We start from the raw sequence: 144179 nt of genomic DNA, 5'->3' as shown, positions 1-144179 counted from the left end.
TGGTCCGTACGTGCTGGTAAGTTCACTAAGCCTGCTAGCAGGCATATCAATGTCATTTCTATAAAGACGAATGTCTTCATGGGGAAGGTCTTCGTTGAAATTTCCAAGTGGTCAATACCCGCATGCCAAAATGGTTAAAAGAATTTGCTCTCTCCTCTTGATCTGATTTATTTCCATAAAAGCCTTATAAATAGCGATTCGCGTTTTACATCATTACCATCATAATGATGGTGGTTATGGTAATTATGCTGAAAATGATTATGACCAGAATGATCATTACTGTCATCATCACTATACTCTCATTATCAGTCAGTGACCATAAAGTCATTTCTCAGTTAACTCAAGATATGAGTGCCGAACGTGCCGCCAACTAACGAACGCGACTAAATGGAAGTAAGATGATCACGGTAAAGAAAACATATTTTCGATGGCTACAATCTCTTGTTATGAGCAAATCTGTACCTCAGTTCCTCCATACCAATGAAAGAAAGAATTTCATGTATATTAGACACGCTTGCTTACCTTACTACACTTAACCTGAAGTCATGTGACTATGTCAAAATGTCATATTGTTTGGGATCATTTTTCTGGAGAATGTTTCCTGCACCCCTTATTTCCTCTCATCTCATCTTCTTTGCCACAGAGCGGCAAACCCAGCCGAAGCAGTAAAAGGTCCGCCGGCGAGCAGTGGTACGACAACCCCAGCTTCTCCCAAGCCTATGTGGTGACTGGTGGCGAGTTTCGCCATGAACGGTCTACACCCTGAGTGTTTCCGAGATTACGAGCGAGTACCCCCAGGAACCTAAGTTCCATGTTGTCCATGTTGAAATTCATAATGGGATAAGGGACGTAATTCTGAAGGTATTGGGTTCATGGTAAAATAGAATGGTGACTCCTTCAGGAATGTCACGATGGGTTTTATCATTATTTCACCTTTAAACATTATCGGATACAATATCATACATGCTTAAGTGGTCTTCCAGGGCTTCTTCCGTATGCTTAAAGGAATAACTTGTGCGTATAATGATATTGATAGTTGGATATGTAATCGTGCGGGGACAGTGTCGTCAAAGACATGAAGAAATTAAGGAGAAAGTTGTTATATCTCTTAAAAAGTATATTAAAGGGGATGGCTAGTAACTGATCAGTGAGAATCAGTGGGAATGCTGGGTGATTGTTCCAATCCTTGTGGGAATAATTTAAGAGTATTATTGTGTGAAAATTATTTGCTTCAGAATGGTCTCATATTCAAGTAATGTGCAGTTCAGTGTTTCAAGGTTAGCATGCCTGTACAGTGACGGGGCCGATCTATAACGGGCGTTAAAGGGGATGATTAGTAATGGATCAGTGGGAATGCTTGGGGATGATTGTTCCAATCCTTGTGGGATTCATTTAAGAGTACCTTGTAGGCCTATATCTATTGTTGTATTTGCTTCAGAATGGTCTCATATTCGAGCAATGTGCAGTTCAATGTTTCCAGGTTAGCGTGCCTGTATCGTGTCGGGGGGATCGTATACGGGCCGTTAACGATCGCCTCGTCACTGTACAGGCATGCTAACCTGGAAACATTATACTGCACATTATCGGTAGCCATCCCCTTTAACGATCGCCCCGTCTCCAAAGACCTAATAAACAAGTCTCCTTTACATTGAGTGAATGCTATTGTAGTTTCCCTCAATGATATTTCTGAAGGTACGAATTGATTTACTCCGGCTAAACTTGGATGTCCTCATTCCCTTTTTTCATGGAAGAGTAAAAACTTTGTTAATCTTCGAGATGAACAAATTATGTTAAAGAAAAAAATCCTGTTGCCGTTATAGTGGCCAGCGAAATACCAAGCATTCATCCTCGAACCATAGGTTAATTCAAAATTTTCTTGAAACATTAAGTATGTCAAATTTGGCTGATTTTTTTTTCCAACAAGATTCATCACAGTTGTGATTAGTCGCAATCAATATCATTACTTTTATTCAAGTACATTATAGTTTCGTCTTTATACTGGTATTTTCCTGCTTATTCTTCATGAATTTGCTGATATGTCGGCATATCAAATTAGTCGCTAAAAAGATGTTCTACTTTTTTGTTATGTTTTTCCTGAAGGTTTTGTGTGTGTGTGTGTGTGAGCAAGTCACTCACCATTTTGTAGCCTTGATAATGGGTAGACAATTATCTTGGGAAAATATCTCAAAAGCAATGTATTAAGAAATGATGAGACAGCAGCGACAGCTTAAACGGGGAAGAAAATTCGTTCATGCTCACTAGTTGGCAAGAAATACGTTTCCTTTTAGTGCGACCATATCATAACTAAAGTCATCACATTCACTGAAAGAAACGGTCCGGCCGAGACGGAAATTCCTTTTTATGCCTCCGCTACGAAGTGTCACCGGATGCATCGTGTTTTCGGGTTGTCCGTCCGTTCGTCGTTCTGCCCGCCTTTCCATCCGCCCTTCTGTCCGTCCGCCCGTAATCGATTTTGTGGAAGACGTAAATTAAGAACTGTTTAAGACATCCAAGAAACTTTGCATATGACGGACAAAGCTGCGCTTACCAAGTTGTGGAAGCACAGGGTTAAAATTCAAGGTCAAATTGTAAACTATCTTCTTCTTCCCTATCTGCAATGCCTGACAGTAGCAATTTTCATGAAACTTGGTGTATAACTGTATTACCAAATACAAATTACCTATGGAAAGTTTTAGACCATGGAGTCAAAGGTCAAATGTAAATCCTAAAATTTTCCTTTTTCCTCCATATCGCTGAAATGCGAAAAGTTTCTTCGTGAAACTTAGCATATAATTAGAACATGTTGCCTGGCACTGATTCTCTTGGAAAGCTTAGGGTCATGAGGTCAAAGTTTACCATGATAAGATTACACAATTCAATGCTGAAATTATATTATCCACGCCTTTGAAATTTCTTAAATTATACTTTCTTAAAGTTGGTTCTGTATGGAATTTCACTATTCCATATTATGAAATAGCTCAAAGTATTTTACGAAAAATATGTGTATACATATTACCAGATTGTAATTATTTTCTAATCATATAAAACTGTTGTCTCACATTGGTAAGCTGTACTGCAGACCTGTTGGGAGAATAGCGGGATATAGTTGAGGCATACCAGTTTCCACAACAACATTTCTATTATTTGTTTAATGTGTATGCGTGTGTGTGGGGGGAGGGGGGGGGGGTCCACCGGCCAAGGAGGTGTGGGATGGAATCAAGGAGGGGCCCGTCTGACTGCACCTTATGGGTTCCAGAGGCAAGACGAGATTTGAACTGTTTCCATTTGTTGGATTAGAATAGATCCAACCCTTGATACTATTATGTTATTTATGTGATGCCTTTGTCTCCCCTATGAAACGATGCGTATGTAGGTGATTATGAAACAATCGATATGCAATAGAAATGCGTTAATATCATCGTGTTTTATAAGATACACGACTTGCCCCATTTATTTTGTTATCTTGATGTATGTGATGGTAAGTGTCAGGCCCGTAACTATGGGTGGAGGGTTCAGGGGGTTCGAACGAATCCCCCCCCCCCCCCCCCTCCGCCAGCGAGCAGGTTCCGCTTGAACACAAAAAGTGTAAACTTCTTCCCTAAGCTCCAAATACGACAGAAGAATGATTTTTAAAGATAAAAAATAACAACAACCAGAATAAAACAAAAACAAAAACGAAAAGTCAGCATGACCCAAACTCGACTAACGTCTCTTGTGCTTCTCCATATTCACTACCACAAGGTAATCAACCTGGAAGAGGTGGTTGATATCTTCAGCAACACAAATCCAAGAAGGATGATGCTGAACTTGCCCCCTGTAACAAATACTATAGTCAATTATTTAAAGACCAATTTATGAACAACAAAGGCACCTTTCTTAACCGAAAACGCAAAATTTTTGGCCCTATCGCGAAAATCATAATTCATTATGATATCTACACACTAATATTTACTTGTGAGTAAATCTAGTGTATAGATGGTAGCCTTGCGTCCTCGAGTGTGACCCCTGAAACATACCTTTAGTAAACCTTACATTTTCCCTTTCTTCTATGCTTTTTAGCCGTATAAGAATAATTTTATTGCTCGAACAATGCGATCACTTTTAATGAATACATTTCAGATACATTTCGGTGGCTCGCTAGCTTTGCCCGTACATACATAGTATTTACTGAACAGTTTTCATAAGTTATGATGATAGTCCTTCACAGTGATGTTTGTTTTACCCCCTCCAAGACCCTCGCCAAGGGTCTCACACCGTCACATAATGTACCCCGTACGTTGAAATCGTTGTCCTTCACATTTTGCCATGTTTAATTCCTTTGAAATTTGCCTTTAAATGCTCTATAAACGCGACTTTTGTACTCTGTTTTTACAAAAAGTCCCTACCGTGGGAGGAGTGTATTCATCCTCCCCCTGCTCGGTGCCGGTCGCTTCGCTCCCTCGCCGAGGATCTCACACCGTCACATCAAAATGTACCCCCCCCCCGTATGTTATAATCATAGTCCTTCGCACAATTTTTTTAACCTAAATTTAATTGTTTTCGGGTTGTCCGTGCGTCCGTCCGTCCTTTCGTCCGTCCTTCCGTCCGTCCGTCCGTAATCAATTTTGTGGACAGCGTATCTAAAAAACTGGCGGAGGTATGCTAATGAAACTTGGCTTGTATATGTATGAGTGGGCGAAGTTCTGTCTTCCAACTTTTGGGCGCACATACTCAAGGTCAAAGGTCAAGAGGTCAAGGTCAAATGCTCAAAATTTCACTATTTCCCTTATATCTATGCAATGCCTGGAGGTATTTTCTTGAAACTTGGTGTATACATGAACTACCAAATTACAATTCCCCAGAGAGAGCTTTGGGTCATGAGGTCAAAGGTCACGGGTCAAAGGTCAAGTGAAGATGTTAAAATTTCACTTTTTTCTCCATGTCTCACAAATATTTCTAGGTATCTTCATGGAACTTAGTATATGCATGTACTGACCGGCAGCGATCATGTAGGGAATTTAGGGGTCATGGGTCAAAGGTCAGGGGGTGAAAGGTCAAGGTCAACTCATCAAAATATCATTATTCTCTCTTATCTATTAAATGCCTGCAGGATTTTTTCTTGAAAATTAGTGTATGCACATATTACCCAATACAGATTCTTTTGCCAGTTTCTTGTCTAAAGGTCAAAAGGTCAAAGGTCCGGTGAAAGTGCTAAATTTCACTTCTTCTTTAAACTTATAAAAAGGTCAAAAGTTGGGTACAAATCCTCAAATCCCCAAATACCTGCACTCTAACACAGTATAGCCATTCATCCAAATAAGCCTAGTTCATTTGTGACAAACCTGTCATTTTGATATTTTGCCAGTTATGTGAAGCTGTCATCACACATTCTCAAGACATTGTGCTATTCGGAGAACCATGCATAATGGCGGAGGCATACCAGTCGCCATAGCGACATTTCTAGTTTTACCTAAATTTAGTTTCCTGGAAATGTACTTGTAAAGGCTCTATAAAGGCGACTTTTGTACTCTATTTCTAGAAGAAGTCCCCACCGTGGGGAGGGGGTTTCCCTCCTCCCACCCCCCCCCCCCCCCACTCGATCGCTTCGCTCCCTCGCCGAGGATCTTACACCGTCTCACAAAATTAGTAACCCCGCATGTTACAATCATAGTCCTCCGCACTAAATTTTTCCCACTATGTGTAATTTCCTAGAAATTTGTTTTTAAATGCTCTACAAATGCGACTTTGTACTCTTGCTTTTACAAAAAGTCCCTTCCGTGGTACCCCAGCTCGGTCGCTTCGCTCCCTCGCCGAGGATTTCACACCCTCACATATACAGTGCCCCCGTCAAGATTTTGCCCCATCAAAACCAAGTGTTCCGACGCACATGTATAAGAACAATTCAGTATGATTATAGGCATGAAGATGATCACTGATATATGACATATTGTGTCAAACCGAACTACTGAAGGTGAAGAATTGATTGCTTTTACATTTGAAAATATACCTCTCCCAGAGTGAGACCCTATCCCGCTTGGTTGCTTAACTCCCTAAGAAAGGTCCACTATTTCCAATTGTGAACCCCCCCCCCTCCCCCATAAAAATCCTAGTTACGGGCCTGAGTGTTCACAAAAAGTGTACTCATTTGTTCGATTTCGTGCATTCATTACATGGCATAAGGTGGTATATCCGTAAAATATATTTTACATTAATTGGTCTTCATAATTACTGGTCTGTGATTGAATGCAAGCACATGACGAATGCAGCGAGGATCAAAATCTTTATATTACATGCATTACCTATAGCAGGGCTCGACACTAACCTTTTTGTCTGTTGACCACTTTTGAGCCACTAGCCTCTTTTAATCTGAAATTCTAAAACAAGCTTGAAAAAAGATATGTAGTAGCCCAAAACTAAGGCAAACGTTACATCCGTTTTGAATCTTTGTCACCCGATAGGGCTACCAAAGGATGAATTTAGTCGCCCGCCACCGATCTTTAGCGGCACCAGGCCACCGCTAATATCGAGCCCTGCTTACAGTGACATCACGTCATGTAATATAATTATAAAATCTGAAGGCAGCGGACGGGGTTAGAATGGAATGTTATTTATCTGGACCGCACTAATTAATAAAAAGATTGTACTGTCTTGTCTATTTCTTTGATATAGGACTTGGTAATAGTCCTTAATTAATTGTATTTTTCCCTTTAGGCGTTTTTATAACGTCTGCAATTTGCTTTCGGAAAATATAACCTCTTGGGAAAATATAATCTTGTAAAGTCAATATCTGTCTCATGTATCCTAAATAATCATTGTGTATCATTATCCAATATATCCAAAATGTACATTTATGCATATTTTACAACGAATATTCTCTAATATAGATATATTGCTGTGTGTGTAATGTGTTCGGAAAAGTAATCTCTAGAGGAAAATAATATTTTAACTCCCGCGGGGATGTCAGAATAACGTTATACATTATCACACATCTAAAAAGGCAGTATCTGTATATCATGTTGTATCAGTTGAAACATATAATTTCCACATTCTTATATCTTTTGTAGCCCCAAAATACATTCATGGTTATAATATTATTAAATTGTATGATATTTGCGCGTGTTATGTTTTCTGCGGGAACGTCGAGTGTTATACCACACCTCTGAAAGGCAATATCAGCATATGATGTATCCTATATAACGTATCATTTCTATATTTTTATATAATAATGGCCAAAGTCGTGCATATCAAACCAATGTAAGTCTTGTACATTATATTTTAATGTGTATACGCTTTCGGGAAAATATAATCTCTGGGGGGAAATAAAACTCCCCCCGAAATATCAGGTGTTTCATATCAAATCTCTGAAAAGAAAATATCTGTAAAATGTATTCCATAAAACGTATCATTCATATATTCTAATACTTTTAAGGCCAATATATTAATTCATGCATTATATATTTGCATTCTATTGTGTTTGTTTCCGTGTTCATCTATAACTATAAGTATACACATTTGAGTGTGTCTGGGTGATGGTTATCAGGCTGAAACAGGGGTGATTGTCAGTGTATGACAACGGTAATACAGAACAAAAATGCAAACGTAGACATGGTAGATTGACTAGCTCTGCGATGGACCGAAAGCAGTATGACAGACATGCAGACAAACAGAGATAAGTACACAGACAAACTAAAAAGCACATACGCGTTTACACTTACAATACTATGTGTACATTATGTACATGCATGTATACACACGAACGCACACGAGCTCACGAACAAGAAGTCATGCACTGACATCACTGCAGTTTATTAAGACGAACTGTGAATAGAGTTACATGAAAACTGCGTACTTGGAATATAAAAATTACTTCATCTTCCTTTATAGTAACCCTGCCCAACTCGCAATATCTACCTGATATTGGTAGATTATGAATAATCTTATCAGGATGAGTATAGAAATCATACCGGTAGATAAAAAAGGGAATACACAGTGACCCATACGGCATCAATCTGTAGAATGTATAACACAAATCCAGGCTAATAAATTCGTGCACAGTGATACAATGTATCAATCGAAATTCCCCTGAATAAGAAAAAAGCACCTTATGAAACCAATAACATTGAGCACGTTAAGAGGTAAGCCTACTCAATTTGAATCAAGATATCATACATTCTCTTCGTTATTTTATAGAGTACGCATAAAGCACGGCTATCGTCTGACCCTTCAAGCATTCATGCGGACACATACTTCGCATTACACACCCAACACCCCATTAGTACGTAATGAAGTGATAGATTCTTGTATAATTTCTTATGAAATTAGAATTTCTTATAAATTTCCATAGATCATCATAACATTTTCTTTTTTTTTTCTTTTCAGGTTTATCTGAGGAACTTTATAAAATAACCTAAACGTTTTCCAATTATACCAACATTTATAGTAACCAAATCGAAAGAGAAACTTTAAAAAGGAAATTGGTTTAATTGCTTGCTGTACACGTACAAATCAAATGACTCAATTTGTGAGGAGGGCTCTTGTAAGAATTATGGGTAATCGGAAACCAACCTGATAGAACAGTGTTTTTGAGAGTTCACACGAACACACCATCGTATTTTAATGTAGTCTGTTTTGTATTTTAACTGAATGAGAAGGTGGGACTTTGTCATAGTTAGACACTTGTCATTTCTACTGTTTGCAGCAAATCTTTCTAAGATGTTAGAACCCTTTTGGGAGAAGTTATTATAAACGGCAACAAAGGAGGATCATTTGATAAAGAGAGGAAGAAATACCTACCAATATTCACATTATGCATCATTTATCTGACTTCGATTCTCGCCATCCCTCATAGATGTAGCATGTCTCATTTCTTAACATGATTATGAAAATTATGAAACCAGTCTATTCATCAACATACACGATTCAAAGTAAATGAAAGGAACAACTTGTTTACGGCAAGATCTGATAGGATATTGCAGCTTTAGTTACAGGCAATCTATGCGTTGTAAAAAAAAAAAATGCGTTATTTACTGGCATTGGAGATCATTGTTGATGTTCATAACAGCGATTAAGAAGCCATTAATATTATAACATGCCTAGGTAATTATGATATACAGATATAATCAGAGTACTACCCCATGTGGTTTAAATATTTCCCTAACCACAAATACATATGAAAAGTAAAACAAAAAGGGGTCATCCATATTACAGGAAAATTAAACGCAAAATAATCTCATCATAAATTTGGATTGAGAGAATAATAATTATCTGTACACTTCAGCGAAGTTTGACGAAAATCGGACAATTCATTCGACAGTTATGATTTTTATCGACTTGAAAGTGGTTACTATGTTAAAAGTAATAATTCCCCTGCACTTTTGAAAGATATAGATTGAAGGCGCTTTCATTATACTAGGAAATTGAAAATATGTTGAATCTTCTTTACATTTCTTTGTATTTGTATATGCATGGGTCATAAATTTTGAAGTCGTCTCATCCAGCGACAGCAGCACTGAAATTTTAAAGACGCGTAAGTTTTGAACGGATTGTCCAAATTTCTTCAAACTTCACTATTGATATGTTCTAATGATATTGCTTAATTCACTCAGCCGATATAATATTTGGGATTCACACCCTTTCAAGATAAAACGTAGGCAATTGTATCTTCTATAGTAAGCAACTATTTGAATAAGTAAACGATAGTGCTTATAGGCTTAGGCCTATATAGTCTGCATTATAGCCAGAAGAGGGAGGATTTCACGTCTATTGTTCATAGATTCAGGTTGTGCCATAATGACCGCGATTGTATATAATGCTTATTACAGTTGACGGTACGGTATACATACGTAAACCTCACGACTTAAGACTCAATGTCCCTTCATGAAGTTAAAAAGTAACAGTGTATCTTCAAGTATTGATCAATAATTTGTTGTCGGACATGAAAAAAAGGTCCCCTGTACCCTGCAGAGACCGGATGGCTCGCTATAGAATAGACACTCTCTGGTTTCTCCACACAGGGCAGAGAGTAACACCGAACCTTACAATATTCAAGAGTACTGATGGTTCCTAGTAGGATATTACCTTGAAATATTAGTACCGATATACCTTCTTTTCTTCTTCTTTTTTCTTCGAGATGTCTCGTTTCTAGAATGCAGCGATGGTAAGGAAAGAAATCGGTGGTAACGTCCTAAAGCAGTCTGCATATTAATCATTCACCTGTGCAGCATGTCGGGCTAAATCAGTCCGGACTACGTCAGGCCGCAGGCGGTCGTAACAGAAACAAAGTTGATGGACAGACTGAGAGGAGTATGATAAACAAAATGTCCTCCGATCATCAAAGATACTTGTCCTCTCATATGCATAATGTACATGCAGAGCGTTTGGCAACACATGGATCATGTAGTTTTATTGCAACATGCAAGAGCTTGCTAACACTCCTTATTAAAGTTATTTCACTGTCCAGCACATTGTAAAGTATGCAGCAAGTACTTTATACTTTGGAGTATGATATCTATCAGCATAGTGCAGCATAGCACGGGTAACAAACTGCCAACTTAAACGTCAAAAGTGACTAACGTTTTCCCCCATTTCAATCAATGCCCTTTTTTCGGTGGTTCAAGAATGGAACACGTAACTCTGCTGTTACCGTCGGCAACCTACACTCTTAAAACATCCGGGTCAGAACTGACCCGGAACTGGGCCGGTTGGGGTCACACACCGTTCCGGGTCAGAAATGACAAGGAATGGGGTCAGATATGCCCCATTCAGAGTCATTAATGGGTCAGGGTGACCCCATTCGGAGTCTTCATGACCAAATTCCAAGTCATTGCCAAGAAATTGGCAATGACAATCAAAAAATTTCACATGCGTCAGTCTTAGGAGGGTTAATGTGTTGTGTCTCGTCTACGGATCGTCCTTTTCCGTTTCTGACAGCAATGAATACTTAACAGGCTCCGGGCTTTTGGTGTTTTTCTTCCTCGTTTTCTCGTTTGCCTGCATTCATGGTGGTTGGAGAAAAAAATTGAGAAAAACAGTCGTTTAACAACAAGACAATAACGGCAGATAAATAAATTGTTGGAGCCTATAATTCTGAAACGATGATTCATTTGTAGTTTGGACCATACCTTGCATTGCTAGGAATGAGCATACAAAATCCTGGATCGGTAAAGAAATACGAGTGGTCATCGTAAAGCAGGGATAACTCTCCGTGAAGTATTTTTATCCTCCCCAGCGCATTCTGAATGAGCGTTCTCTGCATTTACTAACACTCTACTGAATCTTTATTTCATAGAGTCTTCGTGGTCGAAGGACTACTACGCAAAGGAGGCACATGGAATAATCCAAATCGGAGTTACATTCTGCTCATGAGCAGATAAAGATCAATGAAAACAAAAAACATAATGAGACACGGAGATGACACGAGAAATGTCATGGACTGCCCTTGAATGTTTTCTTTCATTTGTCTTTACATTGCCGGTAAAAGACCATTCGAAACATTCAAGGCCAGCTTGCTAAGATATATATTAGTAAGTTGGACTACGTAAGTGGTTTATATCTAGCTTCACTTTTTTTCGATACTCAAAAATTCGGATCTGCGAACTGTTCTACGGTAGATTTCACTATATAAGCCAACATGACATGACACATGCAACAAATCTTAGCGAATAAACAGAATTGTACTTGATCATGCCAGGACGGTAATTCCTCATTCCATTAACCTTCCGAAGAAGAAGCGAACTCTTTACCTGATACACGATCAGCATCACGACAGCGATGATGAAAGATAAAAGAGCGCAGGAGAAGAAAGTCACGGGAGCGCCGTAGACGGAGACACACACGCCGGCAATCACGGCCCCAACGCCCTGGCCAAGGTAAAAGACGCCCGAAAGGCAGCCCAGCAGACTGGCAAGATTCTCGGGGTGCACTTCGGAGCTCATCCGCGGCACCACGACGTTCCACGTTAGCGCACGTGACATCCCTGAAAAAGAGCGAGAAAGTTTCATCGTCACCGGAAAAACTTGAAACCGGAAGAAAACTAATCCACAGGATACATCGTTTGTTATTCATGACTGAGTACTAATGTCAAAACACCAATACTGAGTTTTCTATGGATAAAGGTAAAGTCACATGTTTCCTCTGTATAGGACTATCATGTGACGATCATAGTCATTCCGAACATTATGTTAGCTTCATCAGACTTTTGAAAAGAAGTATCTGACATATTATAGCTTCATGAACTGCCCCCAGAACAACTACAAGACCCACCGTGTATGACCTCGAATGCTATAATCCCTGGAGGACGGGGGACAAGAGCGTAGGCAAGGAAGCAGATGAGGTAGCCAGCCGTCCCGGCGATCAGGAGGAACTCGTGGCCACGGTTCTTGATAAGGCCGCCCAGATGGAAGGCGAACGAGAGCTCTGAGATCCCGCTGATGATGCGAGACGCTTTGACCCAACGTTGTGGTGCACCTGCAACAAACGGAAGATGAAGATTCAATTTTAATGACGTCAACAATAAAGATGTAATATAACAAAGAGAGTTGGTAGTTTTGTTGTTGTTGTTGTGTAACAAACATAAAAGTAAATACGCTGCTTAATTCAGATATCATGAAAGAGATTTTTTATCAAAAATTGAATCTTAATTCCAATGTGGTGTTTTTATGTTTGTCTCCATCTGTTTTGTTCTTACTTACATCACGTAGTTACCATTTTAACACGTGGTCTTAATTGGGAGAGATATCTGATTAGTGATCTATCTATTGAGACAAGTGGGTGTTCTGTAATCAATGGGTAAAATCATTTAGCTTTTGTCAACGGCCTTCTTGCTTCAGTAGGCCTAATTGCAAGAGAAGCGAGCAGGAATCAGCACGCAAAATAAAGTCACTCAACCAACGAGACGAAAGTCTCGCTTACGGGTTCGACTCCCGTCGCTAGCGCGTGATCATGTCAGTGCTAGCAGCGCGAGAGTCTTTGAAGAGGCTACTAGCAATTAGGCAACTGTGGGAAATTGTACTTTGAGATTGTATTGAAATAATAACAATTAAAGATTTAACTGTGAACTCTACGCATAATTATGCCCAACGTATCTCTTTTTATAGATACTTTGAATTCCAGTCCTAAATCAGCAATATCTAACTTAATAGTAATACAATGAAAAAGAACAAGAGTTCGTTTCCTCAGCCCTTCGCGCTACCTTGTGTGGAGAGATGGAAGGGCAAGAAGACGGTGATAGCGCCCTCATTTGCGGCGAGATACCACAGAACCATCACGATCAGCCCAGGGCGAGCCCTGCCGAAGACTCTTCGTAGGTTTAACAAATTCGTCTCGCTTGGATCTTTATGCTGCAAAAACAAACGGAAATTAAGATGGGATAGGAGAATGAGAGACGACAAGGATTGAGGGCAGAACTGTCCATGTATGGAAATTACAATCTAAACGATATAATAATGACGCCATAGAGTATATTAGTTTATTCGTGAAGTCATCTTTGTCCTTCTCAACTGTGTAGCTGTTGCATATTCATGATGGAAGTGGGGAGGGAAGGTCCAGCAGTTCTGCACAATGTTGTGTGGAACATGTCTAAATACTTCTATGATTTTGAGAGAGAAATGGTCCATTCATCCGTCTCTCTACATTTCCAGAAAATGTAAATTTGACGTAATATATCCATAATCGTTCTTCTCTCCGTAGTCTTGTTCGTAGTATCATATGCTTAGTTTCTTTCCTCCCTCTATATTTCTTTCTCACAACCTCTTGTAAAAACTCTCTAATTTTCTGGAAAAAAACACGCTCACATCTCTTTGAACTTCCCATTAGAACCCCGCCCCGCAAAAATAAATAAATGAATAAATAAATAGATAAATTAATTAATAAATGAATGAATGAATAACTAAATAAATGAATAAATAAATAAGTAAATAAATATATAAATGAATAAATAAATAAATAAATAAATAAATAAATAAATAAATAAATGAAATAAAAATCCAACAACAGCACCCACGATTTCGGTTTTCAAATCATTTTCAATCATATGATTACACATGCAACTAGGCCACAAAGGAAGCTCAGTCAGGCATCTCCTACACATATTACTTCTATTATTGTTGTTGTTGTCAGTTTACCCGTTGTTGCCTATGCACACTGTCCGGTGGTTGTGAAACTGACCGTAAATTTGATGCAGTAGGCCGAGAGGAGGGCTATCGCGCAGCTCGTTGTGCCGAGAAAGATGACGAAGGCTATCCGGTAGTCTTCGACCACGATGTCCACGGTGCAATGCGACCATTTCGTTGAGGACAAGTTGATGAACGTGGTCACGAGAATAATACTGGAGGAGATAGGAAATGTTATATTTCATTTATTCTTTCGTCTTGATCATGTTGATTAGGGGGAAAAAGACATGGCCAAGTAGGGCCTACGCAACATCATTATGTAATTTGCTTAAGAGAGAAAGGGAAACGGTCGAAAGCATGAAACTTCAAAGGTGCAGTAACCCGTTGAAATCAAACAATAGACTTCAGTTGTCTGTATGAATATGCGTGTATGTGTGCGTGTATGTGTGTATGTATGTGTGTGTATGTGTGAGTGTTGTATCATAGGGTATGTGAATTTGTTCTCAAAAACTGATGAGTATATAATAACTAACTAAATATATTTATATGTCTGTTTCATACATATTCAAATGAACGATTATTTCTTATGTCTTATGTCTAATTATGTCCTAAATGAAATCCAGTAAAGAATACTGAAAATGAGTGTGTGTGTGTGTGTGTGTGTGTGCGATATTTGAATTCAAACAACGTCGTCAGAAAAGGAAGAATTCAGACACATGTCTATCATGTATGTGGTTTTGTATTATTATGAGGGAAGGGAGTCATTGCTTTCAGTAAAGATTTTTTTTCACCATGTTAACATCTGTTTATTGTACTTCTTTGACGTAATAATGTTAGGTTTTTTATGTTTGTTAAAGTGCATTTCCACTTCCAAGTGGAACGCACATCAGTGAGTGCAATGTGAATTTTTAAAAAAAATACAGCGGGGGGGGGGGGGGAATATGATTTAAACACCACTCACTAGATGGCGTATCCCGCGTTACCAAACGCGCGCTGCCACCCATACTCGCGACTCCGCCCAGGGCCTAAAGAGTGAACGGTAGCGGTGTCGGTCAACGACATCGTCGTGCACTGCATTACGTTGGCCACGGTGATGAGGGCGAAGACGGCGTAGAAAGAACCGATGAGGCTCTCATACTCGTACATCCAGCCCTGGAACGTCGCACTTGGACCTGAGGGGATAGATATAAGGGAGTTGTATTACATGTTACATAGTGACAACAAAGCTGACAGTGGTGGAGATATGGATATACTTTTTTTAATTCTATTTTTTAGCTTCCTGAGGTTGGAAAGTGAAAAAAAGAATGAAGTTTTGATAGCAAAATGAGATGAGAACTGAGAAAAACCATTAACATCTTCATTCTGGAAAATTATTTTGAGACATTGAAAAAAATAGACGAGGTATGGAGCTAGTGTAGCTCTGTCGTATTATATATGTAGCAGCTGCGTTGTAGAAATGTATAGGCCCCACCCTATACATTATCATTATTATGAAAACGAAGCAAAGAGAAAAGGCAATGCAGGCATTATTTAAAGATCTATTACTTTGGTGTCTCTAAAAGATTTACGTATAGATAGCCCATCGGGAGAAAATGAAGAGTTGGTATGATTAAAGATCTACACTTGATTGATGATCGGTAAAAGACACGGGTATACTTCATAGGCCATTCATTAGTATCATGTCGACTGTACCTATACTCGTATTATCATTCCTATCATATTATTCGAGGCGACGGTGAAACGAAAGAGCATACAATACAGTAGGCCTACATCATTGCACAGTGTGAAATGTTGGTCTCAATTGTCAAATGCACTAGGGGAATAGCACTCAATGGGAAATTTTGCATTTTAATAAAAACAAAAGAACTGGAGGATCACATGCGTGGGGGGAATAATGGGAGGAGGGTTCGTGTTGAATAATCATCAGAATTTCTCTTTCAATTGTCCTTTCCTGGAGTCACGAGTCATACTGGAGTTCGTTCCGCGAGGAAGGACTACGAAGTTGTTACGGTTTAACCAAGTATAAGTAGACACCACGGCCATCGTAGCTACGTCACGTCCTAGCAGACCAAACAGGGGATGTGGTAGTGACAGACTTGACTGAATTTGACACAGCTAAATTTGCTGTCCCACAATGTAAACGTTCGTTGTTTGAACTTCATTAAACGAATAGTTTGAAACGCGCCCAGTGCTTTGCAAGCTAGAATGCAAACATTATTAGGACACTTTAATCAGCTATTATCGTGAGTCACTGTATCAAGCATGTCATTTAGCAAACATCACAGATCTACACGAAAGCAAAGCACAACTGTCAAGCACTGATTCACCTCTCTTGGAATATGTGTAAAATGGCGCTAGAAGGTCACGATACATTGTAGGATTGTACAGTGATAGAACTAAAACAGTAATAGTCATCAGCTTTGGGCAGTAAATAGCTAGTTCATAGTACAACAGTACTCCTTATATTCGGCTTTATTAGACACACGGACAAACATACACACACAACTCAGTTAGGTTCTCACGTAAATTCACAATGCATGCCTAACTATTCGTTTTAAGTAGCCTACGCGTTACCTTTCCTCCATTAACCCTTTAGGGACCTGTTAAAGCGATAGTGACATGGGCTTTGGTCAGTGCGTTTAAATGCTATTGAGTTTTCCCATTTTAATTGGCACTCAGATTACCACAAAGGATTAAGTGCACTGAGTTTGTGATAAGTTGAGTAGGAGTGGGCGGCACACAGTGACAATAATAATACCGAGGTGAACTGATTAGATTTCTTTAAGCATGGAGGTATTTCTTCGGTGTACTTCCATATACTTTAAGCAAGATACCGCGGGACCGTTGCGATGGCTTAATTTCCCCTCGGAAGGACTTAGACAATGAGGATAAACTGCCTTGCCTATATTGGAGGCACAAACCGCAATACATAGCCAACTACAGGACTTGAAAAAGTGACCTCGTGATAGACAGACCGTACCGGGTCTCATCCACTCAGCCACAGCAGTTCGTGATATACCACAAATCACATAAAATGTATCCTAACCATTAAAGGGAACCAAAACCAAAAGAGAAATGTGGATTGAGTAGGTGGATTAACAGTAGTAGAACACATCAGTGAAAGTATGAGGAAAATCGGACAATCGATGCAAAAGTTATGAATTCTTAAAGCTTTGGTATTGGAACCACTGGGTGAGGAGACTACTGGAATTCCTCCCTTCATGCGTGGACAACGATATAAAGGAAATATAAAGGAAATTCCGGGAAAAAAAAAGATTCATTTTTTTTTTCATGAAAAATACTCACTCCATCAACTTCATACTGACATATGCTAAGTGTGGTAATTATTCCCCTGCTTTCTGAAAGCGTGTAGCCAAGGACTCTTTCATTACGCTAGAAAAGTGAAAGCATGTTGAATTTTCTTTATATTTTCTTTATAATTTTTGTCCGCATATGATACCATAAACTCAAGTAGTCTCCATATCCAGAGGTTCCAACATCTAAACTTTGAATAATGATAACTAAAGTCTTTTGCATCGATATTGCCCGATTTTCCTCAGACTTTCACAGATGTGTTCTACTAATGTTGCTGCTTTCACTCAATCCACATTTCTCTTTGGGTTTTGGTTTCCTTTAAGGTTTTCTTCTGCCGTAAACAAAAACATGAGTAGACGCTGATTTTCGATAATAAAATCAAATATAGCCGCTTCATCTCATCAAGAAAAACAAAATATATTATAGAGATTAAATTTCACAGCAAAATGCAAATGAAGCCGCATCGCAATCACTAGCAATATGTATAACTCTATCGTCAAATTAACAATGCCCCTTTTAAAACGACTCTCACCTTGAACCGAGGTTCCGACGGGCACAGTGATGGAGCCCCAGAATTTTCCTCCAGGATAACACTTCTCCGCCCTCTCCGACCACAGCGTGCTGGTCACGTGGAGGACGTTCAGCCACGAGGGTCGCACGTCGTATCCTTTCGTCGTGACGTTGTCGGAAATCATGCACGTGTCGCTGGTCTGCCCGAAGTTCCGACTGTACCCGGACATGACGTAATGTGACGGATTCGACATCCACGACGTCGGCCGGCTCATCTTCGTCAGGTTCACCTTGGCAATCGATTGCTGCAGCTGCCTCGCCGCGAGCGCACACGATGCGAGCTTGGGTGCTGGGATAAAGTTTGTCATCAAGGAGAAGAAAACCCAGAGGCAGAGGGCAAACAGGAGCATCTCTTTGCGGCATTTGAATTTGTCGGCGATGTATCCAACCAGGGGCGTGGTGAAAAAAGATATGAGGCGGGGAGTGCGAAGATGAATCCCAACTGGAGTGGGTTGAATCCTACTTGGAGTCCGTACACGGAGAGGTACAAACTCAAACACGCTTCGCCCCCCTCTCATAAAGATGTAGAGGACTTTACAGTGCACCAGAGAATCGTCCATTTTTCTGCGACAACTGTTGAAGGGCACCCGTAAACAGCCCGGTGCGTCCCTCTTTGTCGTTTGGCAGCAAACTTCTCGGAGTTTGCTGTCTTCACCGTCGTCATCTTTTTCTGGCGCCTTCTTCCTGCTCCTGCTCGAGCCTCTCCACGGTGTGAGAGTACGCGCTCAGGAGCCGTGCGCGCTGCTGAGTTTTCTTCCGTCAGTAACAGGCATTTCCGTCACGCTGGGTACCGAAATCGACGGAGCCACTGTCCGTATTTGCCACTTCCCAGGGTCATAGCACAGGGAGAAATAACGGGATCTCCCCGTCGTTTCTCTTGAGGTGTATCACACTATGATGAGCTAAACCAACGCTGAAGGGCTTGTAGCTGTCGCCCGTGGCACTGACTGGTTTCGTCACCTCTTCTGGCCATAGATGTACTATTGTTAGAAACAAAAAGAATAAGGAACAATAAAAGTTTATTCTAAATGATTCACTCTTTGGCAAGTCTAGCATAACTAGTAAGATCTGGACCATGATAAAATTAACTACCCTTTTGGAAGTGAATGTTATCTTCCAAAAGTGAAAACAAAAGAACATGTAGACCTATGCAATATTTTTATGACCTCAATGCCTGCATTATGAAAATTCGGTTTCATTGAATGTAATTTCCCATTGCTGAGAAAATGAATCTGAGTATTATTTTATAAACTTTCCGAAGTTAATATCAATTTCAACATTCGACAGGAGTCTTGAATTGACCATTGTGCATGGCAAAACAATACGAAAAGTTACATTTTTGATTTGCCCACGTGTATTTTACGTTGAGCCCGGTAAAACTGCATTATATTATCCAAATAGCGAAAAACAACTTAATGACGGTATGGCAAGCAAGAGGAACGCTATCGGCCATCGCAGAAGCTTTCTAATCTTTTCCACACTTTTCGTGTGGTACTTTACACACAAGACCTAGTCATGCATGTATACCCTCTTCATACAAAAACAAACGCTTTCATACAAAAACACTTTTAACCAAATCAGAGTCAGAATGAAAAAAGGGCGTATTATTCATGTGCGCTTTCTGACAGGGTCATCTGCAGCTCTGTTGAATAAGTAAAGGCAGTGCCAATCCAGGCGGATGGCTCTCTAGGGCTATACAGTGCAGCCACACTGCTAAGTTCTTTCAGTTCAAACTGTACTTTACATTGCGAACGTTCCAGAAAGGCTTCTGATATTAATTCTGCTGACCGTGTAGGCCTACCCAGTATCCCACTGATCTTTACACAAATTCTACGTTTCATGAAAATACGGTGATCATAGGCCAAGGTTCAGTTTGCGTGTTCTTGTTCTTCTTTTCTCTTCGTCTTTTTCTTTTTCTTCTCCCTCCTTAATGGTTCCTTTCCTTTCCTTCTTCTTCTCCTTATCATTATTAACAATACGTAAGTTACTTACACTACTATTATTCATTCGTAGCATATCATTATTATCCTTGCTATTAACATTATTATTATCACAATGGTTATCAATGCTGAATAATTACAGTACATTAACACATCATGTCTCACGGATTTCAGTATAGACTTTCTATAGTCAATCTCCCTATGGGTGCGAATTGTTTATGCTTGGTCCGGCATAAGGCATGTATGCCTCTTAGTTTCCAGCATTGTTTTTGTGTACTGTGAGGGTCGATGTGGTCTGCCGCTTTTTAGTGTGAGGCAATTTATAAACAAGCTCATCTCGATCCATGCTACATAATCGTATATGGGCAACTGCTTTGCCAAGGAGTGTATGTATCTCATATGTTACTTTGGATTCATGCTTTCAAAATTAAATGTTTTGGTTTTAGTGGTTCGATAGATAATAATTTCAGTAGCACCTCCATACACAATGTCTGCTACATGAGGGCCTTATACATTAAAAAAAAAATGGTTGTTATACATAATTTGCCTTCGTCCACAATCATCTTAGCTGCAGCCAATCTGTTGTACGCCAATTGAATTTGTGCTTTGGCATTGATGATTACTTCAATAGTTACAATGAATTTGACTTTTTTGTTCCAAGAAAGAAACATGGGATATCACTCGTCCCCTTGAACATCCAAGAAATCGACTCTTAAATCATGTTACAAGAAACTCAAGGAAAAAGAACAATGCGATAAGTTGATAATTCGTGTATTTCATATCAAAATCCATCTCGTTGGCGAAATTATCGCAGCTGCACGTAATCTATCCCTTTTCATCTCATATTAAACACAAAAAGCGCAAAATCTCACAGATGTATAGTTATCACAAGATTTTTGTGAGAATTAGTTGATAATTGAAACATGTGAAAACATTCCCCCCCCCCCAAAAAAAAAAAAGGGGGGGTCAGCTTGGAGTTGTTTGGGGTTTTCTTGAGTAGGCATGAACATCATTTAATCACCAGTAATCATTTGAAAGAATGGGAAAGTGTCTTGTAAAATAAGCGTAAATTAATCTGTGTAGATTTCTATATCTTTCTATATGACATTTCTCTTTAGAAGATTTACTCGAGTGACATGCTGTGAAAATTATTTCAAGTTATTCAAATGAGTTGAAGGTGAAGTTTTCGTAAATTTACATGACATTCACACTGCACACATTCCTACACGTTTCACAAAATACCTGTCGCAAAGTTATCAATGGATGGATCTGCTAGTCAACATTATGCCTTGTTAGTATAAACGAACTCAGTAAAAGGCCTATTGAGTTTAAAGGTGCACGTCACGCCCACGACACCCACGAGTCATACAGCCCACGAGTTATACAGCTCACGCGTCATACAGCCTATGAGTTCGATACTAAGCAAACAAGGCCCACGAGACCGACACATTAAAGGTCCTGTTTACCTTTGGGAGCAGTGATTTTAAAATGTTCAAGATATCACATTTGTTGCATAATGTGTAGGTCTGTTGTATCACAAAACATCCTACCATATAAAATTTTGCAATAATGCCTAAAATATAAGGAGATATGAGTATGTTTCTCATTAACCGTAACTGTAGACAGTTTAGTCTGGAAACATTTTGATTGAAACTGTTGTTTACATTTTTATTTAACAATACTTAACATCGATTATACGGATTCAAGTTTTTGCAGTGGTTGTGTTTATCCCTAACTCACATTTTAGAACCATTTCAAAGCACTAATGCTGGGTTTTTGTTTCTTCTGCAAATGGCAAATTATGTCTTTAAGCCCCGTGTTGTAGCTGTCGAACTCGTGGGTTGTTTTTACCAAGTGTCGAAGTCATGAGCTTTATTTGCCTATAGTGTCGACCTCATGGACTGTAATGGCTCGTGAGCTGTATGACTTATGGACCTGTTTTCAATGTCAAACTCGTGGGCTGTATGACTCGTGGGCGTCGGTCTCTTGGAACGAACCCTGATTTTAGTGTTTTCGCGGCGTGGATTCATGCTTTATTTCAATATTTCAGCCATTAGTCATTTTGTTGTATAGCCTGGCACATTCGTTTGTCACGGCTCTCCACGATGATCATGTTCTGTCTACATAATAGTATAAACGTGCATCACCTACAAAAACAATAGACTACGCACACAATGATGTATTTGCCATAATTTGCACACGTTCAGTCAAGTGCAAACCTAGTTCAATAGCTAAGCTACTGTGTAAAACACATAAATCTAATCACACAAGATCGAGGCGTGAGAAAACAATTAGTCCTGTCTGCAGGCAAGACAAGTACGGCCTATGGTCTACACACATAAGTCAGGCGCGCTCACATTGTGGCAAATTTTCAAGCGAATAACTGCATACTAGTAGTGTATAGGTTTTGTAACTTTCAAGGCCGTTTTGTAGACAAAACTAACTCGATTCTTTGACTCGCACAGCTACCGAGAAAACGAATGCTTAATCTATAAAGATGCCAGTGTCTATGGGATTGGGTGACCTTATTCTATCTTTGTTTGGAAGTATGTGTGTGTGTAACTGTGTATGCTCTTGCGTGTGAGTGTGCATTTGGTGTACAAAAGTGTACATGTATCTGTGTGTGTTATTTTGACTGATCATAAGCTTTAATACTAAGCGTTAAAATACATTAGATTAAGTGAAATTCCAACAATCCACTTGAGCAGTGGATAAGGAGGAAAACTGGTTTAAAAAAGAAACAAGATTGAAATACGACTGATCTGGGGCTTCAATGAGCATCGATTTCATGAACCGATTTTCAACAATGATAAATCAAAACTTCAGGATGTTAGGTTAATGTTTGACTGGGTTTGAAATAGCATAGGCCTATGGGCAAAAATATCCTTTCTTCTCGTAAAGAAAACAAAAGCCATTCTACTTTGAAAATGTTAGAGAAGACATCATGATGTTAGAACTATCAAAGAGATAATCATGGAAAGGGCTAATGATTACAGAGCATATAAAGCGAGAAATGTTTTGGTGAACCCATAATCATAGAGTCCAATTTTCATTTCCAAAGCCCCACGCGCTTTTTGCTATTCAAGGAATGCAATTGCAAATATTTGCTTTCATGTAATTTCATTTTGCAGCGATAGAAAAATCATGTTTTGTTTGTTTATTTTTGGGGTTTTTTTTTTGTATTCACAGGGGCATGAAAATAGAAATATATTTGCTTGAATTCTTCTTGATCTTTTAGAACAAAATGAACTAAAACTGTCGTGATCTGGCAACTACAAATATTAAACCCATGTCCCCAGTTAAAAAAAAAAGTATGAAACAGAATTACAAGAAAAGAACCCCCTTATGTTCATCTGTATAACGTATTCTGTACGTTTTGCTAAGACATTGTAAGAAGTGTGTTTGAATTTCAACTACAAGAGCTTGTATAACGATTTCCAAGAAGGCACAAACTTATATGGAAATTTCTTTCCAGTTTAGTTTGATAGAGTGATATACACTTCACATATTGTAAGCCAAATCGTCATTAAAACAAGTTCAGCCACAAAAGGGACATACATGAAGTACAATATATGACCTAATTTTTTCGTGGGTCAGCGTATTACACCCTCCCGCACCCTTCTTAAACTCCGGTAATATTTTAGAGGTTCACTCTGTCAATATTCACTTCCGCAGATTGTGTACAGACGAGATCTAGGAATAGTAAATATTTGATTCTCATCATCAATACTAATGTTTGCTGTCAGACCGTCCTGTATTGTGTTAACCAAGCACTTACAAAAGATACGATAAACTTCACCTTCATGCACAACTTGGTGTGACAAAGTAATTTCGATATTATTTCAAATATTTTCTTGGTCTTCAGCATATTCTATTAGAACAGGGTCTCCGATAAGGGAAACCCACGCAGAATGACTTGAATGTTTCGGCTGGAATACATTGCAGCATATTTTTGCTTCTATTTTTCCTGTTTGACATGTTTATCACAAGACTTAAAGGTACATGTATCTCCTTTGCAACCGCAGTGAGCCCAAAGAATACCGTGCAAACATTGAGATTGCCATCTTGTATTTCTTCTTTTTTTGTAAGTGTGTCTTTGTCTGGAGTTTCAACTCCGGTGTTAGAAGAACAGAATGAAAAAAAAAAATCCTGAATTCCGGCGGTTTCTTTTTTTCCCCAGGCTACCCACTGTGAAACCTTTCGTTCGAAGTAAGGGTGCGCCGATCTTGTTTGTGAGGAAATTTGCATGTAAAATGGCTTAACTCTTTCTTTAAGCACTGAAGATTCTACTTTGAAAAAAAAAAACAAGAAATATATCTATTACAATTATTCAGAAGTGGTTTTCCTTTGATTAGAGCCATGACACAGAAATAAAGAATAAAGAAAACGGGATATTGATCTCTTCTCACTTGCACAGAGAGATGATAAGGAAGCTTGTTAATTCAGTTCATGAAATTCTTCCGTCGAGACGTTGATGTATAGGGCAATTTGTCAATTACAAAGCTAATTAATCACTGAGACAAATTGGCTTTTGTATACTTAGATCTTGTATTTAAGGAAAAGATGAAGACGTTTTAAGTCGAAGTTGGTCCAATACTTCACGGACTCGTACCTTTAAGTAAATAGGTGTACTGCTCGTTGACGACAGTGATCTACCATTGTAATATCTAACCCATGAAACCACCATTCCACACTGAGGGTTCCCTTTTTATGCAGGATTTACAGGCTTATTCATACACCTCAGAGTCCAGGAAAGGAACCAACATTAACGCATTCATTCATAGCCATTTCTTGTCAAGAAAAGTAAGGCCAATTGTATACGTAAATGGTATGCTTGTGTACCATGTACAGTATACAAGTCCAGTTTTTTTTATTTGAAAAATGCTCAAGATTTGAATCCGTCTGACTATGTAACTTTCTATTCACACTTATAAGCAATCTCTCACTCATACACTTAATTATGGATACCTATACCTTGTTATATACTTTGGCTCTCTACCATGATAACCAGAACTTGTAAGAGCACATACACATGGGGTATATAGAGAGGGGACAATTAACACTGATGTTCTCGCTACGTTTCGTTCTCACCTGCAATAAGGCATTGAAGGTACAGGGAAGGGGTCTTGGCTCACACGACGATCCGATCATTATTATCAGCGCCCTATTCTCGTAAAGGGATCAATTCAGTCGCACCGGCACTACGACGATAGTGGTGTATTCGCGGTCTTCTCCGACTCTTCAAAACCCGCCTACGGCGATCCCACACTGTGGATGGTCTGCATCTTGCACCCGGTCTCCTGCTGGAGTGTAGTTCACAACCCTAAGTGCTTTTTCTCACTGAAGGATAAGCTGTGCTCGAATTACGATCATACAATTGGAGGGATGTCCTTTGCTTCACACGGCGCGGTTTCACACTAATAGAAATAGGAATGCGTTGACTTTTTTTTAAATCAAGAACTGAAAAGTTTGCGGCAACGCCTGATCTGTCCCGAAAGAAGCCAAGTTCTATTCTTTCGTTGCATGGTGAAAGAAGTCAAGAGCTAGTGAAAGAAAATAATGCAGAGCTAATGCCACAGCTGTGCAGCGATGCGCGCGTTCAGTTAGTGTTACTGTACGTGGCTTCACGGTTATATTCTTCAAATGTCGACGAGATCCTACCACTACCATTATGTTTGAAGACTATTAATCTGTGCGGTAAATAATTCTCGTCATGTGGAGTGGGCGTCATAGAGTAGGCGACGGCGATTGTTCGTGTCATTATTAATTTCATGGATCAATGATAGGAATTTCACCCCTCTTCATTATGCACACGGTAACCATCATGTCCTTTTTTTCTGTAGGATTAATGAATGTGTATTAAGTGGTTGGTATATGATAGAGGAAAAGCTGATCTTAAACGGGCACAGGATTTCCTGAACAGCTTGCAATAAGTACGGTTAATCCATGAATACAAATTTCAGCAATTCCCCAGCGTATGTACAGTGCTGGCATTGACAGGTTGTAATCATGCCGATATAGCAGAAAATGGATGGAAATCGATGAAACGTCTTCGCGTTTCTCATTCTCATTCGGATGGGGCCGTTGTCGCATCTTCCTCTAAGAATTAAAGAGGATTTCCAGAGACTTAAACGTGGAGTCAGTAAATGCGGAAAGATTAGTAAAGAATAATCTAAAACAACGTTTGTTTGTTTTTTGTGTGTGTCTGGGAGATCGATAAAGCCTTGACCTTTATACCTCTATAGAAGACATTGACAGTATTACTTGCCCTAACTTATCGTAGTCACATGTTGAGGAAATGTGTGTATGTCGTTAAAAATAAATATTGAAGCTTTTGTAAAATTCTTTTCATATTTTCTAATCATTGTACAGTTTCCAGTAGAAACGGGGAGATGATGAAATGATTAAACCTAAGTAAATTTGCTAATGTTTGGATGAATTTTCGGATTTTTCTAAGTCTTTTCCACCAAATTTTCACCAATATTTTTTTACATCGACTGAATCTAATGTCATGCAAGAAATCTTTATTTTCAAAGTATTGAAATGAAAGAAAATAAAATCCGATATTTCTTCCATACCAAATCTCGCTTAACCCTTTCTGTACCAGTGAGCCAAATATTCACACATTTCACATATAAACCTATGGACATGAAATAAATATGGTACACAGAAGGTTAAGAAAGCATAAGAGACCTGTGTTAAACTCTTTACCAACTACAATCAATTCAAAATCTTACTGTTGCATGAGCAAGGCAGTGAGAAGCTCATTTTCCGTGTAATAATACCGATTGTTCTTACTGGATTGTGCATGTTTTGCATGCATATTCACCTGACCTTGCCTGAAGCAAAACAATCTGAGGCTTGGAGGCCCATAACACTTACGTGGTGTATTTTAGATAAACACAGTAGCCCGTAGTAGTATCCGCTGCTAAATATGTGGTTTTGGAATCAATGCGCGTCACACACATGAACAGTAGACCAGGCTACAATACCCATTACTTTAATAACCAATGGTAATTGCTTCTAGAAGTGTCTCATTGTGAACACGTGCATGGGACAAGGATAGGTGATGCAACAATTTCGACGATAGAGAAAGGTGGTCGCACTACTTCCATTGGTTGCACAACGAGAACACCACATACGGAGCATATTTCAAGCCTGAACGGCGTTTGGACAATTATCTCTCCGTCCCATCCCCGTCTCAGAAGATGTTTCATAAAGCTTTTCTTAAAGTTACAAACAACTTAAGAACAACTGGTGATCAGTTCTGATGTGCTATACTAATCAGAATTTCAATAATTCAGCGCAAGAACTGATCACAAGTCGTTCCTAAGTCGTTCGTAACTTTAAGTATAGCTTTATGAAACACCCCAGTGATTTTTTTTTTGTCTTCTCTAACCATCCATAGCATTCAATTCTATTATCTCGAATGATTACGTTGTGCGGTAATTGGCTCTTCTTAGACAACTGTCTGGATGCGCATAATATTGACTAGAAACAAAGGGGCTGGCTAGCTAAGCACTGTTATTGTTACCTCATCCGTCGAAGAGGGATATTTCTACGCGAAAACTCAATTATCATTAAATGCCACGACGTTACTAAAATTGTTGTGCCACAGATACTTGTCTGTTTGCCTGTGATTGACATATAACTCATGTATAATTACACATATACACACGCAATCATATCACAATATATATGCGTGTGTGTTTATAATATATGTATATATGTATATAATATATGTATATATACATATTTATACATATATAGATAGATATATCTATATATAGATATATAGATATAGATATAATATAAGGCGTTGGCGTTCCATGCCAAAGACCCGGGTTCGATTAGCGGCTGAGACCAATTTTTCAACTCTTACGCTTTTCCGAAAAGGAGGAACAGTAAGAGGAATGATGTCAGGGTTATATTTCTCCTTCCTTTCTCATATCTCATATATATATATATATATATATATATATATATATATATATAGATATATATATATAGCAAATGAAATGTCTGATTTTTACATTGCCTCAAAGTTTGCGATCTAATGACACATTCCTGGGCATTGTCCGAGTACTGATAGTGTGCTACTATCATAGTTGGTTTTTGGTTCCTGAACCTAACTGTGATATGATTGCATGTCCCAGCCCCTCTGAGGAACGCCATTGATCGGCGACCCGCCCTATATTGAGCCATCAATCCGAGGATCACCCTTGCTATTGTGAAAGGTAAATCGAGACACCAGTACACTGATTTGAAGCACCCAGCCATGGCACCGACAACAGTCAACACCTGGCTATTAAAACCGCAATAATCACTGCAGCTTCCCCTGTGTGTGAGTGGGTTTGGGCTTTGTTTTTGTTCTTGTTTGTTTGTAATAGTAACTCAAGTTTAAGGCAAGCAGATGGAATTTTAGGCTACATGTAAACACTATAGAATGACCTTAACAGTGACCTGGTTTCTCCCCACCCCATCCCCCTCCTCCACTTTGACATTTATGATGAGCAGATTTTCTACAAAATGAGGTGTGTTTGTTTGTTTGTCTGTTTGCTTGTTGTTGGACTTTGAAACATGTATGCATTTAACTTTTTTTTCTATAGGCTATAACTCTAGCCATAACTTTCTATTTCTAGCTTAATTGGTAAATTCTTTACCGAAATGATGCATAATACAACGGAGTTTTCTCGTTCATTGGACAACATCATGCAGCATCATTTGCATTCGTTTACTTAATAAACGTCAAAGAAAATAATGAAATTACTGTAATTCACACACACAAAAAAAAAAACTCATTGAATTGCCGTTATTGTTTTTCGCGACTTAATTCTTTTCAGCTCAACAGCTCAGCAGCAACAATGTTTAACACTCATCATAACATCCTCGACCACGAAAGGCACTCTCTCTTCAGTCTGGCCTCATCTCATCGTTCACGATTTCAAGTTTATATCTCCTATTTCGTACTCTTTTTCTCATTTTTTTTTCTCTTCCGCCCGATTTAAAAGTCGCTCTCATTACTCAAAATAAGGAATGAACACTAGTTTTTCAAAGAAAAGGGAATGTTTAATACATTTCATCCAAATACTTATGCTTCCTTACCATTCTCTCGTTAACACGTATATCTCAAAACAAGCGAAGACGCACATCTTTTTTGGATTTCCTCTGTGAAAATAACCATTGCACAAATATACCTAATATTTGCTCTTTGAAGAAGGATTTAAACCATCGAGTATAACGTGCATCAAGTTCGAAACAACTTTGACAACTATCACACAGTAACAAAGGGATGAGAGTTAAGATGTAACTCTCATGTTCGAATAGTCTCTTAATATGACTGAACAAGGAGTTTAACAAAACTTTATACTACAACTTGATGCAAATTTTTGTCAAAAACGCAGCAACAATGAATCTCATCTTCTTGCATAGTGGGACATTCACGATTGTATAATAACACAGTCGGTAGTAGCGTAGTGCCAATTTATAAATATCAAATCAGTCAAGCCACAAACAAGTCAAGCAATATTGCGGTTGCAATAATGTTTCCTGTGAAATCAACTGAGATATCATTTCGTCAATTCTCATTTGTATACTTCGTAGATCATAACTTGTATCATTCACAAAGAATGATAAATCATGTCTCAACTCATTCAAACTCAAACATCACCTTGCTAACAATTAATGCTGCGATATTAGCTTCGTCCTCATGGCAACATTGAAAAATAATGTCATTCGATTAATTAATCGAATCTTTAACATTTGCTAAAGGCGATATCCAAAATGTAAAAAACGACAAACCAATATTGTTCTATAGACCAATATAAATCAAACATGATAAACGTGCTCACCACATGCTCATGGCATGGTAAAAACCAAAAAGCGATGTTCGCTGTTGTTCTACCTAAAGACCATAATTGATAAAGGCATAAGAGACAATATCAACTTATAATCATTTGAAACTTCGATGATTTCAAATATGAAACGATAAAACGATACATTTCATACATCATATAACCTGCATTATCATTCACAAGGGAGGATAAATATCATATCTACACTCACGCAAAAAGTAATACACCACCTTGCTAACTGATAGTCAATACTACAACATTGGCTTTGTATCAAGGCAATAATGAAAAGGAATGTCTTTCGATAAACCAATCGATTCTTTAACACTTTGCAGTGGTAAAAACAGTAATCAAATTGTTAAAAAGCAAGTCATACAGATAGCACCTGACTGTGCGTAAGTCACACACGATAATTTCTCTCATCTTATCATTGTATGTTCATGTCATGGCAAAGACCATCCTTTCCCTATTGTTTCTGCGTTAAGACTTCATTAAAAAAAGAAAAGAAAATCACGATCATTTCAAAATTCGGAGATTTTGGATAAGACTTGTCAATTCTCTACAATAAACTTCATACCTCATAACTTATAACATCATTCACAAATAATGATAAATATCGTATCTCACCTCAAGGAAAAACTCAACATCAACTTGATTGCCAACGGTTAATGCTGCGACATTTGCTTTGTCCTCATGGGAAATAATGGAAAGTAATATCATTTCAATACATCAATCCAATTCATCAACATTTGCACAAGCTAATATTCTAATTATGAAAAACCAGGCATTCCGATACTATCCAGTTGTAGGTGAATTAAACACGATAAACATAATCATGACATACTGGTGACACGGCAAAAAACAAACAAACTAAAAAGCGATCATCTGTTCGCTGTTGTTCATTATAGTAAAAAGACCACAATTGATGGAAACATTAAAGAAAATGTAAAATGACAATCATTTGAAACTTCAGTGATTATGAATCTAAGACATCAATTCTCAATGATATCATGTCATATAACCTATAACCACATTAAAAAATGGCAAAAATCATATCTCGACTCATTCAAAATTCAAATATCTAACAATATTTGCTAAAAGCAATATTCAGAGATTGAAAACCAAAACATACAGTGTATCAAATACATGTTACCTGTTGTCCGAGGTAAATCAAACACGAAAACTGTGCCCATTACATGATAATGACACGTTAAAGGAGTTACGAACTATTCACAAAAAGATCATCATTGATAGCATAAGGAAACAAAAATATTAACTGGCAATCATTTAAAACTTCAGTGATTATAAAAGTAAGACATCTATTCTCAACGATAAATTTCACATCATTTTTATACCCTGTAACATCATTCAAAACTCAAATATCTAACAATATTTGCAAAAGGCAATATTCAGAGATTGAAAAACAAAATAAACCAATGCATATTACCTGCTGCCCGAGTGTCCGAAGTAAATCAAACACGATAAGGGTGCTCGTTGCATGATAATGACATGTTAAAGGAGTGAAAGAAAGTATTCACATAAAGATTATCATTAATAGAAAAATGAAACAAAAATATAATCTGGCAATCATTTAAAACATCGGTGATTTTAAAATATGACACGTCAATTCTCCACGACAAAATTCAAATCTCATAACTTATATTATTCACAAAGAATGATGAACACCGTATCTCACTTCATGCAAAAACTCAACATCACCTTGATTGCCAATGGCTAATGCTACGACATTCGCTTTGTCCTCATGGGAAATAATGGAAATCATTATCATTCAGTAAATTGAACGAATTCATCAACATTTGCACAAGCTGATATTCTAATTATGAAAAACCTGGCAAACCGATATTATCCAACTGTAGGTGAATTCAACACGACATGGCATGCTGATGACACGGTAAAAAACTAAAAAGCGATCATCTGTTCGCTGTTGTTCTACGTAAGGACCACAATTGACGGAAGCATTATAGAAAATGTAAACTCACAACCATTTGGAACTTCAGTGATTATGAATGTAAGACAACAATTCTCAATACTACATTTCATATCATATAACCTAAAACATCACTAACATATGGCAAACATCATATTTCGACTCATTCAAAACTCAAATATCTAACAATATTTGCAAAAGGCAATATTCAGAAATTGAAAACCAAGACATCATTTATACATATTACCTGCTGGTCCGACGATAAGTGTGCTTGTTACCTGATAATGCCTTGGTACGAACTAAAAATTGATTCACATAAAATCATCATTGATAGAATAATGAAACAAAAATATAAACTGGCAATCATTTAAAACTTCAGTGTTTTCAAAATATGACACGTCAACGATAAACTTCACCTCAAGCATAACCTATAATGCCATTAAGAAAGAAAGATAAATATCACATCTCATCTGAAGCAAAAAGTAAAACATCGACTTCAACAACCAATACTGCGACATTCGTTTTAGTTCTCATGGCAGTCACAATGACAAAAAAAAAAATACACACTCGGTGAACCAGTAGAATCTGCTAACATTCGGAGAAGGGAATATTCAAAGAGTATAAAGAAGCAAGACATACCGATACAGATTTATCTGACTATTCGTAAATAAAACATATTTATCTGACTATTCGTAAGTAAAACATAATATGCTTATCCCTTGCTAATAGTAATTGCAATCTTTTCTCCAATGTTTTTACGTAAAGACCAAAATTTATCACAATTCTTTCAAACTTCAGTGATTTCCACTATGACACTTCGATCCTCAACAATACATTTTCAATCACATAATCTATAATAATTATCAGTCACAAAGGAGGATAAATATAATATCTACACTCACATAATAGACTATTATTCACCACTTTGCCAACTGACAGCCAGTAATGCAAAATCATTTTGATTGTCCTCATGGCAATAATTGAAAAAAAAGTGTCATTTGATAAAGTAATCAACTGTTTGAACTTTGGTAAAGGCAATCTTCAGAGAGTGAAAAGCGAAACATGATACAAAGCTACCTGACTGTCCGTAACTCACACATGATAAAAGTGTGCTTATATTTACTACACATTCTCATGACATGGCATAAAATACTAAGAATTGATATTCACAGAATAATAGATATCACATCTCACCTCATTTAAAAAACTAAACGTCACCTTGCCAACAACCGACAATTTGTCCTCATGGCAATGATGAAAAGGAAAGTCATTCGATAAACTTTTCGAATCTGTCAACATTTGCAAAAGACAATCTTCAGAGAGTGGAATCTGTCCCAGGTAAATCAAACACAATATTCGTGTACTCGCTTGGTAATAATGACATGATAAAGACTAAAAATCGATCATCATTCTGTTCGCTATTGTTTCCATGTAAAGATTGTCATCGATAGAAAAATAAAGTCAAACAAATGTATGTTCACAATCACAATCATTTAAAACGTCAATTCTCAGCAATAAACCTCATATCACATAAACTGTATCATTCACAAAGTATGACAAATATCATTTATCATATCATGCAAAAACTAAAACAACATACAAAAAGACAATTCTTATACATTGACACTGAATGTTCTCATGGCAACAATGAAAAGGAATTTCACTTGGTAAGTAATCGAATCTGTGAACATTTGGAAAAGGGAAAATTCAAAGAGTGAACAGCACGACATACTGATACAGTGTTACTGGACTATCAGTAAATCAAACACAATAATATATTTATGCTCAGAAGGCATATAAGTATACTTGCTAATAGAGCTAATGGCATGGCAAACAATTAAAAGCGATCATCTGGTCTCTATTGTGTCAACGTAAAGACCACATTGATAGGAACTATAAACTCACAATCATTTCAAATCTCAGTAATTTCAAACATGAGCCTTCACTTATTAACTATACACTTCATATCACATAACCTGTAATATCATTCACAAAGCAGGATAAATATTGTATCTACAGTCATACAAAAAAAACACCCTATAATACATCACCTTGCCAACTGACAGCCAATACTGCGATATTCGTGTTGCTAAAAAGCAAGACATACCAATATTACCTAACTGTCCCTAAAACAAACACGATAAATGTTGTCATTATACTATACACGCTCCTGTCACGGTATAAAAGACTAATAATCGATCATGTTTTCGTCACTGTGTATACGTAAAGACCACAAAAGCACGCAAAATGTATATAATATATATATACATGATATATGTCAGTAATCACTGTCATCTCGAATGTCAATGATTATTGATATGAAATGCCAATGATCAGCGACAAACTTCATATCACATAACTTATAGTATCACTGACAAAGAATTATAGACAATAATAATGTCATGCGAAAAATAAACATCACCTTGCCAACAACCAATGCTGTGACATTCACTTTGTCCTCATGGTGATAATGGAAAGAACCTGTAATATCATTAAGTAAATTGATAAAATCTATCAACAATTGCAAAATGTAGGGGAAAAAAAGACATACCAGTATTATCCAATTGTAGGTGAATAACACGATAAATGTGGTCATGACATACTAAATGACATGTTAAAAACTAAAAAGCGATCATCTGTTCGTTGTTGTTCTACAAAAAGAACACAATTGATATAAGCATGAGAGAAATTGTAAACTTACAATCATTTAGAATTTCAGTGATTATGAGACATCAGTTCTCGACGGTAAACTTCATATCATAAAACCTATAACGTCATTTACATACAATGATTGATATCAAGTCTCAACTCATGTAAGAAATTAGACATCACCTTTGGCTCGTCAACAGCCAATACCTTGAATACTGCGATATTTGCTATGTCCTCGTTGAAATAATGAAAATGAAAGTAATTCGATAGACTAATCAAATCTAACAATATTCGCATAAGGCAATGTATTCAGAGAGTGAAAGTCAAGACATACTAAACACAAATTACCTGCTATCCGAGGTAAATCAAACACTAACTAAATGTGCTCTTCACTTGATAATGACATGATAAAGACATTCAAAGTCGATCATCTTTTTGCTGTTGTTTCTACATAAAGACCAAAACTGACAAAAACACAAAAAGAAACGTAAAATAATAATCATTCAAAACTGCCATGATTTCGAATATGACATGTAAAGTCTAAACAGTAAACTCCACATCACATAACGTATGGTACCATTAACAAAGAATGATGGATATCATCTTAACATCACCTTGCCAACAACCAAAACTGTACATTGCTTTATTCGCATGGCAATAATGAAAAGAAATGTCATTTCATAAACCAATCGAATTATAAATGGTAATATTAAAAATGTGAATTATCAACGTATCTCAAATCAAACACAATGAATGTGCTCATTACGTCATGATGACATAGTAGATATTAAAAAGCGATCATCATTTGTTTGCTGTTGGTTTAACGTAAAGACCACAATCGATATGGGAAATATAGGCTAGCGATTATTTCAACTTCATTACTTTTAAGCAATATCTTTGAAGGGCAAAGCAATTCGGCCTCAAATCATCAGTAATACTCGGATATTCTATCAGTGCTACAATTTATCTGAACAGAATGAAATAATACGTCTTCAACATCTACCACATTTGGATTCCACACCAAATTAAACATGTAGTATTCCCGAACAGTAACAATGTTCCAAGAACATTCACTCCTGATATTCGCGTTTATCAAGTCCACGTCTTCCTATCCACGAAGTAGGCCTACCCTCTTGCTTTTATGATATCATAATACATAGTTTATACATGTACACCATATCGCAAGATAACCTTTTTTCATATGGTAGATCAAATCATCAAATAATTCCTAATCCTTTAAAGCTACCATAGAAACGACAAAACATAGTTGCTACGTTACACATGCACATGAGTCATACACGCATGCAATGAATTTATTGCCTCAGTATACCTGATATACACATGTTAAGATATTAGCTCGACGTTAGGTGAGCAATAGTTGTACCGCCCTCTGGCTAGGAAAGCGACGTAATTTTCAAGATTAATCATGACTCATCCAAGTAAAACAACTGCTCGAAAAGATCACGTTGTCGACACGCAGACACTTCATGTGAATTTCTTTGCCACGAGATGCTACGTGGAAAATACAGAGAACAAATTGTATATGTAGCACGTGGTAACGCCTGCATCACAGGAATTATACAACACACAAATGTCAAGACTTATTTCAACAATTGATTCAAATCGCAAGAAATGCACTATATATGAATTAAAAAGGATAGACCTGTGCGACATGATCAAGTTTACAAGTTACAGCATGAAAAGGAAACGTACATCATTAGCAAGGTGCGACTGTATTTCCCCTCTAAAGCTTACATACCTTCATGTTCTTTGAAATTGGAGAAGTTACATAATTCTCATGTTCATAATGTCAAAATACGAGCATATATTTTAAGCCGCTAAAATGAACATCGGCTGATGTAAGATACTTTTTACACTTCAATTTGACATAAAATGCGGCATACAACTTTTGTGACAAACTTTTCCATTTAAAAATATGTAGATGACATCTTTCAACTACATACAATGCACAAAACGTTAGTACAAAGATACTGGGTCCTTCAATAGGTTTTCAATAATAATAATTTCCTTGCCAGCTTCTGCTGTCGTTTGACATGCTTATCTGTTTTTCACTTTCAAACAAAGAGCAATAACAACAAAAAGGAGAGGGATACGAAAACTTGTTCCAAATATGACAGAGCTCGATAAAGCATCAGCCACAAGGTTACATAAACACGCAAAGTTCGATTGCAATCATCTTCAATTCATCTGGAATTAGAGGCAAAGAATATCCTAGGGCAGTAACCGTCTTTGGCCTGCCGATTAGAAACAGGTATAGTGTTTGAGTCACAGTAAGCAGAAAGATACGAGTTTTGATGATTCGCATATCCTGTTACAGGATGTATCACAAATTGTACTAAAGCATGGCATTAAATGTCGTGTAACTCAAATTACGTTCATGATCAGCAAAAGGCATTATAGCATGTGCAAAATACACTCAAGATATAAAGTTCTTCTCGGTCACACAGAATTTGAGGAGCTCTTTACGACATGCTCTAGCTTGATCATCTTGTATGTAATAATTCAATAACTCCATATGAATTGAATATGACATAGAATCGAAAGGTGGAGTAAATGTAGAATACCTCATTGTCCATAGACAAACGAACTGCATGAGACAAAGTTTCTTTATATCAATCAAAACCACAGTTTGTAAAATAAGGCAAGATGTTACTCAGTCATTACGGCTACTAGCACCATGACTAGAAACGTGAGGATGCACAGAAATCCCTACTATATACACATTTCAAAGTCCCTTTCACAGAGAGGGTGAACACACTGTAATGTAATCAATGTAAACGATAGATATCTCATGACACGGTACACTAGAAAGGTGTTCCGCTAAGTACAACGACCATTTAGAATGGCCCTCATGTGCTGAAATTTCACGACTTACAAATACTATTTTCTTTTACTTGAGAGAAAGCGCAGTCGTGTGGATACCTGATTCTAGAACAATCTACTATGCGGCATAATTATTTAGAATCGGATATTGTGGATACGAGAGGAGTCTCCGTACAAAGCTAATGTGCAGCCATGACTTCACTTTCAACAGTTTAAAGGCACTTGAAAGTAAATAACTGAAAGGAAGGTTTCGCTGTCGTCTGGATCAATTTCATGTTTATCAGCCTTTAAGTCCCCTTATGCCTGATGTAGCCATGGACGGGCTTTGGGATAATTATGCGCTTGAGAATGTTTCGCGAAAATGGATGGCCAGTTCCTGGACTCTGTGCCTGATCTCCAAGAACTATCCGCGTATTATCTGTCCTCCGTTGATGCTGAATCGTCAACAATCATCTTTATATACCCTCTGATTAACCCTTCTGAAGATGTTATCGAAACGGGGGATACCCTTCTATGATAATCTTCCCAATTCTAATGTCAGATGTTTGAAGGCCTCATTGAACAGCTCACTTAACCCTTCTGGGTGCTTGTCGGGATGCCATCTCAGCATCAGGCGATTGATTGCCCTTGATTTTTCTTCTTGCGGCAACTGTAAAACTTCCTTTACCTCTTCAGTAACAAGCCTTTTTGCTTCTGCGATGCTATCCGGGGACGAATCCTTGAAACGAATGTCAGAGTCATCACGCTCTCCGGTTATTCCTTCTATCCCATCTTCAGACAATACGGACAAAATTTCTGAAGGAGATTTCACAGACGTAGCTACTAGAAGAACAGCCAGTCCTTCACCTTCAACCATATTTCCTAAGACACGGTTAACACATCTGGCTACTCTAAATAGTATCCTTGTCCTTGGTTCATCGGTGTGCACCACGTACAGCTGACGTGTGTCCCTTACAAATGCAGGTGTCCTCCTAAAGCTGTTGGCGATGTTTTTTCCATCGACCTGAAGGATTACTTGAACTCTCTGCATGCAGCAAACTTTCAAACGACTCAAGCATTTTCTCATGGATTTCCTTTCCTTTTCACTCATATCCCTATTACTGTAGTGCTTCACTATGCTGACGATTGCGATGAAAAGTTCTTCTGAATGCAAGACAGCGTCAAGACGCCGTTCGAGGTCACAACGTCCGCCCTGAGCTAGTAGACACCTACCTTGAGTAATATCAGCTACATCCAATACTTCTTTTACACTTTCACTCAGTGATTTCGGTTGAAATTTTTTTGGCAGCTTATCAATGACGTCTTTCATGATGGCTTTCTGGTCATGAAATACCTGAAGTATCAGTAGTTCACTCTTAGGAATGCGGTCATTCAAGTGTTCAGCGTCATTGAAAAAGAGGGTGTGAGACTCCTTTAGGCCGTGTTGTGTTGATGGCAAGTACAACGTAGAAGTGTTTTCCAATTGTCTTATAACCGAGAGACCATCTGATTCATGGATTTCTTTGTAAAGTCCCCGACTGGCTTCACCAACTAAACGAACAACGTTCGGTTGAACTGATCCCTTTCCAATGTTGAAAAGTTTGTTGAGGATAAACGCATACTGGGCTATGGATGGTTTATCAGTTGCTCCAAGAATCCGTAATAACCAAAAGAAGGGGCCCCATTTGTCAGGAAGCTGGTACAGGTATGGAGACAGATTACGCGTCACTGTCCTGGAAATCTGTTTCGCTTCTACAAGAACATACGCACTTTCGAACTTGACTAGAATGAGAGGAACGTTTCCTTTTCCGAGTTTCTCCTCAATGAGGTTACAGTGACGACATTTACTCTGCGGTTTGCAAAGCATATCGTGCTCGCACTGATTAGCCAAAAATGTCAAAATCTTTTGCATGATGCTGCCCACGCTTCCGTGGTGATGAATTCTCTCGTTTTGCTTGAGACTCTTACACAAGATAGACGTGTGCTTTAAAACTGTTGACAGCTTCGGGTTCGTGATCATACCTAGTGTAGACGGAATGTCCATCACGCCGCATTTGAAACACTCCGTCCTGATGGCAGCATAACGCGGTAACATGGGTAGTACTGTCCATACCAGCTCCTCATTCTTTATCATTGACCCTGAGTACATAATGCAACAATGTCCGTCTGATGCTGGTGGATGCATGGATTCAAGTTCTTGGCCAAGCTTTCTCCTGACAAGGAATCGAATCTTTCCCACTTGTTCTAAGAAGTGATCGTCTTCGTGAAGGTGACAGTAATTTTGCAGACATTTAACCAGGCTTTGTGATAACACCTTCGCGTTACTGTCTCCTTCAATTTGCCTTGCAAATGTTAGGAACATTGACTTTGTCACTTTAGTCTGCAGTCCAATTTCTCTCAGAAATTTTAGACCCAATCTTTGACGTATCGTATCGGGTGGGAAGTCAACCCTTGCCTTCATCAGACTGAATACCTCGAGCTCAGGATCAAAGAAGTGTGATGCCGTATAGAGCACTCCATCTTCTCCTGGAATGAAAGCAAGCGTTCGCAACTGCAGATTGTCAATTTTTTGTTTCCTCCTGCCGTCCGATGAGAGTGCAGCCTTAATGGTCAGTAGGTGTGCAAGACGACCTTCTAGCGTCATGTTCCAAAAACATGGTAAGATGAACTTGGCATAGATCTTAAATAAATTACCTTCAGACAAGTCAAGTCCCTCATAAAGATCCGCAAACACCTCCCTTGGCTTTAGAAATACTGCAGGGCAGCTGTCTATCCACGCATCTTGTTCGCATGATGGAATCATTGGTGGTAGGAGGAAGACAGACGTTAAGTTCGCAATGCTGACATGTTCACCGCCAATAGTCTCAAAGCATGGTAGACGTTTCATATGCGAGTAGTTCCTATATTGGCATCTACTCTGAAAAAAACTTAGTATCTCAGCATGCTGAGTCTTGGTAAGGTTTTGGAAACGAGCTAGAACGTCTTCAGAAAGCAAATACTCAAGGAGCTTGAAGATCTTGTCTTTAGAATCAATGTCACAGGCTAGCCTGCTAATTAAAGGCCGTGAAGCAAAGTCACTTGCAATCTTGAGAATACCTAATGTTTGCAGCGCTGAAGAAAGGGATGTGGTCATATGAGTGCTAGAAAGAAAGACAGTGAAAGAAATCCTTAGAGGCACCAAGCAGATTTCATGATTCCTTCTCGAGAATCGAGTGTGTGGCAAAAGTGGAACTGTGGGCAGTATTGCGCAGTCCCCGAACTTTTCCGTGATTCCATTGATGAACAAGTCAGTTTTCTTTGCAAATGTGTATTGATACTCTAACAGATCCCACAAGTGCTTGAACCATTCCACTGTTAGTCTACCATCAAAAGGCAAGTAATCGTCTAATGGGATCTTTAAGAAAGGGGCATTCACACTTACCATCTCAGCAATAGCAAGGATATTGAGGTCCCTGAATACCTTCTGGTTTGCTGGTAATTTGTGGAGAAAGTGTGCGTGAAGAAAACTCATCGAATGTTTGGGGAAAAGGTAGGCATAGGGTGACTTAAAGACAGGTTCCCATTCGGAAAAGATCCTCAGCATACCATCCTGAGTGAGTAGCAGTGGAAGTCCATGAAGTTCAAGATGACACACTGATGTGCAATACTCGATGAGTACGGCCAAATGTTCTTTGTCTTGGAGCACTGATTGTGAAATTGAAATAGGAAGTTGAGAGCTAAGTCGATTACTTCTACCTAGGTAAGTTACCACAGCCGACGGCTTGACTTCCAGAACTTCAAACAATGTGCTGCTTTTGTTGCAATTTGCTGATGCCTTAATAATGTTCGAAACAACCAACGCAGGAGACTCAATGATGGGAAATCCGGTCCTCTGAAGAATCTCCTTCAGAGAGAAAGACTTCTTTTCCTCATTCAGCCTGGTGAAGAATCCAACGTCAGACATGTTTCCATGCGCATCCAAGACAAAAGGTGACACGGGTGTCTTCCATGTCAGAAGGAAGTTGTTCTCATCACTTGGCTCGAGAACTGGGAAAAGCATACACCTGGTACGAACGATCGCTTCGTAGATGCTACAAACGAGATTCTTCCAATACCTATCACTTCCATGCAGTGGGAAGAAACCGTGGTAGACATCTAATATCTTGAGCGCACCTCCTGTCCTCTCATGTGAGATAGGCATGAACCACTTATGTTGATCACTGAAAGAGTCACGGATCCCCGACAGGAGCTTTATGTAGGAGGGTACAATAACGTGCTCACAGAGCTGCTGATTCCACGTGGTTTGAAAATCATCATTTGTACTTTGCCACAGATGTCTTCTGCTCTCGTGATCCAGAGCAAAGTAACCATGAACATGGACTGGTAATTCCGTGTTGATAGGAAGAGGCAGGAAACAGTATGCTTTCCCTCTCAATCTTCCGCCAGACAAACGAGCAGCAACCCCTCCGATAGGTAGAAGTTTATATCTTACCGATTTTTCATCTATTTTACTACCTTCACTACGTCCAAGATGTTGACATATCATCCAACGTTCAATCTTTGACATGCTATGCAGATAAACTTCGTAGCACGCAGGCATCAACTCCGTAACATCTTGCCCTGTACTGGCCCCTCCGATATATTCAGATACACGAGCGTAGAAATCATTCTTCTTTTTCTCTTCGGATGGTTTAGTTTCCACGTGAACTGTTCGTGTAGATGTTAGAACACCTCCTGTCGTGACCTCTGATAGTTTGATCATTTTGACATTTTGTAGAAAGAGAAGACTCTCTGATGCTGTGTCTTCAAATTCTTTCAGCAGTGTTTTTATCTTGTCCTCGTTCCAGACTTCGTTGCTGATTTCAGATGCTTTCGTTCTGAGCGGAAAGCGGAAAACAGTGTAGTGATCGTGCGTTTCAGCAAGTTTGTCTTCTAGATAGCATGGGAAAACATCTGTGTACGTTTGGCGCATTTTGTCCGTTATGTTATATAGGCGACCTGGGCTATAGGATGATGCTCCTGGAATGTGGGTCAGAAGTGGATCAAATATGCACAGCGTTCGCCCGTCAGTTATGAAACTTGGACAATCACTGAGATGATACACCGTGTTGAAGCCAACTCCAAAGCGACCGATCTTGCTCATTTCATTTCGTTTGCTTCCTTCGCCAAGGTCTTGTATTCCCATGATATCCTTGCGAGAAAATGACTGATTGTTGAAAACACAAAGTGCGGGACCTTGCAGAGGCTCCATATTGTCTGAGAAAACCTTATTCCCATGACTACGGGGGTCGTACAAGATATGGATTTCAGTCGCGCCGGCATCATCCGCATTTTGAAGCAGTTCCTTGAGAACGGCTTCCTTGCCCGAGTACGACTCGAGAATGCGCTTAATCCGGGGTGTCAAGTTTACGCGTTGACCAAATTCTTCACCGGGTAGATTTTCTGCATGCGGCTCTAGCATTTGCTGGCGGATGTCTCTGATATTTAGCTGCCTTGCCAAAAAGATACTGATGTCATGGTGGCAGTAATTAAGTTGACCGTCTTCACTATTTACCCAGTCAGCATCGTCGTAACACAGATCTGTGGATGGCCTCATCACATTTGAGTCATCTGGGAAATATGACACGGGAGCATTTCCAGCAATGCAGGTTTCTCCGAGAAGACGTGCAATGGAAATCGCAACAGCAACTTCAGAGGTTTGTAACGGTTTTCCTTCACTACAAGTGTAGATTTCCTGAAGCACTTTCTGGTAGTCACTAGCCTTGAAAGTATTCTGAATTCCCGCGATTTGAACAAGGTTGGAGTAAGGAGCTAACTCTGAAGGAAGCTTAAACAAGTAGGGTTCAAGGTAATGGGTGACTGATTTTGCCACTCTCAAGGGGGACACAAATAGTTTGTTGATCAGAATCCATTTATCTTCTTTGAGTGATGTCATGAGTTCTTTCTGTGGATTTCGTCTACATGCTTTGTTCAAATACTTGTAGATTTTGCCACAAGTGATCATAGTGTCATGTGAAACATTTCCATTCTCGACGTGACTGCGGATGTTCCGTAGTTGACTCATGACTTCTTGAAGTGTCGGCTTCCTCTCATCAATGCCAAGGAAACATGACACATTACGTGGCATTCGCCATGCATCACACTCATGAAGGACTGGGGCTACACTACTTACAAGATTTCTGTGCAGAAGACAGTAAATGCTGTTGGCAGGCATGTAGCTATCAAAAGATATCCATGGAAGGAAAGGAAACACGGTGCTGCCATCTGAGACAACGGGTAGAAAGGCTATCTTGATCAGTCGTTTCTTGGGGAAATTGTTATTTCCCCATACATCTCTGGACAGCATCTCTGACAGATAAATAATCAATTCCTGAGATCTCCGCAATGCATTGCCGTCTTTCTCTGCACACAAACGTGCTACTGATTCACATTGTGTCAAGAATCTCTCTGCAGAAATACAATCAGTTGTCATTCCAAGCTCTTCAAGAGCGGCTAAGGTTTGAGTGGATGTGAATTCTTTCTGAGGAAAGACACAATCTGCTTCCGAAAAGAGCTTAGCTGCTTTGCGTTCCGGATGTACGAGATCTTTCGGTGTCCGTAGCAAAGTTTTTTCTCCTGACACGGGTATGCATTGAATGTCTTTCAATTTCTGGTGCAGATTGTATTTCCTAGAGTTCAGAGCATACAGTATTATGGTGTTTCTGTGATCATCTGGTACACGGAAGAGTTGCGGTAAGAAAATTTCGTCAAAAAACATTTCATGATCAAACGTTCTTTTCAGTAGCTCATATTCAAGCCCCGAGCGTATGAAAGCACGCCGTGTTTTGTCGCTGACTTCGACAACAGTGAAATTATGGCGAAAGGTTTCTAAAATGGTAGTTGTCACAGCCTTTATGCTATCTTCCTCTTGAAGTTCTGGACTCAAAAACACAAGGTCGTTGAATTTCAAAGTCCTTCCATCTTTCCAGAAAAGCGCGGGTTGCGGCGATCCATGTACCACTGCCCGGTAGAATGCATCAAATAATGCGGAACAGTCTCCATCCCATGGCATCATTTCAGCATCGGGCCACAGGGAATCATACGATACCGAACCATACTTGCCTCTAAATACTTTGACAAAGTTTTAATCAGATAACAAGTATATATAGGCTCTGCATACAACGTCTACTAGGAGAAGGTGGTTCCATTTGGCACGTATCCCCATACCTTCAATCGTTGATTTGTAGAGGTGTTGTCTATTGTCAGTCACAGCAAAAGCCCCATTGACATGTACAGGCAACATACTTTGCATGGACAATGGTAGGTAGCAGTACACCTCTCCCTGAATTTCGGAGGGACGTGAGTCCAGAAGGGCCATTGCAACTTCTCCCCTTGGAGAGAGTCCCATTTCAGACTCCTCTGCTGCCATCCTCTCTGTTGCTTCCGATCCCTCACACGTAGCCCTGATCGAAGTGAATGTGGTCTTTAACATCGTTGTCTTCATTTGGAAATAGTCTGCGCCTGAATGAGTCATTTCCTGTGAAATTGAGTCTCTACTGAATGTTATGTTATCCTTGAAGGTGTTTCCACATACGCGTTTTTCTGTGCTGAAAAGCATTACAGCCCTTGAAGCATCAGTCGTCTCCGCTGAGAGGTAATACATCGAAACTTTCATGACTGCCCTTGTGAAAATAAGTACGCTTCCACACGATTCCCACATCTTAAACAACAGCTCTTTAAGTCTAATGTCGTCATAATTTTCCCTGCTGAGCTCACTTTTTCGTGCTGCCTCTTCACTCCGTAACGGAAGCCGGAAGAGTGTCCCGTCGTAGTGGAACGGGTCTGCAGTCTGAAAGCCAAATACCCCATTGAAAGGCATGAACTGATCTGAAAATCTCCGCAGTTGCTTAGTTCGTTGGAGATTCACTCTCAGGCCGGGTTGAGATTTATCTGGAAGGATGTTACCTAGGTGAGTTGTTTGGGGATCGAAGTACTGAATAAACTTCCTACTTACAAAGCAAGGCACATCCGTCAGGTTATACACTGAGTTAAAACCTATCCCAAACCTTCCAATCTTTTCTGGATTCTTCTCCTTCGTTCGGCAACCAAGACGGAGAATATTTGTGAAATCTTCGTCTGTGAATACAGCATCATTGAAAATCCACAGAGCAGGACCTTGGCAGGACTTCATCCCTTCATCAAAGAGCTTTTCCATACTATTGATGTTTTTTCTCATGTCAACCAGAAATCGAACCTCTGTGGCACCAGCATCCTCAGCATTCTGTATCATTTCTTTGAAAATAGCCGAGTCTTCATATGTATTCTTCAGAATGTTGCTGATCCGAACAGTCAGAGGTTCCGTCTGGCCCATGGGGATTATCCCATCTAGATCGTCAGCATCAACAAGCAAACGACTGAGTGGAGGGACGTGCAAAAAGTCAGCAAGGTCCGCTGTTACAAGAGGACTAACAAAGGTAAACGTTTCTCCCTCTTCATATTGTTCATCATTGACGTCTGATTTTAGCCAAGGTTTATCAACAAATGCGCTCTCCGCTACTGGTATCAAATTACATCCTCCAGCTTCTATTGGGACCAGTATACGATCTTGCAAATATTTTGGCAGTTCTCCAATTGTTTGGAGCTGTTTCAGGATTTGCATGACAAGACGAAGTTGCTTTGCATGAAAGGCGGTGTCCTGTCCTCTTGATTGGTCACATGATGCCTTCACTTCATGCATAATGTCGATCATTGATTCCGCATCGGTTTTCACTGTCAATATCACTCCAACAGCGCGAAAAAGTTCAGCAAATTTACGCATGGCAGGAGGAATTTGTGTCATGTATGGCGATAAATCAAACGGAAGCTCGTTAATACACATTTGTCTTGGGTTTGAAAACCCTTCACCGTTCCATATTACAGGACCAATGGCTTTCAATTCGTCTACCACACTATCTCCTTGTTCACGCCATTCATTCAAGAGGAAATCATATATGATTTTTACCGTTGGTGCAAGTTCTATGACATCTGCTTCACGGCACTCTTGAGTGAGTTGGACACATTCCCTCAGCTGGACAATCACAATTTGTAAAGTTGGTTTCTTAGAAGCCATTTGAAGATCACTGAATACTGGGAGGAGTTTGTTGCCCGCTGCGGCGAGTGGAAGTACTGAGCCACATAGCATGGAATTCTCTCTTGACAGTAGGAGGGTCTCATTTGGAGTGGAAAGGCATGAAGATGGAATGTGGTGCCACTGGAGCTGTCTGGGATAGAATGAGGGCTGAATTTGCGCGTAAGGGATGCAGCGTTTATTCTTCATGTATGCTCCAACAGTGCAAGAGGTTCGCGACGAATAGCTAGTCATAAGATGTCGATTGTTGGCAAGGAACTTCAGGAAGCAGAGAGCGAAATCAGCAGTGTTGGACTCAGAGACGATGTCGAGACATATGATTGCCTCGTCTGCAGTTACCCTATCCTGGGCTCGCATGCCAAGTTGGCCCAGAGCTGAAAGAACTTCTGGACCCGTGAACGGTTGAACTGGAAAGAATCCCTTACCCACAAAGAGCTCTTGAAGTGTTGGATCTCGCACGTCAAGCAGTTCAGAAGGTGATTTCAGTGTTGAACTGAGACCGTCAGTAGGAACAAACTTCAGCCTTTGAAGCACATGCCTGCTTGATTCACATTCACGTTTTATTTCATCCCAGTGCCGGAGGAGCCACAGTATTACACTTCGAACCTCAGATTGGTTATACACATCACCTTCATCTATTTCTCGCACAACATGCATGATCACATTGAAATTTGACGTAGGTACTATTTTCAGTTTTCCCATGAGAGGTTTTGAACTGTGTTGTGCCATAATGACAGGTCTTTGCAACTTGACTGGGTGAGGGAGCTTTCCAGATTCATGCTCAGAAGTGCCAATGTAACCAATTGATTCCCTTGCACTCACTATCGATGAATATGATACACCAGAGCCCTGAAAAGTCTTGAAGAGTGGAAGAGACTGCAATATATTATGAACTAAGAAATTGATTGTAGCGTTTCCGATACACTCAATGAAAAGCTCACGTTCCCTATCCTTGAGGTCGCGCAACTTGTTGGCAAGAGAAGCATGGTCTGTGTTCAAAGTTGCTCTCAGTATCCCATCAGGAACCGGTAAATGAATATATCCCTGAGATAGTGTAGACGGGTGTCGGATGACGTAATCTGTACAGTCCAGTGTGTCTATGCCAAGTTTGACGAGGACCTCTTCAAGATGTTTATCCAGAGTCAACTTTCCGTTATTTCTGACAATCAAAGTAGATACTTTGGAAAGTGGCTTGAGAGCAACTTCAGAAGCATTTCCATGGGGAAGTGGGATGAGAGGCATCCCTTCAAAAAGGGACAGACTGTCTCTACTCTCCGTGTACAACATGTTCCAGATTGTTTTCAACCAGTCAGCGGGAGGGTGGTTGCCAATTCCCGGCTGCCACAGGACCGTTCTGTTCTCCCAGTTCTGCAAACCTCTTTTAAGAAGAGCAGCAACTGCCTCCAGGGTCAAAACCTCCAGCTGAAATTGACCAGTTTTAGCTGTTAAATAAAGGGAAATAGAAAAACGAACAAACATAGTAATCTCCTTCAATTAGTGACGGTCAACTGTCATTCATACATATTTAGACTATAATGATGTCTCCTTGAAAAAAGTCACATTTTAGCATTCAAAGTCTAAGAAGACGATAAATCCCTAAGAAGGGATGTATCAGACAGTAAAAAGATTAGCTGTAAGGTATCCCTGGGCACAGGTAATTCACACAAAATTGACCATGTTTATGTATATCTATATATATACATTGATATGTGTACCGATACGTATTTGTGAATATCATTGCCTTAGATCGCAATCAGAGCAGTGACTGCATTTCTTACTTTTCCTTCGGAAACATGTTATGTAAACACATTTTTAGCAGAGTGAAAATGGACGAGAGGGATTACAGGCCTACTTACTGACTTCGATGAGGAGATTTTGAAGTGGCTGTGATTCTGATCTTCGGATGAAAGACTGATATTCTCCAGGAATGAGAGCGCGAGGAAATTGAGCAGTTGGAATGTAGACTTTTGCGTCGGAATCTTCAAATGGGACGAAACTGCCGTCATCGAGAGGGAGTAATGGCAATGCGGTGAGCTCAGAGAAATATCTGTCGGACATGATATACTCGAGAAGCAAAAGCTTCTCATGACTGTCGAGATCTTCGAGAACAGCTTCATTGTGGCGGATGCAGCGTCGAAGGACCGACGGGGTTGTTGTGATGACATTTCCTTTAAAGTATTTTATAATGCACTTCATGCAGACCTCGGGGAGTGACGCGTACGGGTGATTAGCTATACGTAGGCATTTCAATACTACCGTTTCCATGTCTCCTCCCACGGACAAATCCTTCAAGATGACATCTTCAACTCTCAGCCATCCATTGTTCTCACTGTGTATGACACGTTCTTCAAACAGTGCATTGAAGAAAGGCTCTGGAATAATCTTCCACTTCTCAAGAACGTATGGCTCATCAGGCCATGTGCGGTAGATGCTCTCCACGCTGATGTCTTTTTTGTCAATGGCAGTCGTTATCGCTTTCACGTATAGGGATGGAATAAGTTCTCTCACAAGCAATTCGTTCCATTTCGCCGGGACGTCCGTCTGGTCTGGACCAGGCCACTTGATTGCCCGGCGGTCACTCTGAAGTCCAAAGAACCCATGCAGATGGACTGGTAATCCAGTGCGGCTTTCTTCTCCCGGTGGAAGTGGTAGGAAACAAAACACCCTTCCTGAATATCTGTCATCTTCTGTGGTATTGATAGGAGCGGCAATACCCGTCCATGGCAGAAATTTTTGCTCAGCTGCCATAGTAGAAAGCTGTGAACTCATAGAGGCACCTGCGATATGGTGGCACACAATCCAACGAGAAGTCTGTGAACCTTCCAAGTTTTCAGAACTTATTGTAACATCCCGCGATATGTGAAGATCTTCTCGATCAGTTACACCTTTGGAGCAATACTCCCTCAATTGTAGTGTGAATTGATCTCGTTCAATCGATAGCTCCTCATGAGACGTCACAGTTGCTTTCACACTGGCGATGAGACGGGAATCCTGTTCAGCCGTTCGCTTTAAAACTTCAACTTCTCTCAACGAACGTAAAAAGAGCATCACTACATCCGCGTCGGCGAGGAAAGCGTCAAGGAGATCATCCATCTTTTTTTCATTTGTGTATACTTTGCTGCAGAGATCACTTTCAGTTGTGCGGAGCGGGAATCTAAACAATGTCCCATCGAAATATCCAGCACTGATCCCGTCTTCTACATCATCGAAAAGGCCTCGATAAGGTTGGAACTGGTCCTCGCAAGCATTAAATATTTGTTGATCTTTTGAGTTTTGAAGGTTAAACCGAAATCCGGTCTGAGGACGTCGGCGAATCCTGAAATGGCTCTCCAGTGGATCTAAGAAGGCTACACTGTGATCACTCATGATGCTCGGTAGGTCTGCAAAGTAAAGTTAAAGCTCCCATAAAACATTATGCACAGGTTTATTAACAGCAAAGTTTAGTATGCTCTTTAGAGTATCATATGATATATTGGGCATTCCTCGGTCGATTCTACTGCATGATAAAGAAAAAATATGCTAAGGACGCACACATTATATAAGTCATTATCGCTATGACTGAAATTTTACCACTTACAGTCGCCATTACCCGAAAGACATATCAAATATTCCTATTTGTGATTATTGCAATCATTGCTATTATCATATGCATATATAATGCTTCATTTTCAGTTGTTTAAATCTGCTGTTAGTAGATTGTTTTGTCTTTGCTTTCTTTTCCAATCACACATTTTCCTCTCGTTACAGATTGTTCGAGAGTTAAAAATTACTTTTGCTCTTGATACAACCGTTATCATGATATGTACTTAAGTTTAATTTCTTACAGGAAGCGAATGTCGCTGAATCTGTCATCTCAATGAAACAATGCGCCATTACCTACAACATACATAATGTTTATTCCATAACAAATTAACAGAACAAGCATTACCTGTAATGTGGTACACGGAGTTGAAACCGATGCCAAATCTGCCGACCTTGAGAGGGTCTTCCTGTTTGTTGCTGCGTGCTGGCTTCTGTATTCCCTCCCAGTCCTTTTGCTTGAATTTGGCACTGTTATAGGAGTACAAGGCGGGGCCCTGGTACGGTGCCAGGGATTCACTGAATAGCGTTTGTGTACCATACTGTCTGACATCGTAGAGAAATTTAACCTTCTCTGCTCCAGCGTCTTCAGCATTTTGGAGAATTTCCTTTTTAAAGGCAAAAAAAAAGTATACCCAAGTAACGATCCTCCTTCAAAAGCATGGAATTCAAAGAGTATACACTGTAAAAACATCGCTTTAGATTTAAAGCCATGGGTGTTAACTCTAGCACCGATCAAGAGTCAACAGAGGACCACACCCACAGGTGTAGAAAGTATGTTGTGATGGTGTTGAAAAGTGTTCACCTGGCACTTCGTGGTGTTAATTTGACACTGCAGCTGGTGATATTTTTGACACTTCGCTGATGTTAATTCAACAATGACGCCACATGGTGTTGATTTGATATTGCTGGTGTTAATGTCAATGGTATAACACCCGCCCAGCTTCAACAGGAGACCACACCAACTGGTGTTACTGTGGTGTAAAAGTGTTCACACCTTTTTTTTAGTTCAAAATCAACAAAAAGAACAGTAACTAAGAAACTATTCAGCAAACAATTTTATATTTTGAAGTGACACCCGGAGGTGTTAATCTAACACTGCAAATGAACACCGGAAATTTAACATCAGCTCGGTGTTTCATATTCAACACCGGACTTTTTGCAGTGTATCATCGCACTCAATATGTTGCTCCTCGTGGTGAAAAAAAAAAAGAAGTCAAGTCTAGTGTATAGTCTAATGAAACGCATCGATACACGTTCATCTCTTATTTTACAGAGCCAAAATGTTTCATTTTTGAACCTCTGGAATATACGTTGCACACTGCCTCTTGGCCCTTAACATATTAAATACGCGCTTGATCTCCTGAATGACCAAAAAAAAAAAATGAGAATAATTACTATACGTGTATATGCCTGGGTATGCACGGTAAGCCTTCTTAATCTATTGAAATGGACCCTGTTGTTATATCATTAACTCAGCACTGCCAGTTACCTACTAAGCTGTTTGAAGAGGGCATCGTTGGTAAAACATGATAATCCAAACTTGATCTAAGCGCTGGGAAGGGTCTAAATTTAGGACATGGAAAACGGATTTAATTATTTCATTTACCAATTATTCACCACTTGATCTAAAAAGAGTACATTTTGATAACATATTATTTTGCTGATTGACAGAAGAGACTAAAGGATTGTTACATGTTCTCTCCATTGATACTTTCCTTGAACTTTTAATTTTCCAAATCGATTTGCTTGAAGAAGAACCTGAAATACACTTGTCATATCTCTCTCCGTGTAACATTCCACAGCTACTCCGTCAGAGGTTATGAATATACAAAGTACTGCACATATTATCATACGAGATATCAGAAACGTGCAAAATATAGTTGTACGGGGTCAAAGCATTTACCTTTATTATCTGACCATCACTGTAATCTCGCAGAATCTTCTTCAGGTAAGTTACGAGCGGAGGTACCGTTATACCAAATTGGTCTAAGAAGAAATAATTTCCAAAGAACAGATATGGGAATGGCTTTTAATCAAAAGAGTGATTGGCATGAATATAATGCTCCATGAATATTTTGTCACTTCTGCTAAATTCATACTATCCTTTTGATGTCTGATGAACAGATTTCATCCGTACCAGACTTCTCTTCTTGAATCAACTTAATTTCGACAATCATTTTCGTTTGATGTTGAATCAATATTGTTTCAGTAAAGCACAGAGGATGCAATGAGAAGACAGGATTTTCACAAGATTTATACTATAATAATTATGTCACTGCTAATGTGGTAATTAAAGGATCTGGTATTTTATTCAATTTATTTCTACTTGGGATACAGTCATTATGTAATGATATTTTGGTTAATCTTGTTTCGGTCTTTTGTAGAATTGCCATAGATAGAGTTGAGAGCATTTTGAGAGAGTACTTGGTGTTGAGAGCACAATTTATTGGCACGTCTTTATTTTTTATTCAAATCAAAAAGTGATATACTCATTAGATTTTGTTGGAATTAAAAAAATGTAGAATAAAGTGACAAAAAGACGAGTAGATGCAAATTCCTCATAGAAGCAATAATAAGCCTATCAGAAATTACCCCCAAAAATAATACTGCGGCCCTATGAAGATCATATTGTACTCATTTTTTATATGCAAATAAGGGCAATCTATACTTTGTCGGAAATGAAACATATGAAATGAAATATATGAAATGAAGAGAATAGTCGCTAAGACGTTATAGCAGTGCTGAAATGTTTCATTTTTGTACGGGTATGAAGTGATAAGACAAAGTATTGTATTATGTGCAAGGCATTGGCAGAAATATAATCATTCGTCTCTCAGTTAGACGAATTCGTCTGAATCCGCCAATTTGTCAACTATAGAAAATTTGAATTCTTTTTTCTTAGTAGCACCATAAAAATGCAAAAAGGGAGAAAGAAAAGGAAATTCAATTTGCATCTACAAGAAACGTGATGGAAAGGTTAGAATCAAAGAGAAAGAAAAAAATGAAGAATATGCTCGTACCTCGGTGTTATAAGTGAGAGAAATCCTTAAACATTCCGAAAGAATACTCGCGGGTAAGTCCCTTTGAGCTTGTGGGATATAGCGACTTGTTGTTTGTGTTTGCGTGTGATTTCTTGTAAACTTCTCGTAACATTTAAACATACGATCACTTCAATTCAAAGAAATTAGACAGTTTACTTACGGTCAGAATCATCAAGGTCCGGATCCTGAGTTGATCGGCGAAAATTAAACGAACAAACAAACAAATAAAGGGAAGAATGTTGAGAAGGTAATAATATAGCTGGATCCTGTGTTATCATAATCGTTAACTCCTTTTGAATCAGGACATGAAGTTTTCAAAATACAAACTATTCAACGCTTATATGGTAATCTACTCATTTTGAATGAGAAGAAGAATGTTTATTTCTCTGATGCCAAAACTTCATATGCCATATGACTTATGAAAAAGGACAATGTTTTGATATGATCAACAAAATCCAGAAATTAAAAAAATAATAATTTTCCTTCCTTGAAGCTCATTTTATTAAGGAAATCGTATAGTTTTGGTTGAGACCTAACTTCAGCTTTCTAACATATGTTGGTGGCTGAAATATCCCCCCCCCCAAAAAAAAAAAAAACAATCCTAATAAAAGGTGGGACCCACCTTTTATAGGATCGCTTTGTTTTGCTTTTTTTGTTTTGATGTCTCAGCCATTCCAAAACCTATTTTCATCTAATAAACTTTTGATTCCCTTAGAATTGTATGCACTGTAGTATTTCATATGGTTTCTTGGTATCTCGTAAAAAGTTAAAAACCCAAACCTCATCTCAACCAATACTATCATCCCTTTAATATTAGATTGAAATAATTCACTGGCATCAATCTATTAACCACATCATACCTACAGACGGTTATGAGTAGCCTATCATTTTCTCATTTTCTCGGAGGTATTATTATTTTCTTCTTAATCATTCATCCTTGCACTTTACCCCCTCCCCTCAAAAAAAAAAAAAATATATATATATACATAGAAGACATGATTACAACAATCTATATTCATACATTTATATTTGCCAATTTATCTCACTGATCATCCTACAGAATTGCATAAATCCAATCCATCAAGATATTATCTAAATGCGCCAAGGTGTTAACCGGAAAAAACCTCACAGCTTTCCCGAGACAAAACGTCACTGGTAATTACATGAACAAATTAAATGATGGCTGTCATGGCATCAGATTGTAATACTTATACGATGAAGGTTTCTAAAGCAGCAGATCTTTTTAAAAAAAACTGCTAAAGCACTCACCATGGTTGAAGTCGTCGACAGAACGTTTCAAAGCGGTAGAGTTCAAGTTACGAAAAAGGAGACAAGCTGATTGATTGTTTGTGCAACTTCCTAGGTATGAAAGCGACTCTCTCTGTCCTGCTGTCCATGCCGTGTCCCTGATACAGTGGTTTTCATTCATCCATGGAAAAGTTGAAATCTATAAGAGGAGTCATAACACAATATAAACAGCTTTGATGCAAAACTTACGACTAGGTTATATTGTTCTCTCAGTAGTATGACGTCTTCTTTCGAAGAATCCTTCGAACTATCAAATATGTAGGTATCACTGTTCCACCCCTCCCTATATAACGATGTGGCTAGCGGGCCGTTTCAATGAAGTGACTTCAAAGATGGACTAAGGCATTTATACTGTGAAGATATTACCGAAGTTTTGTGACTGACTTTGCAGTTCGCCCCTGAAAGATGGTCACGAGTGAACCTACCTATTCCTAATTCGATGCATTTGACAATATTGTTTTGGAAAACCGCTGCTTTGCGCCTAAACAACCTGCTGTCAATGATATTAGCTCCTAATCTCAACGTTGATCCAATCTTTGATCTCCTACGTGCAGACAAACGGAGAGAAAATCGCGTCCACCCAGCAAGAGCATGTAAGAGCAGAATAATCAGATTACGCAGGAGGCTCACGCCACCGAATATGAGCTGTGAACACTGTGAGCACTATACACTGCTGGGCATGCGCCTGCGAGGTTCAATGAGCGGTTAAGGTGTGAATACACACCATGTTCAAATCGACTTTAATGACAGAAGTTAAAAGGAAGTTCCATCCTGATTTCAATGTCTGTCACATGAAAACATTAGAATCGGAGGAGTAGATCACTGAAACGTCGGGGAAATCGGGCCTATACAAGCATTTTAAAATTGTAAAATTTTACAGAGTAATATAAGACAACTTGGCAAATCTGTGTGTTATGTGAGTGTTGAACAGCTCTCTATATTTTGCTTTGTACACAAATTTTACAAATGTTCTTTTTTTTTTCTTAAATGTTTTGGCGCTTTGACAGAACTTATCCTTTGAGAATGGCATGCAAAAGCAAAGCTGAGGAAATAGATTTGACATGTTATCAAGACACCAACACGAACACATACCTAAATGGCCATCGGGGCGATACTGCATGGATTTGACTTAAACTGATCGCTTTCCTTCAACTAACGGATAGCTTATCAACTTGTTCGAACATGTTCGAATCATAAACGGAGACGTTAACAGAGCTTTAAAAAAACGGAAGAGTTTAATGTGCGAAAGAAGAGACACGCTGAATCATTGCTCAATTTCCTCAGTGCGCATGTGACTCTCTCTGTCGGCTTGCGCAATGCATGTGTAGAGGGTTGTCAGGTTACTCAATCAGCAGTGCTTCCGATCCATTTTGTTTTTCTACTGTCTTTGTGATCCCTTTTAATGTTTTAATGTTATATTCTGCTTTAATTTTAACTTATTTTAATTATGGTATCATAGCTTGGGGGAACACACATTCAACCTATCTCGACAAACTGTAACGCCTTCAGAAAAAAGCTCTTCGAATAATTTGTCATGTATCTTGGAGAGCTCACACAGATGTTTTATTTTCTGAAAACAATATTTTATAGATAACCGATATTTATTATTATTTTCTTGGCCAATTTATGTATAAAGTCTCTAATAATTTGTTACCGACTGTTTTCACCAGTATGTTTGCGAGAAACCGCTCGTGTCATAAATATCCGACTCGTCACTCTGATAAATTCCATCTGCCTTTAACTAGAACTACATGTATGTTTACACAATTTATATTTACATTAAATGCTGGACCTAAATATTTCTAACAGTTTAAGGGCATCACCAGGTTTAAGTTCTTTTAAGAGTAATCTGAAGAAAAACATTTGGAACAGTTACAAGAATTTATCAAAACATCATTATGAAAATTAATGTTTTGTATATTAATTTCATGAAATTGAAAAATTGTTTTGGTCCTTTATTGGGTGCAAAGAAGTGTAAAATCCAACCTTATATTCTGTTAAAATCACAGCTAAGCGGCTCCATCCATCCACTACCTCTCGTCTGGTTATAGTCTTCTTCTATTTTTTTTATGTCTTCGCTCCACGTAATAAGTTTGTCTGTCTCCCTCACACACACACACACACACACTCTCTCTCTCTCTCTCTCTCTTTCTTTCTTTCTTTCCTCTCTTTCTTCCGGCATGACCCGACTTAGTGTATAGGAATTTGTTCTGGGTTTTTGTTTCGGATTAGTTAGGTTAGTTATAGGTCTTTTTGTCTTGGTTTCATTGTTTCATCCATTTTCATTGTATATCAGTCAATCGATCATATAATTTCTTGTATTACGTGTGGAGGGAATGCACCCTACAAGCTCAGCTTTTTAGCATTCCTCCCCATTTCCAACATTTTCGTATACTTATAATTTTTCTGTAAACTTATCTTTTATTTTGTATTATGATGAAATCTATGTATTCAATTTATGTAATATATTTATATGTTTCTGTTGGAAATGAAAAATGAATGAATGAATGAATCCTTGCCTATTTATTAAAAGGTTTGCATAAACTGTAATGAGTCACATCACAGTTTTTCAACAAAATTTACTACCAATTGATATTGTCCCTCGCTAAATCTTGATGATCCTACTGAGAGTATTCCCTATTACTGGAAAAAAATCCACTACCGTCGGTAGACATGGTCAGCGAGCAATATTCAATGAAATAGAGTTTTAGAGATGCGCTTAAGGAGTAGAATTATACAGATTCCCAGGCCCGTAGCCACGATTTTTCAAGGGGGGGGGGGGTGCGGTCACTAAAAAAACGGACCTTCGGTACCAATACCAATGATGACACACACACACACACACACAATTATATATATATATATATATATATATATATATATATATCATATATATATATATATATTCTTTGGACGACCGAACTACAAAAGTTGTATAAGAATTTGCGCGCGAAGCGCGCCGCAAATTGTGAATTTTGACTGTTTTAATGACGTTTTAAAGTCTCGAGGAAATTTGTATTTTTGTCTGTTGCATGCAATCGCGTTACGGTATTTCATCTAGGAAATAGTAAAAACTCATTTTGCCAGGAAGTTGCAAAGTTTAATTGTGTTCGAGACTCTGCGCGCGTAGCGCGCCGCAAAATTGAGAATAGTGATTTTCCTGGTGTTGTTTTAACTTTTATTTTTTCTATTGTATACCCGCGTTAGCAGGCCTGAAGCCAGGATTTTTAAAGGAAGGGGGGATTGCGTTAATTAACAAAACGGTCCTTTGATACAGTCCCGGGAGGGGTAGCGACAATTAAAAGGTGGACACCATGCTCATACATGGACTTTCAAAATGGCCCCTAAACGAGTAATGATCATATGATTTTTTCGGGCCTTAAAAACAAGTATTCCTTAAATGTTTCCTGCACCCTAAAGAAGTACTTTATCATGATTGAACAATATACCATTTTCCCAAATTTCGGCCTTTTTGATACCCTTTGATTATATACGCTCGTACATCACACTTTCCATCTAATCCGTGAGAAAAAACGACCCCTGTTACGCGTTTTCTTTAGCGAGTATGGTCACGGTGTCCACCTTTCAGTTGGAGTTTTCCATCCCATTGGATGCTGTTTGGAAGATGAAACATTCACTTTACTATACAGTATATCAGCCGTTGGTATGCGAGTTTGTCAAAAACGAAAATAAATAAGAACATTTTTAAAACAAAATGAATTGTAAATGTGAACCATTTATATTTTGCCTCCTTGTGGTAGGATATTTCCAGCATTTCCGAACTTTTAAATAATCATTTTAGATTTAATAATATTAAAGGTAGTAGATCCGATTCGCAAACATCTTCAATATCAGTCAAATTTCATATTAACCATCATGCTAAGAAGGTTTTCTTTGTGAAATTTGGAGGTCAGTGAAATTCAAAAATTAAACATCCGTTAGCCATTGGAAGAAGTTGAGTGCAAATTCAGACCTCAGGCTTATAATAGTGCTCAGATGTTTTCCTATTTGATTTGATCTGTCTTACTGTGCACACTAAGATACATACTGGAATGGTTATTTCTTATTTATTAAATTATAGTAGCATATTTGGTTACTAGCTGTCTCTAGGCATTTTCGAATTTGGGCTGCAAAGAGATCCACTACCTTTAAGTTAGAAGAGAGATAAGTAGATAATGATAAGATAAACAAACAAAAAAGAATGAGTTTCTTTTGTAATACTATCTGACAAACTTTTTACTTTACCATTTTACTTCATAGCTCAGCACTTTCCATTCTCTCTCATACCCTCTTACCCATTACATTTAAATGAAATACAACTAAAATGAGTTTGCGTGCCTGCATAATACTCTTTGGAAATTATAAGTGAAAATGTTCTTAGGTTTTTGCTCACTTTAAAATGAGAACCAATAGAGCTGTCACAACATGAGAAAATGTATAAGTAATAATCAACACTACATTTCCGAATTGGGCCTGCAAAGAAATCCGCTACCTGTAAGTTAGAAAAGAGATTAGTAAATAATGATAAAATAAACAACAAAAAAGAATGAGTTTCTACTGCCGTATCCAGAACAGAGCCTGAAACGGTGCAGGCTCAAGAAATCGTTTGTACTAATACGTCTTGAAGTACTGTGTGATACTGTTGACTCAGACTTCTACAAAGCTGTAAGTGAGAAATTCAACCCAATCCGGCTCATTACCTGTTTTTTTATGAAAAATATGAATAAGTGTGTGTTTAAAAGCATTAGATTATGCACGGAGATCGTACAGTTACTTGATAGATGATCTTTTCTCGAATGTTGGTACTAGCAAAAGGGCTAGAAAAAGCAGCTGTTATAATTCGTTAGGCATGCATAATGGCCCAATGAGTGTTACAAGAGAACTGGAGTAAGACAGGCCTTTCATTTTGTTTTGTCTCTCCTGATCGTTCGTAAGAAATGCTAATTCATGACCACCTTTTCACAATTTGATTGGAGCATGCATTCATAATGGAAAATAGTTGACATAATAATCTATCCCCAGGCATTATCATGCCAACATGTACTTATATATACATGTACTATATCTTTGTGAGACGTAGATATAAAATGTCTCAGGTTTTCGATTATAGTAATTTCGAGGAAATTTCTTTAATTTTTATCATATATGTAAACTTGAGGCTATTAGATTTTCATCCACTTACCTCTGTTCCTGTGAAAAAATGCAAGTGTCAACCTCAATGTCATCCACGAATCGCACGTACTCGGGCGGCCAGTGGAAAAAAAAAACACCGGTCACACGCGCCAAGGGCCAAGGCATGCAGTGCCAATATAATAATAGCTCGCACAAATGGATACATAACATTTGTGTTTGTGTGCATGGGGACGATCCGATGGTTCATACAACAAAAGGGTTTCGTACAATTATTTTTATAACATTGTTAAACGTACTCTTCCACATTTACGTATAGCATATAATGTGTCTTTATATTTATTTGGATTGTTATCTTGAGAATTGCTAAAAACCGTTATTATGAAAAAGTGGACCCTTCAGAATTTGGGGGGGGGGGTGCGTACGCACCCGACGCACCCCCCCCCCCCCCCCCCCCTGGCTACGGGCCTGGATTCCCATGCAGAGATTTCATCAAAATTGGACCTAAAATATGAAGTATCTATACTTAGGATTCTATTGTTTTCATGAATCACTGATACAAGGAATACGATGACAACATTTTGTTGATTAGTTGGAGAGATAACGCATGGTTTCACAAGTCTTCAAACTGAATACACCCAAATTTCCTTTTTAAACAAGACTCAGTCATGAAATAGTAAAGAGAAGAACTTGCGAAGAACTTGTGAATTAGCTTTGTTTATCATGTTTCGTTAACCTAACAATGATAACTTGAATAGGAAAAAGGATTGTTGTGCTGACTGAACTTTTTATCTGAAATGTGGTGGGAATCTTTTTGTAATCAGACTGTGAATATAGTATTTCGTGCGTTGATGACACCATCACCTCGGTTAATGTGCAGATATGGTTGCGACTAATTTTCTATTTGCTCGAATTTCATTTTAGAAAGAGAAACAAACTAAGTTTGTGTGAAGCTCATTTGGGAACTGGTGAAGGCGGTGAAATCTTCACCTCATCTAATTCACATTGAATTTACGACTGATGTCACGGTTTCTGTTGACTTTTCAAGTATTCTATCACTCTCCTATTAAATATATATATATATATATATATATATATATATATATATATGTGTGTGTGTGTGTGTGTGTGTGTGTGTGTGTATAGATATTATATATATATATATATATATATATATATATATATATGGCCAATTCTTAATTAAATTTTCAGTAAACTCTTTGGTCGACTGTACCCTTTATTTAGGGTCTATTATAGTGTCAAGTCGAACATGCTTTGGAGTTGCAACTGAACCTGTATGAATAGGCAAATGCTGCTCTGCTCAGTCACGTCATAGACACTTCCAGACGCAAATGTTGACATATAAAGGCAAAACATGATAAAATTCCGGTAAGGACCCTCAACTATGGCAGTGACGAAAATGGTGAGTGGCTTCTTGCTGTAGTTCAGGCTAACACATGCCATCAACAAAGACGGGCCTGGCATGCAAGGTAGAGTTTGTTGTGATTTCGATCAACATGATAAACAAGTTGAACTGAAGTTAAGTGGGCTGGTAGGCATTTCACCGTGTATGATGAGAGAGAAAACTTGGAATAAGGCGAACTTTATTGCCCGTAACTATTTGGGAGCTTCAACACTTATTTTCAAAACTTTATGAATTCCATTATCAAACCAAGTGTAAATTGTTTGTTCACCTGAAGTGCAGCCTGGGAATGACATGAATGATAACCAAGTCCCTTGAACATCGTATCTATATCATTTGGAACTTTCACCGACAGGTTGATACTTTCTGGTAGGATGCGACATTTGAAAACAAATCCATATTCGGGTTGGATGGTTTGACAGAGTATGCGCCTACAAAGTTCAATAATGTGCATGCCTCTTTTGCAAATTACTCAAAAAGAAAAATATTGTCTTTTTTTTGCCTTTCTCTTTCTTCTTTTTTTTTTCGTTTCATAGTAAAGAACGTGTTCAACAAATTCAATAAGCCAAATCTGGCAGGAATTAATATCATGGAAATTAAAACAACAGATCACTGAAAATGCGAGTGAATCAGACAAATATTTTGAATAAGACAGTGTAAATCCTCTTCAGACTTGACATGAGGATATAGCCTCTATCTTAACGGTGGGTTTCCGCTATAGCAGCGCCGATTAGATGGCAGAGCCAAGCACGATGATAGACTTCGTCTAGTTCAGGTATACAGCGTGTCCCAGAAAAAACGAAACCGGGTTTCCATACAACTTTTTACTATCGAAATCACACATTTTCCTTATGAGATATACATCAATGGAAAGATAAACATTTCTTCTTTTATTTGATGTACAACTTAATGTTCATTGTTCATGCATGACTGACTTAGAACAATGAACAGTGGTGCTACCAAATTTCCATTTGCAAGCGCAAATAGCAATTTTTTCAGACTTTTAACGTTACGTTTCCGAAAAATGAAGTTCATAACCCAAATATTCATATTTTCTCCTTTCATATGAGACTTTACGCGTCAAATATGAATAACGCATTCTTGAGAAAAATTTGCATAAAAACATACTTTATTTCTACCGATTCTACGGGTATAAAAACAAGCATTCAGCTCTCCCGACTTAGCATTAGACAATGAGCTCATCTTCACCATTGAATTCACACAAAACTACCGCAGTGCTACAGTGAATGTTGTTTGGAGGGGGAGGGGGAGGTATTTACTGAGAATGCTGTATGAGACGGAAAGCCCTTTGTTGTCATTTATTTAGAATAAGCTATGTAGAAGACTAATGTCGTGAGTATTCTCAGGCTGCACGCAGCCCAATGGCTATGGGAAATCAACATTACAACAATGATACACATTTTGATGAATGTGTACCTCAAACTTATTTCACTGTTTTTATTCCTCTCTACATTTCCCTCACCCGTAGTTAGTACTTCATCAATGACAGGGTTTTTAAGGTTTTTGAAGGGGGGTGAAGCAGAAAGAGAGGGTACAACAGTTTATTCATCACTGAGCTTGCGATTCTAACATTTCAAAGGTGCAAATGCAGGGCAGAAAGTCGTCTTTTTTTTGGGGGGGGGGGATGGACTCGGAAGGCTTTTTTAGTCCGTTACTCCCATCCCACCTTCCGAAACATTCCGCTGATGAACACCCTTTGTTCTGTAGTTAGCTGCATAGTCAGGCAAGCTCATGATCGTGTGCTAATTTACGACCCTATTCACAACCGAACCGTTTGTAACAATCCTTTTTACCCACTCCCTTCAGCACGTTTGTGTAAATTCATTGAAGCATGAAGGCCATTGTTATCTGCCAAGTTGGGCAGGTGTCGGGAAAGCTAACTGGCTCCTTATTTACTATCTATCTATCTGGGTAAAATGGAAGCATATTTTCAAATTAAGTTTTCTCAAGCAGGCGTTGATCATTTTTTTACGCATGAGGTATCATTATGAAAGAAAAAGAATGGATATTAAGGCTATGATTTTTTTTTTGCAAAAGATTGCTGAAAAAGTCTGAAAAACTCATTCAAAGTCGCCAGTCATGCACGAATTTTGAACAATGGGTTGTGCATCAAATGAAAGAAGAGAAGTGTATCTTTCAATCCATGTATATCTCATAAAGCATATATATGATTATGATCGCAAAGAATTGCAATGAAACTCGGTTTCGTTTTTTCTGGGACACGCTGTACATTAAAGGAAACCGATACCCACAGAGCCGTGTGGATTGAGTGAAATCAGCAACATTAGTAGAACACATCAGTGAAAGTTTGAAGAAAATCGGACGATCGATGCAAAGTTATGAATTTGTAATATTTTGGTGTTGGATTGACTGGATAAAGGAGACTACTAGAGTTTATGACGTCATGTGGGGACAACAATATAAGGAATATATATATACAATATATATACATATATATATCTATATATATATATATATATATATATATATATATATATATATATATAGTGTGATGATGCTGATATTCCTACCGCACGCCTCTGTCATCTTAAGTGAAATTATAGTTGAGACAATGTAGATAACAGAAGATGTCGCATGAAACCGGCAGAGTTGTGAAGCTTTCGATCGTGGTCTTCCTCAGCTTTAATATCTGTTTGTGAAACGAAATATATGTTTTTGAGCATAACAAATCTGAAGTCATAAACACAATATATCAAATATAAGTTGAGCATGAGTTAATAGTTACATGACATACTTGGCAATATTTTTTGGCACTTTGAAACACATTCAACAATGTATAACTGTAAATGAGTGTATAGTGAGTATATGTAGCATACAAACATATCATACAATAAAAATTATCAAACATATATCATAGATAAACTAAATAATATAATTACCTGCTAAGCAGATGTTTGAGTTGCCTGGATGTCTTGTGGCTGTCTTCAGGAACATTCAAATTCACTATCGGAGCATTCAAATTTAAGAGAGGAGCACGCATTTCATCAATGAGCAGTCAAATTCATGTCAAGCTGGCGACGGAATCTCGTCGGTCATTCAAATTCGTGAACAGGCAACCATGTTCCAAATAACTGCATTCAATTTAAAAGAAGTCCTGAATTCAGTTAGTTTTGGGGTAGTGTATGCATATGTTTCTCATTTGGCTTTTTGAATATATTGGGATTTATGATGATTATTTATTTTGCAGTAGAGGTCCACCTGTTCATTGACAATTTTGAACTCGCGCTTAGCAAATAGGAATATACAGGCACATGCCCCTCGGATTGGACATAAAATGGAGGTCCCATGTGTAAGAGAGTCACAACTCATGCACGTAAAAGATTCCACTTCATTTATTCATCGCAAAGAGCAGAACATCAAACTGGACCCCATATTATGGAAGACCAGCTTTTGCAGCTGAATATGGGCTATCCAGCCATTTTCTTTGATGGAAAATGAAACAAACAAACAGAAATTAGGCACTGTATAGGCCTACAGACGAGCATAATACGGAGGGTTGGTTGACACTTTCGAGGGAAAAAAAAAACAATTTCGACTATACTACTGAAACTGATACGTGTTGTTTGTTGTGTATTGCTGTCTTATTGACTTACTTTTGCGGGACTATGTGAGATCATATGTGTCAGTTTGTCTTCAAATTGATGAATTGTCATTATCGTGATTACGTGGTTGGTGTTGGGGCGTTGTCAGCATGCAGCATCACCAAGAAATATGATTACTAGTCGTTGTGCTGTTTGGATGCACTGCTGATTGGACGTTGTAATTTGAAATTTATTGAGATGAAAAACAAATAATACATGAACAGAGAACAATGTAGAACCTGTAAACAACCATAATGACTCTATATGCAAGCCTTTACTGGTTGTGATGGCCCTTTTCCCTTTCTTAAAAGTCTTTTCCATTCTCCTCGTTAAATTGATTGCACGAAGTAGGAACTTGGTCGCATAAAAATGAATTTGAACGCTCCAAACAAGCTCATTGGGACTATCACATGACTATCGCATGAATTTGAATGCACGAGTAGGAAAGTCGGTGCTCGCATTTTGTAATTGAATGCCCAGTCGTGAATTTGATTTCACGAAAACGAAATAGAACGCCCATAAATGAAATTGATCGCTCGGATTCTGAATTCGAATGCCCGAATATTTTCGCGTGCGTGCGCTGCGTGAATTTGAATGCACATTAATGAATTTGAGTGACAAAAGTATGAAATTGACCGGGAAAACCTATATATATATATATATATATATATATATATATATATGTATATATATATATATATATATATATATATATATATATATGCGGGTGTGTGTATAAATATGTGTACATATAACCATATATAATCGATAGCTTATGAAATGGCTGGTTAGGCTGGTTTTTACACTGTCTCAAACTTTGCGTTCTAATGCCACATTCCTGCTTATTATCGGAGTTCTGATGGTGTACTAATATCAAAGGTGGTTTTTGGCTCCTGAACTAAAAGTGTGATATGATTGCGTGTCCCAGCCCCACTGAGGGATGCCATTGATCGGCAACCCGCCCTATATTGAGCCATCCCATTACCCTTGCTATACTGTGAAAGGTAAATTTGCTCGACCACAGACACCAGTATATTAATTTGAAGCACCCAGCCACAGCACCGACAACAGTCAACATCTGGCTATTAAAACCGCGATAATCACTGCAGTTACCTTTGTGTGTATGCTGTGGGTTTGGGCTTGTTTGTTTGTTCTGTTTTTTGTTTTGTTGTAACAGTAACTCAAGTTCAAGCAAGCACATGGAATTTTAGGCTACGGGTCAAATCTATAGAATGACCTTAACAGTGACCTCTTTTCTCCCCCACCCCATCCCCTTCCTTGTTTGTTTGTTTTTCTGTTTGTCTGTTGTTTGACTGAGACACATGTATGCATATAACTCTTTTATGACTATAACGATATAGCTATAAGTTTGTTTTTGTCTCTTGACAATCATAACTTAATTGGTAAACTTTTACCCGAAAAGATTGGTAGTAAAATGGATATCGAGCAGTATCCTATAATTTCGTTCGTTTAATAAACGTTAAAAAAAATCACTGTACTGTAATTAATGGAAAAGTTATTGACTTGCCGTTATTGTTTTTCGCGACTTAATTCTTTTCAGCTCAACATTAACTCATCAATGTTTATCACTCATCATAACATCATCGAACACGAAAGGCACTTTCTTTTTAGTCTGGCCTCATCTCGCCGTTCACCATGTTCACCATTTCAACTTTGTATCTTCTATTTCGTACTCTTTTCTTTTCTTTTCTTTTCTCTTTCGTTCAGAGTTAAAAGCCACTCTCATTACTGAAAATAATGAAAGCACATTCATTTTTCAAAGAAAAAAAATGTTTAATATATTTCATCCAAATACTTTTGCTTTCTTACAATTCTCTCGTTGACACGTACATCTCAAAACAAGCAAAGACGCACACCTTCTTTTGGACTTTCAACCATTGCACAAATATACCTAATATTTGCTCTTTGAAGAAGGATTTAAACCATCGAGTATAACGTGCATCAAGTTCGAAACAACTTGGGAAACTATCGCCCAGTAACAAAGAGTTAAGAGGTAACTGTGATGTTCGAATAGTCCCTTAATATGACTGAACAATGAGTTGAACAAAACTACATACTACAACTTGATGCACATTTTTATTACAAGCGCAGCAACATTAAATCTCATCTTCTTGCGTGTTGATACTCAAGATTGTATGAAAACACAGTCGGTAGTACCGTAGTGACCATTTATGACTATCAAATCAGTTAAGCCACAAACAAGTCAAGCAATATTCCGGTTTCAAGAATGTTTTCTGCGAAATCAACTGAAATAAGATGTGATATGTCAATTCTGAAATATATACATAATATATCATAACATATATCATATAATGATAAATTGTATCTCGACTAATCCAAAACTCAAGCATCACTTTACTCACAACTAATAAACTAATCGAATGCATTATGATTTGCTAAAGACGATATCCAACATGGAAAATATGACATTCCGATATTATCCGACTGTCCCGATGGAAATTATTCACGATAACTGTCCTCATCACATGCAAAAGACATGGTATCAACTAAAAGCGACAATCTGTTCGCCGTTGCTCTACGTAAAGACCAAAATTGATAGAAGCATCCGAGAAAGTTTAAACTTGCAATCATTTGAAACTTACATGATTTCAAATAGGAGACTAAACAATCCCCAACGATAAATTTCATATCCCATAACCTGTATTTTCATTCACAAGGGAGGATAAATATCATACCCTCACGCAAAAAGTAATACACCACTTTGCCAACTGATAGCGAATACTACAACATTCGCTTTTTTCTCATGGCAATAATGAAAAGGAATGTCATTCGATAAACCAATCGACTCTTTAACACTTTGCAGTAGTAAATACAGTATTCCATGTACAGATAGCCCCTGACTGTGCATAAATCACACACGGTAATTGCTCTCATCATAATTATACTTTATGTTCATGTCATGGCAAAGACCATCCTTTCGCTATTGTTTCTGCGTAAAGACCACAGTAGCAAAAAGAAAAGAAAGGACAAGAAATTCACAATCATTTCAAGCTTCGGAGATTTTGAATATGACTTGTCAATTCTCCGCAATAAATTTCATATCTCATAATTTATATCATTCACAAAGAATGATAAATATCGTACGCATCTCAAACTTTGGTGATTTTAAGATATGACACGTCAATCCTCCACAAAATTCATATCTCGTAACTTATTATATAATTCACAAAGAATGATAATACCGTATCTAACACGATCTAACACGATAAATGTATTCATGGCATGCTGATGACAGGGTAAAAGAAAACTAAAAAGCGATCATCTGTTCGCTGTTGTTCTAAGTAAAGACCACAATTGATGGAAGCATTAGAGAAAATGTAAACTTACAATCATTCGAACCTTCAGTGATTATGAATGTAAGACATCAATTCTCAACGATACAATTCATATCATACAACCTATAACCTCATTCAAAAATGGCAAAAATCATATCTCGACTCATTCAAAACCCAAATATCTAATATAACCTGCTGTCCAGGGTAAATTAAACACGAAAAGTGTGCTCATTACATGATAATGACACGTTAAAGGAGTAACAAACTATTCACATAAAGATTATCATTGATAGAAAATGGAAAAAAAATATAAACTGGCAATCATTTAAAACTTCAGTGATTATATATGTAAGAAATCTATTCTTAACGATACATTTCATATCGTATAACCTACAACATCATTCCAAACTCAATTATCTAACAATATTTGCAAAAGGCAATATTCAGAGATTGAAAACCAAGACACACCAAATACGTCATATTACCTGCTGTCTGAAGTAAATCAAACACGATAAGTGTGCTCGTTGCATGATAATGACATGTTAAAGGAGTAAAAAACTATTCACATAAAGATTATAATTGATAGAAAAATTAAACAAAAATATAAACTGGCAATCATTTCAAACTTTGGTGATTTTAAGATATGACACGTCAATCCTCCACAAAATTCATATCTCATAACTTATGATATAATTCACAAAGAATGATAATACCGTATCTAACCTCATGCAAAAACTCAATATCACCTTAATTGCCAATGGCTAATGCTACGACATTCGCTTCGTCCTCATGGGAAATAATGCAAAGTAATATCATTCAATGAATTAAATGAATTCATCAACATTTGCACAAGCTAATATTCTAAATATGAAAAACCTGGCATACCGATATTAACCAATTGTAGGTGAATTCAACACGATAAATGTTATTCATAGCATGCTGATGACACGGTAAAAACTAAAAAGCGATCATCTGTTCGCTGTTGTTCTACGTAAAGACAACAATTGATGGAAGCATTAGAGAAAATGTCAACTTACGATCATTTGAAACTTAAGTGTTATGAATGTAAGACATCAATTCTCCTCAACGATATATTTCATATCATATAACCTATAACCTCATTCAAAAATGGCAAAAATCATATCTCGACTCATTCAAAACTCAAATATCTATCAATATTTTCGAAAGGTAATATTCAGAAATTGAAAACCAAGGCATCATTTATACATATTACCTGCCGTCCGACGATAAGTGTAGTGTGCTCGTTACATGATAATGACATGGTACGGACTAAAAATCGATTCACATAAAAATCATCAATGATAGAAAAATGAAACAAAAATATAAACTGGCAAATCATTTAAAACTTCAGTGATTTCAAAATATGACACGTCAACTCTCGATGATAAACTTCACCTCACGCATAACCTATAATGCCATCAACAAAGAAAGATGTATATCACATCTCATCTGGAGCAAAAAGTAAAATATCGACATCAACAACCAATACTGCGACATTCGTTTTAGTTCTCATGGCAGTAATGAAAAAACACACACACACACACTCGGTTAACCAGTGGAATCTGCTAACATTCGGAGAAGGGAATATTCAAAGAGTAAAAATGCAAGACAAACCGATACAGAGTTATCTGACTATTCGTAAATAAAGCATAATATGCTTATCCCTTGCTAATAGCATCGTAAAGAGTTGGAAGTAATTGCAATCCTTTCTCTAATGTTTTTACGTAAAGATCAAAATTGATCGAAGCATACGATTATATGTAAAATCACAATCCTCTCAAACTTCAGTGATTTCCACTATGACACTTCGATCCTCAACAATACATTTCAAATCACATAATATGTAATAATTATCATTCACAAAGGAGGATGAATATAATATCTACACTCACACAATAGACTATTATTCACCACTTTGCCAACTGACAGCCAGTAATGCAACATTATTTTGATTGTCCTCATGACAATAATTGAAAAAAGTGTCATTTGATAAAGTAATCAACTGTATGAACTTTGGTGAAGGCAATCTTCAGAGAGTGAACAGCGAAACATGATACAGAGTTACCTGACTGTCCGTAAGTCACACATGATAAAGTGTGCTTATATTTACTACACGTTCTCATGTCATGGCATAAAAGACTAAGAATTGATCTTCACAGAATATTATATCACATCTCACCTCATTCAAAAAACTAAACGTCACCTTGCCAACAACCGACAATTTGTCCTCATGGCAATGATGAAAATAAAAGTTATTCGATAAACTTTTCGAATCTGTCAACATTTGCAAAAGACAATCTTCAGAGAGTGAAAACCAAGGCATATTAAATACATACTACCTGCTGTCCCAGGTAAATCAAACACAATATTCGTGTACTCGCCAGGTAATAATGACATGATAAAGACTAAGAATCGATCATCATCTGTTTGCTATTGTTTCCATGTAACGATTGTCATCGATAGAGAAATAAAGCCCAAAAAAATGTATGTTCACAATCACAATCATTTAAAACGTCAATTCTCAGCAATAAACTTCATATCACATAACCTATATCATTCACAAAGAATGACAAATATCATTTCTCATATCATGCAAAAACTAAAACAACATACAAAAAGACAATACTTATACATTGACATTGAATGTTCTCATGGCAACAATGGGAAGGAATTTCACTCGGTAACTAATCCAAAATTGTGAACATTTGGAAAAGGGAAAATTCAAAGAGTGAACAGCACGACATACTGATACAGTGTTACTCGACTATCACTAAATCAAACATAATAATATACTTATGCTCAGAAGGCCAGAAGTATACATGCTAATATGCTAATGGCATGGTAAACAATATTAAAAGCGATCATCTGCTCTCTATTGTTTCAACGTAAAGACCACATTGATAGAAGCAGCAAAGGAACTATAAACTCACAATCATTTCAAACCTCCGTGATTTCAAACATGAGCCTTCTCTTCTTAACTATACACTCCATATCACATAACCAGTAATATCATTCACAAAGAAGGATAAATAGTGTATCTACAGTCATGCCAAAAAAAAAAAACTATAATACATTACCTTGCCAACTAATAGTCAATACTGCGACATTCGTGTGTTCGCATGACGATAATGAAAAGTAATGTCGTACAATAACCTAATCGACTCTGCTAAACTTTGCAAAATTCAACATTCAAAATGTTAAAAAGCAAGACATACCGATATTACCTAACTGTCCCTAAAACAAACACGATAAATGTTGTCATTATACTAAACACGCTCCGGTCACGGTGTAAAAGACTAATAATCGATCATGTTTTCGTCACTGTGTCTACGTAAAGACCACAAAAGTACGTAAAATGTATATAATATATACGTAATATATGTCAGTAATCACTGTCATCTCAATGATTATTGATATGACATGCCAATGCTCAGCGACAAACTTCATATCACATAACTTATAGTATCATTCACAAAGAATTGCAGAAAATAATAGTCTCATGCGAAAAATAAACATCACCTTACCAACAACCAGTGCCGTGGCATTCGCTTTGTCCTCATGGCGATAATGGAAAGAACCTGTAATATCATTCAGTAAATTGATAACATCTATCAACACTTGCAAAATGTAGAAAAAAAGACATACCAGTATTATCCAATTGTAGGTGAATCTAACACGATAAATGCATTCATGACATACTAATGACATGTTAAAAACTAAAAAGCGATCATCTGTTCGCTGTTGTTCTACAAAAAGAACACAATTGATATAAGCATGAAAGGAATTGTAAACTTACAATCATTTAGAATTTCAGTGATTATAAGACATCAATTCTAGACAGTAAACTTCATATCATACACCCTATAACGTCATTTACATAGAATGATTGACATCAAATCTCGACTCATGTAAGAATTTAAACATCACCTTGTCAACAGCCAATACCTTGAATACTCCGACATTTGCTATGTCCTCGTGGAAATAATGAAAATGAACGTAATTCGATAAACTAATCGAATCTAACAATGTCCGCAAAAGGCAATGTATTCAGAGAGTGAAAATCAAGACATACTTAACACAAATTAATTGCTATCCGAGGTAAATCAAACACTAACTGAATGTGCTCTTCACTTGATAATGACATGATAATGACATTCAAAGTCGATCATCTTTTTGCTGTTGTTTCTACATAAAGACCAAAACTGACACAAACACTAAAAGAAACGTAAAATCATAATCATTCAAAACTGCCATGATTTCGAATATGACATGCCAAGTCTAAACGGTAAACTCCATGTCACATAACGTATGGTACCATTCACAAAGAATGATGGGTATCATCTTAACATCACCTTGCCAACAACCAAAACTGTACATTTGCTTTATTCGCATGACAATAATAAAAAGAAATGTCACTCGATAAACCAATCGAATTAATAACATTTCCAAATGGTAATATTAAAAAATGTGAATTATCATTATATCTCAAATCAAACACAATAAATGTGCTCATTACATGATGATTACATAGTAGATATTAAAAAGCGATAATCATTGTTTTTGTTTGCTGTTGGTTCAACGTAAAGACCACAATCGATATGGGAAATATAAACTAGCGATTATTTCAACTTCATTAGTTTAAAGCAATATATTTGAAGGTCAAAGCAATTCGGCCTCAAATCATCAGTAATACTTGGATATTTTATCAGTGCTACAAGTTATCTGAACAGAATGAAATAATAAATGTTCAACATCTACCACATTTGGATTCCACACCAAATTAAACATGTAGTATTCCCGAACAGTAACAATGTTCCAAGAACATTCACTCCTGATATTCGCGTTTATCAAGTCAACGTCTTCCTCTCCACGAAGTAGGCCTACCCTCTTGCTTTGATGATATCATAATACATAGTTTATACATGTACACCATATCGCAAGATAACCTTTTTCATGGTAGATCAAATCATTGAATAATTCCGTATCCTTTAAAGCTACCATAAACGACAAAACATAGCTGCTACGTTACACACGCACATGAGTCATACACGCATGCAATGAACTTATTGCGTCAGTATACCTGATGTACACATGTTAAGATATTTGCTCGACGTTAGGTGAGCAATAGTTGTACCGCCCTCTGGCTAGGAAAGCGATGTAATTTGCAAGATTAATCATGACTTATCCAAGTAAAACAACTGCTCAAAAAGATCACGTTGTCGACACGCAGACACTTCATGTGAATTCCTTTGCCAAGGGATGCTACGTGGAAAATACAGAGAACAAATTGTATATGTAGCACGCGGTAACGTCTGCATCACAGGAATTATACAACACACAAATGACAAGACTTATTTTAACAATTAATTCAAATCGCAAGAAATACACAATATATGAATTAAAAAGGATAGAGCTGTGCGACATGATCAAGTTTACACATTACATCATGGAAAGAAAACGTAAATCATTAGCAAGGTGCGACTATATTTACCCTCTAAAACTTACATACCTCCATGTTCTTTGAAATTGGAGAAGTTACATAATTCTCATGTTCATAATGTCAAAATGAGAGCATATCTTTAAAGCCGCTAAAATGAACATCTCCTGATGTAAGATACTTTTTACACTTCAATTCGACATAAAATGCGGCGTACTACCATTATGACAGACTATTACATTTGATGATATGTAGGTGACACCTTTCAACTACACGTATATAATGCACCTGACTTTAATGCCAAGGTACTGCGTCCGTCTATGGGTTCTAAATAACAATGATTTCCTTTCCAGATTTCTGCTGTTGTTTGACATGCTTATCTGGTTTTCATTTTTCAACCAAAGAGCAATAAGAACAAAAAGGAGAGGGACACGAAAACCTGTTCCAAATATGACAGCTCAGTGCATCTGCCACGAGGTTACATAAACACATAAAATTTGATCGCAATCATCTTCTTCAATTTATCTGGAATTCCAGGCAAAGAATATAGGGCAGTAACTGTCCTTGCCCTGCCGTTTAGAAACAGGCTTAGTGTTTGAATCACAGTAAGCAGAAAGATCCGAGTTTTGATGGTTCGCATATCCTGTTACAGGATACACTGTATATCACAAATTGTACTAAAGCATGACGTTAAATGTCATGTGATTCAAATTACGTTCATGATCAGCAAAAGGCAATATAACATACATGCAAAATACACTAAAGATCTAAAGTTCTTCCCGGTCACACAGTATTTGAGGTGCTCTTTACGACATGCACCTGATCATATTGTGATGTAAGAATTCAATAACTTCATATAAATCATACATGACATAATATCAAAAAGTGGAGGAAACGGAGAATACAGATGTACCTCATTTGCCACAGGTTTACGACAAACGAGCTGAACAAGATAAAAAGTCATTATATCAATCAAAACCACAGTTTGTACATGTTGTAAGATAATGCAAACTGTTATTCAGTCATTACGGCTACGAGAAAACTAAGGGTGCATTAGCCCTTTGTGTGCTTTGAACGCCAATTGGCACAGAAATCCCCATAGCCCTGAATACGCATTAAAAGTCCCTTTCAAAGAAAGTGTGAAACACATTGTAATGTAGTCAATGTAATCGATAAATATCTCATTAAACGGCACTCTATTTAGTCATAAAGAATGTGATACATCTATCCGATAGCTCATAATACTGGACAATGTCGTGGCATTGTTAAGCGACAACACAAAAGAGAGCGTGACGTATACTGTTCAATCATGTTTATCGGTAATCTCAGTATTACCATGTGCTGAATTAAGCAGAAGCGCTTTGAAGTTATAAATACAAAGCACAGGATAATCATTTCCAAAAGAGGCACAGACAATGTAACATTTAATAGGCTTTTGCAATGCTTCTTAGAGTGACTACACGTTGCAACAATGTAAACAAGATAGAGTTGCTCAGCTACGCACAACAACCATTTAGAATGGCCTCAGTGTGCTGAAAATTCACGAATTCATGCTACAATAGGCCTACATACAAACTCCGATATGACAGTGCCTAAATTCATCAGCTCAAGAATAAAAATAAAGGACTTTCAAAATACGAGAACACTAGAACAAATTTGAAAATTTTCCTCAGGAGATAGTTGTACGAAGTATCTATTGATCTTATAAAACCAATTTCGCGTCCCACTTCGCAGATTTGAGAAATCAATGTACCTACTGGCTGCGACATATTATCATCAGGTACTCATATAATGTCCTTTGTATCCAAATTTCGAAGTGACAGCTAGGTCCCCATAGTCTGAACAAATACATTTGCTGGAAGATGTAGGACTACATCAATACATTACATAATACTTGCCAATTCATCTGCCCTCGTGGATGCGTCATTAATTGTTATAACCAATCATCAAAAACTTTGTTTTACAATGTCTACGCATACTATTTTCACTTGTCTTCTCAAAAGAAATATAAAGATGATTGCGTCAATATGCATACGAACATTTACAAGTCTCTGCTTCTAAAGTGTGAAACACATAGTTATACTGGACATTTAGTTTTCTAAATTTAGTTTTCTCTACATTACGAATCCCGCTTCACATAGGAGGCAATCATATCGAGTATCTCCTGTGTAATCTTCAGTGCCGTTCGGGCGTTGTTCCGATTATTGTAACATTCATGCGGGATTTGAGAGAACGCGCAGTCATCTGGATACCTGGTTCCAGCATAATCAACTAACGCGGCAAGGCGGATTACTCTATCACAAATGAAAGAGCCATTTGGAATGGCATCTTTAATTTCGCACGCCATAGAGTAGATATCGTGGGTATAAGAGGCGTATCCGCGCAAAGCTAACCGCACAGCTTTGAGTCCCTTTTCAACAGCCTGGTGACACTTGAAAGACACCCATTCGAAAGAAGGTTCACTGTCGGTAGGATCCATGTCATGTCTACCAGCCCTTAAGTCTTCGTACGCCTGTCGCAGCCACTGACGAGCTTTGCGGTAATCATGTGATTGGAAATGCCTCTCAAAAAAGAACTGCCAATTTGTTGATTCTGTACCTGACCTCCAAGAACCACCCGCATATCCTCCGTAGGTGTTGAACCGTTGACGATCATCAGATGCCCTCTGATTAGCCTGTCGGAAAATGTTATCATAGCTTGAGATGCCCTTCGACGACAATCTTTGTAATTCAATATTTAAATGTTTGAAGGCCTCATTGAACAACTCATCTGGCCCTTCGGGGTGCTTGTCGGGATGCCATTTTAACATCAGGCGATGGACTGCCCTTTTTCTTTCTTCTTCCGGTAACTTCAAAACTTCCTTTACTTGTTCAGTAACAAGCCTTTTAGCTTCGTCGATGCTACTCGGGAATGATGAGTCCTTCCTTTGATGACTTATTCCTGAGCCATCCGGTTTTACTTTTGATGAGTCTCTCCTTTGACGCTTTGTCCTTGGGCCTGCCGGTACTACTTCCGATGAACCCATGATATGATGGCTTGTCCCTTGGTCATCTGTTTGTGCTGTAGCTGTAGAACGTTCTTTGGGAATGTGGATCTTGTGAATGTCAAACACACTAGCTTCAATATGGGAATCTGACCCTATGTCTACAAGGTACACCCGTTGAATCGATTCACCTCTTACAAGTCTGACAATATGCGCATAAATATAATGTATCTCTCTATCTCTATCCATCCGCAGTAAAGCTACATATTCCCCTTCTTCAAATGACACCCACATGTCCTGTTCGATGAGATGGAAGATCTCAGACGGAACAGCACTTCCTGGTGGTGGGAATCGAATGTCAGAACCATCATGTCCTCCGAGAGATGTTTCTATGCCATCCATAGATAGCACGGACAATATCTCCGACGGAGATTTCACAGATAAAGCTACTAGAAGTGTAGCTTGTCCTCCACCTTCAACCATATTTCCCAGAACGCGGTTGATACATTTCGCTGCGCTAAATAATGTCATCTCTTCATTGGTGTGCGTGACATACAGCTGGTTTGTGCCCCTTACAAACGCAGGTACCCGTTCAGCACTTTTGGCGATGTTTTTTCCGTCGACCTCGAGGACTGTTTGTACTCTTTGCATGCAGCACAGTTTCAAAAGGCTCAGTTTTTGTGTGGTTGACTTCTTTTCTTTTTCACTCATATCCTTATTACTGTGGTGCTTCACTATGCTTACAATTGCGTTAAACAGTTCTGTTGAGTGCAGGACCACTTCAAGACGCCGTTCTAAGTCACAATAGCCGCGCTGAGCTAACAGACACCTTGCCTGAGCGATATCAGCCAAATCCAACACTTCTTTTATACTTCCACTCAGTGCTTTTGGTTGAAATCGTAGTGGCAGCTTGTCAATGACTTCTTTCATGATAGATTCTTGCGCACGAAAGGTATGAAGTATGAGTAGTTCACTCTTTGGAATACGGTCATTCAAGTGATCAGCGTCATGGAAAAAAAGGGTGTGAGACTTCTTAAGGCCATGTTCTGTTGAAGGCAAGTACAAATCAGATGTGTTTGCCAATTCTTCTTCAACCAAGAGGCCATCTGATTCATGGATTTCTTTGAATAATCCCCGAGCTGCTTCATCAGCTACTCGTAAAACGTTTGGATGACGTGATCCTATGTCCCCAATGTCAAAAATTTTCTTCAGAACAAACGCATACTGGGCTATGGATGGTTTATCAGTTGCCCCAAGAATCTTAAATAACCAAAAGAAAGGACCCCATTTGTCAGGAAGCTGGTACAGGTATGGAGACAGATTACGCGTCACTGTCCGGGAGATCTGTTTCGCTTCTACGAGAGCATAGGCGTTATCAAACTCCACTAGAATAAGAGGAACGTTTCCTTCTCTGAGTTTCTCCTCGATGACCTCACAATGACCACATCTGTTTTGTGGTTTGCAAATACTTCTCTTGCACTGATTAGCCACAAATGTCAAAATCTTTTGCATGATGTTGCTCACGCTTTCATGGTTATGAATCATCCCTTGTTGCTTGAGACTCTTGCACAAGATAGAAGTGTGCTTTAAAACTGTTGACAGCTTCGGGTTCGTGATCATACCGAGTTTAGATGGAATATCCCTCACACCGCATTTAACACACCCTGATTCGAGGGCAGCATAAGCCGGTAATATGGGCAAAACTGTCCATACCAGTTCCTTATTCTTGATTATTGACCCAGAGTACATAATGCAACAATGTCCGTCTGATACTGGTGGATGCATGGATTCAAGTTCTTGGCCAAGCTTTCTCCTGACAAGGAATCGTATCCTTCCCACTTGTTGCAAGAAAATGTCGTCTGTATGAATGTCACAGTATTCTTCCAGACATCTGACAAGGCTTTTAGATATTTCCTGCGCGTTACTGTCTCCTTCAATTTGCCTAGCAAATGTTAGGAACATCGATTTCGTCACTTTAGTCTGTAGTCCAATTTCTCTCAGAAAGTTTAGACCCAATCTTGTGCATATCGCATCGGGAGGGAATTTGTCTTTTGCTTTCATTTGACTGAACACCTCAAGCTCAGGGTCAAAGAAGTATGACGCTGTATGCAATACTCCGTCTGCTCCTTCAATGAAAGCCAGCGATTGTAATTGTAGGTAATCAATTACATCTTTCCGATTCTCCTCGAGTGAAAGTGTAGACTTTATGGTCAGCAGGTGTTCTATACGACCCTCTAGCGTCATGTTCCGAAAACACGGTAAGATAAAATTGGCATAGATGTAATATATATCACGCTCAGCCACACCCAGTCTCTCGTACAGAGGCGTAAATACATTTCTTGACTTCAGGAAAACTGCAGGGCAGCTTTTTAACCAGGCATCTTGTTCGCATGAAGGAATAGTTGTTGGTAGGACGAAGACAGACGGTAAGTTGCCAATGCTTACATGTTCACCGCTTATGGTCTCAAAGCAGGGCAGGCATTTGATATATTTCACATCTGTGCATCTATCTTGAAAAAAACTAAGTATCTTATCATGCTGAATCTTATTTAGGTTCCTGAAACGAGCAAGAACGTCCTCAGAAATCAAGTGCTTGAGGAGCTTCAAAACCTTGTTTTCGGAACCAATGTCGAAGGCTAGCTGGACAATTAAGGGCAGTGAATGAAAGTCATCCGCAATTTCGAGAATGCCCAACGTTTGCAGCGCTGAAGTAAGTGATGGAGTCATGTCTGTATGAGGAAGGAAGACAGTGCAAGATATCCTGAGAGGCACCAGAAAGAGCCCATGATTCCTCGTCCAGGATTGCGTGCGCGACAAGAGTGGAACAGCGGGTAATATTGCAAAATCACCGAGTCTGTGCGTGATTTCATTGCTGAATTCATCTTTTTGCTTCGCAGATGTGAATTGACACCCCAACAGCTCCCACAAACCCTCGACCCATTGCAATGTCAGTCTGTCAACTGGCAATTGATTGTCTGATGGAATCTTTAACAAAGGGGCATTTACGCTTACCATCTCAGCAATAGCAATGATGTTGAGGTCCTTGAAGACTTCTTGGCTTGCTGGTACATCTTGGAGAAAGTGTACGTGAAGGAAACTCTTCAAATTTTTGGGAAAAAGGTAAGCATAGGGTGACTTAAAGACAGGTTCCTGTCTGGAAAACAACCTTAGAATGCCATCTTGAGTGAGCAGCAGTGGAAGCCCGTGAAATTCAAGTTGATCCACTGTTCTACAGTACTCGATGAGTTTGGTTAAGTGTTCCTCGTCTTGAAGCCTTGATTGTGATATCGAAATAGGAAGTTGAGCACTAAGCCGATTCTTCCCACCAAGGAAGGTCACGACTGCTGACGGTGTGATTTCAAGAACATTAAACGAGGTGCTGTCTTTGTTGCATTTTGCAGATGCTGACAGAACTTTCGAAACAACCGCAGAAGGAGACTCAATGACTGGAAAACCTGTATGCTGGATGATCTTCTTTAGGATGGCAAACTTCTTGTTCTTCTTCAACCTGTTGAAGAATCCGAGGAAGGACTTGGCTGTGAGTAATTCAGAATCAATAGGTGTCCTCCATGTCAGAACTAAGTTATTGTTCTCATCACTTGGGATGAGTACGGGGAAAAGCAGATACCTGATACAGGCGATCCTTTTGTAGATGCTGCTAATGAAATTTTCCCAAAATATGTCGCGTCCATGCAGTGGGAAGAAACCATGATAGACATCTAATATCTTGAGTGTGTCTTCTAATCTGTCATGCGGGATTGGCATGAGCCACCCATATTGAGCACTGATGTAGTCACGAATCCACAACAAAAGCGCTATGTAGGAGGATGAAATGACGTGCTCAAAGAGCAGTTGATTCCACATGGTTTGATAATCTTGAAATTGACTTTGCCATAGATTTCTTCTGCTCTCGTGATCCAGAGCAAAGTAACCATGAACATGGACTGGCAATTCTGTTTCTATAGGAAGAGGCAGGAAACAGTATGCTTTCCCTCTTAACGTTCCACCTGATAAACGAGCAGCAACCCCTCCAACAGGAGTGAGTTTATATTTGATCATGGTTTTTACGTCTATTTCAGTCCATTTTCCACTGCCAAGCTGTTGACATATCACCCAGTGCTCATTCTTTTCCATCCGATGTACGCAGAGTTCGTAGCAAACATCAGCAGACGGCAATTCCTTCACACTTTGACAACTGTTGACAGCTGCAACGTATTCTGATACACGAGCATAGAAACCATTCTTCTTTTCCTCTTCATGTGGTTGAAATTCTACGTGTACTGTTCTTGTAGATGTCAGAAGTCCCTCTTCCGTGATCTCCGATATTTTGATCGTATTGACATTTTTCAGAAAGAGAAGACTTTCTGACGCTGTGCCTTCGAATTCTTTCAGTAGCTCTTTTATTTTGTCCTTGCTCCTCCAGAGTTCGCTGCTTATTTCAGATATGTCTTGTCTAAGAGGAAAGCGGAAAACAGTGTAATGATCGTGAGTAAGACCAAGTCTATCTTCCAGATAACATGGGAAAACATCCGAGAACGTTTGACGCAACTGATCCGAGATAGTGTATAGGCGACCAGGGCTGTAGTGTGATGCCTCTGGTACATACTTACAAAGGGGATCGAACACGCATAGTGTTTGCCCCCCTGTTATGAAACTTGGACAATCACTGAGATGATATACCGTGTTGAAGCCAACTCCATAGCGACCGATCTTGCTCATTTCCCCTCCTTTGCTTCCTTCGCCTAGGTCTTGTATTCCCTCTATATCTTCAGCAGAGAATGACTGATTGTTGAAAACACAAATTGCAGGACCTTGCAGAGGCTTCATATTGTCACAAAACACCTTCTTATTTCCGTGCCGGCGAGGATCATACAAGATGTGGATTTCAGTTGCACCGGCGTCATCTGCATTTTGAAGCAATTCCTTGAGAACTGTTTCCTGGGACGAGTACGACTGAAGAAGGCGCTTGATGCGGGTCGTCAGTTTTTCACGTTGGCCAAATCTTTTTCCTGACAGGTTTTTGACATGCTGTTCGAGCATTTGGCGACGAACATCTGTGATGTTAAGCTGCTTTGCCAGAGAAAAGTTGATGTCAGAATGGCACTGAGAAAGTTGGCAATTTTCAGCGTTTATCCAGTCAACATCTCTATAGCACAGATCTGTTGATGGCTTCATAACATTTAACGTATCTGGGAGAAATGTAGTGGGAACTTTGCTACCAGGCCAGGCTTTCCCAAAAAGGCGTGCAACGGTAATCACAACAGTGATTTCAGAAGTGTGTAACGAGGTACCGGCGCTGCGAATGTAGATATCACGAAGAACTTTTTCATAGTCACGAGCCCCGAATATCTCCTTAACTTCAGCTGTTTTGACAAGGTAGGAATATTTGTTTAAATGTGAAGGAAGCTCAAACAAATATGGTTCAAGGGAATTGCTGACTGATTTTGCCACCTTGGAGGGATGCACAAATACCTTGCCAATTAAAATCCATCGATCTTCTCTGAGTGATTTACTGAGTTCATTCTGTGGTTGATATTTACATTTATTGTTCAAATACTTGTAAATATTGTTGCAACTGCTCACAACCTCATGGGACACGTTTCCATTCTCGACATGATGGCGGATGTTCCATAATTGATTCATGACTTCTTTAAGTGTAGGTTGCCTCACACCTATATCAAGGAAAAGTGACACGTTGTGTGGTAACCTCCATGCACCAGACTCAAAAAGGACTGGGGCTACACTGCTAATCAAATCCATTTGAAATCTGGAGTAGATGCAGTCGGCAGCCATGTATCGATGAAATGATTTCCATGGCAGGGCAGAAGACACGGTGCTGCCATCTGAGACGACTGGTAAAAAAGCTATCCTCATCAATCGTTTCTTGAGGAAATCGTTATTTTTCCACTCAGCTCTGCACAGCATATTCGACAGATACATCATCAATCCATGAGTTCTCTGCAATACATTGTCGTCGCCATCTGCACACAATCTTGCCACTGATTCACATTGTGTGAGGAACCTTTCCACAGAAATGTAATCAGTCATCATTCCAAGATCTTGAAGAGCGGCTAAAGTTTGACTTGATGTGAATTCTTTCTGAGGAAAAACACCATCTGCTTCCGAGAAGAGCTTAGCTGCTTTGCGCTCCGGATGTACGAGATCTTTCGGTGTCCGTAGCAAAGCTTTTCCTCCAGGACTTGACACCGGTATGCATTCAAGGTCTTTCAATTTCTGGCGCAGATTGTTTTTTCTAGAGTTGAGAGCAAACAGTATTAGAGTGTTTCTGTGCTCATCTGATACATAAGAGAGTCGCGGTAAGAAAATGTTGTCAAAAAACCTTTCGTGATCAATCGTTCTTTTCAGCAGTTCAGATTCAAGCCCCGCGCGTATGAAAGCACGCCGTGTTTTTTCGTTCACTTCGACAACAGTGTAGTTGTTCTAAAATGGTAGTTGTCTCAGTCTTTATGCTATCTTCCTCTTGAAGTTCCGGACTCAAAAACACAAGGTCGTTGAATTGCAGAGTCCTTCCATCCTTCCAGAAAAGCGCGGGTTGCGGTGATCCATGTACCACTGCCTGGTAGAATGCATCAAATAATGCGGAACAGTCTCCATCCCTTGGCATAATTTCAGCATCGGGCCACAGGAAATCATACGATACCGAACCATACTTGCCAGTTAATACTTTGAGAAAGTTTTCATCGGATAGCAAGTATATATAGGCTCTGCATACAACGTCTGCTAGGAGAAGGTGGTTCCATTTAGCACGTATCCCCATACCTTCAGTCGTTGGTTTGTAGAGGTGTTGTCTATTGTCAGTCACAACGAAAGCCCCATTGACATGTACAGGCAACATACTTTTTATAGACAATGGTAGGTAGCAGTACACCTCTCCCTGAATTTCGGAGGGATGCGAGTGAAGGGCCATTGCAACTTCTCCCCTTGGAGAGAGTCCCATTTCGGACTCCACTGCTGCCATCCTCTTTGTTGCTTCCGATCCTTCACACGTAGCCCTGATCGAAGTGAATGTGGTCTTTAACACCGTTGTCTCCTTTTGAAAGTAGTCTGCGCCTGATTGAGTCATTTCCTGAGAAACTGACTCTGTACTGAATGTTATGTTATCCTTGACGGTGTTTCCGCATACGCGTTTTTCTGTGCTGAAAAGCATTACAGCCCTTGAAGCATCAGTCGTCTCTGCTGAGAGGTAATACATCGAAACTTTCATGACTGCCCTTGTGAAAATAAGTACGCTTCTGCACGATTCCCACATCTTAAGCAACAGCTCTTTAAGTCTAATGTCGTCATAACTTTCCCTGCTGAGCTCACTTTTTCGTGCTTCCTCTTCACTCCGTAACGGAAGCCGGAAGAGTGTCCCGTCGTAGTGAAACGGCTCTGCAGTCTGAAAGCCAAATATCCCATTGAAAGGCATGAACTGATCTGAAAATCTCCGCAGTTGCTTAGTGCGTTGGAGATTCACTCGTAGGCCGGGTTGAGATTTATCTCGAAGGATGTTACCTAGGTGAGTTGTTTGGGGATCGAAATACTGAATAAACTGCCTACTTACAAAGCAAGGCACATCCGTCAGGTTATACACTGAGTTAAAACCTATCCCAAACCTTCCAATCTTTTCGGGATTCTTCTCCTTCGTTCGGCAACCAAGACGAAGAATATTTGTAAAATCTTCGTCTGTGAATACAGCATCATTGAAGATCCACAGGGCAGGACCTTGGCAGGACTTCATCCCTTGATCAAAGAGTTTTTCCATAGCGTTGGTGTTTTTTCTCATGTCGACCAGAAAACGAACCTCTGTGGCACCAGCATCCTCAGCATTCTGTATCATTTCTTTGAAAATAGCCGAGTCTTCATATGAATTCTTCAGAATGTTACTTATCCGAACAGTCAGTGGTTCCGTCTGGCCCATCGGTGTAATTCCATCCAGATCGTCAGCATCAACGAGCAAACGACTGAGTGGAGGAACGTGCAAAAAGTCAGCAAGGTCCGCTGTTACAAGAGGACTGACGAAAGCGAACGTTTCTCCCTCTTCAGATTGCTCATCATTGACGACTGATTTTAGCCAAGATTTATCAACAAATGCGCTCTCCGCTACTGGTATCAAATGACATCCTTCAGCTTCTGCTGGGACCAATAAACGATCTTGCAAGTGTGGTGGCAGTTCTCCAATTGTTTGGAGCTGTTTCAAGATTTGCATGACAAGACGAAGTTGCTTTGTATGAAAGGCGGTGTCCTGTCCTCTTGGTTGGTCACATGATACCTTCACTTCATGCATGATGTCGATCATTGATTCCGCATCGGTTTTCACTGTTAATATCACTCCAACAGCCCGAAAAAATTCGGCAAATTTACGCATGGCAGGGGGAATTTGTGTTATGTATGGCGACAAATCAAACGGAAGCTCGTTAATACACATTTGTCTTGGGTCTGAAAATCCTTCACCGTTCCATATTAGAGGACCAATAGCTTTCAACTTGGTTATTACAATATCTCCATGTTCTCGCCATTCATTCATGAGGAAATCATAGATGATTTTTACCGCTGGTGCCAGTTCCATGAAATCTGCGTCATGGCACTCTTGAGTCAGGTGGACACATTCCCTCAGCTGCACAATCACATTTTGTAAAGTTGGTTTCTTCGAAGCCATTTGAAGACCTTCGAATACTGGGAGGAGTATGTTGCCCGCTGCTGCGAGTGGGAGTACTGAACCACATAGCATGGAATTCTCTCTTGACAGTAGCAGGGTCTCATTTGGAGTGGAAAGGCATGACGATGGAATGTGGTACCACTGGAGCTGTGCGGGATAGAAAGAAGGTTGAACTTGCTCGTAAGGGATGCACCGCATACTCTTCATGTATGCTCCAACAGTGCAAGATGTTCGCGACGAATAGCCAGACATAATATGAAGATTGTTGGCAAGGAATTTCAGAAAGCAGAGAGCAAAGTCAGCAGTGTTGGACTCAGAGACGCTGTGGAGACAAATGATTGCCTCGTCTGCAGTTACCCTATCCTGGGCTCGCATGCCAAGTTGGCCCAGAGCTGAAAGAATTTCGGGATCCGTGAACGGGTCAACAGGAAAGAATCCTTGATCCCCAAAGAGCTCTTGAAGTGTTGGATCCCGTACGTCAAGCAGTTCAGAAGGTGATTTCAGTGTTGAACTGAGACCGTCAGTAGGAACAACCTTCAGTCTTTGAAGCACATACTTGCTCGATTCACATTCACGTTTGATTTCATCCCAGTGCCGGAGGAGCCAAAGTATGACGCTTCGAACCTCAGATTGGTTATACAAATCACCTTCATCAATTTCCTGCACAACATACATGATCATATTGAAGTTTGACACAGGTGTTATTTTAAGTTTTCTCATGAGAGGTATTGAACTGTGTTGCGCCTTGATGACAGGTCTTTGTAATTTGACAGGGTAAGGGAGCTTTCCAGATTCATTCGCAGAAGTGTCAATGTAACCGATTGATTCCCTTGCACTCACTATGGATGAATATGATGCAACAGAGCCCTGAAAAGTCTTGAACAGTGGAAGGGAGATCAATATATTATGAACTGGGAAATTGATTGTAGCGTGTCCGATACACTCAATGAAGAGCTCACGTTCCCTATCATTGAGGTCGTGCAACTTGTTGGCAAGAGAAGCATGGTCTGTGTTCAAAGTTGCCCTCAGTATCCCATCAGGAACCGGTAAATGAATGTACCCCTGAGATAGTGTTGACGGGTGTCGGATGACGTAGTCCGTACAGTTCAGCGTGTCTATGCCAAGTTTGACGAGGACCTCTTCAAGATGTCCATCCAGAGTCAACTTTCCGTTATTTTTGACAATCAAAGTAGATACTTTGGAAAGTGGCTTGAGAGCAACTTCAGAAGCATATCCATCGGGAAGTGGGATGAGAGGCATCCCTTCAAAAAGGGACAGACTGTCCCTACTCTCCATGTACAACATGTTCCAGATTGTTTTCAACCATGCAGCAGGAGGGTGGTTGCCAATTCCCGGCTGCCAAAAGACCGTTCTATTCTCCCAGTTCTGCAAACATCTTTTGAGAAGAGCAGCAACTGCCTGCAGGGTCAAAACCTCCAGCTGAAACTGACCAGTTTTAGCTGTTAAATAAAGGGAAATAGAATAACAAATAAGCATAGCAATCTCCTTCAATTTGTGACGTCAACTGTCATTCTTACGTATCTAGACTATATGCTGTTTCCTTGAAAACAATCACATTTTAGCATACAAAGTCTACAAAGACTTAATCGCTGTTCTCTATATTTGAATGTATTATAGACATCACTATCAACACAGACATGTGGCTTTTCAATTTTATTACATAAACCGTATTCTTCAAATCGTCTTCCTGGGTTATATCAGACAGTAAATAGATAACCGAAAAGGTATCCCTGGGGACAGGTTGTTCGCACAGGTTGTTCACCCTTATATTGTCTGACCATGTTGGTGTATATGTATATCATATCCGGGCAATTGCGCCCAGAGGGCAATTACCCCCGGCTAAGTAGATGTACTGGTTAGTGGTAAGGTTAGAGTAAAGATTAGGGTTAGGTTTATGGTTAGGGGTTTGGGTTAGGGTTAGGATTAGGTTCAGGATTAGGATTAGGGCCATGGAAAGGATCCAGGATTATTTCCAAGGGGTTAATTGCCCTAGACCCATGTATATGAATATTTACATTGATATGTGTACCCCCTACGTATTTGTGAATATCATTGCTTTTAGATCGCAATTAGAGCAGTGTCCGCATTTCTTACTTTTCCTTCGAAAACACGTTATGTAAGCACATATTTTTGCAGAGTGAAAATGGACGAAAAGAACTATACTTACTGACTTCGACGAGGAGATTTCGAAGTTGCTGTGATTCTGATCTTCGGATGAAAGACTGATATTCTCCAGGAATGACAGCGCGAGGAAATTGAGCAGTTGGAATGTAGACTTTTGCGTTTGACTCTTCAAATGGGACGAAACTGCCGTCATCGAGAGGGAGTAATGGCAGTGCGGTGAGCTCGGAAAAATCTCTGTCGGACATGATATACTCGAGAAGCAAAAGCTTCTCCTGACTGTCGAGATCTTCTAGAACGGTTTCATTGTGTCGGATGCAGCGTCGAAGGATCGACGGGGTTGTTGTGATGACATTTCCTTTAAAGTATTTCCTTATGCACTTCATGCAGAACTCGGGGAGTGACGCGTATGGGTGATCGGCAATGCGTAGGCATTTCAATACTACCGTTTCCACGTCTTTTCCCACGGACAAATCCTTTAAGATGACATCTTCAACTCTTAGCCATCCTCTGTTCTCACTGTGTATGACACGTTCTTTAAATAGTGCATTGAAGAAAGGCTCTAGAATAATCTTCCATTTCTCAAGAACGTATGGCTCATCGGGCCATGTGCGGTAGATGCTCTCCACTCTGATGTCTTTTTTGTCAATGGCAGTCGTTATCGCTTTGACATATAGGGACGGAATAAGCTGTCTCACAAGCAATTCGTTCCATTTCGCGGGGACGTCCGTCTGGTCTGGACCAGGCCACTTGATTGCCCGGCGGTCACTCTGAAGTCCAAAGAACCCATGCAGATGGACTGGTAATCCAGTGCGGCTTTCTTCTCCCGGTGGAAGTGGTAGGAAACAAAAGACCCTTCCTGAATATCTGTCACCTTCTGTGGTATTGATAGGAGCGGCAATGCCCGTCCATGGCAGAAACTTTTGCTCAGCTGCCATAGTAGAAAGTTGTGAACTCATAGAGGCACCTGCGATATGGTGGCACACAATCCAACGAGTAGTCTTTGAACCTTCCAAGTTTTCAGAACTTATCGTAACATCCCGCGATATGTGAAGATCTTCTCGATCAGCGACATCTTTGGAGCAATACTCCTTCAATTGCAGTGTGAATTGATCTTGTTCAATCGATAGTTCCTCATGAGACGTCGCAGTTGCTTTCACACTGGCGATGAGACGGGAATCCTGTTCAGCCGTTCGCTTTAAAACTTCAACTTCTCTCAACGAACGTAAGAAGAGCATTACTAATTCCGCGTCGACGAGGAAAGCGTCAAGGAGATCATCCATCTTTTTTTCATTTGTGTATACTTTGCTGCAGAGATCACTTTCGGTTGCGCGGAGCGGGAATCTAAACAATGTCCCATCGAAATATCCAGCACTGATCCCGTCTTCTACATCATCGAAAAGGCCTCGATAAGGTTGGAACTGGTCCTCGCAAGCATTAAATATTTGTTGATCTTTTGAGTTTTGAAGGTTAAACCGAAATCCGGTCTGAGGACGTCGGCGAATCCTGAAATGGCTCTCCAGTGGATCTAAGAAGGCTACACTGTGATCACTCATGATGCTCGGTAGGTCTGCAAAGTAAATGAAAGCTCCCATAAAACATTATGCACAGGTTTATTAACAGCAAAGTTTAGTATGCTCTTTAGAGTATCATATGATATATTGGGCATTCCTCGGTCGATTCTACTGCATGATAAAGAAAAAATATGCTAAGGACGCACACATTATATAAGTCATTATCGCTATGACTGAAATTTTACCACTTACAGTCGCCATTACCCGAAAGACATATCAAATATTCCTATTTGTGATTATTGCAATCATTGCTATTATCATATGCATATATAATGCTTCATTTTCAGTTGTTTAAATCTGCTGTTAGTAGATTGTTTTGTCTTTCCTTTCTTTTCCAATCACACATTTTCCTCTCGTTACAGATTGTTCGAGAGTTAAAAATTACTTTTGCTCTTGATACAACCGTTATCATGATATGTACTTAAGTTTAACTTCTTACAGGAAGCGAATGTCGCTGAATCTGTCATCTCAATGAAACAATGCGCCATTACCTACAACATACATAATGTTTATTCGGTAACAAATTAACAGAACAAGCATTACCTGTAATGTGGTACACGGAGTTGAAACCGATGCCAAATCTGCCGACCTTGAGAGGGTCTTCCTGTTTGTTGCTGCGTGCTGGCTTCTGTATTCCCTCCCAGTCCTTTTGCTTGAATTTGGCACTGTTATAGGAGTACAAGGCGGGGCCCTGGTACGGTGCCAGGGATTCACTGAATAGCGTTTGTGTACCATACTGTCTGACATCGTAGAGAAATTTAACCTTCTCTGCTCCAGCGTCTTCAGCATTTTGGAGAATTTCCTTTTTAAAGGCAAAAAAAAAGTATACCCAAGTAACGATCCTCCTTCAAAAGCATGGAATTCAAAGAGTATACACTGTAAAAACATCGCTTTAGATTTAAAGCCATGGGTGTTAACTCTAGCACCGATCAAGAGTCAACAGAGGACCACACCCACAGGTGTAGAAAGTATGTTGTGATGGTGTTGAAAAGTGTTCACCTGGCACTTCGTGGTGTTAATTTGACACTGCAGCTGGTGATATTTTTGACACTTCGCTGATGTTAATTCAACAATGACGCCACATGGTGTTGACTTGATATTGCTGGTGTTGATGTCAATGGTATAACACCCGCCCAGCTTCAACAGGAGACCACACCAACTGGTGTTACTGTGGTGTAAAAGTGTTCACACCTTTTTTTTAGTTCAAAATCAACAAAAAGAACAGTAACTAAGAAACTATTCAGCAAACAATTTTATATTTTGAAGTGACACCCGGAGGTGTTAATCTAACACTACAAATGAACACCGGAAATTTAACATCAGCTCGGTGTTTCATATTCAACACCGGACTTTTTGCAGTGTATCATCGCACTCAATATGTTGCTCCTCGTGGTGAAAAAAAAAAGAAGTCAAGTCTAGTGTATAGTCTAATGAAACGCATCGATACACGTTCATCTCTTATTTTACAGAGCCAAAATGTTTCATTTTTGAACCTCTGGAATATACGTTGCACACTGCGTCTTGGCCCTTAACATATTAAATACGCGCTTGATCTCCTGAATGACCAAAAAAAAATAAAAATGAGAATAATTACTATACGTGTATATGCCTGGGTATGCACGGTAAGCCTTCTTAATCTATTGAAATGGACCCTGTTGTTATATCATTAACTCAGCATTGCCAGTTACCTACTAAGCTGCTTGAAGAGGGCATCGTTGGTAAAACATGATAATCCAAACTTGATCTAAGCGCTGGGAAGGGTCTAAATTTAGGACATGGAAAACGGATTTAATTATTTCATTTACCAATTATTCACCACTTGATCTAAAAAGAGTACATTTTGATAACATATTATTTTGCTGATTGACAGAAGAGACTAAAGGATTGTTACATGTTCTCTCCATTGATACTTTCCTTGAACTTTTAATTTTCCAAATCGATTGCTTGAAGAAGAACCTGAAATACACTTGTCATATCTCTCTCCGTGTAACATTCCACAGCTACTCCGTCAGAGGTTATGAATATACAAAGTACTGCACATATTATCATACGAGATATCAGAAACGTGCAAAATATAGTTATACGGGGTCAAAGCATTTACCTTTATTATCTGACCATCACTGTAATCTCGCAGAATCTTCTTCAGGTAAGTTACGAGCGGAGGTACCGTTATACCAAATTGGTCTAAGAAGAAATAATTTCCAAAGAACAGATATGGGAATGGCTTTTAATCAAAAGAGTGATTGGCATGAATATAATGCTCCATGAATATTTTGTCACTTCTGCTAAATTCATACTATCCTTTTGATGTCTGATGAACAGATTTCATCCGTACCAGACTTCTCTTCTTGAATCAACTTAATTTCGACAATCATTTTCGTTTGATGTTTAATCAATATTGTTTCAGTAAAGCACAGAGGATGCAATGAGAAGACAGGATTTTCACAAGATTTATACTATAATGATTATGTCACTGCTAATGTGGTAATTAAAGGATCTGGTATTTTATTCAATTTATTTCTACTTGGGATACAGTCATTATGTAATGATATTTTGGTTAATCTTGTTTCGGTCTTTTGTAGAATTGCCATAGATAGAGTTGAGAGCATTTTGAGAGAGTACTTGGTGTTGAGAGCACAATTTATTGGCACGTCTTTATTTAGGTTCAAATCAAAAAGTGATATACTCATTAGATGTTGTTGGAATTTAAAAAATGTAGAATAAAGTGACAAAAAGACGAGTAGATGCAAATTCCTCATAGAAGCAATATTAAGCCTATCAGAAATTACCCCCAAAAATAATACTGCGGCCCTATGAAGATCATATTGTACTCATTTTTTATATTTTCAATTTCAATTTCAATTTATTTTCGTATTTCTCGATGGAAAATACATGGTATATAACAAAATAGAATACAGAATGTCCAGCTTGGATATATACATGAAGAAATAGGAATACAAAAGTAATACATAACGGTCGATGTGTCATTTTCAATCAAAGTAAAGGATGCGAAGAGAAATACGATGGAACCTACTAAAAAGCAAAGCTTGTTGAGTGTAGGTCCCAACAAAAGCCTAGTAAGGGGAACAGGATGAGGAGCACGGGTACAATTAAGACCAAAAGTAATGATAAACAAAAGAGAATGACTATTACTCGGGGCTCAGAAGATTCTTCTCACATGCATTTATGTGTGTGATAAAATGAGAACAAGTAACCACATGCTGCACACTATAGCAGTTGCTCTCATAGCAATTTAGACATGGGAGTGACAATGACGTGAATACTTAAGTACTATTAGGGTTTAAACATTCCGGCTTCCATAGACACGGGGAAAGATTAAAAAAATGGAGAACATGAATCAATTGCAATTCCTATATGTGATATACCAGCCAGCTGCAATGATGCATAAAAGAAAGGAAAAAAAGAAAGGAGGGGAAACTATGCGACACGACCAAGGTCTTACTAGAAGTGGAAGGAAAAACACCGATGGGAAGGAATTTGAGAGAGCATGCAACTAAAATGTATATGCATGAGTCTGTTCACATGGCAACAACCGAGTAGTATAACAGAGCAGCTATCAGCATAATAAAAAGGAATTTTAGTGCACTTGTGTGTTGTAGCTATTCAATACATGCTGTCTGAGTTTACGCTTAAAGGATGATAATGACAAGCAGCTTTTAACCTCTGTTGGGAGATCATTCCAATATTTAGGACCTGTATACATAATTGTGTTTTTAGCGAAAACTGTTCGAGTTCGTGGAAGGTGATAAGCGTCACTCTGGCGAGTTGGATAGTGGTGGACAGAATTGTTTCTTATGAACATCTGTAAAAAGACACCAGGAAGATCTTTTGAGGAAAGTTTATACATAAAAATACCTAGATTATAACCAAACAAATCTATCAGTTTTAAAATCTTATTTTTCTGAAATAAGGCGTTAGTGTGAGATAAATACCCAGCATGGTTAATAATTCTGATCGCTCGCTTTTGAAGAAGAAAAAGTGAATCCAGTAAGTATTTAGATGCGTTACCCCACGCAAGAATTCCATAATTAAGATATGGGGAAATCATGGTTGAATATACAACCTGCAAGATATGGTTGGGCAAAAAATGTTTCAGTTTGTTTAGGATTCCTGTATTTCGTGACAAAATTTTGCATAAAAAATTAAAGTGAGTTTTCCAGGAAAGGTCACCATCGATGTAAAGTCCTAAAAACTTTGTACTATCTACTCGGGTTAAGTTAATATCATTAATCTTAACATCAGGAATAACTTGCAAGGAATTGCTAAATAACATATAATGTGTTTTATCAACATTTAATGATAACTTGTTAGCGTAAATCCAGGACTGAACAGATTTCAATTCATTATTCATTATACTTACGAGGGTATTGGGATTGCGGTGAGATAGAAATAAATTTGTATCATCAGCGAAACAAATAAAAGAAAAAATCTGTGACGAATTTTGGAGATCGTTGATGTACAGGATGAATAAAAGTGGGCCAAGAAGAGAACCCTGGGGGACACCGCAAGAAGTTGACGTCATACCTGACTCATAGCCATTTATATAAACAAATTGTTTTCTGTTTGTGAGATAGTCTTTAAACCACTCTAAAGCCCTCCCACGGATACCGTAATGGCTTAACTTATAATGCAAAATTTGATGGTCAATGGTATCAAAAGCCTTCGAAAAATCGAGAAAAACACCGATGGTGTGGGAAGCATCATCTAAAGCATGAGCTACTTTATCAATGAAGGCTAATAATGCGTGAGTTGTGCTATGCTGTTTTCTGAATCCAAATTGGAAATTAGAAAGAATATTGCAATTAACAAGAAATCTAAGAGTTCGTTTATAAACAAGCCTTCAAGAATTTTTGAGACTGAGGTTAAGAGAGATATCGGGCGATAATTGCTCACAAATTCTTTTGGACCCTTTTTGTATATGGGAACAACTCGAGCGATTTTCATATTATCTGGGACTTTGCCACTAGATAAAGATTGATTGAAAATATAAGTGAGTGGAGAAATTATTTCATTTATTATATTCTTCAGAAGAAAAGCCGAAATACCATCATTACCTATACTTTTCTTAATATTTAGGTTATCAACAATTTCTTTGATTTCTTCTTCAACAATAGGAATGAAAAACATGGTTTGTACATTCCTGTCTTTTAAAAAAGAATGAAAAGTTGTCTGGGTATTTGGTATTTTGCTAGCAAGATCAGGTCCTAAGTTAACAAAGTAATCATTGAATACATCGGCCATTTCCTGTGGATCATCAACTTGATGACCGTCATTCAAAATATGAGTAGGGGAATTTGTAACAGTGCTAGATTTCAAAGCTGTGTTTATCACCCTCCACGTACTCTTAATGTCGAACTTGCATTTTTCAAACTGATTTGCAAAATACAGTTGCTTGGCTAAGCGCAACGAAGAAGTAAGTACATTGCGGTAACGAATATAACGGGATTTGGTTACATCATTCGGAGATTTTCGGTATCTGTAAAACAATTTATTCTTCCTATTGATAGACCTAAGTAGGGACTTTGAAATCCATGGTTGTTTTGGTACTCTCTTATAATTCGATCTGAATCGTCTAAATAAGGGTATATAAACATTACACATATTTATAAGGATGTTCATAAAAACATCAAAGGACGAATTTTCATTTCTTTGGTTATAAACAGAGGACCAATCAACTGACCTCAATCCCTCTCTAAGTCTATCAAGATTACATTCGGACATATCACGAGAACCTGAATTAAGGGTTGGCATTTTCCTAATAGAAAACTGTGGTACAAGCGCATATATCGGGAAATGATCGGTGATATCAGAAACTACAATACCAGAAGTAACATCAGTAAAAACATTATTAACGAATATATTATCAATGAGAGTAGAAGTAGCATCAGATATCCGAGTAGGTTTCCTGATAAGAGGAATGAAGGATTTTGACAACATGAAATTAAGAAAATCTTGACTGCATAAAGCGTCATTACAATTTAAAAGATTTATATTAAAATCACCCATAATGAAGCATGTCTTAGTATCAAAATAATCATTAGAGAGAAGATTGTGAAACCGCTCAGTGAATTCATTAAGGTTGGAATGCGGAGGTCTATAAATTTCCCCAAAAATGATATTCCCCTTAGTAGGGGTCATGACCTCAATAAAAATACTCTCAAGGCATTCAGACATGATACAATATTCATTTAACAGTTTATGGTTTAAATTTTGCGTGACGTAAAAACCAACACCACCACCTCTTTTAGTAATCCTGTTGTTGGTAACTAATTTAAAACCGTCTATGGTAAATAGAGAAATATTATTATATGCAAATAAGGGCAATCTATACTTTGTCGGAAATGAAATATATGAAATGAAATATATGAAATGAAGAGAATAGTCGCTAAGACGCTATAGCAGTGCTGAAATGTTTCATTTTTGTATGGGTATGAAGTGATAAGACAAAGTATTGTATTATGTGCAAGGCGTTGGCAGAAATATAATCATTCGTCTCTCAGTTAGACGAATTCCTCTGAATCCGCCAATTTGTCAACTATAGAAAATTTGAATTCTTTTTTCTTAGTAGCACCATAAAAATGCAAAAAGGGAGAAAGAAAAGGAAATTCAATTTGCATCTACAAGAAACGTGATGGAAAGGTTAGAATCAAAGAGAAAGAAAAAAATGAAGAATATGCTCGTACCTCGGTGTTATAAGTGAGAGAAATCCTTAAACATTCCGAAAGAATACTCGCGGGTAAGTCCCTTTGAGCTTGTGGGATATAGCGACTTGTTGTTTGTGTTTGCGTGTGATTTCTTGTAAACTTCTCGTAACATTTAAACATACGATCACTTCAATTCAAAGAAATTAGACAGTTTACTTACGGTCAGAATCATCAAGGTCCGGATCCTGAGTTGATCGGCGAAAATTAAACGAACAAACAAACAAATAAAGGGAAGAATGTTGAGAAGGTAATAATATAGCTGGATCCTGTGTTATCATAATCGTTAACCCCTTTTGAATCAGGACATGAAGTTTTCAAAATACAAACTATTCAACGCTTATATGGTAATCTACTCATTTTGAATGAGAAGAAGAATGTTTATTTCTCTGATGCCAAAACTTCATATGCCATATGACTTATGAAAAAGGACAATGTTTTGATATGATCAACAAAATCCAGAAATTAAAAAAATAATAAATTTCCTTCCTTGAAGCTCATTTTATTAAGGAAATCGTATAGTTTTGGTTGAGACCTAACTTCAGCTTTCTAACATATGTTGGTGGCTGAAATATCCCCCCCCCCAAAAAAAAAGCAATCCTAATAAAAGGTGGGACCCACCTTTTATTAGGATCGCTTTGTTTTGCTTTTTTTGTTTTGATGTCTCAGCCATTCCAAAACCTATTTTCATCTAATAAACTTTTGATTCCCTTAGAATTGTATGCACTGTAGTATTTCATATGGTTTCTTGGTATCTCGTAAAAAGTTAAAAGCCCAAACCTCATCTCAACCAATACTATCATCCCTTTAATATTAGATTGAAATAATTCACTGGCATCAATCTATTAACCACATCATACCTACAGACGGTTATGAGTAGCCTATCATTTTCTCATGTTCTCGGAGGTATTATTATTTTCTTCTTAATCATTCATCCTTGCACTTTACCCCCTCCCCTCGAAAAAAAAATATATATATACATAGAAGACATGATTACAACAATCTATATTCATATATTTATATTTGCCGATTTATCTCACTGATCATCCTACAGAATTGCATAAATCCAATCCATCAAGATATTATCTAAATGCGCCAAGGTGTTAACCGGAAAAACCTCACAGCTTTCCCGAGACAAAACGTCACTGGTAATTACATGAACAAATTAAATGATGGCTGTCATGGCATCAGATTGTAATACTTATACGATGAAGGTTTCTAATGCAGCAGATCTTTTTAAAAAAAAACTGCTAAAGCACTCACCATGGTTGAAGTCGTCGACAGAACGTTTCAAAGCGGTAGAGTTCAAGTTACGAAAAAGGAGACAAGCTGATTGATTGTTTGTGCAACTTCCTAGGTATGAAAGCGACTCTCTCTGTCCTGCTGTCCATGCCGTGTCCCTGATACAGTGGTTTTCATTCATCCATGGAAAAGTTGAAATCTATAAGAGGAGTCATAACACAATATAAACAGCTTTGATGCAAAACTTACGACTAGGTTATATTGTTCTCTCAGTAGTATGACGTCTTCTTTCGAAGAATCCTTCGAACTATCAAATATGTAGGTATCACTGTTCCACCCCTCCCTATATAACGATGTGGCTAGCGGGCCGTTTCAATGAAGTGACTTCAAAGATGGACTAAGGCATTTATACTGTGAAGATATTACCGAAGTTTTGTGACTGACTTTGCAGTTCGCCCCTGAAAAATGCTCACAAGTGAACCGACCTGTTCCTAATTCCATGCATTTGACAATATTGTTTTGGAAAACCGCTGCTTTGCGCCCAAAAAACCTGCTGTCAATGATATTAGCTCCTAATCTCAACGTTGATCCAATCTCTGATCTCCTACGTGCAGACAAACAGAAAATCGCGTCCACCCAGCAAGAGCATGTAAGAGCAGAATAATCAGATAGGAGGCTCACGCCACCGAATATGAGCTGTGAACACTGTGAGCACTGGACGCGGCTGGGCATGCGCCACGCGAGGTTCAATGAGCGGTTAAGGTGAAAATACATAACAATCATGTTCAAATCGGCTTTAATGGCAGAAGTTAAAAGGAAGTCCCATCCTGATTTCACTGTCTATTGCGTCAAATGAGACATGAGAAACAGAGAAGTAAATCACTGAAATTTCGCGGAAAATCGGGCCTAGATAAGCAGTTTACAATTGCAACATTCTACAGAGTAAGACAAGTTGGCAAATTTGTGTTTTATGTTGGTTTGGACAGCTCTCCATATTTTGTTTTCAACACACATTTCACAAATTTCTTTTTTTTTTTTCTTAAACGTTCGGGCGTTAACAGAAATTATCCTTTGAGGTACGCATGCAAAAGCAAACTTGAGAAATTAGATTTAACATGTTACCAGTGCAGCGAGACGGACTTGCGTCTGAATGATCATTCATTTTCATTCATTAAAGTAATACTGGATTTGACCAGCAATGATTGCTTTCCTTCAATTACTTGATAGCTTATCAACATGTACGAACTAATCATAAACGAAGGCGTTAACAGAACTTTAAGAAAGGGTGAGTTCAATGTGCGAAAAAGGAGACACACTGAATCATTTTTATTGCTCAATTTCCTCAGATTCTCTTCGTCGGATTGCGCAATGGACGTGTAGAGGGTTGTCAGGTTGCGCAACCACCGACTCTGCTTTCCATCTTGTTTTTCTTCCGGTCTTTCTGATCCTTGCCTACTAGTATCTATTAAAAGGTTTGTATAAACTGAGTCACATCATAGTTTTTCCTCATATCTTACTATCAATTGATATTGTCCCAATGTAAAGCTTGATCTTACTTGGGAGCATTCCCTGTTACTGAAAACAAAAATCCACTGCTGCCGATATTTCACTTCATTTATTTCATTCTCATGTTTTTTCTTCCAACAAAACATAACACAAAGTAAAGACATGGCCAGCGAGCAATGTTCGATCAAAATGGTTTTAAAGATGCACTTAAGAGGTAGAATTAACCAGAATCCCAGAGATTTCATAAACATTGGACCTAGAATATGTTTTTTTTTTAATTAAGGGTTCTATTGTTTTCATGAATCAATGATACAAGCAATGACCACATTTGTTGATTGGTTGTGGAGATAATGCATAGCTTAATAAGTGTTCAAAATAATTGACCTGCACACAAATCTTTGCTGAAATTTCCCTTTGAAACGCGAAATTTCGCATCAGCTTTGATTAAGGTGTTTTGGTAACCTTGCAATGCGAACTTGAATAGGAGAAAGAATCATTGTTGTGTTCACTGAACTATTAACCAAAAACGTTTTGTGGGGATATCTGCATGTGTGCGTGTGTGTGTGTGTGTGTGTAGGTAGGTATGTGTATGTGTCGAGATGTGTGTAGCGGGCCTGACATGCAAGGTAGCGTTTGTTGTGATTTCGATCAAGTTGAACTAAAGCTAAGTGGGGTGGCAGGCATTTCGCTGTAAGCTGGAATAAGGCGAATTTCACTGCCCACAACTATTTTGGAGCTTCAGCGCTGTTATTAATTTTCAAAACTTAATAATTTGCATTATCAAATAGAGAGTAAAACTTTGCTCACCTGAAGCGCAGCCTGGGAATGATAACCCATTAATTTGTATCGAAATCCTATCTATATTCGAAACTTTCATTATCGATTGGTTGATGTATACTTTCTGGTAGGATGCGGCATTTGAAAACAAATCCATATTCGGGCTGGATGAGCTTAAAGACAAAGTTCTATAATGTTCATGCCTCTTGCAAAATACACAAAAAGGAAAACATTATCTTTTTTTCTCTTTCTTTTTCTTTTTTGTTGGTTTTGTTGTAAAGAACGTGGGTGGCTGTCGCTGCCAGAATCCATAGAGATAATGCAAATTTCCTTCCTGACGGATATAGGACCCTGAACAGCCGCTGAATGAATTTCGATTAGTTTGATACATGCAGGGTTAACAGGATGAACTTGCTTAATGGCACATGAAAGTTATAGTCATATTCCGAAAGAATACACGGTATACAGCGCTTACATGGGCGGCAGAACGGAAGGGGGTTGGGGGCTACAGCCCTCCTCCCATATTAACACATAGGCCTACCCACAGAGTTTTGGCTCTTCAAAAAAAAAAATAGAGAAAAAGAAATCATAACAAAGCCCATAATATGCTGAGGGTTCGGTTTGGGGATAAGGAGACTACTAGAGTTTATGACACCAGGACAACAAATTAAACAAAAATAACAGAAGAATTCCTTTAAAAAAAAAAACATCATTTTTCATTTGAATTACATATTCCATCTGTTTGTTACTCACATTATGTTAAGGGTATGTCATTCCCCATACTTTCTGAAAGAGGTGAGTCAAGTGCTCTTGGCATTAAGGTAGAAAAGTGAAAGTATGTTCAATTTTCTTTATCTTTTCTTTATATTGTTGTCCACACATGATGTCATAAACTGAAGTAATCTCCTTATCCAGTCATTACAACACCAAAATTTCAGAAATTCATAACTTTTGCATCGATTGTCCGATTTTCCTCAAACTTTCACTGATGTGTTCTGATAATGTTGCTGCTTTCACTCAATCTACGTTGCTCTTTGGGTTAAGTTGGTTTTAGCTGTACTTTGTTTTCGGTTGTCATGGACACGTGTTAAACATGGGACAAGCGTTTCCGGCTCACTTGAATTAATGTTGATGGACAATCAACGCTTCCCTGACGGCCTCAGGAATAACACTTTAATCTTCGAGAGAGAGATATAACAAAACGCCCAAATTGAAATAATGCTCGACACTGGTGATAAACATATGAAGACATGAATATAAGAACCACCCAAGTCCAATTTTTGGCCAAATTCAGTTTGACATGGGAAATTGTAGCTTATGCATGGACTCATCTTGTGTATGAATGATAAATCCTAATTACCCCCGGAAGTGCCTGAAATGAATGAGTTAAATCTTATATTAATGTCAGAATGAAGGACTTGGGTCATTCTAACATTCATATTATAGCGCCCTCTCTCATCCTTCTCTCGTCTCTATAGCAGAATATCATGTATATGAATCAAAGAACGACCCAAGTCCATATGAATCAAAGAACGACCCAAGTCCACCACACAAAATGGCCTCTCCACAATTAATGTAAATGTTAATTGTCATAATAATATATGTTCTAATTTAAATGTTGCCTTCCCATCACAGTTAAATAGAATATTATTGGACAAATAAAAAAGATATGAAGTTTTTATTAGTTCACTCGAAATGGTCTTCCATGGACTTGGGTCGTTCTTATATTCATATACTCATATGGATTTAATGCATTTATGGTTTAAAAAAAACACGCACACTTGATAAACAATATTGACCTGATAAGTAAAAGTTTGTATCATTACAAAGGGAAAACATCCTACTTTGACATTGTTCCCGCACTGTCGATATACATGCTGGCAGTGTATGGAGACGGTAAAAGCAGACCTTTCCTATGCATGACACCAGCTCCCGTGGGTTCATGTACTTGATCACAATAATGAACAGGGCAGGTTAACACAGTCATGACAGTTGTTACCCGTGAAATCATTGCCAGAACAATTTTTGCGTGTCTTGTATACAAAGTTCTTTTTGTTCCTTGTTTGCTTGTTGTTTGATGATTGATTGGGTTTTTGTGTGTGTGTGAGTGTGTTTGTTTGTTTGTTTTTTGTTTGTGTGTTTGTTTAATCTTCTTTTGTAGTGAGCGAAAATGTACAGGCTTATGTTCTTGAACAAAATTGTTGTGTGCTTTGTCCTTCTTAGCGCAAATGTAAACACGGTTTCGTTAGAAGACAGGGATGATGGCAGGACCCTGGCATGGGAAGGTCGTGGGAAACTGAGTACTTACAGAACCCCCCCCCCCCCCTTGGTTGATATTGATAGGCCTACCATAACGTTGTTGTTGTTGTTGTCAATCTAAAGAAAGAAAGGAGAGAAAAAATGGGGCCCTATTTTACAAACAATTTGCCCCATAGATCAAATACACGACACAAAATTAATAACAGCATTATTATCTATGACGATGCATGACTGTATGATTCATGGTGATTTTCGTATACTACTATGTACAATGTATTTTGTTTTGCTTGTCAGCCAATGAAACCCTAAAAAATGGGAAAAAAATTTAACAATCGCACGGTAGTTTTTGTTTGTGTGTTTTTTTGCCCCCCCCCCCCCCCCCCCCCCCCCCCAACTCCTCCCTGACAGAATTTTCCTGGATCCGCCCCTGGCGGTGGGCACTGCCAATTATTTTACAAAATTATTTTTTTTATAAATACTTGATGCCAATTCTTGCATTCGTCTTTTTTGCTCGCATAGGTCCTACTCAAGCAATAGAAACCACTCATGACTATGGTATCATGTCTCGTTATCCCCCTAGGTTTTTGTTGTTGTTGTTCTGTTGTACAACAATGAAATCTGTAAAATTGACGGTAGGCCTATACTCCGTTTTTATGTGAATTGTAATTTTTCATCTATTTTTGTTTCATATGAAAATGATTGGTTAGGGTATATGTGAAAAATGAAGCTGTAGCCAAGAACAATGGAATCAAAGCTCAAATTCAAGCTGAGAGAAATAATGAACGTTTTGTCCTTACAGGCCTACTCAATCGGTCCAAATGTCAGGTGACGTGTACTGGTATACGTTGTGACGTGTCTTTTTCTCGTGAGGGCGACATTTCAGAGGATTAGAGTCAAAATGGCGACGCCCACGTAAGGTTGTGACTGGAATGCACAGCGTGTGATCTTCCCAATTTCTAACGTACGCGGTCTCAGTTGTGAAAGCATGATTTCTATTCCAGTTTATCAATGAATGTTATTTCTTCTCAGAAACAAGTGCAGTTTTTAATTCCTTTTCAAGGAAATTAACAATACAAACCGCAGGACAAGTCCTTTCTGCGTTTCGAGTGTGTGCGTGAACGTCGGACGCCGGCCCGCTTTTCCCACGTCCACACACGGCACGGCGAATCATGGGCGTTGAGAGTAGTGCACTCGCGGGCTGCACCCTCGAGGACCCGCTTCCCGATACAGCCTCCACTCAGCACCAGGACTGGAAAATTCATCCAGCAAAACGTTCAGATGGATCTCGGGTTTCGGTTTTCATTCACAAACACGACGAGGAAGGGAAACATGAGCAAATATACCAACATGCTGCTAAGGTAAATCAATGATGTGTAAAAACTGTAATTCCAGGAATACAAGGCCAAGGCCAAACTGCCTTGCCAAGGGCTAAGGCAAGGGGTCATGTTGACCGAAAGATAGGTCTGTATGAAGTGTATCTGGTCGTCGGGGAAATGTTCCGCGGAGACTGCGTCTGACTTCACGGATCCCCTCCTAGATCCTACCTCCTTATTCAGAGGAGAGTGATAACGTCAAAAAATATAAATAAATAAAAGACTCCTCTGCTTCAGACAGACAGATCTTTCTGTCTAACATGTTAGCGCTAGGGCGGCCTAGCCATGCCCTAGGCTAGGGGTCATGTCGCTGAGGATGACGTCTGGTCGGGCTAGAAGTAGAAACCGATCCGGTACACACTAAACACAGTGTAGATCAACAAATAGACCCTTCACTGCAAGTACTAGTACCAATGTAAACATAGATCTAGACAACCCTACATGTACAAAATGTAGATCTACTAGTCTACTTCATTGTCTTCAAATTTACTTTGAGTCGAATGTTAGCCAGTTCCAATACAGTAGTTGTGCTTTGGATACTATGTTTAAAAATCAATCAAAAAAACAATTTTAAATTTAGAGGGTAAATGAAAGTGACCATTCTTCACATTGAAGGCTGTGTCACCAATTTAGACCTTGGAATCTACAGCATTTAATTAATGTACTTTCATATCCTTGAAGATATTTCAAATTCCATGAACCAAATTACACCAGAATTACATTATTAGTAGGCCCTATACAGACTATACTCAGTATTGAATTTAAAATAGCTTGATATTTCCAAACGCTTACATGAATTTGAAACAAATTGATTGTCTGAACTGTCAATATCGACATTGACTTTCAAGTCGTTGCTCAAAACAAACTTACTCTTCACAAAAGATCATATTGTGTGGTGCCTGCGTGATCTGAAACTGAAGTTAGCCATTTACTATTACCGATACGCAACATATGTCTTTCAAGTAAAGTTTAAACAACGCGGGAACTGAAAATCAATGGCGAGTTGAAAGACGCTGGTTGAGAAGTATGTATATTGTCTGTGTATGATCATGTGAATTCTACTTGCTGCATTTCTTATTTGATCTTGTCATATCATCTCAGTCATTTGCCAATGATTTTTTGCTCTTGGTTATGTGACAAAATTCCAAACATCAGGTTGATAAGATGATGTTCAGGTGAAATCAAGATACAGTGTACCGTATCGTCAAGTGAATTATCTCTTACTTCCCTTGCCTTTGCAGCAACTGAAGGTCCTTCGCCACCCGACCATCCTGAAATTTTTTGCATCGTGCAACAACGTGGACAGCACCTTCTTGATCACCGAGCAAGTGAAGCCCCTGGAGCTGGTCATTGAGATGCTGAGTCCGGAAGAAATCTGCGCTGGCATCTACAATGTGGTGGAAGCCCTGAGCTTTCTGCATGACAGAGTAAGCAGCCAGTTTTTAGAAGTCTCACAGGTGTCAGAGTTTGCATTGTATGGAATGAAAGCGAGGCCCAAGCAAAAGCCAGACATCATAGTATTGGCAAGTAAATGCAGTTAATATGTAAGGAGGCAAGATGTACCACTGTATGTTCTTAGCTTAAGTTGAAATTTTTTGTGAAATATTTTCATTTGTGTGTGTGTGTGTGTGTGTACACATCACTCGGATTAAGTTTCACGTTGCCTTAATTACTTTCGAAGTTTAGATTATTAATATTGAGTGATCTATTCATCATGTTTGAATATGTGCAGATATTTACCTCTTAATCAGGGTCGATGTCATTTTTTATCATTACCAACTTTATTGTGTTATGTTTCCACAGTTGAAATATTTATAATTATAACTAATATGTAACTTATTTGTTTGACTTGAACTAGGTGTGAGATGATTATCAAAAGGTTGTGATGTCTTTTTGTTTACCTTTGTGATATATTCAGGGTGGAGTGTCACACAATAATGTGTGTCTGTCATCTATCTATGTGAGCAGCGGTGATGGAGGCTGGAGACTTGGGGGCATGGAGCATCTATGCAAATTTGAGGATGCCACTCTTCAGGTGAGCACCATGAATGACAGGAATTTCCTGTCAAAGGAGTGTGGGCATAGTGATCACATTAGGTCAGTGCCAGATTTTAACATTTTAGATGTGTTTTTATTTATTTATTTATTTATTTATTTATTTATTTATTCATTTATTTATTCATGTATCCATTCATTCATTCATTCATTCATTCATTCATTCATTTATTTCTGTTTAGATATATTTAGGTTATCAGATGGTTTCTAGTGTTACCATTACTTATATTCGTTCACCTAAATACCATGGTTTATGTTCCATCTTTTCAGTTTCTGGTGCAGAGCAGACCGCTAAGGAATTCCCAAGCCATACCTCCTGAAGAGAAAGTTGAAGGAATCAAGACATCAGTCGGGCCTAGCATAGGTCATGCTCGGGATGCATATGGATTTGGGGTTTTGGCTCTCACTCTCTTGGAATATCTAGGTGACTTAGGTAAGCTTGTCTCCCTAGCCCATGTCCTTACAAACAATGTAATTTTTATGAACAAAACCTCAACATGCAAAGTCTGCCAGGAATTAAATCACAGAAATCAAAGCAACATATTATTAGAAATGCAAGCAGAATCAGGTATATAATTGTGAACAATTTGAAATCCTTGTTTTCGGATAACATTGAGTACGAAGTAACTGTTGTGGCTTTGCTGCTATTAAAGACATTACTAGTTAAAAGGTCTCGCCGTATCATAAAATATTAAAAATATTATTCTGAGTTAAATGACTTTCTTTGTACAGTAAACTCTCATTATAATGAAGTCTTCGGGACCAACAGTTTTCTTTTGTTATATCCAGATTTCACTATAACCGAACAAATAAACAGTTAAACGCATGGAGCAGATAATGAGGCAGCCTGAATTTTTACATCTTTGTAACTCGAATTTCGTTATAACTATGTTCAAGAAAGATTTGCGGTGACACCATGTGTATGTAGTCCTTAATCGGATCGCTGTTTGGCAGAAGAGCCTAGAAAGAGGAGAAACGAAGAGGGAAGCGACATATGGGGGTTGTGAGGAGGGCAGAAAGTGAAGAGTGGGAGACAGTAATGGGCTAGAGGTTGAAGTTGCACTAGTGGAGACGGTAGAGAAAGGAACACAGAGAGTGGTAAGGAAGAATAGTGTGAGAATCAAGTAGGATGTTCGGACATCGTTGGAAGGGGAAAGATGAAATAGAAGGGAAGAGGAAGAGGAAGGAGTTGAATGTTGGAGAATCATGGAGATAGGAGAGAGCAGTAAAGATTCATCAAACCAAGAGAAGAAAAACGAAGTCGGCGAACAGTGTGACTATGGAATGCGGAATCAATGGAGAAAGGACGAATAATCCCTCGAAGGAAGGGTAAGTAGAGGAGAGATGAGAATATGTTGATAGAAGGGAGATAGAGAGAGAGAGAGAGAGAGAGAGGCGGGGGGGGGGGGACAAAGAAAAGAAGTAGAAAAGAACAAATTGAAATTCAATACGTAAATCAGAGGGAGCTAGTATGGATCCTAGAATGAAATGCTGCTGAGAGGGAGAAAAAAAAAAAATGGAAAGGAAAATTGATGACAGTTAAGTCCTGAAAAGGTTCCTGTGGGAGAAAAGCAAAAATAAGAAATCAAAATGAGGTTAAAGTGTAGACCTGAGGAGAGAAGACAAGAGAAATAACCTGTGGAGAAATGTGTAAATTAAGTAGTGGTCCTGAAAAGGACCGTTGGGTTGTATGGAAGGAAGAAATAAAACAAAAAGAAGAAAGAAGAGAAGAGAACAGAAAAGAAAAGAAAAGATAAGTAGTGTAGAAACAAACAAAAGTGTAAGAGAGAGAGAGAGAGGAAAGAGAAATGAAACACTGAGTAAAGGTGCTAGTGAAAGTAGCGCAAGAAATCTAGTTATAAGAATAACTAGGAGAACCGAGGAACTTGACGTTTCGGGCAGATTGACTGTCCTTCGTCAGAAGTGAAGCGTGATCGGAGAAGAGGCGGGCTATATATGGAGAATGCGGACCTAGAAGGAAGTGGTCGGTTGAGGCGGGCTCGCAGGCAAGCTGAGCGTCGACTGTTGGTGGAGTGTTGCGGTCGTTGATGCGTTCTATTGTTCTCGGAGTGTGTTGATGGCGGAGTATATCTGTGAGAGCTAACTTGGCTGTTAGTAGGTCGTGGCCGGAGATTGGAGTCCGGGTTAGTGGTTGGGGTGGACGCCGGTGGTGTGGATGACTTGTGTCGGTGAGGGCGTCTTCTCGAACCAGCGATAGGTGTGGTCGTGAGTGGGAGGCGCGGTTGACGTCGTGGGCGCTGTTGTGAAGAGGTGGGGGAAGAGATATGAGAGGAAGAAGTAGAGGGGGGAATGTGCTGTGGAGAGAGTGTGTTGTTGTTGTTGTCATTGTTGGTGTTCGATGGTTTGTTGATGAGAGGGAGCCAGATGTTGTTGATGTGGAGTCCAGTATCCTGTGTAACAGTGTCGTGTGTGTGAATTTCTATGGCTTCTCTGATGCGTCGTGTGTTCCAGTTTTTGATGGATGTGATGAGTTTGCTGTCTTCCCAGTTGATGCGATGTTCCGACTGTTGAGCGTGTTTCACGATGGCTGACTTTTCCCATTCCGAACGTCTGTAGCATGTTTTGTGTTCTTTCAGTCTGGTCTCTAGCGATCTCCCTGTTTCACCTATGTAGACTTTGCCGCATTCGCAAGGGATACGGTAGACACCTGGTTGTTTGTGTTTGGGGTGCTTGTCTTTGTGTGAGTGCAATGAATTGTGAAGTTTGTTGGAAGATGTATGACGGACCTGGATGTTGGCGGACTTGAAGATGCGTTGTAGTTTGTGCGAGGTGGCGCCGAGGTAGGGAAGATTTACAGTTGTGATGGGCTGTTCCTTGGCTGCTTGGTTGGGATGAGAAGGTGCCTGAGTGTTGATTTTGTGCTTGGGGTATTGGTTGATAGTGGTGAGTGTGTCTGTGATATGTTCGAGTTCTTGTCGAAGATGTTCTTTGTCGCTGATTTGATGAGCACGTCGGACGAGAGCGTTCGGTACTGACTGGCGGAATGCTGGATGATGGAAGGAGCGGTAGTGAAGATATCTGTCAGTGTGAGTGGGTTTGCGGTAGACCTGGTGAGAGAAAGTGCCAGCGTTGGTCTTTGTGACGAGAACATCGAGGAAGGGGAGAGAATGATTGTGTTCCGTTTCCACTGTGAATGAGATGTTGGAGTGTTGTTCGTTGAGGTGTGAGAGGAAGTCGTCCAGTTGATCTGCTTGGTGTGGCCAGATGGTGAAGATGTCGTCGACATACCGGAGCCAGAGTGAAGGTTTGTGTTGTGCTGTGGCTAGTGCGTGGCTTTCGAAATGTTCCATGTAGATGTTAGCAATGATCGGTGAGAGGGGGGAGCCCATGGCTGCGCCTTGTTGCTGTTTGTAGTGTGTGTCCCTCCATCGGAAGGAGGTAGAATTGAGACATGTGAGGAGGAGGTCGTGTATCTGTTGTGGTGTGAGTTGTGTTCTGGAAGAAAGAGAAGGGTCATCGGTGAGACGTTGTTTGATGATGTCACAGGCTTCGTTGACAGGAACGCTGGTGAAGAGTGATTCTACATCAAAGCTGACGAGGGTGTCTGTAGGGTTGATGATGGTTTGAGAGAGAATGTCAATGAAGTGTTTGGAATTGTTAATGTGGTGTTCTGTGTTGCCAACGAGTGGCTGTAGAATGTCTGACAGGTGTTTGGCTGTTTCGTAGCAGGGGGAACCTCGTGTAGAAATGATGGGGCGGAGAGGCACTGATGGCTTGTGAATTTTGGGTTGCCCGAAGAGGATGGGACATCTGCTGGAAGAGGCACGGAGTCTGAAATAAAGCTGTTGAGGAAGGGCATTGGATCGATGAAGTTCGAGGAGCTTGGCGTTGAGTTTCCTCTCGGTGGCAGGAGTCGGGTCACGTTTCAGTTCGGTGTATGTGGGGGTGTGGAGGATGTCTTGTATCTTTTGTTCGTATTGTGTTTTGTCCATGACGACCGTGGCGTTGCCTTTGTCTGCTTGAATGATATGGATGGATGCGTTGCTTTGTAGAGTCTTCACCGCTGTTCGTTCTTCTTTGTTGAGGTTGGGCTGCGGTGGCTTGGCTGTGGAGAGAGCTTGAGTAACAAGGAGTCGAATGTTGTCGGCTGCGGCTTTGTTCAGGTATCTGAGCTTGGGTTCCGTTTGTTGTATGATTTCTGTGAAAGGAATCTTCTTGGGTGGTGTTGCGAAGTTAAGCCCTAGGGATAACACGTTGTGTTCGGCTTGTGTGAGGTTGTGCTGGCTTAAATTGACAACGGTGTTACGGGCGGCGGGCGGCTTGTCTCGTGTGTATGTACGGGTATGGCTGTTATGTAGTGTGTTGAACTTCCGTATCTGCTTGTCTCTGGTGTGGAGAAATGTGGTCCTTGCTGTGTGAGAGTTGAAGGTCTGTATCTTCTGGAGGTCAGCAGGATGTAGTGTTTGTGACAAGTGTGTTTGTGAGGTGTTGATTTGTTGATCGATTGTGTGAAGTTCTTGTCGAGTATGGGCTATGCGTTCTCTGGTGAGGGAGAGGCCGGCTTGATGAAGAATACGTCGAGCACGTGGAGTATGTATGGTTGATTTCAGCTGTAGACCAGGAGGGATGATACTGTGATCTCGGCATCTTTTCAGAAAGGTGAGATGATTGGAGAGTTTAGATTGTTTGACTAGGTTCCGTTGAAGTAGGCGAGAAGATCGTTGAGTTTGCTCCCCGTAGAGCTCGGTTATGTGTTGTTTGAAGGTTTGCATGGTGAAGTAAATGAGGAAGAAAGATTTGCGGTGACACCATGTGTATGTAGTCCTTAATCGGATCGCTGTTTGGCAGAAGAGCCTAGAAAGAGGAGAAACGAAGAGGGAAGCGACATATGGGGGTTGTGAGGAGGGCAGAAAGTGAAGAGTGGGAGACAGTAATGGGCTAGAGGTTGAAGTTGCACTAGTGGAGACGGTAGAGAAAGGAACACAGAGAGTGGTAAGGAAGAATAGTGTGAGAATCAAGTAGGATGTTCGGACATCGTTGGAAGGGGAAAGATGAAATAGAAGGGAAGAGGAAGAGGAAGGAGTTGAATGTTGGAGAATCATGGAGATAGGAGAGAGCAGTAAAGATTCATCAAACCAAGAGAAGAAAAACGAAGTCGGCGAACAGTGTGACTATGGAATGCGGAATCAATGGAGAAAGGACGAATAATCCCTCGAAGGATTAATAATATGTTGATAGAAGGGAGATAGAGAGAGAGAGAGAGAGGCCCTCGAATAATAGTATGGATCCTAGAATGAAATGCGAGGGATTATTCGTCCTTTCTCCATTGATTCCGCATTCCATAGTCACACTGTTCGCCGACTTCGTTTTTCTTCTCTTGGTTTGATGAATCTTTACTGCTCTCTCCTATCTCCATGATTCTCTACACAACATTCAACTCCTTCCTCTTCCTCTTCCCTTCTATTTCATCTTTCCCCTTCCAACGATGTCCGAACATCCTACTTGATTCTCACACTATTCTTCCTTACCACTCTCTGTGTTCCTTTCTCTACCGTCTCCACTAGTGCAACTTCAACCTCTAGCCCATTACTGTCTCCCACTCTTCACTTTCTGCCCTCCTCACAACCCCCATATGTCGCTTCCCTCTTCGTTTCTCCTCTTTCTAGGCTCTTCTGCCAAACAGCGATCCGATTAAGGACTACATACACATGGTGTCACCGCAAATCTTTCTTCCTCATTTACTTCACCATGCAAACCTTCAAACAACACATAACCGAGCTCTACGGGGAGCAAACTCAATGATCTTCTCGCCTACTTCAACGGAACCTAGTCAAACAATCTAAACTCTCCAATCATCTCACCTTTCTGAAAAGATGCCGAGATCACAGTATCATCCCTCCTGGTCTACAGCTGAAATCAACCATACATACTCCACGTGCTCGACGTATTCTTCACCAAGCCGGCCTCTCCCTCACCAGAGAACGCATAGCCCATACTCGACAAGAACTTCACACAATCGATCAACAAATCAACACCTCACAAACACACTTGTCACAAACACTACATCCTGCTGACCTCCAGAAGATACAGACCTTCAACTCTCACACAGCAAGGACCACATTTCTCCACACCAGAGACAAGCAGATACGGAAGTTCAACACACTACATAACAGCCATACCCGTACATACACACGAGACAAGCCGCCCGCCGCCCGTAACACCGTTGTCAATTTAAGCCAGCACAACCTCACACAAGCCGAACACAACGTGTTATCCCTAGGGCTTAACTTCGCAACACCACCCAAGAAGATTCCTTTCACAGAAATCATACAACAAACGGAACCCAAGCTCAGATACCTGAACAAAGCCGCAGCCGACAACATTCGACTCCTTGTTACTCAAGCTCTCTCCACAGCCAAGCCACCGCAGCCCAACCTCAACAAAGAAGAACGAACAGCGGTGAAGACTCTACAAAGCAACGCATCCATCCATATCATTCAAGCAGACAAAGGCAACGCCACGGTCGTCATGGACAAAACACAATACGAACAAAAGATACAAGACATCCTCCACACCCCCACATACACCGAACTGAAACGTGACCCGACTCCTGCCACCGAGAGGAAACTCAACGCCAAGCTCCTCGAACTTCATCGATCCAATGCCCTTCCTCAACAGCTTTATTTCAGACTCCGTGCCTCTTCCAGCAGATGTCCCATCCTCTTCGGGCAACCCAAAATTCACAAGCCATCAGTGCCTCTCCGCCCCATCATTTCTACACGAGGTTCCCCCTGCTACGAAACAGCCAAACACCTGTCAGACATTCTACAGCCACTCGTTGGCAACACAGAACACCACATTAACAATTCCAAACACTTCATTGACATTCTCTCTCAAACCACCATCAACCCTACAGACACCCTCGTCAGCTTTGATGTAGAATCACTCTTCACCAGCGTTCCTGTCAACGAAGCCTGTGACATCATCAAACAACGTCTCACCGATGACCCTTCTCTTTCTTCCAGAACACAACTCACACCACAACAGATACACGACCTCCTCCTCACATGTCTCAATTCTACCTCCTTCCGATGGAGGGACACACACTACAAACAGCAACAAGGCGCAGCCATGGGCTCCCCCCTCTCACCGATCATTGCCAACATCTACATGGAACATTTCGAAAGCCACGCACTAGCCACAGCACAACACAAACCTTCACTCTGGCTCCGGTATGTCGACGACATCTTCACCATCTGGCCACACCAAGCAGATCAACTGGACGACTTCCTCTCACACCTCAACGAACAACACTCCAACATCTCATTCACAGTGGAAACGGAACACAATCATTCTCTCCCCTTCCTCGATGTTCTCGTCACAAAGACCAACGCTGGCACTTTCTCTCACCAGGTCTACCGCAAACCCACTCACACTGACAGATATCTTCACTACCGCTCCTTCCATCATCCAGCAGTCCGCCAGTCAGTACCGAACGCTCTCGTCCGACGTGCTCATCAAATCAGCGACAAAGAACATCTTCGACAAGAACTCGAACATATCACAGACACACTCACCACTATCAACCAATACCCCAAGCACAAAATCAACACTCAGGCACCTTCTCATCCCAACCAAGCAGCCAAGGAACAGCCCATCACAACTGTAAATCTTCCCTACCTCGGCGCCACCTCGCACAAACTACAACGCATCTTCAAGTCCGCCAACATCCAGGTCCGTCATACATCTTCCAACAAACTTCACAATTCATTGCACTCACACAAAGACAAGCACCCCAAACACAAACAACCAGGTGTCTACCGTATCCCTTGCGAATGCGGCAAAGTCTACATAGGTGAAACAGGGAGATCGCTAGAGACCAGACTGAAAGAACACAAAACATGCTACAGACGTTCGGAATGGGAAAAGTCAGCCATCGTGAAACACGCTCAACAGTCGGAACATCGCATCAACTGGGAAGACAGCAAACTCATCACATCCATCAAAAACTGGAACACACGACGCATCAGAGAAGCCATAGAAATTCACACACACGACACTGTTACACAGGATACTGGACTCCACATCAACAACATCTGGCTCCCTCTCATCAACAAACCATCGAACACCAACAATGACAACAACAACAACACACTCTCTCCACAGCACATTCCCCCCTCTACTTCTTCCTCTCATATCTCTTCCCCCACCTCTTCACAACAGCGCCCACGACGTCAACCGCGCCTCCCACTCACGACCACACCTATCGCTGGTTCGAGAAGACGCCCTCACCGACACAAGTCATCCACACCACCGGCGTCCACCCCAACCACTAACCCGGACTCCAATCTCCGGCCACGACCTACTAACAGCCAAGTTAGCTCTCACAGATATACTCCGCCATCAACACACTCCGAGAACAATAGAACGCATCAACGACCGCAACACTCCACCAACAGTCGACGCTCAGCTCGCCTGCGAGCCCGCCTCAACCGACCACTTCCTTCTAGGTCCGCATTCTCCATATATAGCCCGCCTCTTCTCCGATCACGCTTCACTTCTGACGAAGGACAGTCAATCTGCCCGAAACGTCAAGTTCCTCGGTTCTCCTAGTTATTCTTATAACTAGATTTCTTGCGCTACTTTCACTAGCACCTTTACTCAGTGTTTCATTTCTCTTTCCTCTCTCTCTCTCTCTTACACTTTTGTTTGTTTCTACACTACTTATCTTTTCTTTTCTTTTCTGTTCTCTTCTCTTCTTTCTTCTTTTTGTTTTATTTCTTCCTTCCATACAACCCAACGGTCCTTTTCAGGACCACTACTTAATTTACACATTTCTCCACAGGTTATTTCTCTTGTCTTCTCTCCTCAGGTCTACACTTTAACCTCATTTTGATTTCTTATTTTTGCTTTTCTCCCACAGGAACCTTTTCAGGACTTAACTGTCATCAATTTTCCTTTCCATTTTTTTTTCTCCCTCTCAGCAGCATTTCATTCTAGGATCCATACTAGCTCCCTCTGATTTACGTATTGAATTTCAATTTGTTCTTTTCTACTTCTTTTCTTTGTCCCCCCCCCCCCCCCCCGCCTCTCTCTCTCTCTCTCTCTCTCTATCTCCCTTCTATCAACATATTCTCATCTCTCCTCTACTTACCCTTCCTTCGAGGGATTATTCGTCCTTTCTCCATTGATTCCGCATTCCATAGTCACACTGTTCGCCGACTTCGTTTTTCTTCTCTTGGTTTGATGAATCTTTACTGCTCTCTCCTATCTCCATGATTCTCCAACATTCAACTCCTTCCTCTTCCTCTTCCCTTCTATTTCATCTTTCCCCTTCCAACGATGTCCGAACATCCTACTTGATTCTCACACTATTCTTCCTTACCACTCTCTGTGTTCCTTTCTCTACCGTCTCCACTAGTGCAACTTCAACCTCTAGCCCATTACTGTCTCCCACTCTTCACTTTCTGCCCTCCTCACAACCCCCATATGTCGCTTCCCTCTTCGTTTCTCCTCTTTCTAGGCTCTTCTGCCAAACAGCGATCCGATTAAGGACTACATACACATGGTGTCACCGCAAATCTTTCTTCCTCATTTACTTCACCATGCAAACCTTCAAACAACACATAACTATGTTCATTATAACAGGAGTGCACTGTATTTGCATTCAGATGTTTATTTGATCAGTCTTAGCAATAGTGTGTTGTGTGCAATAGCCATGTATTGAACAGTAAATGAAGAAGGTACAATTGTAATCTTTAGTGAAAACGGTAAGATTACCAATATTCCATGCATATTATGGAAGGAAAGTGTCATACACATGTATATATTTGTTCATCCCCTCCCTCCTTCCATGTAGGGAGTATTTCTGAAGCTTTTTCCATCAAAATGGAGGAACAGTTCCTTAATCCTGACCCCAAACTGAGACCAAAGATGAGCACATTGCTGTCCGATGAGCTATTCAGGTGAGTTACTTATTAGCAAGGAGTAGAGCGGTAGGATTGTGTGTCACCTTGTAATGTGACCTTTGTTATCAACTGTATTTTCTGGTACAAAATGCAGTGTTGTTTAGTCCCATTCGACTGCAACATGTATTCTTTTTAGAATTTACACTTTACATTTTAAATCTCAATGTGGCTGGAAGGCATGTTCTTCATATTTTATACACTGCAGTTTCAGTTGCCCATGATAATTTGTTTTTCTTTCTTTCCTCACATTCAAGTTTGAAAACTGCTATTAGAAGTTTTTACCAGGAAAGTATATATTTATGTTAATTTCAGTGACCTTTGACCTTGACCCTTGATCCGTCTTTTTTAGGCAATTAATTATTTCTATCTTTCTTTCAAGGTGATGCACTTGTATTACCTCTGAACATTCCGAGCTGAAAACTGTGTGTGGAAGCTTTACATTTTTGACCTTATTAGTTTCCATGCCCATTCACTTATCTTCACTATCATTTTCATGTAAATAATTGTAAATTCATTTCTATCTTGTCAATTAAGTGATATCATGGCTGGACAGTTTTCATGAGGGTTTGGCGTAAACTGACCTTTGACCATGACTTTTGACTTTTGACTATGATCCTTTCAAGTAATGATATTTTCTACAATTATTTGTACACTTACCACATTATATTACCGCTGGACATTCCTACATGTACAACTAGTCATAGCAAAAATTGCTGTATTTAGCCAAAGTTTGACCTACATTGTACACCACTGTAATCTGATCAGCTTGTCGACACCTTGTGTAGGAAACCCGTGCCAGGTTGCGAGAAAATCAACTGAAGGGTGTTTTTCTAAATTGCAAGATCTTGGTCAAATTTACATACATCTATAAAAGCAACATACAGCCCAAATAGAAAATAACTCCAGCACAGATGCAAAACAACATTTGAGGGTTCAGTTGATACTGAAGATAGACAAAATTGACAAAATATGACTGTACAAAGTTGTAATGGGAGGGGGGATGGAAGAGGAAATAGGAACATGTCTGCCCATATAACTCTTTCCCATTTTGCTGTGAGTAATATTTAATGAAACCGTATTGCATGAATTTATTCCGTCAGAAACGATTTCCTTGACATCATGGGTTTCCTAAACAAACTTGTGCTGAAGAATGAGACAGAGAAGAACACCTTCTTCGAGGGGCTGGCCTCCCACCTCTACCGCCTCCCGTCCCAGCTGGTTGCCTCCAGACTCCTCACGCCGATCACCAACAGCTTTGTGATGGCCGAACCGGTAGCGGTCAGCATGGTCTTCCCCCATCTTCTGACCCCCCGCAGAGGTTGGCCTTAAGCATAGTGTGATCGACTCATTTGGCAGCATATAGCTAAATCTTCGCTGAATTACAGTTCACCGGTAGTCAATCATGGAACTTTGTAGCATAAGGCGCTCTGAAAAGAGTATGAAATACGCATGTCATTCTGGGGGTTCAGGGGTGTCCCTGTACGCAATGTAGTGCTAGGCGAGTGTTTGCACGTATTTGAGTTTGCAAATCGTGCATATATGACCTATGAGAGACTCTTATAATGCTAATGTTAATAGCATAAAGCTGGTAATTTATTATTGAAACATAGCCCCTGATCTAATTTCTTGGAAGTCATCATTCTACTAATGAGAAGTTTAAAGTGATATTTCCAATGAAGCAATGTTGTAGTTTCTCATCTTTGGTGTGAGCTTGCACTTTTGTTATGTCAAAGTGATAAGTGTGTGTTGACTTCAGTTTCATACACCAATTTGGAGAAATGTGATAACTCAAAAAAAAATAGAACAAAAACAGTATGATGTTATTCAAAGTGCATACCACAGGCTTGAAGGGCTTTGATCTGTTTTTTGTTGATCTGAAATTTCATTCCTCCAAAGAGCAAGCTGTTTTCCAGGTATGTTCTTGTGTGGTGGGAGATGGGCACGCAGTGGTAGTTTTAGAAGCAAATATGAATTTCTTTCTCATTATTTTTACCTGTCTAAAAGGCTAAAAGGTCAGATTTTAGAAGAAATAGTCTAAGTTCAAAATTTGTGTTGATAATCTTTAGAGAATTATTTTTAAACATAGTACAGCTGCCCATTTTTATTTGTAGGACTGTCAATGACAATACTTAGCAAGTATACGGGTATACAAGTTTTTTTCGTGCTATAATGGAAACTTATTTTGCCACATTGTTGACCATTCTCGCTCCCCTTTCAGATTCTAAGAAGAACCCAGAGTTTCTGGCGCACCGCATCAATCCCATCCTACCCCTGGATATGTTCCAGCGGCACATGATCCCAGTCCTGGCTCAGGTCTTTCAGTCCCGAGAGATGCATGTTCGTAGTCTCCTCCTCCAACACTTCTCCTCCTACGTCGATCTCTTCGATGAAGCCACTCTCAAGAATGTTGTTCTGCCACAGGTGCGTCCTCTCATCAGTCACAGTTTACTTCAGTTTTTCAAATCGCACTCTCTGATATTTCCCCCTCACAGTCCTGCCGTCTGAAGTTTCACGTGGATCATTGTATCGAACAAAGAGGGGAAGTGTGTATGAGGCTGCACTCAGTGGAATGGTGCCAGTATTGCTAAAATACATATGGAAATTGCTTTTTTGTGTGCTTGGGTTTTTTTTTTTACAGTATGTGGAAATATTCTGATGACAGCTCTGAAAGACAAAGTGATTCGAAGGAATGGTCTTTCCATATTGACCTATATCAATAGCATGGAAATGTGAAGTTATGACAGAAGGAAAACAAGAGGAATATTATTTTCAAATTACCTTTGATTAGACATACAAGTAGTATACTGCAAATTTTACTTTTGTCTAAATGTTTGTCGCATTTTGAGAATGACCCACTTTCTCTCTTGTTGGTCATGCTTGCAGCTCCTGCTAGGTCTAAAGGATCACCACACCAACCTTGTTGCTGACAGCCTGCGAGCCCTAGCAGACTTGGTACACATCCTTGGCCCAGAGGTCGTTGTCGGGGGCAGCCGCATCAAGTATTTCGTGGAGGGTCGGCCAAAAGTAAATGTCACAATATTCAAAGCATTTCCTTTGAACTGGTTTCTTGGGTACTGATATTTTTTTTTTCAAACTTTTAGCAACACAATCTGTATATACTCTATTAGTGGGGTGGCTTAGTGACAAATATACTGATAATCGTGACACGCCGGACAAAAGTGTCATTTTTTCCTCAGACATTTGTATATATATGAGGATCAAAATTAGGGGGTGCTCCAAGAAATCCGCTAACAGAAAAAATGAGAAAATGCCCTTAATTTGTACATAACAATAATGTCTGAATTCAAAGACTATACACAGGGCATTCGCCAGGTTTCTGTACAATGCAATGCAATGTACATGGTTGCTAGTCTTAAAATTCAGACCCATAATACGACATATTATGTGCATGTTTACAGTAATACACCATTTTTACTGGTTTTCCTATGGTAACAGGTGGTTAGTCTGTGCTGCGGACCTGAGGGAGGTGTGTTGGAATAGTCCAGTTTTCTTAAGCACCTTTTCATTAAATAATTTCATATAACTTCTGGTAAAGGACTTTTTTAGTACTGTCTACCTCCTGTAGAGAAATGGCAAAGAGTGACATGTGACTCTGGCTCAGATACTTTAAATCTTGGGCAATGACTGAGCCAGGTGTAGGACTATGTCACAGTTCATTTTTTCTCCCAGAACTACTAGTTTACCAGTAGAAGAGCTGCATAGTCCATTGAGAACTTAAGGTTTTGGGTATTGCCCTACATATTTCCTAACAAATTTAACCCGTTTCCTCCAAGATTGTGTGAATTCCATAGGTTTAGCGCAGGGATTACCTGGTTCCCGTAAGCAATGTTTATAGTCCGCACCTCCCCTCTTTATATGTTTCTTATTTCTTATGGGGGGTATTCAAATGTTTAAAAAGGTTAAAAGTCTGTTTTCATAGATGAAGTTGAATTTAGACAATTTGAATATTTTTAAAAATATATTGATATTTGTAATTTCACTCATAAAGACTTAAAGCGGTTTGAATATTTTTGGTCTGATAGCTATGTATAGACATGTTATTAAAAAGTAAAAGCAATGTTTGATTGGTTCACATTATCCAAAGAGGGTGGGATGTAGTTGGCTGGTGAACAAAGTCTATGGGGAAGTTTAAAAAGTTGATAGAAATAAAACAAAATCGGCATAGAGCAGAATCTAAATCACAATATAATATGACAAAATTCCCGACCCAAAGGCGGTTGATTCTATGATGCTTTATGTCAAAATACATTCCACCCAAAATACATGTGATTGATAGGAGGAAAAAGTATAGTACATTAAAAACAATATAGTTCAACTAACCCCATTAGTCCAGCAGCATAATGAAATGATTGTTAAGTTTTATCGCCTTGTCAATTGAAGATGATGTTACATAATGACAATTATCAAAGTCAGCTAGATCTACTAGTATATCAAGAAACCAAAAAGAAGGGGTGGGGTGGGGAGAGAAGAATGAAGTAAGTTATTAGTATCTGTAGTTTTGGTTTTCAGTATATTCATTTTAATTTCCTTAATTTCCGTTAGGTCATCATGGATTGGAGCATTTGTGTACTAGTAATCTGCCAGGAACAAACACAAGAAAAACTTAAAGGTCCTATATATACACTTTTGGGAGAGTGACTTGAAAAAATGTTCAGGATATCACATTTTATGCATAATATGTGTAGGTCTGGGGGCATTTCATGAAGCATTTTGTCCGACAAGTTGTCGGACAAATTTGCTCTCTGCCAATCAGATGCAAGGATTTCTGTAGTTTGAAACAGTTTGTCAGAAAAATATCTGACCAAACTGCTTCATGAAATGCCCCCCTGTTGTATCACAAGACATCCTACCATATACAGTTTTTGCAATCAAAGCAAACATATAAAGAGATATCAGTATTTTTCTCATTAAAGCATAAATGCGGACGGTTTAGTCTGGAAACATGTTATCATAGAAATATTGTTCACATTTTGTGTTATTAACAATACTTAACATTGATTATACAGATTCATTTTTTACAGAGGTTCTTTCTATCCGTAACTCACACTTAAGAATAATTTTCAAGCACTAATTTTGGGTTTTTGCCTTTAATTATCCACAAAAAGGAGGACTCAATGCATAAAAGGTGTATGCTTTATTTTTGGAAAATGTTGAGGAGATCAGGAAAATAATATAAATGTAGATTTTGGACCTGAAGGAGCAGTTGAAGCATTTTTAAGAAACAATGCCTTGTGGCATCGTTCTTATCATCAAAAATTGATAATGACAAACTCAAATGAAAATTGGAGGGGGGAAGAAAAGATGAACATAATGACATGAGACAGCTTGGTAAAGATTAAACGCTAAAATAGACAATGCAGCCTCTTTTCTCAGTTCATACTTATCCAGAGTGTGTGCTTTCTTTCCAGTACCGGTATTATTATTTAGATAGGTTAGGGGAATCTCTTTGAATTGTGTGATATGTCATTTTCAAGCTTACAGTCTGCTCTTTCAGAATCTGTCCTTAAAGGACAAGTCCACCTTCATGCGCACGTGGATTCAGTGAATACAACAATATTAGTAGGACACATCACAGAAAGCTTGGAAAAAATCATACAATCCGTTCAAAAGTTATGATTTTTTTAAAGGGATTGTACAGTTATGGTTGAGACCTAATTTCAGGTTTTTAACATTTTTTGGTGAGATAATGAGAAACCTCTCGTAAAATGTGAAAGAGCATGTAATTCTATGAGGAATTCAACGTTTATTTGATGAAAATTGGTTTTGAAATGGCTGAGATATCAAAAAAGAGCGATTCTAATAAAGTGTGGGACCCACACTTTATTACGATCGCTTTGTTTTACTTTGTTTTTTCATGTTTCAGTCATTCCAAACCCGATCTTCGTCAAATAAACTTTGAATTCCTCTTAAAATGGTATGTTCTGTACTATATCATAAGTGTTTTCTTGGTATCTCGAAACAAGTTAAAAACCCAATTCTCATCTCCACCAAAACTGTACTATCCCTTTAAGGTATCTGCACAGTCGCGGCTGGATGAAAAGACTACCACAGTGTATGATGTCACATGCGCACATTCTAAGGAAAATGAAATGAGAATTTCACAAAACCATACTTTTTGAATAAAGTTCACATAGTTTCTTTGACTTGCTACTGACGTATGTCAAGGGTAATATTATTCCCCCTGCCTTCTGAAAGAGAAGTCAAGTATCCTTTTGTAAGCGAAAATAATTTATGTTGAATTTTCTTTATTCATTCTTTATATCGTTGTACACATGTGACATTACAAGGTATAGTAGTCTTCTCATCCAGCCTCGACTGCATGAGCAGAAACTTCAAAAATTCATAACTTTAGAACAGATTGTCCAATTTTCCTCAAACTCTCACTGATGTGTTCTACTATTGTTGCTGCATTCACTCAACCCACATGCTATAAAGGTGACAAATCTTTGTCTGGCGACTTTTTTGTTGATCAATTATACCAACCCTGATGGAAATCTCTTCAAATTCATAAGTTCTGAAGTCTCCTTTAAGTTTAACCAAAATCTATATATGTAGTTGCCATGGCAACATACCACTTAACACTAATGAAAAGTATTTCAAACCTCTATACATCCCGTTGATCAGTTGTACCTATTCAAATGGAATCTCTTCCAAACTGGAAAATAGCCTCCTGTAACTAACTTCAATTAAAAACCCTAGTTTTGGGTTGCCATGGCAACGCACAAATCAACAATTATATTTGACCCCTGGTTTATACTCTTGGTACCTTCTATACAACGTTCATATCAAATTTTGTGAAAATTGAATCTTCCTACCTGGAGAAATAAACAAAAACATGATTTTTAGAAAAAGTTCATTGACCTTTGACCTTTGACCTTTGACCTTTGGAAAATTCACCCCAAATTCAATCAAAATATTTTACTTGTTCTCAATATTCTTCCTGCCAAGTTTTATCCAGATTGGATATTCCTGACCTGAGAAATAGCTCAAAAACCTATTTCACAAATAAAGGTCATTGACCTTTGACCTATGACCTCCTTCCCAGCATCAATTTTCTTGGAGCACCCTATTTTTTGAGAAGGTACATCATGAAGTACCTTTGGTGAAAAAATCATGCTTTTGTCCGCCGTGTCACGATAATTTCACTAAGCCACCCCACTATATAACTTGTTAATTAATACCTAAACCTGTTGGCACTTGACTAATTTGGGAAATAGAAATGGTATAAGGTAATGGCATTACGGCTAAGTGGCCATGCATTTCAAGAATGAAATTGAATAAATACATTCATATGCATGTATCTAAATGTTGCTGGCTTGCAACAAATTTTATTTTAAGATTCCGTTTGGCGTGCTCTTCTCTACATTCTGACAGTTTCCACATAAGGCGAATAAGTCAAGTAAGCTGACCGCCATTCCACAACTGACCGCCGTGAGTGGGTTCATCGCCATCCCTGCCCTGGACCAGACTGCCCCCGGGTCAGACCCCTACGGTGAGGGAACAAACAGAGGGCCCGCCAAGCAGGACGGGGAGGAGGAGATTTCGGAGACGGGTGTGGCCGTCGCAGAGGATGCCATGGAGTTGGCAGCGAGGAAGGAGGAGAGAGAAAGGAGGCGGGAGGAGATGAGGCTGAGGAACGAGCAGAGACGACTGGCCAGGGAGGAGAAGAGGAAGATGATGATGGCGGAGAAGGAGAACGGTGAGAAGGAAAATCTCTTTTGAAAATGAGACCTCTTTATCATAGAAATGTACTTGAGTATCATAGTGGTTATTGTGCATTCTTTTGCAACATATGTCTCTTTCCTGAAAAATGGATACTGATAGATTATTTTTTAGAAAATGAGATTGTGATAAAGTATTGAAACAAGATGAAATGCAATTAAGTACTTCTTTGCAAATGCTGTCACAGTTTGATAAGTGCAAGAACTGTAGCATCTTATGAAGTTGCATGAAAAACCCTTTTTTCATCTCCAAAATGTTATAGTCTCATTAATATATCATCGCTGGGGCGACAAGACCTTGTGTCTTCAAAATGTCAAATGTTCGGGAGAGCAAAAAAAAAACATGGCAGCCAAAGCACTATTGCAAATGGGAGAGTCTGTCCTTCAACATGCTGTGGTGGCTTCATTTAGGGGGTTAAACAGCTAGGACTTGGATAGGACATCACAGATCTGATTATCTGACAATTAATCCAACAAAGTCATTTCCACAAAAATTTCAGATACGAGGTCTTGTCGCCCTAGCTACGATATGTTTATCTTTTTTGCTTTCTGCTCCAGTTGATTTTGGTACATATTGAAGCATGATTGTAGCAATGTCAACTTGGGCTACAAAGGAGAATAATAGTAATACACTCATCTATTTTGTATTTGTATCTGTGCAGCCCCACTCTCACCAAGGAAGGAGAAGCTGAGTAGCCTAGCCCACAGACTGTCACCAGAGGGCAGCATTGACAATGGCTCATTCCCCATTGGTGAGGACACCTCACCTGCAGAGCTCTCTCCCAAGGGATATCACAAGGACACTGCAGCCGGGGATACGGGAGGCAACGGGGATGCCGACAGCCCAGCTGGATCCACCCCTGCTCTGGACAGCACGGAAACAGGCGATGACTGGTCCGATTGGGAAGATGCCGACCAACCAGAGTCTAGCCCAAAGAAAAGCCCCCGGATCAGGACACATATAGCATTGCACAGGACAGATAGCCATTCAAAAGACCGCGGAGAAAGTGGTCAGAGTGACTGGGGTAGTGATTGGAGTCAGAGTGCATCAGAAACATCACCACAGAAGGCTTCCTCACCACTGGTTGGTGCAGGGAAGAAAACTTTGAGACCGAAAGGCCCACAGACACCATCCCATGAAAAACAGAAGCCAGAAACAGCAAGTCAAAAGACAGGAAAAACTGGAGACTCTGCCAGGTCAACCGTGTCCAAGCAGACCCAAGAATTTGGAAACCTGTATGAAATTCCAGATTTTAAAGTACGCACCAAGCCGGCTCCTGAAGATGATCTCTTTGCCGACATGGAACCCTCTTTCAGTTTTTCTTCCAAGAATCCGGGAGACAAAAGTAGAACTACCGGAGAGAAAACTGCCTTAGATGATGCTCCAAGTGGAGAATCAGGGAAGAAGGAGACATTATCATTTGCAGTTGCAGAGACAGCAGAAGAGGTATGTTAACATTGGAAGGGTACTTCTGATGTTAAAGGGACCAAATCAGATTATGAATTCACAATGAAAAAGGTTATTGGGACGTCTTTCACCAACTTTGTGCTGTTCTCTGTTGAGCAGTATCCCTTTCTATCAATGCTGAGGTTTCTTATGAATGTGAACAATGTCTCTTACTTACTGTAAAAGTGGAAATTTTCGCGATGTTGAAATTTTCTCGCATTTCGAGTAACCCGAAACTAGCGCGAAAATAAAAGCACGCGAATATTTTTACCTCCCATATGATATTCCAGTATTTGATGTCTGGATTCCGCAGAATTAAAAATGCGCGAAACTCTTCTTACCCCGTCGAGCGCGAAAAATTTGTCGCGTGAAAATATCCACTTTTACAGTAGATGACATGTCGACATTGCAAAGATATCATACTTTTGAATTTTGCAGTATGAAGACATCTGTGCGACAGAAACAGTGCAAAGTATGCATGATTGAATCAAGAGTTTTTCTGTGAAATTTACTGAAAGATAAAGTAAAGCATTTATAAATCCCATCATTTAATCCTGTTCAGCATTTCTGCTGTGTCTTGTGAAAAAGCAAGAAGGCCAGTGATTGGATGTTCCTTGCTGGATGTGTTCACACAAGAGAGTAGTACATGTAGTTAAAAAACAATGCACTACCATTTCACACTGTATGTTGCAAAGCCTCAACCCACAAACTGGTTGTTAGGTAGAATATAACCATATCCATGCTTTCCTGCCATACTTTTGAGAAGACTAACTGCTGCTCTAATTCATGTGGTTGCTAATGAAGGCTCCCACTCAAAGGAAACTCCTACATAAGCTATTATTTTGAAGTTAAAAAGGAAGACTGAGATAATGATTTTTATATGTGAACATGCAAACTGTTCAGACAACTAAGACTAACAAATTTTCTAACATCCATGATCTGTTGTATTCCAAGTTATCTGCATTCGCTCTTGTACATACTTGAAGTTTGTTGAATGATCAGTAATTTCAATGTGCAGAATGCTGAAAAGTTTTAAGGCACTTTATAACACTGTGTTGAACGAAACAAGATGAAAAAATTAGCAAATGAAACTATTTTGTATAATACTTTTTGTGGAAGCTAGTTTGCAACTTGCTGCTCTCTCAATGGCATTTTAACACTGATCAGGTAAAGTTTCCATGACATCAGTTTTCCTACCAGCCAACATCCGAGATAAATGACATGTTTCAACATCTTACATCTTATAGATATTCCAAAGTTGGAGACCATTAGGTTGCCACAGAAAAATCTCGCAGCAGGCTTCCTCCGTCCCTTTCTATACCCTTCTGTCCTCTCACAATGCTTCTCCTGGCATTAAAACTGTCTAGTCTTGGCTGATATCTTCCGGTCTCTCCTTCCTCTTGTTCTCTTTCCGTTCACTGTGCCTTCTAATATTGTTTTGGCAAGTCCCAGCTATAGTCAAATCTGCCTTGGCAGCCACCTGTCTTTAATGGCCACTCTTTTTTATCTCCGTCAGGTGGCCGCTATAGACAGGTTTGACTGGCTCTCACCATGAGCCCATACCGCTCCATTTTAGCATACCATGCTTAAAAACCTCTCCTCATGTTTTTTTTTGTTACCAGGAGACTACCGGATGGGGCGATGATGACTGGAATCTAGACATGGATGACAGCTAGCATGCACCGCCCCCAACTGCCTTACCCCAACTACATTCCCCTTCCAACCTGTTTCTCGTGGATGATGTACCCCACAGAGAGTGGGAGAGATGACTTCCCGTTTCGATGGAGAATTTACCCCAAATGAGAGATAGTAATAGCAAAACCCTCATGATAAAATAAGTGCGAAGATTTTATGGTTACCAGGGTATGTTATTAGACCATTTCAATATCAATAAATTGTATAACAAAGGGTCCAATATAAATGCCATGGTCGCATGGCTATGACAGTGCTTACATAGTTTTCATCACTTGTTTGGGTCAAGAAGTGTATGAAACGCTCTATGTCCCTGTGCCCTGATATATCACAAATGTGATTTTGGTTCACATAATACCTCAAACTGGACTAAGTTCATTATTTCACACAGATTCAGATAAATAGTGTCATTGAGCGTGTCATTTACACAGGAGATTGATGCACGCATCCCATTGCATTTGCATGACCACGAGAACTATGTAAATGTCATGAATCTTTAGTACGAGATGTTCATGTCATTGTATGTTTCAAAATAGTTGTCCGATATCTGTGAATGGGTACAGTTCTCACTGTCATTAAAACTGTCATACATTTTTGTTTTTTGCACTCTGAGAGGTACATTTTACATCTAAATATTTCCCAAACCAGCACACTTGGATTGGCCACACACTATGTTAGCATGTGTTGCTGTACTTGAGAATGCTTGTAGATATGAGTCCTGGCTACAACAGCTTATAAAGATAAGATGTTGCTGCATGTCTCTGCACCCAGAGGAATATAATGGACGTACCTGAGGTAGGATGGAAGTAGCAGTAGTTTCAACTTACAACAGGCATTTAAAAAAACAAAGTAGAAATAACTCAGTGTTTCATATCTTTTCTCATATTGTATTATATGGATTTGAAATGCCACATCAAGTATTCTCCCCTCACTTTCACAAGCCAAAGTGGTGGTAGCTATATTTGTCACATGCCATTCTGGCTGAAATATTTGCCAAGTTTAAAACAGAAAGATGCCTGAAGCAGTGGGGTAAAATCAAATGATATGGTAAAGGATATTGTAGGAATAGAAGCACTTCCATTTTAACTGCCCAACAAACTCTAGACAAGTTTCAGCCCAAATAGTTGTGCAAGTAGTGCAAAGACTGAAATTCATGTCTAATAGATTGACCAAAGTAAGAGGGATTGCAATAGATAAGTGTGCAGATTTAGTGCTACTTATAAGGTTTCTCATGACTTTTGTGTTACATCCAAACTTTCCAAATAGTGTGCATGGTGATTTTCAAGAAAATGCTGTGCTCATCTTTGGAAAATATGCTGTTTTCCACTCTGTATGCCTTACCAGCATCCAGAATCCATTCATGTGTAAAAATCATGTAAATGTATATAACCTATAGATGCTTCCAAGTTATTTGCAATATAGTAAGACATTTATTTCCAAAGGTTTTATTTTATATTTCATTGCATAAAAGCTGTAGCGCAGTGCTCGACACTAACGGTGGCCCGGGGCCACCAAAAATGCACGTCGGGCCACCAAAATGTCAGAAATGAAGAATTTGGTGGCCTGATCGGGCCACCCAAAAAGGTCGGATGTTTGCCTTTGGGCCACCAAAAATAAAAGTTAGTGTGGAGCCCTGTGTAACGTGTAGGGGAAAGTTTATAATTCAGCATTTTCAAGTTCCTAGGACAGTATGTCTACCGTCCCAAATGTTGCCAGAGTATTGTATTTACCTGTAAGGTTAGCAGCAGTAAAGTTGTAGCTAGAGGTATCTATCGTGTGAATGACGTTAATACCAGAAATGATCAATCAGAATGTGCAATCACTGTGGACAAATTTATTCACCAGAAACGGGTGCATTCCTATTTGGTTTCAATTCCAGGGTTGACTACTCACAAAGTCGCTGTGTAACATTTCCCTGTACCCTGTTGTGTCTAATCACCGAACTGGAGTGTGATTGTTTACCATGATGTTAACACTGAGAATCTCACTGATGCTGTGACTAATATTTTGTGAGCATGATATTGTACGAGTTTCTGCACTCACTGTGCAAGTGGTTAAATTTGAGTTTGAGTACCACAGTGACAGAATGATAAATAATTGTAATTGATATTCAAGCAGTAAAATTGGGAAGTTTCCACCTCAGAGACCATGTTGTGTTGCATATTGCCTTAAACAGGAAGCAATATTTCGGCATGTTGTTATTTTGTGATAATCTGTCGAGGAAACTACAGCCTAACCACAAAATTTGTGACTTAAGCAGTATTTGACTATGGTATGTCAATCCTGGAGGTGCACCAAATTTGCAAGAAAATCAGTTTGTGTGTAAGGCTAGGCAGGTAACAGTCCATCCTATGTAATTTTCATGCTTATATGGTTTAAGGGAAGTTTTAAAATGTAGTACCAATTGCATTTCTTCTTCAATTTTTGTTCGGATAGGTTGAATAAAACATTTCTCAAGGTTTGTCTGCTGCTCTAGTAGCTTCAATGTGGGTACAAAGTTGGTATTATAATCATGACACTGGTGTCATATGTCTTATATCAGTTTGAAGAATGATCTCGCCCAAGTCAATTACAAATTACGGTTTAAGGGACTGCAGAAAATCCTTTCATTTCAACTTAGACAATAGGATAACATAAGGTTATATGCATCCTGGGCAGAATTTTCCTGCGACTTAACCAATTTTTTGACTTGTGCTCGGTTGATGTTGGCAAGGTTGACTGTATTTTCCATAATACTCTCACCACAGAGATGTCCTCAATTGCAAATGCTCCATTTTGTATTCAGATCTTCATGTTTGTAATCTGTTTCTGTTGTCACAGTTGGTCTTTTGTTGTTGTTTTTTTATACATTTGGGGCACTTTTGAGTGCCTAGTTTTGTTACGCAGCTGTTTACAGGGTTTGAAAGGGATATCTGTAGTTCAAACCTTCTTTTTTCATCACAAGTGTTCTTTTGCTTTACTTTCATCATTCCATGCAGTTTTTAGTTGTCAATTGCAAAATATATCATCTGCACTGTAGGTAAACACTGACACTTTCACTCACCAAAGCAGTGAAAGAGTCGAGTGTCAAAGAAACTCTTATAAATCATCTAGTATCTGTTTCCAATGGCAAAGATTACTTATTTGAAGAAGTCATGCCTTGAAAAGTTGTAGGTCTTGCAACATTTAAGAATGCATTGCAGTCATCCTCACCGAAGTCAAATCCAAAAGGACTGGAGAAAATCCAGTTTGGATTTACATAACAGAATTAAAACATTTTTATATCCATCCTGGATAGAATATTTGGTTTTGCCCAATTTTTTTACTGGTGCAAGTTCGACTTTAATAAGCAAGGTTGATTGTATTTCTTTTTAAGTGACCTGTAAATGTTACATGGCTTGAGAGAAAGAGAGCGAGTCTCCAGCATGGAATAATATGCATGTATTCCATAGTTTGGCACGATAATGTGGTTGAAGGATATGAGGGCAAATATTCATTGAGACACAAAGGTAGACTAGTCCTATGTACTTGTATCTATCTTTGCAAAATGTATTGACTGTACACACACACGATTTGCATGATTAGTATGCAGAAGGTGGTTGATGTACACTTTCGTAGAGTGGCTACAGTCGACTCCCGTTACAACTAAGCCCTCAGAACTAGCAGTTTTCTTTCGTTGTATTGAAATTTTATTATAACTGAACAAATAAAATATATAAAACTTCAAAGCTCTTAAATTTCGGGCTCGAATATTTACTTTGTTGTAATTGGAATTTTTTTTTTTTATAACCATTTCCTTTAAGTGGAATTGCACTGTACTACAGGAATCGGTGTGATTGTAAAGGCTATTTTTATGCCCCTGCCCTGACAGGTACCAAAGACATTGTTTTCACATGAATGTGTGTAGTAAGCAAAGCCAATTGTTTTGCAAAATCTGTGATCTTTTGGGTCATGGCACTTTTTGATTTCATTTTGATTTTTTTTTTTTTTAATGCTATCATGTATTATTGGCCATCAATGCAGCAACTGTAAAACTTAGCTTCCTAGTGTATCAATAGTCTGTGACATGCCCATTGGCTGTGCTTCAAGACATCACACGAAGAAGCTTTTAGTGCATAAAACCACAGGATTTCATATGGTAATGCAAGATGCATGGCTGCATGCTTTGTCGTGTTCCAAGAGTGGTGGGCATTCAAAAGTTGTTTGAATTTGCAAAACACACAGCTAGCTGCTTTATGTGATGTTTTCATTCTTTTAGGGGGGGGGGGGTAGGGGAGAAGTCATTCTTTTTATAGTGAAAACTTATCTTATTCCCATCATTGTCTTGGCAGTCTTATAATCCTCCTGGCAATCTTGATCCTAGCAAATTTAGAATACCACAGCAGTTTCCCAAGCTTCTGACAGATCATGCAGCTGAATTGCAGTAGAGTGGAACCTCATTACAAAGAGGTCATATACACTCTCTTATAACAGATTGATTCTACAGCCCCAACTCGTTATTTTTTTTGTGTTTGTACTCTCACGTCATGAGAAACCCGACATAATGAGATAATGACATATTTTTTTAGGTCCTCGTTATAACCTGGTACCCCAGCCTGGTTCAATCCCTGTTAGCTTGTAACACAGCCATAGACTGCTTGACACGGAGACTACTGTATAAACTTATTTTCGCATACAGATATTTTCATGAGTTAGATCACAGACATTTTCGCAAAATGTTTTCGCGAATTGACACCGATGCTATCGTAAAATGCATTGTTACCCTAGCGCATGGGAACATATTCTGTGTGTTAACCCTAAAAAGACTGGGGGGGGGGGCCTAAAAGGCCCCCCCCCCCTCAACATTTCGCGCGATTACTCAGCAACACGCAATGCTCTCGCCGCGATGCTCTATGACTTTTTTCTTTCGAGTTTCCCGCACATTTTGACACCAAATTTGTGACGCCCGGGGGTAGGTTCTGAAGTTACATAACTTTTTGTACATGCACGTGAGACCGAAAATGGCTCAAAAATGTGATTTTGTGTACAAAGTCAATACAAATTGAGTTTTATCACATGGTTCATATAAATATGCTTATTTTTACTCTCAATGGCTAAAATCAATTTGTTTTAGTAGTATTATGCTTCAAAAAGGGTCTGCCACAAATTTTGCTGAAAAAAACAACAAAAACAAAAGGTCGAAAAAACAATGAAATACATAAGAAATTCATAAAACAATAAAATAGATAAGAAATTAATTTTGATATCGAATTTTTTTTCACGTACATTTGCTAAGAATGCTACAAAGAATATCTAGACCAAAAATGAGCACTTTTGGAGCTTTATTTACTGATTTAGATAAAAAAGTCTGATTTCTCGCATAAATTAGCATAATTAATCAAAATAAAATAAAAGAAGACTATTTTGGAAAATTTAAATATACGAACTTGTAGATTACATCGCACACTACCATTGTGCAAATTTCCGCGGCGATCGCGCGATCCACGGCCGAGATCTTAAGGGGGGGCCCTTTAGGCCCCCCCCCCCCCCCAGTCTTTCGAGCCACCAAAATAGCCCAGTCTTTTTAGGGTTAAAGTCGCGATCCAACTGTGATTCACGAAATTCACGAAAATTAAACCTTCACGAAAATAACAGCTTATACATTACAATGTATCACTGTAGTACTTCCTTGAGTGTCAACTTTGTCATATGATTGCCGATGCAAAATTTGACTTTTCGTACTTCTTGAGGCAATATGTATGCTGGCATTTGTGCACTATTTGGATATCATAATATAATCAGGGGTATGAGTGAGTTGTTTGAGAAGTGAATACAATGTACCAATGTTTGCGACTCATTTCCTTTGCCGTCATCCCATTATGCGAGTCCAATATGTTGAAAATTTTCTCAATGCTTAATTAATGTACATAATAAATACATGCTAATCAAAGACCAAAGTTTGTGGCCTTGTCCTGTCTTGAGGTCTGCAGTTTGGGAGAAACATTACAAAGAAGACTTAGGAAGAATATGTGACAAATTGATTGATGGATGGATGGACTGATTGATTGATAGCAATTGAATGCCATCTTGAAAGTCCATCTTGATAATATTATGTTGCTTTGTAAAAAAAAAAACAGAAAAATCTGAGAAGTAGATTGGTGAAAATGTGGGGAAAAATCACACATATGAACTGATAAAGTTACAAGAACAAGACAAATTGGTAACTTGGATGGCACAGGTGTTGAGCAACTATTTTGCTTGTACACAAAATTTCATTAATTTTCATTTTCTCAAATACTTATCCACTGACATGCTAAAAATGTATTACATGTACTCATATTTCACACCACTAACAGATCTGGAGAAAAATTTTCTCATGAAAAAAAAAAGGAAATTTGTGACTTTTTGGGCACAAATAGAATGGAGAGGTGCGCAACATCCATACTAGACAGTTGCCAATTTGTCTTACTCTCTAAATTGTACCAGTTCATAAATTTATCAGTTTTCAACTTTTTGTGTGTATGTAACTTTTTTCCAAAATTTTCACTGATCTACTTTTCCGACTTTTCTGTTTTCAAACAAAGCAACATACTATCAGGATGGAGTTTCCTTGAAGGGATTTGTTCAAGCGTACAGCACTGGAGAAAAAAAAAAAAAATCTACATCACACAGACACCAACAAATTAGAAGGAAACTATATGATTTGCATTTCCATCTTATATGACTGCATTTATTGTCGGTGCCCATCACTTCCAAATTCAGAAAATGCCCCACTGGATTACAAAGAAAAAAGCCAGAGTCCTGTTCACGTCTGTCAAACATGGGTGAGAAAGTTGTAAATCAGCCGGTCAAGATAAGTTGAATCTGCCTCCAAAACTGGATGGTAAGTCCACTGCATCTGCTTTTGTGGTTGATACGGTAGTGTGTATGTCTGTCTGTCTTTGTGTATGTGAGAGTTGGCACAGATGGTACGTACACTAGCTCCTGTCTTAATCCTGGACCTGGTTTGCTCTCAGGAACGACGCCTTCTTCTGCTTCACGCGGTCTTTGCGTTGGGCCAGGGTCAGCTTCGCACGGTTCCACCTGCCATACAGAAACATGGTCCATGTAGTTAATAATCATGAAAATACAAAGAAATAAAAAGCAACAACAAATAAGATATTTTATGGGAAAAAAGTAATTGCCGCTGATGTTGAACTTTGACCACTATCACTACATGCACATACTTTTTCACCTACAGTGCACACTCGTTATAACAGAGTAGTCAGGACCAGTGGTTTTCTTTCATTACATATCAAAATTTCATTACAACCAAACAGTTAAGTATGGAAAGATTATATATGATCATTTTGGAACCTAAATTTTTACTTTGTTTTAAAGAGAATTTCGTTTAAAACCCTGTTCATTAAAAGTGGCGTGCACTGTATTTCAACTATTCCTACCAAAGTATGTTACCACAGAACATTAGATTATCTAGCTGGAGTTGCAACTGAAACACAATCATTGAGGGGCAATTTCCTTGAGACACTGCTCAAAATTCAATCAGCATTCTACACCCCACGTACCAAGATTATCTATTGAGCATGTGTTTGTTTGTTGTTGTTCTTTCTGAGACTGTGATACTGCGATCTCTGACAAACAGAAAGTCAAACAAACTGCTCCCACCCCCTCTCCTCTCCCCCCCCCCCCCCCCTCCAAAAAAAAAAAAAAAATGATTGTAGAAATAAAGATTTTAGAAAGGCCTCTGGCACCCTTTGGGGCAGAGGATCAAAAGAGAAATCTGCAGTGGCCTTTTAGATTCCACCACTCTCTTCAAGTTTAGAAGTATGCTACATTTATATTTTCATAGCAGCATACAATAATTCTACTGTGACTGGGAATGGCATCATAGTGGTAAAGTCTCATGTAAACTAGATACAGAATCTTGTCAAAAGCACTGAAGTGCTTCCTGGAAAGTTCAAAATCTTGAACCCTCCTCCCCCCCCCCCCCCCCCCCCCTTAAATCTAATAACTGTCATGTGATGATTTCACAAGATTTCTAGTCCAGGGGAATCTCATTATAACTAACTTGCTTACATGGTACAAGGGTATCAATTTTAAAGAGGTTAACCGGCAGTCATGATTTTTCCCGTTACCATGTTTGGCTGGTCTCGTTTAGTACTTTTTTCTTTTTCTTTATTAGTATGTCTATGAGGAGGTAAAGGTAATGGCAAGGTAAATTTGGCAGTTCCAGCAACCTTGTAATTAAACATTCAAACTCATAAATGCACGACTCTGTGCATTTTATCAATGAAATGTGATAAGTGAGGGCTTTTAGCTACACTTGTAAGGATCCACCATTTCTGGTTAGAAATAAGTGTGAATGGAATGAACTTACCTCTTTGGAGTCACGGTGCGTTCGGGCTTGGACTTGGCCACAGGATCGGCCCCTGATGGCAGCATGGGCGTTCTTGTACATCTGTTCCAGCTGGGATATACAAAGGGACAGGAAATGGAGCAGGGTGTGAATCCTACCTCAAACAGTGTATCAAAAAATACTACATAATCAATGAAGAAACTGGATTTGTTAAGGTAACTTCGCAGTATTTGTGCAAAAGTTCAGCTATTTGACAGCCAGTGCCTACGACTTTAATCGGAGGTCGGCACCTCACAAGTAAATGGCAACCACAGATAAAATCCCTTTCCTACCACATAAGTGCATAATTTCTGAATCACTAAAGGCATCTTATATCAATTTCAACAACCTCAGCAGCCATTTAGGAATCACTAGGATCATACGGTAATTCCAGCTGTTTTTTGGCATATCATCACTGGGTGTATTTTCTCTTTCTCCTCCTTCTTCTCAAACTCTCACGTCAGTTCCAAACAAGCACACAAGAAGAGACCTAGTGTGTAAGGGTGGAAGGGTAATAAAATATGAACACAGGTGACTCCCATTAAAACGAAATCCTCAGGACTGGCAGTTGTAACATTTCGTATTAGCTGAACATGTAAGTATGTAAAGATATATAAATTTTAATGTGGAAACTTGAATTTTTACTTTGTTGTTACGAGTGTTTCGTCATACCATGTTCCATTTCATAAACTGTAGTGCACTGTATTCTTGCCCTAAGATGAGCATTCAATATCTGCCTCCCATCCAAAGATCACCAAAACATCAGAGAGGACTTTTTATGGATGAGAGGTTCGAGCCCCAAGAGTCCTCCAAAGGTTTACCATTCATCACTAGTCCTTACCTAGGGCTGCACACTAACTCATTTTCTCTACTGGTCTGACCTATCTGTTGAACCAGTAGATGCCCACTTTGTTCATCTTTTACTGAAAAAGTTACTGGTCTGACAGTGATTTTTACTGGTCAGGGACCGTCCGACTGGTGCCAGTGTGCAGCGCTGCCTTACCCTACGATCCACACAATGGATATCCATTACAGACTACAGTCAACTCCGCACAAGTCAACAGCACATACGTCAAATAATCAGCTAAGTCGATGCAAATAAAAAGCCCAATTTGCATTCATAGCCTATGTGCGTTACTCCTTGGTACAAGCAGAAGTTGAATATGGCCTGACTCGGAGCTGACTGTATTTCCACTGGGTAAAATTAATGTACTTGTCCAGTCCTGGCTTTGTCATATATTACAGGAAATGGTCCAATTTTTGGCCAACAAATATGAAAAAACTTATTAAAATGTCATTCCCACAAACTAAGGACCAAATGGATATAGAAAAGGGAGGGGTAAAACACATACCACAATATTTGCTCAAAACCAAATGCACAAAAATTCCAAAACAAAGAGATATAAATAAGTATGACAAACATTTTGTTTTTGTAAATATTTATGCCAGTATTTTCATTTTCATCAAAAACAAACATGGTCTCATACTTAGTTTCTGATATAAAGCTTCACAGATGTAAGAACAAATTATCTCATATGCAGAATGATGCTAATCAACTAGGGGAACATATTCTGAGCAGGCATCAAATACAATACAAAGCATGCTAAAAATCTGACTAACACAGATGTGGTCGGTATTGAAACTATATAAATACACAGGTCCATGGCAGTAGCATGTTTTTTTAAACAATTTTTATCTGCTTTTATCTGTGAACTTAGAATTCAGGATCATAAAACAGAGGGTTAAATCATCTCACGTTGTCGGGGGTGATGTTGTGCTTGATGAACTGGGAGAACTGCCTCTTGTAGGCCTCATCTTCCTCCTGCAGCTCCTTCATGTAGTCCGCCACGTGACCTCCAAAGATGTACTTCCTGTGCACCTCGGCGCTGAACTCTGCACTCTCAGCGTCGTAGCCAGGGAAGCGCTTGTTGCTAAAAGATAAAAGATACAAGTAAGATCAAAGCATCACAAACACTCACACACAGCCTTTTCCTTCTAATTTTAAGAGGCAGGAAATACCTTGTACTTGAATGTATCATACATTTAAAGTCTTAAATCAACACATTTTACTACAGGATTCAAATACATTCTCTCTCTCATGCACACTCATACACTTGCACACATACATACACTGGCCCTCTCAAATTTATGGAAGAGTAATACACTTGTCAATTGTAGTTCCAACACCTAGGTACATGGGGATGGCCGGGACTTGCATCTAGTTGCATTTTTATGATGTTACACATCAGGGACAAGTCTGGCTCAAGTCCCTGGCTAATTCCCTGACAGGCCAGAGGGTATATGAGGCACTCAGAAATATTCCTCAATGTTGATGTTTGTCCTCAAACCCTGATATATTTCCAACCCATCCGGGCCAGAGAAATGAATTTCCCCCAACAAACCCGGCATATTCCTGACCAACACAGGCAAAATAAGTGAATCTCCCCTGACAAATCCCAGTATATTCCCAACAAGTGGTGGATCCAGGGAGACCACACCAGGCGCACCGCCCCCCTTTATTTTTTGTTGAAACAAAAGAAATAACAAGAAAAGCATGGGGGAGGGGTGCATGCACCCCCCCCCCTTTTTAATTTTGCAAACGCGCCCCCTCTTTACAAAATTCCTGGATCCGCCCCTGCCAACCAATCTGGGGCAAAAATGCTAAAATCCCCAGCCACATAAGTCCCGGTCATCCTCGGTTACCCAGGGGTCAGGACTACAACTGAAAAGTGCACAGGCTCACTCATTCTTCTAAAATTCAGAGAGTTTAAAGCTTGTCAGGCCTAAACATTTTCCATAGATCTTTGATGCTTGACATAAACTTGATGCTTAATTCATATCACCTCATCAGGGCAGCATTCTATATCATTCCTCTCTTTGAACAATTCTGCCATTAGGATCTTTAATCACATGTCTTACTCTTTGGTCACTCACTATTTCCATTTGCAACGCTTGTGGTTGTTGGTTGTTGGTTGTTGGTTGTTGGTTGTTGGTTGTTGTGGTTGTTGTTGTTTTTGTTTTTGTTCTGTTATCATCTCCATAAATTGAGAACAAAAACAAAAGAGGAAAAAGAAGGAAAAAAGAAACCCAAAGCAAGTTTTGGCATTCAAGCTACCAGAGACTTTCAGGTCTATATGCTGTTTACTTGTCTCGTACCTGTGTGGGATCTCCAGACCACCATCCACAGCACCCTTCAGCACTCCGAAGACCTTGGCCCCGGTGGTGGTCCTTGCCAGACCAACATCCAGGAAGCAACGGAAGGCTCCGGCCTGTCCCTCCTCACTCTCCACCAGGTAGTCATCACCATCAGGCTCCGTCTGACCCTCGTAGATGGTATCCAGGCTGAACTTCTTCAAAACCTGTCGCAAGGAGGAGCAAACATGCATTGGCACCATCAATCAAACTGTCTGATTGAACAATTTGTGTTTAGTACTGAATTCTTCAAGATGTATCCAATTCCTAACAGTGAAATTTGGGGGTTTGACTACTAAGCCACTTTCATTTGATCTTGCCTTCTCGTATTTTAATCACAGAAAAACCTGCAATGAAATGGAGTGTAGAAGTTGCTAATTACACATTCAAAGGGTATGCAACATTAGTCAACATTAGTCCGTTGAATTGACCTACTACAAGTTTAGCCAGTCTACAAGTCTTTTGAGCAAAACTGCCCATTCAAATTTTTATTTTGCAAAAAGTCTGATGACTCATGGCTCATTTAGGTTTTGTTTCAGTTCATGCCAACTGAAAGAAAATGTGGATGCTGAGAAGCATGACAGAAATACAGCTTCCTTCATTCAAAGATATTGTCTGGACCCACTACTTTTGGTTAATATGAGAAAATTATACTACATTTTTCTGTTTCTTTCTAGTTCAAGTGGCGAACAGGCCCATGGAATAATATCACAGTAGGGTATCTTGTTTTTACTTCTTCATAAGCACTGTTGCAAATGTTCTTCTGGTCAGGGTGACCTTTGACCCAGTTCAAGGCAGATCAAAGAGGGAAGCCAAATCAAACCTCATTAGGTCTTTCCGTCTTTATTTTTTCTTTTTGTCAACAGTACATTGCCGTGTATGGAAAATTCAACATATGGACCTTCCAAAATTCTGATATGTTCACACATCTAGTGTCACCACCCTCAGAAGCCAAGTTGGAATCAGTGGGTGTCATACGGTAATTCCAGCTGTTTTAAGGCATATCATCATCGGGTCTCTACTTTGCATTGCAAAGAAACTTTGCAAGATAAGCATGTTCACTTCTCTATCATTGGCTAATACATATCAAATCAAGGGTAAACTTCTACAAATGTGTGAGTACTTGTGTGTGGTTCTATATTTTTTCTCCTTTTACAAAAGTAATTCTACATCTTCTTTCCAGGTAACTTCAAATTACCATGTACAAATTTTTAGTTGGTTCAGTTTAATAGTACAGTAAATGAGAATAGAAGATAGAATAGTAAAGTTTCACTTTTCTGGTAATTGAATACAAGCTACCTCACTTCTGTCAAATTCAAAATTTCCACACAAAAAATAGAACTCATAAAAATGATACCCCCACCCCCCCCAAAATGAACAAACAAACAAACAAGGCTTTGTGCAAAGGCATGATCAAAGAGTGCAAACTCACCCTGCGGGCAAGGAGAAGTCCAGTGCAGTACGCTGCAGCGTAGTTGGTCAGCCCGACCTTGATGCCATAGCGAGGGAGCTCGTGCGAGTAGGCTGCACACACGATGTAGTCTCCCTCAATCTTGGCATACGCTATCTGCAAAAGAAAAAGTTCAACAAAAATGCTACCAACTTGAGGCCAATTCTCACGCACTGATAGCCATATAATAATACAATTCACTCAATTCCATAACTGAGATTTTCTACTAAATTTTGATAAATCAGAATACGTATATGTACAACTTGAACACATGTCCTGTCAATATTTGCCTTGCACTGGAAGTGCAATGCGAGTCTGAGCTCAGAGCACTGTTTGTAAGTAGAGTGCAACCACCCTCAGAAGCCAAGTTGGAATCAGTGGGTGTCATACGGTAATTCCAGCTGTTTTAAGGCATATCATCATAGGGTTTCTACTCTACATTACCACTTGCACCACAAAGCAACATGTTTGGATACAAGAGTTTGGTTGTATCACTATTGGCTAATCAAAAGTAACAAAAAGTCTAACAATGAAAATGTCAATGCACTTTGCTCAAGATGGTTACATGAAAACCAACAGGTTTTCTTGACATCTCACAACTTTCAAAGTTATCAATTTGTCATGTACAAGAGTAAACACTGGATAATATCATGAAGTTGTAACGAAGCAATGCTGTCTACATCAACGATTTTCTCTAGTTTCATTGTGAGGTTAATTGCCAAATGTACTTAGTTTTCACATGAAAAATGCATGAAAATATGAAAAACAAACAAAAATCACAAAGAATTTCTTTCCATGGTTATGTACAATCTTGGAGGAAGCACAGAACATGTAAAAATTCTTCTTGTTGCCATTTCAGCAATACCTATCGAACATATCATGCATTTAATGAGACGCAAAATGCATTCTCTTCAATATTCGAACAGTGGGAAAATACGGCATAGAACAAGCACATCATAGTCACTAAACTGCCTACCTGACATGTTATGTCCTTGTTGGTGAATCGCACAATCATGCGATACTTGGGGGTGTTGTACTTGTTCTTGTCTTGGACAACCAGGTAGCGGCGGGCCTGGTAATCAGTCCTGCCTTCACGTCTACGCCGGAATTTCACTTGGTACCTCTTGAAGTAGGCCTTGTTCTTCACAACTTTAACGAACCCCTACAAATGAATGGTTTAGTTAAACACATTACTTGTGTATGGTCAGCTTTGGTCTTCCACCAAGGGGGAAAAAAAAAACAAAAAACAAAAAACATAACCACATCTCTAGCCTTCAAAAAAAAAAAGAACACACACACAACTAGAATTTAATCGTAGAAAAAAGACTAAGTTCAAAACACAGTAGTTTTGCATGTCACATGTTAATGACACAACTCTGGATGACAAAAGCTGTAGCCAGCAATGTCCGGATGCCATTCAGAGATGTGGACTATTTATTTCCGGCAAATCGTAATGTATGACTGGAATTTAGTTAAATATATCTGAACTACCCCTGTTCCCCTGTTCCGAGTAGATCTTGATCTAGCCAAACTCTACTCCACATTTTGTCAAGACTGTTACTGGAACACTGTACTTGAGTAAATGTTTGAAATTGGCCTTGAGTTTATCACCACAATGTAGCCAAATACTCTGCAGCCTACAGACCTATTTTCAAATAACTTTTGCTTTTTATATTTTCACCAAAGGGTGAAACCTAGAACCCTATTCCTAATCTACTTGTTTTGCATTCAACACGAGATTCATAGCCAAATGGCATGTCTTTCAATTTGTACCAGAGTGGTGCTGTTTCTATCTTACCGAGTGCTTACAAAACCAACTTCCTAAAATTCTAATAAGCATGATGTAGGTCTACGATCTGAGGCAAAATCTGGATCATTCGCGCGCGGAGAGGTGGGAGCCGCAGAAAAAAGTACTGAAAATATTAAGTCGGATCAGGCCGCTAGGTGCGGCAGTCTTGCATTGTGCGAACATGCTAGCATGTGCTGGCGCCCGTGTTTTGATTGGCGCTCTGCATCAGTTGATTAAAACTCGATTTTTGCAGAAAAATACAGACAGGATTTTTTTCTTCTTTTCATCATGGATAGTGGACATGTCTGTGTAAACAAAAAATCACTGTACAAAGTTGCGACAAATTATACATCAGATGTGAGATGAATGAGCGAATTGGGGTCCTTTTGAGGACCTCCCCGGGGGGCCTCATGAGGCGGGGCAGTCTTCGTACGGGGAACAGTCCTCATGAGCGGGTTTCCCGGACTGATGTTTCGTCCACTGCACTCAGAGTAGGCCTAACCATCAGATCAAACATTATTTGTATAATAAATCACACATGACATGTCGTATAGACCGTCTATGTCCACACATTGACTGTAATTTTATCTGTAAATTAACACTGCACTACTACTGTGGGTACTGATCTCGGTTATACAGAAATAGCGATATTGCTATCTGAAGTAGGCTCTGCTCTAACCCGTCAGATGCATAGCGTATCTAAATAGCAATTTGCATTTAACTAGACCCAACAAAATACGGCACATGGTACTGTACAGTACGCCTCACACTACCGTTCATTCACGCGTACGCATATGCATGTATACGGGCATGGTATACCCAGTACGCTATGAATGCACTTCCACGTATCCCCGTGTAAGTTGAAGGGGAGACCCATCACTACATCCACTAAATCATAGCATTTTACGACTCATCTGTGCTTAAAATATACTTCTATAAGGGGATATATGCTCATTAATTTGGATCATAAGTTAATTTATGTTATCAAAGATTTACCATTCTGGCAAATTTGCCCTGATATCAGGGTCTTTTCCGATAGCATCGGTTTAGGGCTGTACACCGTAGAGAAAAGACAGAGTGCAAGAATTCAAGCATTAAATATATTTATTCATGTAATAAAAACCTTTTCAACGTTATTTATACACTTATAATAATTCATTGGAAGTATGATAATTTATTGGTATCTATGATGTCAGAAATGTATTTTTTTCAATTTGACAATTTTACATGATCATGATGATTTACACTTTAATTGATAGCTACTTTTGACCAATGAGATGAAAGAGAGCTACCAGAGTACTCGCTCGCTAGGCTATTGCACTAGGGAGCTCTGGTTCTACGGCAGTGCTATGACTAATGAGGTAGATATCTTAGTAATCTCACTAACATCAATCAGTGTAATTGCTCGTGTTACCAGCATCACAATCTTCTCAGATCGGCAGAATCAGGTGTGAATAACCTATTTAACTTGTTTGATTCCCTTTACCATCAGTGGTTCACTGACCGGAATTACCACTCTCATAAATATCATTAGTCCTTCACGTTCCAAAACATGTATGTAATCTGAACTAACGTTACACAACTGTATGCATGTCCGTGATCGCGATACGTCAGTCAATGTTGCTGTTGTTGTTTGTACTTCCTCAGGTCAGGAAAATATAACCAGGATCGGCGAGGGGGAGGGCCCCACACCCTTTTTTAGGCAAAATGATAGGCAAAATCGTGAAATAGGCCCCACCGCAGTGCGCGTGCACCCGTGCGTTAGCAAGCAAGGTTAGGTTAGGGTTAGGGTTTAGGGTTAGGTAGGGTTGTATTTATGGTTAAATTGGCCACTAAATTAGTCAAGGGACATTGGGGAGTCCTTCCGAGAACAAAAAGTAGAAGACCGAAGAAAAAAACGGGAGAAAGGGAGGACGAAAGATGCTATGCTGTGGAAATCGGCCCCACCGCCGTATGCATCTCGCGTAAACGCCGTTTGGTGGGGCCGCATTCACGAGTATTATACTGTGGAAGAAAGCCCCACCGCCGTGCTTATCTACCAATGAACGCCACACGGTGGGGCTGAATTCACGAGTATAAACAGGCGAGCCGCCGTAGTATTTGTACGGACACGCAGTGGTGGGGCCTATTTCACGAGTATGCCAAATGATAACACACGTGGATTTAATGGACTGCAACACAGATGCTGAGATGGTAGACCCTATCCTAACGTATTAAACTGTCGTTAGGGGTGTTTCATAAAGCTGTTCGTAAAGTTACGAACAACTATACGAGCGACTGGTGATCAGTTCTTGTGCTGAATTATGGAAATTCTGGTAAGTATAGCACATCAGAACTGATTACTAGTCGCTCGTAAGTTGTTCGTAACTTTATGAACAGCTCTATGAAACAGGACCCGCTGCGACTCGACCCCAACCCGTACCGAGTCGACTCGGCTAGCGGCTGTTGCTGCCTATAAATACTGGTTACAGCGCCCCGCGCCAGGGTTAAAAAAATGGTATCCATTACATCTCAAAGTGTTTAATGCTGGACATTCCCGACAAATTCCTTCAAGTCAAATAGGCCCTAGATATTAACATCTAACGTTAGAATTCTATATGCTCTATTGAATTAGAAGGTCTATGCCTTTATTTGAAGGAGGGCGCACAAGCCCCCTCCCTCCCCCATTTTTTTTTTTATCTTTGTTTTAACAAATAATAAAGAGGGGGCGCGTGCCTGGTGCCCCCCCCCCCCCCCCTTAATCCACTACTGTATAATTTGTTGCATGTACTGGTACATTTGTTGCTATCTCTTTTCATTGTCATTTTCAATTGTAAATAAACACAATAAAAACTAGGCCTAAATGTATTCAGTTTTCAGAGCCATGACTATACCCTTCACTTCCACCACTGACCCTAACCCTACCAAAACCTTTTGAGGTATCCTAATGAAACTTGGCATGTATGTGTATTAGGGGGTGAAGTTGTGCCTATCAACTTTTGGGTGCACATGCTCGAGGTCAAAGGTCAAAAGGTCAAGGTCAAATACATAGAATTTCGCTATTTCCGCCATATCTATGCAATACCTGAAGATATTTTCTTGAAACTTAGTGTATACATGTATTACCCAATTAAGATTCTCTCGTGAAAGTTTTGGTCATGAGGTCAAAGGTCAAAAGGTCAAGCAAAAATATTAAAACTTCACCTTTTTTCTCTGTACCTTGGAAATTGTTCAAGGTATCTTCATGGAACATAGTATATTTCATGTACTGACTGGCAGTGATTATCTAAAGAATTTAGGGTTAATGGGGTCAAAGGTCAAGGGCAACACTTCAAAATTTTACTATTTCCGTCATGTTTATCAATGCCAGCAGGATTTTTTTTTTTTTTTTTTACACTTGGTGTATGCATGTATAACCTAATAGAGATTCTCTGGAAAATTTTTTTTTTCTTTTGTTTTTGCCTCAAAGGTCAAAAGGTCAGAGATCAAATGAAAGTGCTGAACTAAGTTTTTCCTCCATATCTCGGAAGTGGCTCAAGTTATCTTGAAACGTATTACATATTTATGCATGTTTTTGCCTGACAGTGATTATCTTATGAATTTTAGGGTCAAAGGCCAGATGAAAATGGTAACAATTTACAGAAATTGCACTTTTTCTCCATACCTTGAAAATTACTCAATGCATAACATGTGAATGGGTCAAAGTCAAGTTAAAGTCCTTAAATCCCAAGTACATGCTCTCCTATTCATCCAATTAAACCTGGGTCAAGGAAGGTGAACATTCAACACATTTGTGACAAACTTGTCATTTTAATACTTTGCCAATTTTGTGAAAATGTAATCACACATTATCCACATGTACTATCTAGACCTATCAGGAGAATCATGCATTATGGCGGAGGCATACCAGTCGCCATAGCGACATTTTCAGTTGTCTTTCTTTCTTTCTTTATTCTGTTATTAGTTTGGGCACCGGTGGAATAAAAAACTCCAACATGTCATCACATCTTGTTCTATCAGGGAGACTGGCTCTTGTCACTGGTGGGTAATGTGATTCTTGAAATCTTCATCAATTTGAGGATTTATTTTGGTCTTTGCTTTGATATTGATGACAACTGCTGATGCTGTGGTAGCCCACCAAGAGGAATTGTGAACCAGATGAGC

General features: G+C 39.2%; 4 protein-coding genes and 3 pseudogenes across 4 annotated transcripts in view; 2 read left to right on the top strand and 5 right to left on the bottom strand.

Annotated features, from left to right (window-relative positions):
* Positions 1-10878: 10878 nt before the first annotated feature.
* LOC139720265 (major facilitator superfamily domain-containing protein 6-like) lies at positions 10879-24914 on the bottom strand (annotated as a pseudogene).
* Positions 24915-37572: 12658 nt separating this feature from the next.
* On the bottom strand, positions 37573-54583 carry LOC139720264 (sacsin-like). The gene is made up of 7 exons (XM_071631625.1): positions 54161-54583; positions 53052-53076; positions 51754-51836; positions 50197-50455; positions 48506-49648; positions 44318-47470; positions 37573-44272 (listed from the first exon to the last, which is right to left on the bottom strand). Exons 1-7 carry the CDS (start codon positions 54161-54163, stop codon positions 37716-37718), a joined length of 11223 nt encoding a protein of 3740 aa, XP_071487726.1. The 5' UTR covers positions 54164-54583; the 3' UTR covers positions 37573-37715.
* Positions 54584-75269: 20686 nt separating this feature from the next.
* Positions 75270-77753, bottom strand: LOC139720263 (sacsin-like). Its single transcript, XM_071631624.1, has 2 exons — positions 76218-77753; positions 75270-76133 (listed from the first exon to the last, which is right to left on the bottom strand). Exons 1-2 carry the CDS (start codon positions 77751-77753, stop codon positions 75270-75272), a joined length of 2400 nt encoding a protein of 799 aa, XP_071487725.1.
* Positions 77754-77776: 23 nt separating this feature from the next.
* Positions 77777-97050, bottom strand: LOC139720261 (sacsin-like; annotated as a pseudogene).
* A 4876-nt stretch (positions 97051-101926) lies between these two features.
* On the top strand, positions 101927-125277 carry LOC139720254 (protein-associating with the carboxyl-terminal domain of ezrin-like). The gene is made up of 11 exons (XM_071631615.1): positions 101927-102372; positions 103629-103814; positions 104306-104422; positions 104713-104875; positions 114263-114368; positions 115472-115689; positions 116590-116792; positions 117255-117395; positions 121767-122091; positions 122776-123560; positions 125183-125277. Exons 1-11 carry the CDS (start codon positions 102184-102186, stop codon positions 125234-125236), a joined length of 2487 nt encoding a protein of 828 aa, XP_071487716.1. The 5' UTR covers positions 101927-102183; the 3' UTR covers positions 125237-125277.
* Positions 125278-132119: 6842 nt separating this feature from the next.
* On the bottom strand, positions 132120-141108 carry LOC139720240 (large ribosomal subunit protein uL18-like; annotated as a pseudogene).
* Positions 141109-144010: 2902 nt separating this feature from the next.
* LOC139720252 (estradiol 17-beta-dehydrogenase 8-like) overlaps positions 144011-144179 on the top strand; it is a gene marked incomplete at its 3' end in the record, with an annotated part of 8829 nt that continues 8660 nt past the window's right edge. The window contains exon 1 of the mRNA XM_071631614.1: positions 144011-144056. Coding sequence (XP_071487715.1) covers positions 144011-144056 — 46 coding nt within the window. The remainder of the gene's footprint in view (positions 144057-144179) is intronic.

Source organism: Diadema antillarum, unplaced genomic scaffold (assembly GCF_040938485.1).
Source record: "Diadema antillarum isolate AM-2024a unplaced genomic scaffold, OU_Dant_1.0 scf00000125, whole genome shotgun sequence".
Classification (NCBI taxonomy): domain Eukaryota; kingdom Metazoa; phylum Echinodermata; class Echinoidea; order Diadematoida; family Diadematidae; genus Diadema; species Diadema antillarum.
This window is presented reverse-complemented; position numbering and strand designations above follow the sequence as displayed.

Coding starts and splice junctions, on each gene's coding strand:
- LOC139720264 (XM_071631625.1), bottom strand. Junction 51,837..53,051: donor GGACCTTGATGATTCTGACC/GTAAGTAAACTG, acceptor ATTTCTTCTTAG/ACCAATTTGGTATAACGGTA. Junction 50,456..51,753: donor GTGATGGTCAGATAATAAAG/GTAAATGCTTTG, acceptor GCCTTTAAAAAG/GAAATTCTCCAAAATGCTGA.
- LOC139720263 (XM_071631624.1), bottom strand. CDS start 77,753: ATGATCACGAACCCGAAGCTGTCAACAGTTTTAAAGCACACTTCTATC. Junction 76,134..76,217: donor TTCCCAAAGAACGTTCTACA/GCTACAGCACAA, acceptor CCAAGGACAAAG/CGTCAAAGGAGAGACTCATC.
- LOC139720254 (XM_071631615.1), top strand. CDS start 102,184: ATGGGCGTTGAGAGTAGTGCACTCGCGGGCTGCACCCTCGAGGACCCG. Junction 104,876..114,262: donor GGAATATCTAGGTGACTTAG/GTAAGCTTGTCT, acceptor CCTTCCATGTAG/GGAGTATTTCTGAAGCTTTT. Junction 115,690..116,589: donor TCTTCTGACCCCCCGCAGAG/GTTGGCCTTAAG, acceptor CTCCCCTTTCAG/ATTCTAAGAAGAACCCAGAG.